This window comes from Melospiza melodia, chromosome Z (genome assembly GCF_035770615.1).
Source record: "Melospiza melodia melodia isolate bMelMel2 chromosome Z, bMelMel2.pri, whole genome shotgun sequence".
In the NCBI taxonomy this organism is placed as follows: Eukaryota; Metazoa; Chordata; class Aves; order Passeriformes; family Passerellidae; genus Melospiza; species Melospiza melodia.
Window position 1 is genome coordinate 49,241,520 of NC_086226.1, and position 108,275 is coordinate 49,349,794.

Genomic DNA, 108,275 nt, shown 5'->3' on the forward strand with positions numbered 1-108,275 from the left:
CTGTTTCTACTGGTAAAGTGTCTGATGGAGGACCCAAAATAGCCCCAGTTTCCCACCTCTTAGAAATGCACCATCTGGCACAGCAGATACTTCTGAGTACATTGTGCAGGATCTGCTGCTCCAGATGGATCCCTGCAAATCTATGAGATGGGATTCATTTGAAAATCCTCACAGAGGTAGCTGATGTCATTGCAAAGCCTCTCTCAATGATTTTTGAGTGGTCTTGGGAATCCAGAGCAGTCCCAACTGACTGGAAGCTGGAGAACATTGTCTGGTTTTTAAGAAGGGCAAGACAAAGAACTTACCTTGCAGAAGACAGAAACCTCAGGGTCCTGTCCATCTCACTTCAGTGCCTGGTAAAGTTATGGTGATTTTTCTGAGGGGCATTGAAATACTCCTGAAGGACAACACAGTCATTGGTCACAGCCAGCATGGCTTCATGAGGAGACAGTCCTGCTTATCAAACCTGATTTCTTTTTATGACAAGGTAACACACACAGGTGACCAAGGAGAGACAGTTGATGTAATCTTTCTCGGCTTCAACAAAGCTGTTGATGCTGTCTCTCACAGGATCCTTCTGGACAAAATGTCCAGCACACAGCTGGATAAACACTTCATGGGATGGGTGAGCACCTGACTCACAGGCACAAGGGGTTACAGTGAATGGGGTGACATCAGGCTGGGGACCTGTCACTGGTGGGGTTCCACAGGGCTGCATCCTCAGCCCAGTGCTCTTCAGCATCTTCATAAATTACTTGGACGTAGGACTGGAAGGGATGCTAAGCAAGTTCCCAGGTGATACGAAACCAAGAGGAGTTGATGCCCTTGAAGGCAGGGAGGCCCTGCAGAGAGGCCTTGACAAATCAGGGGTCTGGGCAATCACCAACCATATGAAGTTCAACAAGAGAAAGCAGTGCCATGGAAAGGGGGCCTGGGGGTCCTGGTCAATGAAAAGCTGAACCTGAGTCAGCAGTGCCCTGGCAGCCAGGAGGGCCAACCCTGTCCTGGGGGGCACCAGGGACAGCATGGCCAGCCAGGCAAGGGAGGGGAGGGGATTGTCCTGCTCTGCCCTGGGCTGGGACAGCCTCACCTCCAGTGCTGAGGGCTGGTTTGCTCGGCTGAATATGAGAAAAATACTAAGTTATTAGAGAGCATCCAAAAGAATCCAGTGAAAATAGTGAAGGGTCTTGGAGGCAAGGAGCCGTTATGAGAAGCAGCTGAGGTCACTTGTCTGTTCAGCCTGACTGAGGAGACTGACGGAGACCTCATTTTGGAAGACAACTTCCTTGTGAAGGAAGGGAGAGGGGTAGACATTCATCTCTGTGGTAACCATTGACAGGATCCAAGGGAATGGCCTGAAGCTGTGTGAGAAGAGGTTGAAGTTGGATATTAGGAAAAGTTTCTTCCCCCACAGGTTGGATGGGCACTGGACAGCTCCCCAGGGAAGTGGTCACAGCAGCAGTCTGACAGTTCCAGAAGTGTTTGGACAACACTCTCAGGCACATGGTGTGACTCTTGGGGATATCCTGTGCAGGCTCAGGAGTTGGACTCAATGATCCTTGGGTGTCCCTTCCACCTCAGCATATTATGATTGCAGACATGTTTATGCAGCTGGCAGAGAGCTTCTGCCTGAGTAAGGAGTCTTGTTTTGCTCTTGCAGCAAGGTGCAAGTGAGTAAATTTAGGAGAAAGCACTGCAAGCAATTTCACCACCTGCAAGTAAAAGCTAGTCAGCTGAGAGCCATGAGGTTAGTTGTGAATGTTTCATAGGCGGTGAAAAAAGTACCAAGCACAGTGTGAAGTGCAGCTTCAGAGACTTTTCCCTAGAATATATGGTTGTGCAGAATTCAATAAAAGTTGATGTAAACCTGGTATTTGATGTATTTACAGGCATTAAAGCTGGTTGTGTTAAATTGACACTTAAAGGAATAGCATGGATTGAAGATTTCTTTTGCTAAAGGAGTAGGAAAAAAACAGCACTTCACTTACTTTCTACACAAAGCACACCCATTTGAAAAAGAGACAGTGGGACAAATAAAAGAGCAGAAGTGTAGAAACTGTGCTTGGAACTGATTAGAATTTTCAGAGAGCTCTGCAACTATGGTCTTGTTCTGTAAGTAGGTTTGCACAAGTGCTCTAAAATAGATCACCTTAACAGCACTTGTCAGCATAGCTGCATTGGAAAAGCTTTCATTACAGAACGCATGCAAGCTCTGAGCAGACACAACTAGGGTCTGTTGCTATTATGTTACTACTGAAAGCATCCATATAGTGATACGGATCACACCCCTCACCTTTCTAATCCACAGTGTTCTGCTTGTAGAGGTAATCATTATGCCCAGAGAGCAAAATCTCTTTAGGCCCTCGATAAAATATATTCCTAATTTGGATTTTTTAAACGCTGAGAAATCTGATCCAATTAACACATTGATTGATTTTGCAAAATACTGTGCTAATTACATGCAACCAGTCATTGCTGAGTTAATTAAACATGCATCCAAAAAACCTACAGCTCTAATCTAATTAGCAATTACTACAGCTGTCATTACCTCTTTTCACCTACTTTTAAGCTGTGCAAATTCACACTAAGAATCTCATCCTGCAAACTCCTTACATGAATAGCTTTCTTTGACTGCTGTAATGCTTCAGCACAGAGAAGAAGCTTTAAAAATTGGGCTGAATATTTTGCAGTCCACAATATATCTTCTATTCAGACATCATCATGATTATATCCATCAGTTTTGTCAAAATTACAAGATTGGAAGATTTTTTAATTGACGTGATTTTACTGGGAGTGTTTGTAGATCCTACCTTCAAGTGGTTCCTGCAAATCTAAATGCATACTTGCATTTCAGAAAACAAAAAATAAAAGTGGATGAACATTCTTATATATTAAGACAGCTTTAAAACATGTGTCAAAAATTCTGTGTAAAACATCTCAGAACACAAGTTTTTTTCAGATTAAAGAAAATCATCAATAAAGAGAAAAGGTTTGTGAACTTTAATGCTGTGGGTTTCTTCCTTAGGCTTGATTAAAAATGTACACCAATTTTCACACACAATTCAGGGATTATAAAACCTTGATATCTAGTTACTTGGAATGGCATCATATATAGAATATAAACGGCCATATATAGTTTTCACATCAGTCCTTCATATAAAAGAATAGAGAGAAGACTTGCTTGAGTTTTAGTACACAATTTTTATTATTTAAAAACAGGTTTATATGTAATAAAAGGTAGCTGTATAGTAATCTTTAGTTCATTCACTGCAAGTGACCTGCAAAAGGAAACAGCTTCACATCCAGTATCAGAATATAATTCAGATGAAATTTTTAGTAAATATTCAACTTGGGCCTTGGACATCAAAGCCATGCTGCACATGTTTTCTGAAAGAATATTAAGTTATTTCTAATTCCATTGCAGTTCAAATACAAGGAATCATTTACCCCAGCCCTTAGGTCACAGAATTTGACCTTGAATAAGCTAAGTTAGTAGTGATTTCCAATACCCTAAAAAAGAGCTTGGACAGTTTAACAACTGCAGCCCAGATCTGAGAGCAGATTTCCAGAGGACTGAAAAAACTGGCATAGAAATATGCTGAACTCTTCTGCTGGAAGCTGATCTCTGTCTGGTGTGCCAGGTCTGCAAGAGAAATCCAGGGTGAAGCAGCTGGAGAGAGCCAGAAAGCCAGTAGTTCAGCTAATAATCACTATTGCTGTGTTGCCTTGCAGTAGACTCCAGTGCTTCCTAGCAGGGCTCTCTCAGCTCTTCCTGTAAAGTTGTTAAGGTATTGCTATAATGATAAAGCCCTCCTCAGATTTTCACACAAATGCCTTTTCTGCTTTAGTCTAAGAGTTGAGAACATTATTTAAATTTTATCTTAGATTCAGTGACAATGTAAAAATTCATCAGACTGGAAAATGTGCATTGTCTTTCCACAGTGAATTTAAATAATAACAACACTGTATTTATCTGTGATGTTTTCTGTAGGAGTATGACTTTTTTTTCTCTTTCTGCGGTTGAACACTTTAAGTAAAAATAAAGGTACAGAGTGAATGCAGGCATGTGGAAAAGAGAGCAAGTGGTTTCTATGGCAAAATACCCCTTGCCATTATCTATTGGTGTAAATTGTGTGGTATATTAGTTCAATGAGAACTGAACTCCAACTGAGCTCAACCAGCATGACATTAACTAGTTGCAGCTTTCTATGTACCTCATGTCCATTTATGTTTTACACTCTCCAGCCATTATCTTGCTGCAAAAGTAGACCCGTTTTTGTAGGGAATAGACTAAAATCTCGTCTTTGTTGCCAATAGAGCTATATTGGCACTCCTCACAAGGAAAGGCAAAGAAAACAAGTCAACATTCAGGTTTTGCACAGATAAATCATGTTAATTCAATCTTTGTTGACTAGCATCCAACAAACAATGATAGGAAGGGTGGAAAATTTTTAGCTTTCCCTTGTTAAAGACCTTTACATATAAACCCAGTAATTTGACCTCATTTTCCTTAACAGCTGCAAGGAAACATTTGTTACACTTTAGGTGAAGGTATTGTTGAAACAGAAATCATGTAGAAAGTCTCCATTTTTAATGTTTATTTGTACTGGAGTGATGTCAACTTGTTTTTCATTGGCAAATTCTTATGATCAAGTTAAGAAGTTCTTTGCGCAAGTTAATTGTGCTCATGTATATTTTCATAAAAATCTGACAGTAGAGTCCCAATCACAGGGTCTTTAATCTTCCGACTTTCACATTTACACTCTTCTACAATCATGATTTCTTTCACCACTGGAACAGAATCAGTGCAGTTGAGATCCAGGCGCTTCATGGAGAACTTGCTGGGCAAGCAACGTGAACAGAAGGTATAAAGATGATCTTCTGAACCAGGAACATGAAAAGAACTACATTTTCCAAAACACAGATTATTCTGCACTGTCACCTTCTCACAGTTGTTATGAGTAACACCCTGAAACAGAAAGCAGTTTAATGTTTCTGATGCAGAAATTACTCCATGGACTTTGCTAGAAGGCATGAGCAAAAAAAAAAAAAAAAAAAAAAAAAAAAGGACAAAAAAACCAAAAAAGCTACTGCACTTTTTCCTTCTCAGAACAAATAGTACAGGTTTCTAGGCAACATCTGTATGTATGTATGTCTGTGTGAAATAAATTTAGTTTTGGATGTGAAAAGACGTAGTCCTTGACAGAAAGGACAGAGAATTGGTTACATGGTTACAGAAACACTGAGAATTGATGGTGATTTACAAGGAGTACAGCACTTTTACCTATACTGTTTGCTTTTCTTAATGTTACAATGTGACAGAATGGCTTCATCTATGCATGGGACAGTTTACCAGTTCTCTGAAATTCTTAGCATAGAGTTAGACATAAGCATCGGTTTTCTAATTAATACAGAAGAAAACAATCCTTGCTTAGGTGTAAGAGAACAACCAGCTTTTCCTGTAAATACTTGTTCTGAGAGTTTCTATATGCACACGCGCACACACACACACACACACACACACGTATAGCTATACATATATGTATATATTAAAAGAGAGAGAGGTCATAATTCAGATGTACAAACAGTTGAGATATATATTTATTGAATGGATAATTACTCGTCAGTTTCCTCCCTTCTTAGACCATGTTGAATATCTGTGCATAAAAATAATAAATAACTCTATAAAAATTGAGTCTGCGGCTTTTCAGTGCTGCATTTCAACAGTTTGCCTCATCAGACTAAACTTTTTCATCAGAGTCTTTCAGCCACTTTTGATCAAGTGTTCTGAAGGCCTTTGACTAAGTTACTTAAATAACCCATGTCCCTTTAGTTGCTGATTACAAGAGACGGGGGAAAGGCATATTTGTTGATCTTGGATACTTGTTCTTACCTGGGCAAAAGGCAGGGTTCTGCAGTTTTCTTGGTGCATTTCATTGGTCTTGATTGGCAGGACAACCTCTTCAGATGCTGAATTTTTCTTTAACATGAAATGGTCCCAGAATTTCTTGGCATCTTTTCTGTAGGGAACTTCAGATTCTTTCTTGCTGGAATAATGGGATGGAGAGAGGTTTTCCACAGGAGAGGTCTCTCTGGATGCAACCCAGGTTCTTGGGTTTTGGTCTGCATGGAGTCCTGCACTGGGAAGTATGAATCTGGACATTTTTTTCTCTTCTTTCTTCTCACTTCCAGATGCTGTCTGTGGAATTGATACAAAAAAGCTTGGTACTTTGAGGGTCTCTTCAACTCCTACTGGGTTCTCACTTGTCCGCTCAGGAGAACTTTGGCTTTCAAACAGATTTTTGTTCAGATAGAGAAAGTGCTGAAATGGCGCTCTGCTTTTCCTTTGCTGTGAATTTCTCTGTAGCTCTGTGGCTCCAAGACATGAGAGCACTAACATCTGAAGCAGAAGCAGTGACATGATCCTGGGAAGGGCAACCTTGTAGAGCTGCTGCTTTTGCAATGAATGTAGTATGCTAGCTTTATACAAGAGGTTATGGCAGAGGAGAGGAGGGCTCAGGAGATACCCTGGTGGGGCTAATTGCATTCATTTACTGTAGATTACAATTATGATAGTGAAGTTTGTGCTAATGAAACTCTGCTTTCAATCTGAGTTATGTGTATTAGAAGCTCCTATCTGAAATCTAGTAACCCAGGATGTTGTGGAGGACAGGAGTCAACAGGGGGAAATGTTTGGATAAGGTGTCTAGTTTAGGCTGAGGATTTAAGTAAACATTTGAGGTTGTGTATTAGAATGTTCAGTGTGGTCTCCATTGTTTATTTTGACTTTCTATTCCATACAGCCAGAGACTGTTAAAACAGAGCGTGTTATTTCATTACGATAGGAAAAGGCAAAACAGTTGCTGAAACAGTAAGCTCAATCTGGCGACTGTGTTTTCAAAAGTTAAGTCTAACTTTGGACTTTCAGGTTTAGGATATGACCCAAAGTCTGCATGACTAACAGACTGCTGCTCAGACAGTCAGAGGAATCTGTCAGGAAGCACTAGTCCTCACTTCATCTTCCTCACAGCAGGTTTGCAGCTGCTGGAGTACAGACATGTCACTAGCACAGAGCAAAAGATCTTAAGGTGAAGAAACTCTGCTTCCTGCGTTTTCAAAGATTCTCTTACATCCTGTTCAGGCACCAAAGCCACTCCAGACATCCTGTCAAGTGATAATGATAAATGAATATTTAAATAAAATGTGTTAAAAATAGGTATTTATGATTCTAGCTATCAAAGTCTCAACAGAATTGCCTAAAGACTATTAGACATTAAAACAGAGGCATCTTTTGCATAATTACCATGTTATGCAACATGTAAGAAAAAATAATCTGCTAGAACAGCATATAGAGAAAATCTTTGGGAGAAAGAAAAGTTATTTTCAATAAACATTGCAAACAGTGATGCCAATATTAAAATACAAAAAAGAAATTCTGCTTCAGATAATTTGCCATTTATGTATGCTAATCTTCACAGCTCCTGTTTCTATGAAACTATATCAGAAGACTCTAAAGTTTGTATTATTCTTGAAAAATTGCGTGTACTAGATGTATGATGTTACTTTACTTTGATTTTCAGGGAATTAATTTCTTGCCTAGAACTGCATTTTGATTCCACACATCATATTTGTGTTTGCCAACAATTTGAACTGAAGCAGTTGATTTTTGTAGCTAAAATACCTTTTATCTATTTTATTTATGCGTATTGATAACAGTCACACAAAACTATCCAGCAATGTCTTTCAAACATGAAATTTTTGAAGCAAGATACATATTTGCAGGTCATCTAAGGATGTCTCTGATGATGCACAGGTAAAAATTAAGTCAATTGTAGAACTGGAACGATTTGGCTTCCCAGACTACCTAAGCTAAACTGGCCTGGGTGCAGTGTAACTGTTAACAAAGAATGTATAAAAATCTTAGTATTGACATATATATAGAAATGTTTTGCTGCTAATGTTACATTATAGTGCAATGGCAATGAAAAAAGCCTCTTCAAGATCAGAATCCACTCCTGTCCTGTAACATACAGCAAGAAGAGAAGCCTTTGAGACCTTCAGATGTAAATGTAAAAATTATTATTTACAGAAGGGTAGGGAAGAAGACCGAGGCAAAGTGGTGTCAGCAAGTCACTCTTGAAGCTGGTCTGCAACCCAAAGGCTGATAAAAGAGCTCTCTTCACTACTAGGTCAGGCCAGTTCTAGTTCCTGGGGTTGGGATGGTGTTACTTCATATCTGATGAGACCAAAAAGCAGCATGCCAGCTCTAGTTCTGCTAAGAAAGTCTAACACTGTTCCTTCATGCCTATAATATCTATGGCTGCTTCCCACGAGTCAAAAGTGGTAAGATATGAGACATGGTACATCTGGGCATGGTTTTCAATATCTAAGTACTACCATAATCTGTTTTGAAGTCAGCTGCCTATATAACAGTGTAGAGGCAGCAGGTCTCTCCTTAGCCTCTCTGCTTAGGCTCTCAGGAAGGCATCCCAGTTCAGACAGCAAGCTCAGATAGTCATTCTGAAGTTAAAAATAGCAAGCATTTGCAAGTCTCTTTGTGGTGACATTGACTGCATAGGCCAGTAATTGACTACTGGCATTTGACTGGGTATATAGTCATTATGTTCCAAATAGACCTCATCTCAGCTTTCTACAAAAAAAAAATGCTGTTTCTTTTCTAAAAACTTGTTTTCCTGCCTGATTGCCCTTTCATATAAGCATAACATGTTTTCACTGTTTTCTAGTTATTAAATCTTACAGCTATATGCAGCAGTGTCTTTCAAGCAGGTTTTAGTTTACCTTCATAGTAGCAATTTATTCAGGACATTCTGTTTTCACTAGAAATAGTCACTGTGAATGTTTGCCCATCCTTTTAAAATTGTCAGGTCTATAGATGATGAGTGCTATGCAAATGCAAAATGGTGTTATTCATTTGTTTCAAAGCTGGAGTTTATTCAGTCATTAATGGACATTATCTGCACTGCTAGTTGATGCCTAAAAATAATTCTTGGGCAGTGCTTGAATTACTTGCCTTCTGTTGAGCTAAATAGTCTCATCATACCATGATTGATGATAAAATCATTAAAATTGATTATATGTATACAGTCCAATTCAATATCTTGTAATTTTTGAAGCATATCTGATGTAGACAAACTTGTATCCAGATATATCTTTCACAAACCCCATATGAAGACCTCAGAACTAATGAATTATCACTATGCAGTTTATTCTCCAATAATTGTACTTATCAAAGAAGGCCATCTGTGGTCTTTGTTTTACTGAGTTTCAGGGAAGCAGATCACATACAGGCCACATGGGAAATTTTTAATTATGAAAGCAAGAGTCTCTTAACAAGGTATGAGATGAAAGAACAGGCAATAGATTTGTTTAGTTTTGTACTTCCAGCCTTAGTTACTCTACATCATGAACTCCCCTATGTTTCAAGTCCTCTGTTGCAGTTTCTTTCTCCACTCATTTATGTTTCCTTGTTAACATTTCTCTGTTTCCTTTCTGTGCTCTGGCAACAGAACTAAGAACAGCATTAAGTTTTCATACGGCAGCCAAAATGAAGGTGCTGTTACTTTAGAACATTTTTTTATGGCTTCAGTGGGACTAGTCCTTTCACATGTATTGGACCATGTTCCCCTGGCTGTAGGTACATACAGAGGACACAATGGGTGATTCTGTCTCTGAATGGTACAGGCACTATGTGCTGCCAAACTGACATTGTATCCAGTTCCAGACCCAGCCTGATGAGTTCTCCTGGGTCTGTAACTGATTGCAGCAGATTGCTAAGGCGTGGGACAGGGAGAAAGACACTGGGAAAACCTGTAGGACAGGGAAAAAGAGTTTGGGCAAAGACAATCAGTGTCAGGAAGATGCAACTTCCTAGATTGTTGTGAATAATTTGAGAGACACAGGTTATTCACTGAAAAATTTGACACCACCACCAAAATTTTTGTAATATAGTCCAAGGAAGATGCACACAAGATTTTTTTCAGTTAATACAAAAATAGATACAAACTTATCTTAAAATTTCTTCTATATGCATAAAAGGATATTCTTTTGCTCACTCTGATTATATGCAATTCTTCAGATACCAGATTCTTAATCACAGAATCACCCTTTCAGTCATTAGGGTTGAAAGGAACGTCTAAAGATCATCCAGCCCAAACCTCCTGCCAAAGCAGGGTCACCTAGAGCAGGTGACAAAAGAGTGCATCCAGGTGGATTTGGAGTGTCACCAGAGAGGGAGACTCTGCAGCCTCCCCAGGCAGCTGTTCCAGTGTTCTGCCACCCTCACTGTAAGGTTCTGCCTCATGTTGAGATAGAATGTCTTATGCTTTAGTTTATGGTCACTGTACTTAAACCAGTTTCTGGGCACCATTGAAAAGAGTCTGGCACCATCCTCCTGACACCCACCTTTGAGATATTTCTGTGTATTGGTGAGATCCCCTCTCAGTCTTCTCCAGACCAAACAGTCCCAGCTCCCAGAGTGTCTCCTCATGAGAGAGAAGCTCCAGACCCCTGATCATCCTTGTGGCTCTCCACTGGACCCTCTCCAGTAGCTCCTTGTCTCCCTTGTGCTGAGGAGCCCAGAACTGGACACAGCACTCCAGGAATGGCCTCACCAGGGCTGAGTGGAGGGGGAGGATCAGCTCCCTGACCTGCTGGCCACACTCTTGCCAATGCAGCCCAGGATGACATTGGCCCTCCTGGCCACAGGGGCACTGGTGGCTCACGGGCAGCTTGTGATGCACCAGGAGTCCCAGGTCCTTTTCCACAGAGCTGCTCTGCAGGAGGTCAGCCCCAGGCTGTGCTGGCACCTGGGGCTGTTCCTGCCCAGGTGCAGGACCTGGCACTTGCCCTTGTTGAGCCTCACCAGGTTTCTCTCTGCCCAGCCCTCCAGCTGATCAAGGTCCCATTGAATGGCAGCAGAGCTTTCAGGTGCATCAGCCACTGCCCCCAGTTTGGAGTCACCAGCAAACCTGCTAGGGTGCCTTTGATCCCTTCCTCCAGGTCATTGACAAGTAAGTTGAATAAGTTTGGTCCCAATATTGATCCCTTGGGAATATCCCTATGTGCAAGCCTCTTGCTGGACTCTGCTGCACTGATCATGACTCTCTGAGCTCTGCCTTCAGCCAGTTCCTGATCCACCTCACTGTCCATTCCTCTAACCCACGATTTCCTAAGCTTACCTATGAGGATTTTATGGAAGACAGTGTCAAAAGCCTTGCTGAAGCTCAGGTAGGCAACATCCACTGCTCTCCGCTCATCAACCATCCTGCCATGCCATCACAGAAGGCCATCACATTGCTCAAACATCATTTGCCTTTGGTGAGTCCATCTTGACTACTCCTGATGACCTTCTCTTCTTTTATGCACTGGATCACAGCTTCCAGAGTGATCTGTGCCAACACCTTTCCAGGGATGGAGGTGGGGCTGACTGGCCAGTAGCTTCTCAGGTCCTCTTTGTTTCCTTTTCTGAAGATGGAAGTGACACTGGCTTTACTCTAGTCATCAGGCAGCTCTCCTCCATTATTTTTCAAAGATGCAGAGTGGGCTTAGCAACAACATCTGCCAGCTCCCTCAGCACTGTGTGTGCAACCCATCTGGCCCATGGATTTGTGGTTTTGTCTGCCTAGCCAATCTCTAAACAAACCTTCAGTGGCCAAGGGCAAGTATTCTTTTCTCCAACCTTCCTCTCTTGCCTCCAGGGTCTGGGATTCCTGAAGGATGGCCACAGCAGTGAAGTCTGAGGCAAAAAAGGAATTCAATTACTCTGCCTTCTCTATATCTTCTATCACCAGAATGCCCGCAATACTCCTATAGGTCTCCCATATAGCCTCTCCCTTTTCCCATGTTCCATAAATTTCCTGTTTGAGATTTGCTAGAAGCTTTCTGCTCATCCCTGTAGGTCACCTGCCACCATTGTTTGATTTCTTGCTCATGGGAATCCATTTGTCTTGAGCTGGGAGGAATGCTGAATACTGACCAGCTATCCTGGACTCCCTTGTACCTCTAAACCATGAGATTCCTCCTATTAGATCCTGTTGATCAGGACTACTTCTGATTGAAAAAAAAAGACATTACCTCTATGCAAAAAAAAAAAAAAAGTCTTGGGAACAAGAGCTATTTTGTTCATATAATTTAAGTGTACTGACACTGAGAACAGTATTTAAGTAACACAGAGTTGTCCATACTACAGTTAGCATAGCTTCTTAAAGGGCAACGAGGGAGGAGAACTTCCTCTGAAGAAGACTGAGGTTTCTGAGGGACAAGGACTTTTTTCACATCCTTATTTAAATCAAGAATCATATTTAAATAATTTTTATAGACTGGCAGTCTTGCTTGAATTTATTCTTCTTCTTGTATATCTGCTTGCAGACCTATACCTTTTCTTAGATTTATTTCTCAAAATAAGCAGCATTTTGTCTTTTATGTGGGGTTAACTTATGGTACAAATGTCCTTATAGCATTCACTCAATAATTGGCCCAAGCAGAAGAAAAAACTGATCAGAAGCTGATCAGAGTAAACAGTAGCTATGTTATGCTTAACTATTAGGGCATTTATATTATAAATTTATATTATTTATATATATAATATAATATATATAATATAAAAATATAATTAATTTATGTCTATATATGATATATAAAATATAAATAAATATAAATATAAATAAATATAAATAATAAAATCTTATATGATGTATAAATATCTATAATTATATATTTTTATTATACATTTATATTATTTCTATTAATAACTGAAGTCATTATCACTAGAAAGTACGTTTTTGTGCAATTTTGAAATTAAGAAATTCATATTCAATAAAGTATGTTTTTGGGTTTTTATTAACACACATTACAGAGTTAAACATGACAATACATATAGTGTTTTGAATAGAAAAATTACCATAGCACCAATCTTGTGATGTAAATAATGCAGAATCACCAGTAGTCACTGAATCTTATGCATAAATCTCTCAAAGTTATTTTGATAATTTGAGTGAATAAAGGCTTGAAGTATCCATATGTAGGAAGAAGATCTGGAAAACTTTTCTGATATTTTTCATACTAAATACTTGATATATATATAAAGTTAGTAAAAACTCAAGTTTTTTAGAATACTTTGGTTCAGAGCAAGTGCTCCTGTGACCTGTTGCCTATCCATTTTTTCCACAATCATTGGTTTTGAGTTAACTACCTCCCTGTAAAATTTGTTTGAAATATTGACATATTTAAAAGATATTTGGCAGGGAGTGAAAGTAGTTAAAAGTGACAAGCACACACAGTGCTCACACAGCCCATCCCTGTATATAAATCTAATATAACTGCTAGATTCTTTTCACTTAGCATCTTGGTTCTGTTGCTCTTGGGTATGTATTTATGGATAGCTCTGGTGAAATAAATCCTTTGTTTATCCAGAAAGTGTGGCATCCATATGTGAACACCAGAATTTCATGCTCCTTTTTCTTATTTTCAGCCTTTTGAAATACTCCTCATATCACTCCTCATAGTGCTGATCCCCTAAATACTGATTTTTCCTGGAGTTTACTCAGCATCTAATTCAAAAATGCTGAAGATTAAAAAAATCCCCAAAGCTTCTCAGAACTGTAGGCCCATCCATTTCTAAACTTCTTAGAAGCCATAATTTCCTATGTCAACAGAAAAAAAAATATTTGTGCCTTCCCGGATTTGAGTGTGTTTTGTTCTTTGAACTCTAGTATCTAACAATGACAATAAAAGAAGTAAAGATCTGTGAAAAAATACCTATTTAAGGACAGGAAAAATGAAATTTATTAATTAAATGTTTGGAGCAGTTAATTGCATTGGAAAAAAAATCAGCTGCCCTCTCAGGGCAGAAATATACTTACTCTGCAATATAAGAATTTTAGTTTCATTAGTGTATTGTTTCAGACAAAACTAAGCCAGTAAACTCATGCAGTTTGCACAACTAAAAATCTGTTGTGTAGTAAAATCTTCATACGCAGAAGTCACTATAAAGTAGTTCAAATGAAGTACAGAAAACAGAAAACTTCCCCTACTCTCAAAAGCAAACCTGAGGTCACTGTTGTGTCAGATGGCATGGGTCATTTATTAGTTACTGATCAAGTAACAAGCACCTTTGTCAAAATCCCCACTCTGTTGATATCATTAATTTATTAAATAATTGGGAGAGGTATTTGAATAATCTCAATAGGTTTTATCAAATTAGCACCAATAAATTCTACATCTTTTATTTTAAAAAGGCCCTAAAAAATAAAAGTTTATGTTAGTCAATTTTCCCTGGAATTCCAGAATACACCACTAAAAGATACTGAGAGTGCTTTTTTAGATGCTTTGTTTTTTTCTGCAATGAAAAATTTCAGGAGTAAAATCAGGTCTAAAACCAGATATTCAGGAGTACTTGGTTTGGAGACAAGTAGCATATCTATGTTGACTTAGAAAACTCCTTAAACAAAAGAGTTTCTGTCTAGCAAAAGTGTCTAAAAACTCCTCATAATTATTACCTTAAAAAAATTTTAAAATAATTTAAAAAACAAAAAAAGAAAAATTAAAAAAAAAATTTAAAATCCTGGAAATATTTTTGTCTGCATCTGTTGATAGCAAGAGAAAAGGTGAGGAGTTTCCGTCCCCAGTATGTTTTTTCTCTGATTCTGCAATGCACCCGTATTTATTGGCAGCAGTATTTTCAGGGAGGCTCTTTCCTGTATACAAAGACTGTTCAGCTGCTCACGTGTTGATATAACTTGTTACAGGCAAGGAGGAAGGATGAGTAACCCATGCATGACAAAGGCAAAGAGGAGGAAGATATAACCCCTGAAAGTGTCCTTTAGCTCAGAGAGCAGAGGTGATTCTACTCTGTCTGTCTCTTGCAGGACTGAGAAATTGCTATGAGCAGCGCAAGAAGGAGGTTTTGCAGCTCTGTTGCAAAACTGATCCAGAGGCTGGCTGAACAGATGAGCAAGGGGGATCAACTGCCAGCAGCAGGCAGGCAGATGGGAAGGATGAGGGTTCATAGGTGCAGGGCAAATTCACCCTACTCACTTCCAAACCAGCTGCCACACACTGGCTCCTATTAAGAGGAGATTTAATATTTGTTTTTTAGGAAGCCTATGCTTGGATCCTCATTTCATTTTTGTTTGGGTTTTTCATTGTTTTTGTTTGTTTGTTTTGATTTGTTTTTGTTGTTTTGATTTGGTTTGGTTTGGGTTTTTTATTTGTTTGGTTGGTTTTTTTTGGGTTGGTTGGTTAGTTGGTTGGGTTTTTTTTTTGTAATTTTAAGGCTGGCAGTAAAAATTTCAAAAAGCAAGCTTTTGACGGGTAAAATATAAATCTACTATATTGTTACAAAATGGTTATAGTGCAACCGTATTTTTCTAAAATAATAAGTTCTGGCCAGCTGGTTTTTTTCCTATTAATTGCTGAGTTTTAAGCCATTCTTACAAATAAATCTGGATTTTTAAAAATTATTTTTAAAAGCCTCAAAATCCCTAATAAGGACTTAGATTAATACTTTTCAAAAGCCATAGCTGCTTTACTATGAAATATGTCTCATGATTACATTGGTTTATACACACATATAAATCCTATTGATGTCCATGTATCAGTGAATATCCCCAAATAATATCCTAGGATTAAGTTGTGGGTTGTTTTTTTTTTTTAATAAATCATCATTTGCTGTAAGATTTGATTTAGAGATGTCCCATTATTTAATTACACTAAAAATTACAACACCATCCTGCAGTTCCAGGAAAAAAAAATGAAAATTTTTGCTTAGGAATGTGAAACAGATGCAACTCGGTGTGGGCAGATCCATTAGGTTCTGAAGCTGGCCTGGGGAAGTAGAAGAAATACAAGGCCTTGCTCCTGTTAGTACTCTGTCATCAGGCAGTGTCCAGCCATTGGTACTTTTGTAAGATGTACTTGGGTATCCACCAAGCAAACTCCAGTACTTACATGACATCACTCACATCATCACCCAAAAGATCTGGTTTTAGGCAACTGTCTACCCTTATTTCCAGCCCCAGCAGCATTCCTCTTTGTGTGACTGCAGAGTAAAACTGCAGTTCACAACTCTTCCTTTAAGAGGCAAGCAAATCAATTGACATGGTACTTTCTTCAAAGAAAAAGTACTTTTGCACAGAAGTGTGATGAAAGCCTTGAGACCCAGCTCTTTGGTATAAAAATACTCATAGGTAAGTGGCAGATCAAAGTCTTTGGGGAGATTTCAAAACCTTAACCTGGGCTTAGTTTTTGCATCTGATCTCTATACCTTCGTTAGTTGCCACTGCATCTGCACCTCTGGCAGCATATAAAATAAGCCCTGCTGATGATTAGAATGGTTTTCTAACACAGCTAACATACTGAAATAGCATGAATGTCCATATTCTTTCAGAGGCATCCTCCATCCATTACAACTTTCTTGAACATATATAGCTGTTTGGTTTGACCTTCTTGCAGTCAGTTGCTTGCCATTTTCCTCGCTTCTGAACAAATACACAATTTCTTCCTCTCACTGAAAAGTGGTAGGAGCCTCTTCTCCAGTTTATGTAGGTTACAGGCTCTCCTCCATTCCACTCCCAGTGTCCAGGATTGACTTGGTCATTCAAACCTGTGTGAAATCAGTAAGACAAATCAGTGGTGTTTATTGTCACTGGAGCCAGATGCCAAGAGAGTTATGCTGTTCTATAAGTTGTTCTTTATTAAAAAATGCATACAGTTGCATGCTGAGAGAAAACATCTGATAGAACACAAGCAAAACACAATTTATGATTTAATTAGTTCACTTGAATCACAGTTAGTGCCATATGAATAAAGGAAAGCGCGCTTCTCTGCAATAGTGCGTCTCTAAAATGTTTTTTTCTTCTTTCATCTATTGCATGTCTATGACCTCATAGGCTTCTCTTTCGATACTTGAAATAGCCAGGAGTCTGGGCAGCATCAGATGCCTTCAGATTTCTTCTGAATATAAAATTCTGCAGATCTTTATGGACATGATTTACACTGTTGAAATTAACACTTGTAAAACTAGTTTGTGTTAATTAGTACAATAGAAAACATATCTTTTCCCCTAGCCTCTAAGACCAATAGGCATGGCATAATTTCAGACATGACTTGTCTTCTTGTGAGAGACCATAATTGGCATAACAATCTTGTACTCTTTATCTTTGTCAAATAAATTTACTTCTTTCAAGTTAGCAGAATTATGATACCATTAAACATGATCCAAAACTAACTGTATTTTTCTAAGTTAATTTAGTATACCTAGTAGGTCCATCTCAGCAAATTACTAAGAGCTGATAATCACAGTCCAGAATCAGGGAGAAAGAACAACATTGAGGACAGTGTAGCAGAAACAAGGTTAGAAAAAAGCAGTACCACTAGTATATGAGCTAAAGCAGTCGTTCACAGAAAGGATGTACTAAGACCCATCCAAATTCTTTCAATTTCTCATTAAATATTAAGTGCCTAATAAGAAATAGCTAAATCTGAAATGATATGATGAAATGTTCTTTAGCTTATCATCTAATTAATTAATAAGATTTCTAACACAAGACAACACCATTAAATTAGGAGTAACACAAATAATTATCTAAGTTAAAACAAAATAAAACAAAAAGCTAAATTAGGGATAAATAAAATAACAGTTGAAAGAAAGACAAAATAATAAATATACAATAATAAATAAACAAAATTGTAATAAATAAACAAAATTGTAGGAGCTGGAACTATTTTCTTCAGCTTGTGTCAAAATAGGAAAGGTTTCAAGGCAAAAACAGTCCCGCAACAGACATCATGATAAACACATCTTTTTGATAAAGACTTATAAAAGTAGCCAGGTAAATTATGGCTTTTTGGTTTATGCCTTGCACTGAAATAATAAAGCAGCAGAAATATGAGAACAATACAGTGTTTGAAATCTGGGCTTGAACTGCTACAGCAGTTTCTGCTTTTCAACATGCACAGTAACTGCAATCTGCAGAGAGAACTTGCAGCCAAGATACTTGCCTATCCAAAAGGGCATCTTCCCACTGAAGTCCCACAGCCACTGCATGTGTTGTTCATTAGCTACACTTGTTAGACTCCCCAGGTACCTAAGCTCAAGGAGAGAGGGCAGAGTAATTAGCATTCCACAGAGTGACAGACAGCTCCCATCAACTTATCAACAATGGGTGTTGATTCTACTATAAAGCATATAAATAATGAGTCACAGGAAAACCACAACTTACTGGCATGAAGGAATAATTACATGAAGATGAAGTCTTAAAATTGTGGATTACCTGGGGAGGAACCAAAGTCCTAATCTGGTTTCTCTAACAGAAAAATTAAATCAGTTTGGCAACTGAAGGAAATGTATACAGGAAATATGTGCCTCATACTCACAAACTGTGTTTTAAACTATTGGCACAATTATTGATACCTTATTTTCCATAAAATAATAAACATCCTACACTGAAATCCAAGCCACTGAAAGATACAACTTCATCTATCTGGTAGTAGAGCAGGAGATATCTTTTTAAAATCATATTTTGACAATACTGAAGCCTTGAATAATACATTTAAGTGGTAATTTGGTTCTGAGGAGTAATGATAGAATCAGAAAATCATAGAATGTCCTGAGTAGGAAAAGACTGAAAAGACCATCAAAGTCTAGCTATTGGCCCTGCACATGACAGCCCCAAGAACCACAAAATGAGCCTGAGAGCATTGTCCTAACACTTCTTGAACTCTGTCAGGTTGGTGCTGTGACCACCTCCCCAGGGAGGCTGTTCCTATGCCCAACCACCCTCTGAGTGAAGAACCTACTCACTATATCTAATCTAAATCTCCCCTGTCAAAGTTACACACACATCCTCTAAAATCAACATTCGGGTTGTTGCATCATTCCCCCCGCCTCCATTTCCTTCCTCTGCCTCTATCCCAACCCTTTATTTTTTGCATTTTCGTCCTTTTCAAACAGAACATCCTCAACAAGCTGAGATATTCTGTTTCTCCATCCTCCTGTGAACCTGCACTCAGTAAATGCAGGTATCCCATGGGTTCCCCCAGTTGTTCATCACAAGAAATTTGGTATCTGGAAAGCAACACATTCTTCAGAGGATTATCTGCAGGGCTATGCATTTAGTTCAATTTGGAGAGAAGTTTTGGTTTGTATTAAGCAGACTAATTTCTGAATTAAGTCAACACATAAGCTCTGTTCTGCATTTGTACTTATAGTTTGCCAGCTCCAAAGGAGGATTTGCAAAGTTTAGCCACTGAGTGGCCTTGCCACTGAAAAGTCTTCCAACCAGTACCAAACACACAAGCACCAGCAGGCTGTTCTTAAGCCATTTAGAGATCGGGCTAAATCTTTAGGCATTAAGAGACAAATGTCATTCTTCACATTTGCTGGGAACTGTCATCCATCAGTGGCTCCACTTTCCTATTTATCCATCTTTGTGTCTGCATTGGTATATCACCTTTTTACATGTCACACCTGGTGTTGCCATCCCTCTGATGCTGAACATCTGGTGCTGACGTTTATTTTGTCCCATATTTTCTGTTTCTGACTGCTGCTCAGTCTAAAAGCGATGCCAACCCCTTCAGCCTCCCAGAATATCCTGGGTGACAGTTGATAGGGCCAGAGCAAACAACACTGTTCATAAAAACATTTTAACAGAGGAAAAGAAAAAGACTTTTCTAACATTAGAATAAGTAAATGGTATTGTAAGGATATTTTACTAATTTCATTTCTTTTGCCAGATAACAGAGACAGAAGATCACTATTGCTCCAGATGAAGTGATAACTCTCTTCTTTAGGAGCTGGGGCAGCAACCAAGCCTGAAGAATGGGATGGCAGACTTGAGCTCACTATGGAGACCATGAGCAGATGTTAGAGTGAAAGCCCACCATTAAGCATGCCACCTAGTTAAAGATCCATGCCTGGAGCTCCATTCCCATTATTGCCCTGTATGTCTTCTAAGAGTACTGATCCCATGGATTTCATATGATGCCACACAAAGGGAGCAGGAAAAACTTACATGAGAATAATTCAAAGTAGTAGTCCACAATATTCTGCACAGTCCATACCGCACAAAATCTGGACCATTCCTTAATCTGGGCCCACAGGGCCAGGATATGAAATAAATTAATTGTTTTTTTCTGAGGGGGGATGCTCCTGCTGCAAAGTCATCCTCCATTATCCCTGCAGGCCAACCAAAGCAGGAGGGGATGGAGCTGCCCTCTGCTCCGTGCTGCACAGTGGATCTGCCAAGGCCAGCAGGTCAGCTGGGTGTTAGCCCTTGCCTGTGCCATCACAGCTGCCCTGGGGCAGGCACTGTGCAGTAACAATAGGCCCATCAGGGGCACTCTGAGTTCCTGGGCCACCAGAGAACAGCATGTAAAGGTTCACACTGACACCTATGTACACTCTCCTCAACTAAAGGTGTGGCAGAACAGCCTCAAAACTGTCTGGTAGCAGTCAGGATTGTACACCCACTGTGGTAGAGGCCCCCAAAACTGCACCCAATGAAGGTATCAGCTGAGCTTAGCTCTGCCTCTCATCAGGGTAAGATGTGCCTGTTCCACCCTTGGGACAGGCTTCCACCCTTCTGGGCCAGTCTGCCAGGCATAGAATCTCTGGTGACCTAGGAGCAAAGCTGTTACTCTGACAAACACTGTCGGGAATTTTCATACTCCATCTTCTACAGACAGAGTCCAGGAAAGCCGGCATAGCTAATTCAGGTTGTCCTCTCAGGCTAACTGCTTCAGCAGCAGGATTCCATTCTGACTGCCAGGGGCTGTGGTTGCACTGACCAAATGGACCTGAGAAGAGGTTTGCACAGCAGTTTCTGTGGTATTATTACTAGGTGAACAAGAACAAAAATAGAGCATTTTATCTGGGTTCTGGTTAAGGACACTCAAAACCCAGGAACTAAGTAATTTACTTTAGGTGAGCATAAAGCATTATGCACCAAAAAGCATCAATATGTGTCAGTAACTGCTCTATTATTTATGACATACAGGTGTAGTCTGAGCAATAACAGTTTCAGACTTCAATCCACGTACCAGGGAGAGACTTCATCACTGTGAAAGGAAAGCACTACAATAATTACAATTTAACCTAATTTTTTCTCTGTAGGAGTGTTTTCTAAGTACAGCTTCACAAACACACAAAATTACTGAAGAGAGAACAACAGTTCTAATTGTTATACCTGTTTAGGGGGGTTGTGTATTTTAGGGAAATGCAAACCATCCTGAAAGAACATAGCACTTCCATAATGTTACTCACTGAACCTTGAGGTATAGTATCAGACACCGGAAATTACAAGATAATGTTATTTATGGAGTGTGCATCTAACACTTCCTCATGTAAATTAGTCAAGATAAAGAGTTATTATGCCTTATTAGGGAAAGAACCCAAACAAAACAAAAAACAAACACCAACCAAAAGAAGCCACAACAAACCCACACACACATCACTTTTTTCTGTGCTAAACCATCTATTTAAAATTGTTCCTGCATGCTTTATAATTTTTGTTATTGAGTCAAGAGCATCCTTTATCTTAGAGCAGTTGCACAAATTAAGGAAACATTTTAGGTAGCTATTGACCTTGAAATATTATATGGAAATACTTAGCACAAAGACTTTACTGATTTTCTATTAAATTGCCTGATGCATTTAAGAGTCTTGTACTATTTTGGCAAATTTAACAATGGCAAAAGCACACTTAACTAAGTATGAAGGTCTCCATGGGACACAACATTTTATTTGAACTGCTGCAGTAAATCTGTGTCCTATACTGATATTGAAGGGTGTGGGGGGTGACTGAAAGACTGTGCTTATCTCAGTCTTTTGTTTGGTCACCTAGGGAGTTATCCTGATGTCTTGAAATAGGTGTCTTGTGTTGCTTACAACACCTCCTATCATTCAGAACATTCAGATGAGAGTGGCAGACATGATGCAGAGCTTGCAGAAGCCCTGCACTTCCAGACTGGCAGCTGAAAGCCAGACAGCATACACAAGGCCTTTAAAATTACTCTAGGTACCTGGATTCCTCTGCTGGAGTCACACACATATGAGTTAACCATTTAGAAAACCAGTACTAGAAGAGGACTGATGTCCCTAGGGAACACTGAGCCATCATGAAGTAACTAATGTATTACTTTAGATGTGGTTCTGCCTGTAATTCTGAAGGACTGGGGCCACATGTAGCTATTCAAACAAAATAACATGTCCTGCCTTACACAGCTAGCAGTACAGGATCTGAAACCTAATAATATTTGAGCTTTAATTAAATGTTCAACTTCAAAAAAGATGAAGGTATAATATGACTAACAAGGCAAAAGACACAACTGTGGGTTCTATCTATGCCGTTCTCCCATCCCTTCAGTGGCAGCAGTGAAACCATCTCACACACAAGTGAGTCCTGCTGTACTGACCCTTGGGGAGGACATGTTCCTATTGGATAAACAAGAGCTGTGGCATAAATCATCGAAATTGCTTCTAAATCAGACTGCTGTGGGATCACTCAGCCATAATATCCCCCAGATGCTTCTCTTCAGGTTGCCAAGAGTCTCTTCATGCATACAAACAAAGCTAGAGAAATGAGTTCTTAAACCACCTTGCTCTCCATTGAGTTGGAGAAGGGTTAGAAATAGTGCAAGATTTTCACAGCAATTAACTGAGATTTCCCTGTCCCCCCATCCCATTTAACACTGATATATAGAAACTTGCATCAAGACAAGCACTTATTTTTGTCTGCTTCTACCCTTGAACATGAAAACTAAAGAAAAGGGTTGTATACCACCTGCAACAAATGCATACAATGTACATCAATATAAACTCAAACGGCCTGCATTAGCCCATGTATATGTACTTATGTCTAGACAACAACTGCTTCCACAACAAATACATTACTGTGATGGAATAGAATCATAAACTATCATGTTGAAAGGAACTCTAAGGATCATCTGGCAAAAGAACAGTCCAGACAAGATGGGCCAGCATTCAGTCTAGCTAAACCTTGAAAGTGTCTGATGTTGGGGAATCTGCTATCTCCCTGGGGAGAATCTTCTAACGGCTGATCTCACAGTAAAAAAAAAAATCCCTTGTGTGTACTTGGAATCTTCCCAGGAATAACTTGTTCTCCTAGCTGTTCATCTTTTCTATATGACTCCTTGTAAAAAGGGAGTCCCTATCCTCTTCTTAGCTACCCTCTAAATATTGAAATACAGTGAAAAGGGCTCACCCATGTCTTCTTTCTTCACATGGCAGGTTTTACTGTGCTTTGATCAACTTTGTGGCCCTTGTCCAGACACTTTTTAGCCTACTTCTGTATACTTTTTGTATAGCCTATTCCCAAGTCCATCATCTCAAAATTGCAAGATTGTCTCAGAAAGGGTAGGGCAGGAGACTGTTAGTGAATCAACTTCAAAAATGCTTGGGCTCTTTTTCCTACATAATAGAAAAATTCTAGCAAGACAAATGAATAGGGCTTAAAATTATGCCATTTTTTGTAGTAGTCAAAAAATTATTCTTTTTTTCATGAAAGTTGGCTGATTTATTAAAAGTCAATTCTAATATTTTCATTTAATATCTAGTTTGTTGATCTATTGAAAATTGAGGGCTGACCTCCATGGTAGGTTTATTTCCCTGTTGGAAACATTTAAATGTCAATAGAATGCATATTAATAACAGAAACACCACAATTAGTGGTGGTGATGATTGCTGGAGAAGCTGGGGAAAAGCACAAAATAAAATTTAATAAGTTATGTACTTTTACCACATTTTAGCATGTTCCTGGAGCTGTACTCTTGTAAATTAGTTCCAGATGGAGGCAAGGAGTACTCCATTTACTAGGATAAATCTTCCTTAGTCTATGCTAGTGTGACATTAATTGAATTAGCACTGCCGTAGGATTCATTTCCTTGTGGATTCAGTGATATGCCTTGATTTTCTGTGTAGCATTTTTAACACTGTACTTTAGTTACTGTTGTTTACATTTATTTACTTTTATTCACTTTAGTATCTACATTCCACTATCAAGAAGCTCCCACCTACAAAAAATATGGGTCACAAAGACTACACTCTTTTAGAAGATAGGATACACCTCCCAGAAGAGTGACATATGGTTCCAAGAGATCAATTCACTATTGAAGCCTTCAGGAAAAAAAAAAAAATCACAATTTATAGCCTTGTTTGTTAACAAGTAGCATAATAAAAGCAGATAATAACAAAAAATTTCAGGAGCTGAAATAGTAAGTAAACCAAGTGTTAACACAATATTTAGGGTTGGCTCACAAGAGGACATGACTTTTACACTTTAGTAAAGAATATCTTCCATCAGCTGGGAGGTAGTAGTATCAAGACTTTTCTTTTGACTGTTACCAAGACAACATAATCTGGCATAACTAAGTGGAATGAATCAATGCTTGTTATGCATGCTTGGCCATGATTCACTGTTCAGCATGTCCTTCCATTACTTTAGGAACATAAGCTGTTTCTATCATTTCTCACTCTTCCCTGTTTCAATTTTCCTTTGGAGTAATGGAGAGGTCTGTTTAAGCCCTTCCTATTTTTCAGATTGGTTTTCAACCTGGTGCTCACAATTCAGGACAAGGTACAGAGCATGCCTATCCTTGGACAAGCTTCACGATATCATGGCTAACATTTTTTTCCAGTGCTAACCTAATACCCCTAAAGCCAAAATCTCGAACATGTATCCAGAAAACAAGACTGACAGGTTTTTTGTCTCCTACTTTGAGACAGCCATTATTATTATTACTATTGTTGTCGTTACTGTTGTTGTTGTTATATCCCTAAAAAGTCAGAAATACACTGTTAAATTGAATGTAAAAGTTTTCAAATAGTTACAGAATCTTCAAATCTGCATCTTCAGAAGAATACAGCAAGGCACACAGGAGCTGGCAATATTTTACCATTGCTATATCAAGAGGAGGTAGTGCCAAGAAAGTGGTGGGTAAGAGAGGTTTAAATTCTGAGTCTCTACTGACTCCCACTTTCACTTCTCCTGAATTAACTCTCCCATTAGAAAAATATCCTCACTGCAGATGGACAGCTTTGGGAAACAACCACCTGGAGCATTATGAGACTAATATTTCTATCGTCCACTGTGTTTGAATCCCAGGATTTGTGCAATTTTGGGGGGAGCTGTGCAGAGCAGCCAAAGCTTGGCTTATCCAAATAAATTTGGTCTCAAGAGCAGCATTTGTCTCAGGGCAACAGCGCTGTACAGCAAATGCATGATGGTCTCTTACTGATCTCTGCAAGCCTGAGCAGCGATGTTCCAGGTGACCTTGTGATTCACTACCAGGAAGTAGCAGCTGCCCTCATGATAAGTCCATCCAGAGGGACATTTCTTCATAGTTACCTCCTAAAATAAAAGAGGAAGAGGTAAAGCAGACTTCTATCTATGCACAGATAGCCTGTGCACTAGTGTCCAGAATTAAACCAAGCATGAACTTTGGTGTCTATAAATAAAAATAGAGCATTGCTTAAAAGATTTAAACAAATAATGCCTGACAGAGGATCCTACAGTTTATAATTAGTAGTTTTGATGGTGACAGTAGGATTCACTTCTAAAAATCTTCTAAAGACTTTCTATTAGTTTGGACACCATTTTCTGTCTCCTGTACTCTGTACAGGAAAGCAGTGCAACAAAATTCAGCATGACATCTTAAGTGGTGGGGGGAAAGTATGTTTACATAATACCTAAGTAAGCTTATTTTACTAAATTCCACCTATTCTCCCACAGACTTCATTCACTGACTGTGTTATGTCCCCATTGTCCCAAGCACCACAACACTAGTGCTCATGTGGTTTGTCCAGGAGCACCTGTGGATGACAGAGAGAAAAGGCAACCACAGCAGTCAAGTCCTCATCATGTTCCTGGGAAACTTTTGTTTCCGCTGAAAGCAAACCTGAATCTGGTTAACATTTATGCCCTGTTCAAGTAAACAACAGGTCCTCTGCTATAGGGTATCACCAATCGTAGACTCCATGCTCTGATGTAGATAACTACACATGGCTACTTTTTTACCTTGCCTTGGGAATTCCAGAATTTCCATGATATCCCATCACACTGAAATAATTTCTGTGTTCTTTCTTCATAATGCAAGAGACCCTTTAAATCTGGTGTACAAGGCTTTTGAAAAGTGTTAAAGTCCTGGAAAGAGAAAATGTCATTTGAGTATTTGAAGGAAAATAATTACACAAAGCAAGTGAAATGAAACAGATTAATTAGGTCTTATATTAAAATTGTATGCCATGAAAACTCTTCTAGGTGTTAAATCATTTTGGAAAACAACACGACTGAAAACAGATGGTGAAAATGCCCATGGAAAAAAGATTTCATACCTTATGTCTTGATCTTGGTTCAGCTGCAAGTTCTGCCTTATCAGCCAGTGGGATTTCTGTCTTCCTAGAGGAGATTACATTTATCTGTGGTTGTGCTTTCTTGTTGGTTTCAGCTGAGGAGGTGTCATCCTCTATTTTGAGTGATACAATCCCATGATACTTCATTTTACAGTATCACACAAGAACAGGAGAGAAAAAGGGTTAGTACATACAAGCAGCTCTTTAATTTAGTTTATTTAAACTAAATTAAAAATAATAAAAAATAATTATTATAAAAATTATCACAAATAAAGGGAAATTACACCAAAGAAAAAGAAAGATAGAAAAATAAAGTATTAGACATAACAAATTATTAGGAGTGATAAAGCCTAGAAAGAGCAGATTCAGAAAGAAATCATGGAAATATCCAACCAACACCCATAATACTCTTACTTTGAAAATCACATCTGTTTCATTTCTAAATACAGATGAAGGAGGAACCTGAAAAACATAGAACAGCAGAATGAGATGGGATTATAGAAACAAGAAGACTTTATGCAACATTTATTACTAGGTTATACGTCATGCAGAGCATGTCTTGGTTTAGTTCTTTCTCTTTTAGTATAGAAGCATATCATTTCTGAAAGGAGCCATTAAAAAGCAAAAATTACACACAAAGTGTAATGCTCAGTGTTCATAAAAATAGATTCCAGTAATCTTTAAGGTCACAATAGCAGAAAGTTACTGAATACCTAACTAAATTAATATAGCTTAAGCAGGAGAATCAGTGGAAAGGGTTTAAATAACTATTCCATGTTTAAACTAACAGTATTTTCAGCTTTATAACTTCAGTACCAGATGCACAGCTTTGCCTGGTTCCACCAACTTCTAACTTACCCATAATTTTTATAAGATTGGGATTTTCATAATTGCTGAAGTTGCTTCATGCTTGTTTCCTCCCCCAAGTCTTGATTTTATTCCTCTCTTGCATACATGGATCCTCAAAATGTTTGGTTTGTTTTTTGGCTTTTTCCTTACAGTTTTTTTAAAATAGCCCCAGGTCTGACTCAGAGCAAACTCATGTAGTTTATAGTTATTGTGTGATCAGATAGAATTGCTACAAAAATGACAGTTAAATGAAGATGTCACATCACAATAAATTCACAAATCAGTTCATCACTAAACTACAGAAGTGTCTTACTATTCTGCCATTTCCAGTTACTCTCAGCCTGGTCCTTGACCGATTTGCCAAGGTGTGCTCCTGCCACAGATCCCCTCCATGCCCTCTCATCCCTTTGGAAGAAGGCAGTGGGATCCTTTCCAAGGAAACATTGCCAGGCCTGGAAGGTGATGAGGAGCCTGAGGAAACTGGAAACAGCGTGCCTCTCCCCCAGAAGTCATGCTTGCTTTGGCCAGAAGAATGGGAATAGCTGCATTGACCTGAAAGCATAGAAAATGGCAGATGGTCAGCTTTAACTGCATGAGCAAATAACTGGTCATGTTCACATGGGCACATAAACAGCTTTTCCTTAAAAGTTGGATGATTCTTTCACTTGAAGAAGTTGATTTGCTCTTTGTTCAGTCACCCTCATTTTTGGGGTTATCTGTGACTATAACCGCAACTACTATCTCTATAAGATTTTATATGTGATGCATCTGTCTACCCACAGGTCAGAATTCAACTAAGCATCTGCTGAAAACACCTGCTTTCATTCTTATACTGGGCTTTGAAGTGCTGGGGTTTTTGGTCATGAACATACAGGTATCTTTAACTACCATTGATGATATTTCATCATCTCCAGAGAAGCTTCTTCTTGGAAATCCAGGATACTGTTGTTTCAAAGAAGTCGCTGCATTGATTAAGTCCTGATTTACACTAGGAATCGTTAGAAGACAAATCTGAAATTTTAAAGGGGCTTCTTGTAACATGAATCCTAATTAATTGCAATATGGATATTTTGCATTGCATTGGATATTTTAAATATTGTTTCACTAAACACCAGAAGAAGAGACACTCTTCAGCAGTCAGAGGCTGCAACTGCTTTTCTAGTTATTTCTATTTTTCTACCATTTTCCTATGATTCTCTTTCTACAATTGCCTTCTTTTTGGTCTGATTTCAGGCACTCCACATTTGATTGCTGAAAAACATAATGATTATGCAGTCTTCAAAGACTAAACTATTTGCTGTGAAGTTATGGACTGTGCTTTTTAAGTATTGGAAAATATATTGTTAAGAGATAGATTAATTTGCTACATTTCTTTTTGAGAGAAAAGTAAATCTCTTTTAGAGGGTGTGTAACAACTAAATAAAAACTGGGGGAAAAAAAACCTAATGGATCTAAACCAAATTTTCCCCACTTTAGAAAATGCAAACTGAACTCGTTGTTATGAAAAGTGGTTTCTTTCCTGTCATTTTTCTCATTTTGTACTCATTGCTTTTCTCATCCTGTGAGGATGCATATGATTTTGTGAGAGAATAAAGGGCCTGCAAGTGTCAAGCCTGTTTTCTCTAAAAATAAATTAGGCAGTTTGGTCTAATGGTGAATGTTAGGAACAACTCATGGTTGAAAATAGGTAGCTATTCAGCCAAGATTGTCCCACCTTTTTAGTCACAAAGATCAAAAGAGAATACCTCCTTTTGAGTCCAAAATTTTCACTACAGCTTTTGTCCGTGTGCCAAGAACAGCATTCACAGGGGAGTTCAGAACTACTTCAAAGACTTCATCATCTTCCTCTAATCCGTCATAGGTAATTGCTATATTCCACATCTTGGTTGATACTCCTAACAGAAATAAACATTTTAATTACTCTTTAAGTGCTATTTCAATCAATCAGGGTGTCAAAGAAATAGATTAATTAACATGTCTGCAGCTAGAGTGGAGTAGATTGTGTATGCTGTTGTGCTCCTACTGACTGACTGGACTCCTGCTGTTCTTCCAAATAACATTAAGTTTGAATTCGTTCCTGGGCAATGATGATTCAGTTCAAGTGCATACACTGTAACAAAATGCTGCTGTAAATGTGCAAAATTGCACTGTAATACATTGATTTAGGACTTCCACCGATTTTCAAGAGAAAATGTATCATAGAGTTTGTATCTGAAAAGTTTAACTTTAAAGATGGAGCACTTATTTAAAATACCTGCAAATGGATCAAAAACCATGTTAGACTGAAGTGCAACCATTTAGGCAAATCTTACCATTGTTTTTTCTTGTTTCCTTGTCTTTACTGGGTAACTTCAGTATTGTATGTGAATGAAATAGGGCCTTGGACATCTTGAATACCCTAAGTTTTTCTCAGTTTTGTCTAAATTTGACCTGTGTCCGGGGCTTTACCTATAATGACTGAAGTCCTTAAAGCATCCCACAGATCAGCTCAGGGTGAGTCCTATCCAGCCTAGTTGTTGGGAGATCAGGAGACATCATATCAGCACTTTTGATATTTTAAAAAAAGTAAAAGACTGTGGGCAATCTCATGCCAAATAATTAGGATACCAATTCACTAAAGAAGCCCACAGCACTCCCAAAAAATGAGCTCAAGTCTTAAATACTATTCAGCTTCTCTAGCTGTAGATATGTAATAGATTTCATTCTCCAAAGCAAGAGGTTGCTCTTCTAAAATCAGTGAATTAATTATAGAATTACTCAGTACACTATTTCATACCTGGATCAAACTGAACAAGCTTGGATGGAGTCACTGTGAAGTCCTTTCCCAGCCTAGCAGATATTTCATTGACCTGAGAAGAAATCAAACAATAAATACTACACTGTGACTCTTTTCACCAAACCACTGCACTCTGCTGCATCCAGAAGGTACTTTGGATGTCTCAAATAGATAGGCCAACCCATATATATACTTAGGCTGGGGAAAAAGATAAAGAGCTGAAGAATAAACCTTCTTATGTGCAACTGTCATTCTGTTCTTGCTTATGGCTTTAAAAATTAATCATTAAAAAAAAATCCCTATCTTAAAGTTTTGCTAATTCCCCTCTGAGATTGCTGTTTGACAACACCAGGTAACACTGCTGTTCACCATGCCTGGGGACCCTGCCCTACCTGGCTCCTGGAAAAGCATATCCTGTCATCTCAGAAGAGCAGCAACAACTTGGCCATGTTTCCCTATTTGGCCCTTTGTGATATCTTGAAATAAGCTTTTTTGCACAGAGCCTTCTGTCACTCCCAAAGACTCATTAGGATAGATGTGAACCCTACATATGTAAATATAGGGATTCCAGCAACTCCCTGAAATTTCACAGGAGGCACCAGAGCACACCAGTTTCCATACTGTGTAGGTTTCCTGCTCTTGATGCTGGAATCAGTTTCACTGCTTCAAGTGACTGCTGGAGTAGGATCACCAAGGTCTGTGAAGGGTAGGACAAGATGTTCCCTGAGGGCATCATTAGCGAAATTCCCACTCATTTCAGTAGAAGAAAAATCAAAATTATGTTTCTTATTAGGGCTATAATCCTGAGAAGCTCTGAGAGGGAAAAATGGTATTTCTCTAGCAAGGGGAGCTGATAAAATACTGGAATTTCCATTTTATGAGGAAAGATAAAATTTGTGAAGGCAAGTTGCACAAAACCTGCTTTACAAAATTATAGCCTGCAGCTTTCAGTCTAGTCTTTTTGACATTAGACAGAGTCAGTCATTGAAGGTACAGGGGAATTTCCCTTGGCTGTGGGCAGTAGGGGGTGAAATGGAGAAGGCTGCCATGGCTGTGTAGTTGAAGTAACTTCACTTCCTGGGTTCCTCCAGCCTGAGAAGGCAAAACAAAAGCCCCAAGGCCCCAGATTGCCCAAAACCTGGATTTTAAAGTGGCAGATCCTGGAAACCAAGCTTCTGAGCACAGTGCCAGAGGAAACTGCCTCCTCTGCCTTTTCATCAAAACTGAAACGCTGCCCCAAAACATTCCAGGTTTGGTTAATTAGCATTTCTACTTAAGACTCAAGAAATTTTGTCAGAAGTATTTCAGCCATCTGTAGTAGCAGGGACAATGTCCCAGTAAGTATGGATTGAATCACATGGCCTCTTTGATGATTATTGAATTATATTTACATCTGAGGAATAAAATAACAGGCAGCACTTATTATTATTAAATTAGGTTGTTGGCTTTTGGCTTTACCTTCACGGTTATAAAGGCAGACTCCCCCAGGTGTCCTGCCCTGGTGATTTTCAGAGACACCACTCCTGTGTTTTCACACACCTCATATTCAGTCTGTAGCATTTCAATTCGAGACCACCATAGCTCCAGCCTGTGGGAGAGAAAGGAATGTGAGTTTAGAGCAAAGCCACCTGGCCAGCTGCCCCCAGCCCCTGCTGCTCAAGGGCTGTGTGAGGAGTCTTCCCTCCCGACTGCTGATTTAGCCAATACACATACTGAGTCTTTGTCTCCAAATTAACATATTTGTGTGATTTAACTGATTAGGAAGAGGCAGTAATAAATCTTCCAGACTAGCCCTGATGTACCCTAAGCCAAACTTGAGCCTTATTTTACAGCCAGAGGGATTCTGCAGTAACTTTGAGAAGAGCAGTTTGTCCATTACAACAATAGGCCTAGACAAGTTAATCACTGTTTATCCTGGTTCCCTTTAGCCTTGCAGTTTTATTATACTCTCACTCCCCAGTCTTTCCTCAGCAATATCCTCCTTTCCACCCATCTGCCTTCATGTATCCTCTATCTCTCATCCTGAAGCACACAGAGTATGCTCTAGGACTTTTCTGCCTCTGTGCAAGGGACTTCTCTTCTTCCCTTACTTTAGTACTTGGCACACTTCACTCTTCAACCTTTACCCTATCTGATTCCAGGTGTCTTATGCACTGAATTTTAGAATTTTTTATGGAGGATGGGGGCAGTGAACCTCAGAAGACTGTGTGCTGCACAGGATCACCAATAAAGATCTTTCTTTGTTTAGAGCTGTAATAAAAATTAGTAAGATTCAGAGAAGGATGAATGAGATTGCAAAGAAGGAAAATAAGCTGAGATATTTACAATTTGTACTTTACTAATACAAAATTCTAGGCCTTTCACAGCTGACTAGCTCTATCACCAGTGGAAGTTCTCTCCTGTCCTCCTCTACCCTCTGATTCTGATTTTGTGGGAAACCCATTTGGAAGCTGATTTGCTTTATTTTTGCTAAAGAGGATGGATGTGCCAGATGTAGTCCAGCAGTATTCAAATAAAAGCTGGGACATGAACAATAAATTGTGTATTTTGAAACAGTTATCATTAGGTGATAACTTACTTTAAATTGAAAAAATACCTCATAAGCTTTTAAATCCAATATTAAAATGCTATTTTTCACTAAACTTCCCCTTTGATCTACTGGCAGATAACTTCACTGAAACACTTATTTTCTGCAAAAGAGTTTTTTCTTTGCTCTTCTCTTAAAGCTGTGCTATGCACTGTCATTCATTTAAAAGGAGCTGCATTTTCCGTGAAGTGGCATCACATAATGGTGATTTTTCATCTGCAAGCCAGCACAGAGCAGCTTGGCTGTCCATGCTCAGATGTGTTTGTGTATGGGGACATCTTTTGGCACAGCACATAAATGCCTAAATGCTGCCTCCAGCTCAGCTCAGTCCCTGTCCTCTCTCCAGTGTGCAGAGAAGTGCTCTGCCCCTGGGTACAGCTCTCTGCTTCTCTTTCTTCACCATGAGTCCTGGTTTGTGAGCAGCTGTTTTAGCCCAGAAAAAGCATGTTGGGCTTTTTGTTGGGTTTTTTTTTTTTTTTTTCAATTTTTTCTGATTAAATAAGTTGGTTGAACACTTAGCCCTATTTTCAGGAATAAAAAGAAGCATTGCCTCTACTGAAGAGCTACTTGCACTTCTGGCTTTTATCATCAAAGCCCAGTTCAGATGATATTCTAATTTTTCTACATGAGGCTTATGGTATGTCACAAGGATATATTGGATGGTGTGCCTAATACATGCAGTGGATGACAAAGGTGTTGTGTGTTCTCCACCTTCTTTCAGTGCTCTTTTGCAGAAATATGGCACTCAGCTTTGTCATTTGAGAGCATCCCATCCACTGTAATGTCAAGCTTGTGAAAAATGCACTGCCATCAGCTAAGGGCAAGAGTGACCTGCAGCTGCAGGACCATGTTAATGAAGCGGTAGTTCCATCCTTCAGCATGCAGCATCTCAGATATCCAAATGCCCAACCCCACTAAATGCATTATGTTTCCTGGTGAAGGCCTGAAGGCCCTTGAGAACTGTGACACAGTCTAACCTGCAGCTCAACCCTTGCTGAGCTTCAAGAAGGCTTCAAGAAGGCTTCACCTTCTTGAGGAGGAGAAATCTTCTCTACTCTTACAAAAGCAATGGCAGGTTGAATTGTAGCTATGTCCATGTCTGCGTGGCTTCCAGCCCAGCACCTGTTCATTTGCCCCAAGGGGTGGCAAGCACAGTGCACCACAGCCCATGTCACCAAGGACTGGAGCTACCTTTGGGGTGCTGCAGAGTTTCCACTGGCATCTGTCACTCGAAACTCCAAGCTGTCTGAATTCACTTCTCGTGATTTGTTGATGACATAAAGTATGATTTTGCTGTTTAAATCCTTTTGGCTAAATCCATCTTGAATGAATCCACCTAGGAAAGACAAATGGTATGCAGGTGAATGAAAATCCTGCTAATAAGAGCCATGTAGATCATATAGACTCTTTTCAACTTTTCTTTTAGTTGAGTATCTGAACTTTGAGACATGTATGTTTACAGCTAAACAGCAATATCTGTTCATTATAAGCCCCTGCCAATTTCTTTATGTGTAATCTGTTTATCAAAAGGCCAAGTTCAATATTAATCTTTTTTTTTTGATAAAAATAAAAAAGTTTCTCAATAGTTATTAAAAATTATCTCAAACTCTTTGAGGATTCGTAACAAACTTAAGACTCAGGTTTCATTGTCAAAGTTTTGTTATTACAGTCAAACTTTGCCCAAAGTTTGCCAAGAAATTTTGATTCTATCAAGCAAACATTAATAGGGTAGGGTTTGAAGTCTGGTCTGGTATGGCCCATAATAGAGATTATAAAAGAAATCACCTGTCGTTATATTTTCCAGGAAGCCATAATGAGGACCTCGCAAAATCTTAAAAATTATTTTGTCATCTTCTGTATCGGGGTCAGATGCCCTCAGGGACCTGGCAGTAATATAGATACCATAATTGCCATTCTTCAGCAGTTCCACGTCAGAAAAACAATGGAGATGAGTAATTTTTGGTGCCATTTTGTCCAAATGATCCACCTAAATCAAAGTTAGACATTCATTTTATAACATCAGGATATTCTCTGTCCTGCTTTTGCTAAAAGAGCAGTAGCCAGATCAGGGTGGCAATAGCCACTTTGGCTCACAGTCTGCTGCAGACCCCTGAGTTCTAGGTAAGTTGTACTTCACATGAAAAGTTTCCAGGTCCAGATTACCCATCACTTGCCACATGTAGCAGGGTATAGTACACTCTGGGGGGTGAAACACAAATTCTATATACCTCTGCCCTTATGTCCCACATTCTCCATAGCCCTCTTTTTTTATGTAATTTTCTTCACAGCAAAAGATAACTGCGACAAAGGTTTGTCACCTCTTTTTTGCAATAACAATTCCATCTTTCACAAATTCTGGTGAACCTTCTAGCAGTCCACAATGGTTGTTGCTGTTCCATATATCACCCTCTGCTGAAATAGTATTCCTCACTGGTTGTATAACTTGAAACTTTGTCATCAGGAAATATTAACAGTCTCTTCATTAGCATCAGGGTTTTGAAACACAGAATTCTGACATGCAGTGAAACCAGACAGACTTTGTGTACTGAACCATGCCACATAAATAGATACAAAAAATCACAGCAAACAAATCTGAGCCTATGACAAAGTATGAAGGACTTGAAAGCACAGGAAAGGGGAAGTGAACAGAAAGATTCTAGCAAAGAAAGAAGAATCAGAGCATCTTACACAGAGAGGAAAGCTCAGAGAGGACAGGATGTCTAGGTGGGGAAGAAAAGTGGCTGTAATTCAGGATTCCTGTGACATGAAGATCAGCAATCATACTCACACCCCCATATGTGCAAATCACAGGATCAGGCACCAAGTGGGAAAGCAGAGCAGCAGAAAGTTCTATCCTTCCCATAGTGGAGATTCCTATGTAAAAATTTTAGCATGCAAGTATTAAGTATTTACTTGCTTATCTTTATGCATTTTGGTAAGTAGTTAGTTCCCCAGGTTAATTATTTGTGGAACACAGGAAGCAAACATACAAGCTACACAGTTAAATCAGAGACTACAGCAAGTACCAGCTGTCATCAAAACTGCTACATTTTTGGCTTTATCATCCTATTCGTCTCTCTTAAGTAGGTCTGTGATCACACTTGCCTGAATGGTGAATGTCACCGGCTCGCTCTGTACCCTCCCATTCACGATGAAGCCTTGGTTAGTCCTATCCGAGGCAACAAATGTAAATCTGTCAGTCTGGGAATTCCCACCTCGGTGCTTGTATGCAACATCCCTGTTGTCCACATCTTGCTGTGTGAAATTGTACTGCAGTAGCACGGTCCCATTATAATAGAGATGACCATACTGGGGGAGCTGAGCCAAGAGGAAGGTAAGGTTTTCTTTCGCAGTATCTGGGTCTGAAAGCTGTAGTACATCAGGAGTAAGAAGTGCCATAGCTCCTTCAGTTAATCTTAACCCCATGTTCCTAGATAGAGTGGGCAAAGCCTGGTCAGCTGCCTCCAAGGCAATCTTGAATGTCCCATGCTTAGTCCTCAGTCCATTGCTGATGATGAATCTGGCAAAGAGAGGCAAGGCAGTCTTCAGCATCTGTTCTTGATTCAGCATGTACTGAAATGAAATGATAATGCAGACCTTTACTACAGGACTTGCCTGTGTTGATACTGCAAAAGTAGAAGAGCTGGGTGAAGCACAACCCCAGACACTGAGTGGAGTGGATGTAAAACATAAAAACATGAGAGCAGACAGCCAGGTATTATGACGGGAGTTACAATGCACTGGCAGGGTTTGAGCAGATGCCAGAGGAAAGGCCTTGAACATCAACAGTCATAGCGGAGCTGATCTCAGCTGGAAGCTGAGGTACAGGTGGAACAGATCTAAGAGGAAAGGCTGTTGGGGGGGCTATTTTAGCTTCTGGTGTACATATTTTATAAATTCTTAAAATTTATCTTCACTTGGTTACCTGGCAGTAGCACCTACAGCTTACAGAAAGATGTATGTTAAGTGCATGACCTGCCAGGTTTTGTTTTGTTTGGTTTCTTTCTGTTCACTGTTACAAATCTTTTCTACCCAATGCCCCCAAAGCTATCTGAAAAACCAAACTGGAGAAAGATTCAGCCTTATCTCACTTCATGGGTTTGTTTAGGCGCTAACTCTATCTTTAAATTTTCATCCATTCAGTAGAATATGATTTATGTTTCTTTATAGAAGTCAAGCAAAATTTCACTGAAATGCTAAGATAATGGGCAGAACTGTACAAGTTGATAGGATAATTTTAATAATGTAGATATCCATAGCATAAATTTACCAAATGGTCATATCTGTACAGCTCTTCTTCCATGCTGGGAATTTCTATCAATAGCCACATAATTTCTTGTTGTTCTCTCTCAAGTAGTGATGTCAAGTAGTGATGTTTCTTTAGATACACTAAAGATTTGATTATTCACTACAGATGGTTTTGCTTTCAAAACTAAGAGAAAAGCTGTAGGGAAAATCTGTTGGAAGCTCTGCTAGTTTTGATGGGGGTACAGTTAATTTTCTTCATAGTCATTTGTATGGAGCTATGGTTTTGATTTGTGCTAAATACAGTTAAATAGTGTTGATACTATAAGGATGATTTGGTTACTGCTGAGCAGTGCTCATACAGCATCAAGGCTTTTTCTGCCTCTTACAGTGGGATGGGAGTGCATAAGGAGTTGGGAAGGGGCATAGGACAGCTGACCCAAAGGATATCCCAGAAAATCTAGTGGCATGCTCAGTGTATAGAGCTGGGGGAAGAAGAGGGAGGGAGGGAGGGAGGGAGACGTTTGGAATGCTGACATTTGTCTTCTCAAGTCACTCTGTGCGTGATGGAACTCTGCTTTCCTGGGGATGGCTGAACACCTGCCTGCCCACAGGAAGCAGTGAATGAATTCTTTGTTTTGCTTTGCTTGTGTGCACAGCTTTCAATTTACCTATTAAACTGTCTGTATCTAAACCCATGAGTTTTTTCACTTTCACCTTTCCAATTCTCTCCCCAGTGCTACCAGGTGGGGAGGGAGCAAGCAGCTGCCTGGTGCTTAGTTGATGGCTGCAGTAAAACCATGACAGAAGCCTACCAGCTGGGTATGGGCTTTTGCCATATGTGTGACAGCATGGTCTGCAGAAATTTATTACTAAATTTAGTTGTGGAGAAAAACAAGGAGAAAGCCAATCTTTTAGCCTTTAAAATTCATCTTTGATTTCACAGGCAAAATAATTATTTATGTATTTTCTTCTGAAAATAATTACATGGAACATTTTCATGCCTGTAACAAAAACTTTTGAGGATATATGAAACTAAAAATTGCTCTGAAAATGTTTCACCATCCTTCATGTCCCATCAACTTATAGCATGTATGAGTTACTCTTTCTACATAAGTTCCAGTGGTTTTGCTGCACAGTACATGCAAAAATATTTTGTAAGGTGGTTTTTCACCCAGGTTGGTTCTGCCTGAGTCAGAGCAGAGTCTAGTGTGCAAAGAAATTTGTCTCTACTAGAATGGGACAGTTGTTTCAGCCAGTATGAGGGCCAGTCTCGCTGGCTGCTTTCCATGTAACATTCTTCTACCATACTTAAGTGAAATGGGGAGTGGCTGACATTTAGTGGGTTATCTGTTTCCCCTTGGTCTCTTGACTGCAGACCTTGAAGATGTACTTTTAAAATTACAGGGTCAACACCTAGTGTATTGCTGCATGACTTGAACGGGAGTGACTTTCGGTAGGTCATGGAGCAGCTTACTGTGTCACAGAGACTGTCCATCTAAAACTCCTCATTGCCTTCACCAACACTGGATGATTAGAGCTTGATCACTTGTAAACTGGCACTGTGCCATGAAACAGATGGGAATGAGCATAGGCAGACCAGGGACTATGTAGCAGTTTGAAATATGTTTACTGAGGATGGTATTCCCAGCTGGGAACCCAGAGACATCTGCCTACACTGACCAAATGCTATTGTGCCAATGGTAAAAGCATTGTGCTATTTGTAAACTATCTGAAATCAAATATAGAATTAAATAATGATGATAAATACTGTGATAGGAGAAAAAGGGTAAAACATCTTCAGTCAAAACCTTAACCTTCTCTCAAAATGCCTGGAGCATTGCAGCAGAAGTGAATTTTCTTTCATTCTTTTGATGGTGTAAAAAACGTTTGGATGATGTCTCAAACAATATTTAGTGAAAGACTTAGATAATTCAGTTAATTAATCTGAATATTTATCCAGCCTTCTCCAGAATGCCAGATAGGAACAAAGCTCCTGCATGGATACATCAGACTGAAATTTACCATGAATTTCATTCACTGCTCAGTTTCACAGGTGATGAAACTGCCTGTGTCCAAGATGTCCTTCTGCACTTTGGGATATTTTGGTTATTTGTTTATTTCTAGTTTATCTCTGCTTTGTAATTTCCTCGGGAATGGAGAGCAGCCAATATTCTCACTCTGATAAAATTTATGATACAATTCTCAGACAAAGTTTGGAGGACATGTTGCATGGTTTGATTTCACAACTACCAACATTTCATGCTTTCTGCAGTTTGATGGCAATAGAGTTGGCTACAGGACCTACCATCTGTCATGGCATTTAAAGGATAAAAATGGAATCATAAATAGTGCCAACTCATTACAAAATCGAGCCAGCATGTCAAAATGGAGGACATTAGCATGTTCTCTTAGCATTCTGCTGCCAGCATCTGATGTCAGGTTGCTAATCACTTGAAGTCATCTGTCCAAACAAGCACTGCCAAATCTTTCTTCCAGGCCAACAGCACCAAACAATACAGGTAAATTTATGTCTGAAGGAAGTACTTTAGTGGGAAGTAAAAATCTGGTCAGTTAATTCCTCCTCCTCCCACAATTACCCATATAATTAATTCCTTGTTGAAATAATAATACTGTTCTGCCAGAATATTTATATGTATAGACAAAACCAAATTATTTTCCAAATGATAACATCAAGGAACTTAATTATTTGGATTAAAATAGTTATCAAATATCAATATTTATTAAAGCATCATAACCTCACTTTAATAAGACTGACTTTCTGGTTTGTTTCTTAGCCATTGGTCTAAACAGAAAACATTTGGTTTATTCACACTTGCAATTTGCCTAGAATTGCTCAATCTGTTTTTAATAGTGTGATATGGGAGTCATACTGACACAAGCCACTATACTACACTGCCCAAACTAGGGTTTGCATGACTGTGATCTTACTTGAATAATCTAATTCTAGTTTTGGTGAACATGTTTCACAATTAAGAAACATAAAACCAGGCAATATTTTCTCACTTTTTCTGTAGTGAGTACAAATGAATCAGACAAATCTCCTAACTAGAATTTCCACCACACTGAATGCAGTGGAAGGGATGGTTAAAAACATTTAATCTGAGAAAAGTTTCAGAATTACTTTTGGGTTAAGTCTGGACAATGCTACCTGACCCAGTATCATAGGGAGATTTATTTGATGTCTCCATGCCCAACTTGCTTGACTTGTCTGCAAAAAAGTTCTCAAATTGGATGATGCAACATGTTCTTGTAATTCATCATGCCTCACAGAAAAAGCCATTCAGATCAGAAGTCTATTCTAGGAGAGTTTAAAAAGGAGTCTTTTCTGAATTTCAGCTCTAAGGAGTCAATTCTTCAATTTTTAGTAGTCACAAATGAAAAATAATAATCTCTTAATTTTGAATTTTACAGTAAGTCCATCTTCTGTCAAAAGCTGTTTTCAGAGAAAATTACCAATATTAGCAAAAAGTAAGCATTCTTCTTTTAGAAACATTTTCTTTGTTTTTGAGCTTTTTCTTTTCCCTGTTTTTGAACTTTTTACAAAACTGTCCACAGAATATCTGCTCTTTATCTGATGATAATTCATTGCATCATTCTACTTTATAACCAAGAGAGCTTCATTTAAGAACAAAATGAATGCACCTAGTCAAAACTGTTCTAAGTGGAAAATTTCAGAAATAGGTGAAAATAATTATCATTAAGCTACTGAACAGGGCCTGTAGGTAAACCTACGGATTTACCTCAAAATGTCAAGAGTCTACATGAATTTCCATGTCAAAATAGCATGCCAATGATAATGTCAAAATAGATTAAGTGCACTGGTTTTCATTATATTCCAGAATACTTAGGGATTCAAAAACCCATAATCAAATTAATATGATGAATTATAACCTCACAGATAAGAAAGCTTTTATTTAATACCTGAATGGACCAGCTTTACCACATCCAGCTGTAGCAAGAAATCAAACGAAAATTCCACCAACTATGTTCTCAATCCTTCTCTCTCACTCAAATCTTAACAGCTGTGTATGTCCGGGTGCTGTAATAATGTTGAAGCTGGTATCGAGTAAATGTGTCTCTGATTATGTTTTCAAAGTCAGTGAGAAAATTCATTTATTTCCAAAGCATTCCCAACTATATTTATTGCTGTAGAAATAGATGTGCTATATAAACATTGGGAATTCACACAGAGCCTCCAGCTTTTTAATAAATTATTTTGGGGAGGTTTGGGTGTTTTTTTTGGGAGTTGTGTAGTGCCGTTTTTTTAAATACCTCAAAAATTCAAGGGGAAGAGCTTAGGGGGTGGGGTACTACCCCTTACCTGAATGTGTCTTCATGAACAACTGCCTTGGCTTTGTGAACATAGCAGACAATCTGTCGTGCTACATCCATTTGACTGAAGCTCGTAATGGGAATGCCAGGATAGCTGACATACTCTATTTGTCCATACTGGGGTGGGGAGGTTATCACATAAAGGAGCTCCTCTGGCCTGTCAGTACCATCCAATGCAAGGAGGACATCAGTTGTAATGTAGCTGTGGTCTCCTTTTGGCACTCTAAGGAGTTTTGTAAAAACAGCAATGTCTCCTGCAGAATAGACAAAACAACACTAAAATAGTCATGTTGAACTGGATGATCTCTTCTGCATTTTTAAGCCACAGGAAAGCCATCACTGGTAAGAAAAACTAAAAGACTTTAAGATTATAGAGAAATTCAGCATGGAAGGGACTTCAGGATATCTTTATTTGACCTTCTGCTCAAAGCAGGGTCAGCCATGAGATCAGCCATTGCCACAATGCTTGGGGTTTTATCCTGTTGGAACCTAAAAACTATTACCCTTTTGAGGCCAAGGATGAAGAGACCACAGACTCTTTTGACATGTCTTCCAATATTAGCATTGTCAGGTAAACCTTTATGTTTCTAATAGAGAGGAAATAAAAAAAAGAGAGACCCTAAGACTGTAGAATAACCTGGAAGACAGAGCTGTTTCTGAAGTCTTTTGCCTACTTTTTATTTTCTTGCCATTTTTCTGTGCTGCTTTACTCAGACATAAAGCTAGTTTCAGAAAGATATGTTTAGCTGTATTTGCAAAGCAGCTGGTAGTCCTGGGAGGCAAGGTGGAACACATTGTATTCAGTGGAGCCTTTTCAAATCCCAGGACCTGGCCAACTGTGAAATCCGAGCAGTTAAATTTACAGGATCTGCAGGAACACTGGCCAGAGCCTATATAAGGAAAGGATCAGGACACATACTCAAATATCTTGGTTTCAGAAACAGGCACTGTAAAACAGCAAGTTTAGTGGATCTTTACCCTTTTCCAAGTCCTTGATATTTATGTAGAAGTCCACAGCTGGAGATCTGTTGTACCCATCCCAGAGGTAAAATGTGAAGCTGTCTTTTTTCTTGGACCCCGCAGTTCCTGTGTGGACATATCTCACAAGGTTCATATCCAGCTCTTCCTGACTGCACTTCATTCCAGCTAGGAGAGTAACCCATCCTTGTCCTACCTAAAAAACACAAGCATCCTTCATTAACTGATAATCACTCATGCATCCTTCTCAGTTAATTGTATTTCTTTGTAGTTATATAGGCTGTTAGTGGCAGCTACCTGGCTTTCCTTCTATAGGCTCTTTCCTCATAGTATGTTTTGAAGGGCAGCAAATAACTGGAGTTTTTTTCCAGCAGATATAAGGCTGGAGAAGATACAATGATCATTAATAATATAGGAATATGGAGTTTAGCCACTTTTACTCTAGGAAATCATTTTATGCGCACTTCTCAGTCAGACACAAGATGAAAATTAAATAGTTCCTGATCCAGCTTATGTTTTCTATTTCTTAATTTCACAAATCTTCTCTTGATCCTATCTGAAATCATAACTAAAACAGTTTGAGAAATTGCTTCAGGGAGCATGGGAGTTTTAAGCCCCAGAGGTCCTCAGCTGCAAAAAGAAAAACCTTTTGGGGTTGGTTTTTGGACCAACCAACCAACCAACCAGCCAACCAACCAACCAACCAACCAACAAAAAAAAACCCAACAAAAAACCAACCAAACAAAAAAACCCCACAAAACAAAACAAAACAAAACAAAAAACCTAAAAAACCCCGACTTACACCATAAAATTCTGTGCCTTTCTGAAGATAGCCTAGTACCCTAAATTAAACTGATCCATGAAGTTCGTCTCATGTGATCCACAGATTGATGTTGAGATCCAGCATCAAAATGCTTTCCAAGTTCAAAAGATTTAGAAACAGAATTTTATTTCTATCACATAGGCACACTATTTAAAAGTGGCATTTTTTCAATCTTTGTTCCTTTTTCTTATTTTAGGTCAACAGATTATCATCTCGCCTTCCATTTCTAATCTTAATTTTTGTGATTCCTCTTGACACATCCTTTCTATCATCTTCCTTTTCCCTTCTTTCTCCCTGTGCTTTTCTTCTAGTTGGTGGGGTATTACTCAGTCTTTAACGTGCAACTCCTTCCATGCTTTCTGAACCTTGAAGTAACTGAAGTAAGGGTTGGATTTTTTAACCAGAGACTTTCCCCCATTCCCCCCAGCTTGATTTTCCTCCTTTGTGGGATTATTATCCCAGAATCTCTCTCAATTTTCACCTCAGTTGGTCTGCCATGTTTTTTGCCTTCCATCTTGTCCTGTTCAGGATCTGGGTTTTAATGCCAAAGCCTCTGGGACAGCACCATTATTGTTGCTCCTTCAACAATTAAACTGGCCAAGCTGTCTACTTCAGAATATGACAGGCATTTGGGAGAAAAGGAAAATGAACTTCATTTTGCCCTAAAAAGAGAGAGTTCTTTGCATGCCTGCTTTTTGTTGAAGTACAAAGACTAACCTTGAGCTGAAGCTGACCATTTTCTGGAAGTCTTTCAAATAAGTAGTAAATTCTCTCCCTGGGGGTATCTTTATCTTCTGCTGACAGAACAGCACTAGAAATTATATGAGTTTCACCTACGTTCACCTCTATATCGTTCTTCCTGAAAAAATTAAAAGTCATGTATTGATGCAATAAAGGAACCTTTTCAACATGTAATTTCTCTGCCAGAAATATGGATTAACCAAATGCTGAGAGAAATGATGATTTCAGAGAGAATAGAAGAAGGGTGCCTTTTTCAGTTCAAAAGAGTAAAAAAAGCAAGCAGTGCAGACAAGGTTCTCCTTACAATGGTAAGAAACAACAAAGATACCTAAAACACTGATTTAACACATCTCTTATTCCCCTGTACCCTATTCTGCTCACCTTTATACAATTTATAGGAATAAGACAATGTAAACCAGTAGATTGCATTATTACTGCCAATATAAAGCACAGCAATAGTGGTTCTAATGGACTGATTGCTTATTTAAGAAATGACTGTCTTTCAAACAACTAGTCTTCAAGGCTCACCTTTATCTGTAGGAGACACAACCATATCTAAGTGGCTTCTTCTCTGTACTCCTTCTAGCACCCACATCTCATTTTGGGAAGAAGCTCTCAAGAGGAATGTGTGAAGGCTTTACATTCCCCAAGGGCACTCTCTGCTACAGGATGCAATCCAAGAGGTGACAGATTGAGGTTTTGGCAATCACTCTGAATAAGAGGCACTGTTTGCCAGGCAAAAACATCCCATCACAGGTTCTTCAGTCTGTTGACCATAACTAATGGAGATGAGAGCTGAAAATCCCTGGGGTGGACAATGCCCCAAGATCAAAAGGTCAAGAAAAGCTTTCAAGTACTGCCCAATATTCAGCTGTAAAACTGCACTAGTATAAGGAACTCTGTGAGCCTATAGTGAACATGTAGTGACTGAATGTGGCAGGCTAAATCACCTCAGTGTCAAATTGAACATTTTCCTAAAGCATACTGCTTAAACACTGGCCACACATCTCATCTAAGTGGAGGGGTAACAGCTATTCCTTCTTATAAAGGAATAGCTATTTTGGGAGTAAATTTTTCAATCTATGAAATTGTTCACCACAGGAATGGCAAGTGGTGAGACCTAATATTGCTAGACAAGGAAGCAACAGTTTCTGGATCTAGCTGGGCAAAGCTAAAAACACTTGACTTCTTGCACTTCATCATCTTCTTTCACAGAGAGGGGGTGGAAAATGGCATATCAACAAGCTATAGCATGTCAGGAACAAATAGGTAATTATCAATAATTATCTGTATATAATATATGCATACATAAATTATACTCTTTTTTCTAACTGAAAATTCTCAAATGTTAGCATTATGTGGTCATTGAAAATCTTTTAACTAAGAAACTGACATTTGTTATTGCAGGAAGCTCTACCTGGTAAAAAAATAATAATCACTCTGATCTGAAAGTAGGCAAATACCCTGATGGATCAGAAATTCCCTCCTTAGAAGCAGTTGTGATTCTGAAATGCAAACTTTAGAGTTTCAGAGCTATTCCCACAAAACCTTTGGACTCTTAGCTTCCTGTCTGTCAGTCTGGGGCTGGAAAACAGTCACAAGTATGGAGGTCCTGATGCTCTATGACAAGTCATCAGCTGGAGTTCCCAAGGGATAAACTTCTTTTTAAAATGTCTGGGAGGTTTGGCTCTCTTGCAGCCAGCTGCCTATCTATCTATATGGTCTGCCAGGCAATTTCTTATCATGTCTAATTCATTTATGACTCCTAGCTTTGAAGTGTAAGGGAAGTTAGTGTGTACTTTTGCAGCAGTTGAATTATGGCAGAGAAAAGTTTTAGAATATAAAAGAAGAGAATTATATTCGGAAAGCCCTTCCCCTGCTTCAGCCTTGTGGATCCTCCCATTCCAAAATCCAGAGCTGCTTTCAGAGAGGTATTTTAGGCAGGTCTTTGTCTTAGGGAAGAGAAAAGCAGTACCATGGTGGTCAGTGTTCAGCAGAGGTACAACAGCTGGCAAACACCTTGAAGCAACTTATGAAAGAAACAACCAAAATTTTTCCCCCCATACTTTTATTTTTCCTCTATTTGCTTAATGTAGAGCAACAGTAAGCAACACTAAAGCTCTCCTTTCAGTAAAAATTTTTTTGTTAAATAGGCTGATAGAAAGAGACCTATACAGAAACGTTTTTATTGACATTATTCTGTTGATTGCTATGGCTTCTTCTTTCCATCAGACACCAGACATTGTTTAATGGTAAACATGGTGGGATGCTAGACTGGTGGCTGGATTTGATTATCTTAAAGGCTTTTTCCAACCTTAACAATGGCACGATTCTATGATTTGGTGTTTTGTTCTCTTTTCCATCATTTTGTCTAAACATCCCACTGTCAGGAACAGAAACATGTGACTTACTTGCTCAGCGCTGGTTTCTCATCATTAACCGGAATGATGTTTACTGAAATGGTTCTGAGGACTTTATGTTTTCCATCTGATAGCTGAATTTTAAAACTGTCAGTGAGATTTTCAGAGTTGTCATGCATGTACATCAGCTTCATTCCTACGTGAGGCAGGAAGAGGGTAAAAACGGGAGAAAGAGAGGAAGAGGGACAATGGGTGAGATAAATGGAAAGATTTATTTTTCCTGCAAAATCCCTCTCATCACTTCACTCTGCTTCAGTCACCTTTCTTCCATCTCCTCTCTCCATATGCTAGGGTAACAACAAACTTGCCTTAGCTATCAGAAGATGAGTTTGATGAGCCATTGCTGATCAGTGATCTAGCAATATACTATTGACTCAGGGTCACCAGCCTGACCTAAGTAAGGAGCGACTGTCCAAAAAAGGAATGTCTGACAATCTGAAAAAGGTGCATTTCTTCTCCTCTCCTTATTCTATGGGAACTATAGAGAGGATGAAACTGCCAGGCAACACTTTCCTGTGCTTTAAATAATCCTCAGGGAACTTTGAAGAAGCCTTTGGAAGGACAGCTGGCTTCTATGTATCTTCTTCTGTATCTATGACCATGGACAATCAGATGTTATAGGCTAAAGATGGCTCAATCACCACTGTGGATAACAGGCAAAAGCCAAAAAAGAATGTCAAAACCACGACTTGGGAAGGCAGAAGAATTTGGGGTGGACTCCTGATATTTCTGGAGGCTCATGCTAGACAGAGAGACAAAAAATCTTTCCTTGGTTTTAGAGGGCTGAACTGAAATTTGAGTGACGCTATTGAATTCATGCTCCTCTATAGTGATAGATTCTATCTTTTACTAAATAGCCACAGTCAGGAGGGATCCACCATATTCCGTGCACTGTTAAATACACTTTTTCATTACATGTACTTGAAACAGATTTGCTGCTTTAAAGCAGGCTGACTGCTCATGCTAAGCTGTGGAATCCCAATTTGTATGTTTATTGCTAGACATATGGTATATTGCAGCCTTTCAATGTCTAAAGAAGGCTTATAGGAGAGATAGAGAGATTTATTACCAATGCCTAGACATAATAAGGGACAGGAGTAGGTTTAGGTTGGACATAAGGACAAAAAGTTTTACAGTGAGAGTGGTGAGATGCTGGAACAGTTTGTCCAGAGAGGTTGTGGAACACTGGAAGTGTTCAAGGTCAGGTTGAATGGGGCTTTAGGCAACTTGGTCCAGTGCAATTTGTGCCTGGCCATGGCAGGGGAGGTGGACTAGCTGACCCCTAAAGGTCCCTTGCAACCTAAAATGTTTTACAATTCTGTGATCATTTGAAGAAACCTCATGATCAGTTAATGTGTTTTTAAATCAGTCTTGCTGTCTCTCTATTCTAGGTACTGTAAAACATTTACAAATCTATTTGATGATGTTAAATTATGTTACATTATTCCTTTTATTTCTTTTCAGAACAGATGATTTTCCTACTCATATTACTACCCTTTTCGATACAGAGGTCTCTCAGGATGATTTTATAGACAGTTTCTAAAATCAATAGATAAGGACAGCATTAAATATGGACAACTTCCATTCCTAAACATTGTCTTGAAAATAAACATAAGGCAGGCGAGTAAATAAATTATGAAGATTTCTTAGGTGTGCCACTTGCCTCATCAAAATAATGAAAGACCATTGTAAGAAGAATGCTGCACCTACCATTCCTCAGTCGTTCCAGGGAAAAGGCATGAACAAGCAACCCATGGCTGTGGTGATCATGGTTAATTAACTCTTTATAGTGCAGAACATCACTGCCGTGAACACCGTTAATAAGGAACCCATACGAGGGCATCTGCACAACCCCAAATACCAGAGGGTCTTGAGGCACATCCAGATCAACTGCATTGATAACAGACAGATCCAGCTCTTTCATCTCCCCTTCTTGAACCTGAACGTGAGAGAAAAAACATCCAATTCTTTTACATAAAAAGAAATCATAGAATTCTAGCATAGTTTCATGAGTATTTTTGTGTATAAGTGTATCTCTTGATTCATCCACCCTTACCAAGGAGATTTTTAACCAACCTCTGATTTCAACCAGTTCAAGAGACAGAGAAAGTGCTTATAGTGACAAAGAGAGAAGTTGCAATAAGGAGATCATTTTGCCAAGATTAATAGAAAATGCATTAAATCAGTGCCAAATCTAGTGCTCAAAAAGGGGAAAGCCTTTCAATATATAAAGGTATCTAAAAATGTCGATGCATATAGATTTATACATCCACTTTTTACTTTGCAGTAAGTTTACACTCTGTTCATGGAATTATTTATATTAATGACAGTCTACAGAGAGGGGAGAAGCTATGCAAGAAATATTTAAAAATACTCTAGTAAAAATGTGAAAGCTCTTAGGAATCCAGAAGGAGATGAAAAATCTCACTGTTTTCTAGATCACATATTTGTTTAAAGATTTGATCACTTCTTTTTACGTAAGTGCAAGTTTCCAAGATCTATGCACTGCTCCTATCCCACTGAAATTCTGTCTTATAGGTTTACATGGGATTTCACTGGACTGTTTCCTGAAGTAGGCTGAACAACAAAAAGTAAGGGAAATATGCAGAGGAACAGAAGGACAATGTTCTTATTTATATTAAAGAGTGGTTTCTGGTTAAAGTAGTTCTATGACAAACATATTGCTTATTTCCTTACAGTAATATTCCTGGCTATAAATTCTGGAACTTCATCATTGGTTGGACTGATTAGCACAAAAAATGGAGTCTCTGCTGAGCGATGCAGCCCATCAGTGACATAAAGTACAAATTTGTCTTCTGTTGGCTCCATTTGCACGTGCCTGGCTTGAACGTAGTTTATATTCATGGCTTTCAGATGCTTCAGCTGAAATGAACCTACAGATTTTAAAAAGAAAATGAGTTAGCACAATACTTTCATGTCTCCTAGTCTTATCCAGCATCAAAATAACTGAAACTATGTCTTTTTTCAAAGAATAAGTAACTTGAATTTTTAAGTTCTTTGTCATTTTCTGATGGTAAGAGTTACATTGCGCATGTTACTCCACGAAACAAGCCCTTTACCCCCAAAAATGCATAATTTTCCTTCAGGTGGGATTCTGAAGCTTGTCACTTTTCAGTTAAGACTGCACAACTGAGCCCACATGAAACCAACTCAAAAAACAGGTAGGAAAATATCTAAGGTCCAAGGTCCAAGATTCCTTGATAGTGCTAGGTTAATCGCTGGACTGGATGCTTTTTCTAAGCTTAACGATTCTATGATTATATTATTCTAATTACATTTTGACTGACAGACCACAAAAATGAGAACTTAAAGACTCAGTGATTACAGGTTTCCAGCTGAAGATGCCTGGTAAAAGCTGATAGCATTACAAATCATGTTACAATGTGTTCTGCTGAGGGTGAAACTGCCTTTCACAGTTTGAAAGTGGACAAGGGAAGTCATCATCTAAGTCAAACACCACCTCTAGCACTTCTGCAACTTTGCCTTGGAAACAAATGTGGGACCCAGGCTACTGCATTTAATTGGCAGAGGTGTAGGTGAAGGGACACTGGAGTCTTTCATGGGGGACTGAAGACGAAGGCAGGGAGAGCAGATTTGTATCTCATATTGTGACTTCTAATAGATCTCAGCAGGATGCATAAAACAACTGTTGCCTTGTTTGCTTCAAGGGCCGATTCTTCACATTTGCATTGCTTTAGTCTCCCTTTGAACTCCTCCACAAAGTCCCACTGCTCTTCATTTGTCAGCACCTGCGTTCCTCATAAGTCTGTATGAATGCCCACACCTGCATCTGCACCACCAGAGCCCACTGCAGAGCTTTCCACAAGCCCTCCACATCTAATCTGCTTGATTATCCTAAATTGTTAAGACTTACCTATGCTTATCCCAATGTTGCTCTTCTCAAAGCCAGGAGAAGGCAGTATGTTTTCAATGTAACCAAACTGGGGAGGAGAAACCAGCACAAACTGTAAGTCATCTGCAGCGGTGTCAGGGTCAGTGGCAAACAAATGTTTGGTAGTAAGGGCTGCTGAGGAACCCTCCTCCACCACAAAGCTTGCACCTGCGCACAAAAAACATGTTAAGCATTATTGGTCATGAGCTGATTTTACTGTTGTTTTTGGTAATAAGAATGGAAATAATAACAAAGGGCGGAAACACAACAAATACTGAATTACTGAGGGGTTTTGTTTTAATGTTTTCTTCTCTGCTTTCACTGACATCTCTGCTTTTGCCATCACAGAAGTAGAGAAGAGGATCATGAAATTATTTTACTGATTAAGTTATTAGCTAAGGTTTATATACTGCTCAAGAACAATTGTTACTTCTGTTTGTCAGAGCATTAATTACATGAGAGCTGTTAAGAATTGCTCGTAATGAACAATTTTTCATGCATCACTGCCTAATTTCCCTGCTGGGACAATGCTCCATTTCCAGAACATTACTTGGGTGAGTGCCTGCAAATTACAAAACTACTCATACATATGCTTAAATAGTCTCTGAGATACATAACATATACCTGATATTTACAAACAAATGACATTGAAAGACACAAGCATATAGAAAACATACTTTTAATATGTACACCACAGACCACACTAAAAAGCCCAGGAAATTGATGGAAATTTCACATAATGGGCTGCAGTTGGACTAGATGTACATTATGAACTCTACCTCCATTTTAACTGAATTTCTTAGATTCTGAAGTGTAGTTGTGAAAATGTGGCTTCATATCTATTAATGTATAACTTTTGTCTTTATTTGCTAAAATAATTAAATATAATGATTCTGTCCCAAATTTCTGTTTTGTGCTCTACACACACAGGTAAATAAATATCTCTATTTATGGTTATTTATGATTATGCTTTTGCCCTGTATAAACCTGATAATTGTTGAGTCATGAGTTCAGTTCAAGGACAAGATATAGATCACTTTTAGATCATAGCTTACATATGCAGCAATTAGCATGTAGACATGGTAGGGAGCAGATATGAGTGCTCTCATCTCTAACGGCATGCTTTAAGCATGCACCTGAAGAACAGCCAGCTCAGACTTGCACTGGCAGCTGGATTGGGTGTTTGGACTGTACAAGGAAATGAAAATAAAATTGATGAAAATTCTGATACAAAATTTTTGTATGCTGATTCAACTAACTATTTCTAATGCTAAAAATCAAAAACAAAAAAAGCCCCTCTCAGTCTTTAGCCATTACAGCGCTGGGTAGCCCCCTCTGTACTGCTGTATTGAGAAGAAGCTTTCACCAGTTAAAATTGATGGAGGCTGGTTGTCCACTGGAAGCACAGTGATGTTAAGGTCATAGACAGGAAAGGGATCATCACGTGAAACTGGGGGGGAAGGAAGTCCATCATAACAGCAGTCTGTCACATCTAGGCCAGCCTCGCCATCAGAGACAATCAAGGTTAGGATCTCAATGCAAGGAGTCAGGCCAATCTCACCACCTGTGAAAAAATATTTAGAAGAAATTATTTATCAAAACTTCCTGAAGACTAATTTTTATCCTGCAAGGACAGTCTTCAACATCAAGTCCGAAGAAAAAGAAAGCAGCAGCAAAATTACTGGAATTCTTAATTCTGAGTGGTGAGGTGCTGCTTGGTTAGAGATTTGGTTTCTTGTTAATAATTAATTTTAACCAGCTCTCTTCTATGATATAATAAGAGGGTGTAGAAAAGAGTCTTAGTATTGCTATAGTAATTATAATGTTATAATTGTAATGTTATGATATTATGTTATATTGTAGTAACACAGCTAATTGTCCTCAAGATTCTGTTCTTTGTGCACTAATATATGTACAAAATTTATATTGTGTGGGAAAAGTGTTTTTTCTGCACTTCTCAAGGAATGTAGGAAAATCTTTCTTTTATATATGTTTTCCTCTATGACAAATGGTAATATCCATGCTCTTCCAAAAGAAAAATATTAATATAGCAAGTAATGTATATGTTCTTATGTGCTTCTTATCCTTACAAAATGGACTATAACAAGGGCTGTACTTTATTACGGTACTGTATATTATGCCTATATGCAGTTACATTTAAAATGTGGGCTGATACAGCACTGGGAACTGCCACCCCTTGCAAGAAGCATCTGTGGGCTCAGAGCATTCCAGCTGTCAGCACTTCTGGCAGCCTGTGTCTTGCATTGCTGCAAGATACCATTAATAAGCAGCCTGAAAGGAAAGTGACTCCCCGACTTCTCTTGTAATACCTACTGACAGCACATTTAATGTTAGAAATTTGGAAATGAAAGCCACAAACGCTACATCCTTGAAAGTAAAACTTCATTGCCCCTGAAAAATATTGTCATTGAAATACAGTTTGTGATGTCTTTGGAAAGCAGAAGAAAAGTTTGTTGGTGGTGGCCACAATTAAGTACTTCCTTTTCAAATACCAGCTGCTCATTTTAGACAGTGCCAGGCTTGAAAATACCACATCTATTCTCCATGCTAACACAGAATTACAGAATCATTAAAGAGAAAACCAGAGTGTTTCAGGGGAAAAAAATCACTAAAGCTGCTATTCAGAGACGTAGAAAGGATAAATCAATCACAATGAAAGAATAAATTTAAGTAAGAAAGGAAGTTTACCAGCCCTTGATTTCTGCCAGTAATTAAAAAAAAAAAAAAAAGGTACTAACAATAAAACCACAAAATAAAGCATTTTAAACATTTCTTTGTCTTTATGAAACTCAGAACTTATCTTGTGGCATGGAAAGACTATGAGCTGTCCAAAGTAGATAGCCTTCTAGATTGGAGAGGCAAGGAAGAAGTAAAAATAGGGGGTTTTACTGTCATAAAGCACATCAAAATACTGTAGTTTGTACTTAATAATAATTTTGTCAAAAAAGCCCAAGACATTTTGTCAGTAACAGTGAAAGTGTTCCTCCTGGATTATGGTGCTTTCATATACTTGTTCAAATATAATTTTCCGTTCAAGCAGGGATTTGGATAACATATTAAAACATTTGCTGATTGTCTATCAGACAGCTCTTTTTTAAAGCCAGTTTATTTTTTTCCCTAGTCACAACGCATGGTTTCTAAGAAGTTCCTACTGGAATTCTGCAAAAATGTTAAGATACTTTTTAATAATACTTGTCTGACCGCCTTTCATTCTAATTGTGTCCTTAGCTCACTTACTGGTGTGCGTGTAGGTGACTAAACCAGCGATGACATCAGCCTGGGAGAAACGATCCACGGCAGAGCCAGCTCTCCTCACTAGCCCGTGGTGGGGCTGGCGGGCCAGCACGAACACCAGCTCCATGTCGTCGCTGTCCACATCTGTGGCATAAATGTACTCTGAGGAGAGGACAATTTCTTCACCCTCCAGGCAGTGGAGCACGGGAACAAGGCCTGTTTGCATAACAGGCAGCTCATCATTCACAGGCAACACCTAATCAGAAAAATAATTTAAGGTTTTCTTACTGTTCATTTCAGTGGAAGCCAGTTGTTTCAGGACACTGCTTTGCAGCTCAAGCTAACAGTTTGATGCCACTGTCAGAGTACACTGAGCTTTCTCTATAAGCAAAAAGAAACCAACTGAAGTAAAAAAAAACCCAGTTAAAGTACAAAGTGCAAGTCAAAGCTCCTCTTAATTTTGCCACATTAACCTGAAACCTACGGTTGAAATGGAAGCCTAACATATGCATTATCTCCCAGTTTCCAAGGTAATGCAAGGACTTTCAAAAATCAAGCTTTGAACCATTTGCCTCCACACAGACAATCACTCTCAGAAACACGCCACACACTGACCTTGACCTGCAGGATGAACTCTACAAAATGGATGCCATCTGAGGCTGCAAAGAAAATTTCATCAGTGAGAGTCTCAGAGCTGTCATGACGATATCTGCGGAAAAAAGATTACAGAGCTACACAAATTTTTCACAGATAAAAAGAATCCATGCTTTCTGGTCATGCCTTACAATGTGTATCCCTCTCTGTGTAAGGGTGTACACCTAACCCTGCTGATTCTGAATCAGAGTTTCTCCAAAGGGTTTTTGGGGTCTCTTACAAGAAGAAAACTCCCAAAATAAACCATCCATCAGTCAGGAAAAAGATTTCCCTAAGGATTTGTCATCTATGTCCTGGCTGCTTGTGAGGTGTTTAGTAAAACATGTATTTCAGGACTGTGGTGAGTCCCTACTTTCTAAAAGATGGAAATAGAGCCAGGGAGCTCTAACTCTGCATGCATGTGTCATGTCTTCTTCTTGCCACAAATAAAGAAGCAAAATTTTCTTCTCTACATTAATTAATGTTAAAAAAAGTTTTCATGTAAACAAACCAAGCTTAATAAACACACAACTTTCTTAAAAGAAAAAAACTAGCACCAGTGTCTTCTTCACAGGAACTTCATGGCTGAATACAGAATTTGTCTCCTCACCTGCTTGAAGCAGTGCTTTTATAGAGAAATCTATTTACAGCAGACATGCTGACTCCCATTTCCTGGCCACTCAATGCTCATTTCATGGTGACATTGCAATCCCAAGGTTCAGCCAGCAATCTTCTGGAGCAGCTCTGCCAGAGCTATGGTGAGCACTGCTATGGTGAGCTCTGCACCACTTCAGGCTTTAGCTCATTCAAGTGAGAGCCTCAGCTACCACAAAAGACAGCCACCACTCTTCTAACCTCACTGCCAGGGTACGCAGGTCCTCACAGGAAAGCCTGTCACCTCCATTCATGGGAATGTTATCCAGCTCCACCACCCCATGCTGCGGCTGCCTCTGCAGGAGCAGGAAGAGATGCTCTCCTTTCGTGTCAGAATCAGAGATGAGAATGTGTCCCTCTGTAATAGGGGTCGTGCCACCCTCTTGCACTCTCAAAGGGGTTGCTAAAACCTGCAGGGAGGAGAAATGCTGAGCTTTCCGTGCTGCTGCACCTCTAAACACACACCAAACAGGGTTATTCCCATTTGCTGTGCTATAAGGATGTGTGACACAATAAAAAAAATATGCCAAAGGATATTTCTTTTCTGCTGTGTTAGAAAAAGCTAACGAAATTACCAACAGTGGGCTATAACACATGCATCATAGTTCTCATCCCATTTCTGGAGGCTTCAGACCTCCTAAGGCCATAAGCAACACAAAATATAGGGATGCAGTATTGCTAACCAAGATGCAAAACATATATGTTTTTGTACAGATACATAGATGCCAAAGGTAGTCCTCTGCTTATCAAGGAAAATGACATTGCACACTTGCTAGACTTCACTAGAGAAGCACTCACCTGGTGCTTCTATCCCAATGCAAGCTGTGTGCAAGACTCTGAAACCCTGATACCATGGAAAATTCTTTTTTTAACTCAGTAAAATCAGAACATTTTATTTTGTTTGTACCCAAAGCAATTTCCAAGTCCTTCCTTCTCACTTTCCTACCCTACACACTACCCTACCTCTGGGGCTTGATTGTCCACAGGAAGAATTGTAATATTGAAGCAAATCCCATACAAAGTGCCTCCATGCTGATTGCTGACAGAAAAAACAAACTGGACTTGCTGAGGTTCGGGTCCAATGTCCTGCAGGGGTGGCATGTAAGCAACTTTCATATAGTTCACAGCATGCTACAAAAAGAGAAGAAGGGTACATGTAAGAGAAGATGATGGGGGGATATTCATAATCCATGACATTAGGGATCTTTATCCTCCCCTGTTTAGGTGCTATCCAACCATCAAAATAAACTTTAGAAATTTTGTATGATTTAGCTACTAGCCATACCTTGATTAAATGCATCTTTAAATATAAATTAGGTGAGTACACGTTCAAGTACTCAAACTTCTAGCAAAGAAATACTGATATGGTTTAGAAGTGATAGCAGAGGTCATGGCCTAAACTTCTTTACGGGTCCCTGTCAAAATGGTGGTCCAAGGACCTTTTCTAACGGTGACTTTAAAATAAACAATTCATAAAAACTAACATCTCCCATAGCAGCTGAATTTGCCCTCAATAGTATGAATAGTAAGTGCATGCCCTCTCTTTCATGGCAAGGACAGGCCAGTGATAGGAACATTAAAATCTTGCATCCAGATACCCATATTAGGCACCCTCTGTAGGGTCAGAACTCTCATTATGGTTCTGCAATGATCATTATGCCACTTTAACCATACAGCAGGATATAAAACAGGTCACTTTAGTAATACTTATTTGTCAAACTACAAATGCATTAAAACTGAATAGCAAAATCCTGAGAAAGTCTGTTCCAGCCTGTTCTATCCAGCACTACTGGTATCTACTAGAGGAGACACTGAGATGAAGCAAGAAAATGTTCAAGATCTCATTTCCACACTTTTCATACTTTTTCATTCCTCTTTCATCATGTGAAGCCAAATTCAGCCTACCAAACAACTGTAGCCCCCTGCTGCTTTTAGGATATTTGTGTTTACATATTGAAAAACTGAAACATGACAGAAATTTGTTTTAAAATCTGGTACTGGAATAGCAGAGTTTCGAGCTTCTTAAGCAAAGATTGTGATAGTACTGCTCCTCAGTTTTCACCTCTCGTTTTCCTGTCAAATAAAAGTTATACACTTGTAACTTTTTAAATTGTTTAGAACTCATTACGGTATCAGGTAGCATAACAAACCTGAGTAAATGACCGCAGTGCAAGAGCAGTAGGATCCTTGACCAGTTTGGGGATGGTGTCCACCATAAACAGCTTCCCAGCATCTGAGTAGCTACACAAAAACATGTGTGTCACATCTTGGCTAGCAATACCAAAGAACAAGGAAAATAGCCATGTAGCTCAATCTTGCATTTCAAATTAGCTTCAAACTTCCACCTGCACTGAAAGGAAAAATATTTTCCTTTCTTCCATCCTTGCTATCCATTTTAACATTACCACAGAAAACTGACCAAAAGAAATACTTTTCAGGATGATCATGAAAAATCATCTCATAAGCAAAAATTACTCTGAGTGTGTCTCTACACACCCCAGATACTATTTACACCACCTGCAAGTCTAGTCTATCACAGTATTATTATTATTATTACTCGCACACCTGCATTTATCTTTAAGTGGAAAAATTAAATATTTCTAGTTTCATGCATCTTATAAACTCTGAAATTAACTGGTTTCCAGCAACCCAGCTTTCCAACAGCTGTAACTAGCAAACTGGATAACCATGTGGCTATTTGACTGATTAGGAAAATAGCCTGCTCTCCCAGCTACGTAATGATCCTTTGCTGCTTGAGGTCAAAATTGAAAGTGTTAATCTTCAGCTTAAACCATGCAATTTCTGGATTTTAATCTTTTCGTTTAGCAAATTGTTGCTGATGTTCTAATGAGATTACATCACCAGTGATGTAAACTGCTACTGCACTCATTCATTCCATACCTCCCTTGCTCCCATAGTGTGTTTTGCCTGTTTTCTGCTCCACGTCTTCCTAGTCCACATTCAGGAGTGTCTGATACATATTTTTGAAAAAGCTGCAGCACCTCCTGGTCTCAGTCTGGGGCAGGCACAGGTCAGCCCCATTCTAACTGTTAGAAGAGGTGCTGTGTCTTGTGCTTGAGGCTGTACAAAATCCCAAAAGTCAGTGTAAAATTCATATCAAACAAAAGGAAAGTATTTCACAAGGTTTACTCCTTCTTGTTTCTTGTTCAACTATGAATTACCTATTTTTTATTACTCTGAGTATTACTCTCTTGCTTCAGGCTCTAGCTTACCCTTAATCATCAGCAGGAGAACTGCATCCAACTATTGTCACCTGCACTTTCAGCAAACAGAGGAAGAACTTGAGGCACCAGTATGTTACTGTCACTGAGGCTGCTGCTCTTACATGGGTTATTCCCCCGTCCCATCTGAAAAGTTTATCAGGTTGCACCTACCCATGGGTGCAAGAGAAAAATGGGGAAGTGGTTATGGTGTATGTGAGCTCCCTGTCTTGCTCTTCCACATCTATGAAGTGGAGATGTTTCTTAGTTAGGTGAGAAATCTCAGTCTCCTTAACAACCAGGTGGCGGGTCACTCCTGGAGCTTCTCTGGGCAGCTGGTCATCCACAGGGATAATGTGTACCATCATCACCTGCAATTGGGGAGACAGCAGAATCATCAGCCATTGCTCTCAGTAAGAGAGTGTCCCAAGCAGCTGTTAACCAACAAGCACACAGAACTGGATCACTGGACTGTGAGATACAGAATGTGGCTGTCATGTCATATCATCAACACATCATTAATGGAGGTGTTTAACAGTTAAAGGCAAAGCTTTTGAATCTTAGAGGTTTCCCTTTAAATTAAATGCAAAGTTAAATTTAGTATGTTGGACTTTTGCATAAAAAAATAGTCTATTCTCAGTTGACTTCAGGATGATTGTTTAATTTGTTTGTACTATCCCCAAATATGATTTGCTTTCAACATTTTGTTTTATAGCATAGGAAGAAATCTTTTTGATGAACTTTAACCAGCCAGGGAGAATTACCCCATTGAAAGCAAGAACAAGAAATAGCCCTAAAGAACACGGGTTTTGGTGATGACTGTCATCAGAAAAAATCTATACAAGTCTTATTTGAAAGCCTGTCAGAACATGTAAGATATTAGCCATTTGAAGAAAAAATTCAGGAGACTGCAAAGATGCTTCCTTTCCATACCTGTGGCTCTGAGAGATTTGGAGGGTCATGACTATCGCATAGCACAAACTCAAGGGAATCTTCAAATACTTCTCCTCCCAAATGATGATAATAAATCATTCCATTAAATAGATCCCTCTGAAGAAAACTGTTGACAGAATACCCTGTTGAAATGAAAAATTCATCTTCTATTGAATACTCCATGATTTTAATACTACATTAAAGTTATGCAGTTAGCTGTCCAAGTAACTGGAGAAGTATAATGTCCTCTTTTTCACCCTAACTGGAGCAAGTCCTTCAAAATGTTCTCTCATTGTCTTCCACATTCTCTGAAGATCACCATCAAGTTCTTTTCTGTGTCAGTTAAAGATCATTCAAAAATGAAGCAAACAGGCCAAAAGCCCTGTTCAAAAGTCAGAACAGAATTTGCAGGACTAGCAGCCTCTACAGCCTAGCACAGGAATTTATGGGTTATTACATGGAAGAAGAGTTTTCTCATCATTTAGCATAATTAGGATCATGTCTTAGCTCTGACTTCGTCACAGATCCTTGCATGTAAACTAACTCACACCAATACTTTTTCTGGAGTAAAGGACTGCAGGAAAATGGACTCAAAACGGAAAAATTACAGGATAAATTGTGTACATAGGAACAGTTATGCTAGTGCAGAGATCAACATTAATTAGTGTTGGGGTTTTACACTACAATTAAATAAGTTCAAAATTGCCACTATTTGTCCTGAGCCAAAATAAGGTGTCTGACTGTAACATGTACTGTATTTTTAAAAGGAAATGACAAAGAAAAATTTGTGGATGTGCTTCATTACCTAGCAAGTTTGGTCCTGGTTTCTTCAAGACTTCTCCTGCTTGTGGTGGCTTGGTAATATTGAATAGTATGTAGTGATCACTGGAATCCATGTCCGAAGCATGGAGCATGGAGCGCTGAATCAGGATTGTCTGTCCCTCATGAACTTCAATGACCACATTGCTGATCAGAAATGGAGGGCTGTCATCTTTAGGGAGGATATTTATTGGAAACTTGTGGCGAATACTGTGGGAGCCATCAAAAATTCTAAATACCACAAAGTCCTTAGTAGAATCACTGTCATCATGATGGTAGTGGACAACTCCATCCTGAATGTCAGAGACAGTGAACATGAATCCTTTCCCTCCTGTTAAAACAGTGGAAGAAAAAGCATCAAAAATGTGTGGTTCAGCCCAGAAAAGTATCTTTCCACTAATATGAAGATTATTGAGGGAGAGAGATGAACAGCATGTTGCTAACTAGAAAAATCAAACGCAATTTCACCTATCAAAAAAAAAGGTTGTAGGAGTTGGAATAGCTAGTAAGAATGCAAAATTTGTAACTGTGACAGCAGAGAAAATGTCACTAAAGGTATGTGGAGACATCAAGGATTTTTAACTGTGATTGTTTCCACTTTAATTTCTACTTCCTTATCAGAGCATTTTACAGGCATTTTAAGCATTAAAGAATATATCAACTATATATTTTTATAATTAAAGATCAGGACTTCATTTCAAGTAAAATATAATGATGTAAGGATTTTGGTATATTGAGGTTATGGTCTGTCATAAGACAGTTTTATACCTCTGCTTCACTAGAAATGTTATGCCTACAGACAAATATTCAGGCAAGCTAAAGGATTCATGAACTGCAAGCTGGCACTAAAAGGTATGATCTCCCCCAGGCCACCAAGAAAGCAAGCCAGCCTTTCCTCTAAGGTTTTGCCAAAAAAAAGACAATTCCCAGAATATGTGGTAATGTTTTCCTTGGCATGAGGAGAGCCAAAAGAGGATAAGGCACAGTCACTGGAGATAAAATACCCACCTCTGGCTGCTGCATGGTAGCCTGAGAAAGCCTCAAGCTCAGTGTGCACAGGCAGGATTGCCACAGGAGATGGGCCCTGGCTGGCTGCACAGCCTCCCTATCACTGTTTCTGGGGAGAGACAGCACTGCTAGCCCTGCTGCAACCCACCCAGCGCTGCTGCCAGCACACGGTTCCTGCCTGCAGCTCTGCAGGAGGATGATCTTGCACACACTGTCTTTTTACTGCCTTCTTAAAACTTCCTGATGTTTTATAGATTCCCACACTGGACTACTTGTCCGAATTCCCTGGAGTTAAGTTTACTTCTGAGTAGTGTCTGTATCTGCTATATTCAAAACACCACCCTTCTCTTCCTTTAAATAGCTTCTTTACATCTTTAGGTTATGCATTTTACATGAACACATTCAACTATCAAAAAATCTCAGCATTGATAGTGGCAACATGTTCCCACCCTGCCAAGAGCAAAGTGATTTCCATTACATAACCTTTTCCCCAAGCACTGTGATGACAGATATGCTGGAGAGTAGAACTTGTGATATTGATAATGCAGAAGGCTAATGAGTTAGAAATCTAATTTAATTTCAACTTTTTGAAATAAACCTTAAAGCTGCCAGTAACAACTATATCCAAATGCTGTCTGTATTTGCCAACAAAACAAAATCACTTGGCATTCTTAAACATCTGCAAGCAAAAATGTAAGAACTGAAAATGTATTGACTGTGTTTCTTCAAAGTCATGTTTCTCAATGAAAGCATAGCTGATTTCTTTAAAATTTTGCCTTTGGAGTGTAAACATACATTAAGAAAATGAAGGTTTAAATACTGAATTTTTTGAACGTTCCTGTTTTAATACGCATGCCTAGCATGGTTGTAGCAGGGGAAGGTGGTCAGCAGAGGGAGCAGAGCTGCTGTTTTATCACAGAGGAGATTTTTCCAGTCTCTGCAGTTGAAATTACCTACCTCTGACTGAGAGCTGCCCGTGCTGTAAGCCATCGACTGTGACCAAGCGAACATTTTGGATGTCATCGTTGTCTACAATTTGGAAGTGCTGCCATGTGATGGGTCGGGATTGCCCCTCTAGCAGGTTGAGTCCTACGAACAGCAGAGAGTTACGTCACTGTCAGCATCTAACACTTCTAAAAGTGTTTCCAACCAGAGGAAAGAACTCAGAATATTTAATTCTATCTGCACATCTATGTGTGAAAGGCATTCCAGTGGAGGTTTAGATATTAGGAAAAATTTCTACACTGAAAGAGTAATTTAGCTTTGCAACAAGCTCCCCAGGGCAGTAGTGGAGTCACCATCACTGGAAGTGTTCAGAAAATAAGCAGACAAGGCACTTCATGACATAGTTTAGTGGGTGTGGTGATATTCAGATGAAGATAATTTTGGAGGTTCTTTACAACCTTAATACTTCTATAATGCTATGATTTTAAGGCCACCTAAAAGTCTGATAACAGCTTCTGACATACTTGAATTTTTTCATTGTCTTTAAGGAATCTTTTTCAGAGAAATAACCAATCCTGATGTTGCAGGTAGCTTCACGTGTAAGTTGCATATTGTGTCCTGGGGGGAGGGAAACATCAGGAGCCCCAGGCAAAGAACCATCAATGGGCATGGGGTCTGTCTGGTCACCCAGAGACTGCAACAAGAAGAAATATCACCACTGGAACAAGTACACACGGACTGTGGGGGTATAAAAGACAGGGATTCCTGTGTTTGGGGTCCCTCCCTGCAGACACCCAGTTTGAGGTAATTTTGTGCAGCTGCACCACAGTTAAATTACATAAAGGAAACAGACAGCAAGTATTCCAATATGGGAAACACAGACTGAGCCAGTAACAGAAACTTGTCTGTTTGTATGTGTGTGGTGAGTGTGGGAAGTCAAGCAGGACATCCATCGGATCACTGGAGCCACCTGCTGTGGATAGCTTCAGTCCCAGCAGTGCAATGGCTTCAGTCTTGGCTAGTGCAATTGTGGCTCACAGGGAGGGGTATCTGAAAGGTAAGGCAGGAAATTTCCTTGACATCTGGTTTCTAATTATCTGATAATCTAATGAGGCACATTTCTGGACATTCGCACTGACAGGAGCATTGTTCTTGAAATCTCACAATGTCTGAAACTGGGCATTTCGATTTTTTAGTCAGTTAAAAACATGTTGATCTTCCTGAGAGAGGACAGGTGCTCCTTCTTAATTAGATAGTCATTTCAGGTGAGGTTTCTCTGGAAGACATGAGGCGCCTTCTGCTCAGATCCTTTCCTTTTCTACCATAGGAAAACTGCACTTTCCCTGGTGTTAACTTCTAGACGTGTTTGATCTTATATTTTTTCCTTTTGATGATTAAATATCAATGCACTCTAGATGAGAGACTCTGTTCCCTTTCCAGTGCAGGCATTATAAATCTGTTTGAATTAGACCTAACCCTGTAAGGTTTCCAGGCTTTAAATGCTGGTGGTATATCATGCCCTTTTTCCTATTTGTTAATTTTTGCGCACTTCCACTTTAAACAACACCAACAAGCCTTGGTCTTTCCTATGTGCTACCCCATTCTTCCTATTCCATAGGAGTAGCCATTAATATTCATACCTTTTTATGTACAGTCCATTCTTCAAGAAAATGCTATATGAATAAATCACAGTTTTCCTGTAACTCTATTTTTTCTTTATTTTTCATTCCAGTTAAGACATTAGATCTTTTTGAAGTTGTTGTAACATGTTCCCTCCAAAACGGATATAGGGGAAAATAGATTTCTGCTCCTTCACTTTAATGATCCTTAGACTCCAGGTGTAAATCTGATTTTTAGAGCTTTGTCAAATATTTGTGCCAAAATGTTATTGATTCTGAAGCAAAATTAACTTAGCATAAGAGATCTCACCTGTATTCCACGAAACCCGTGGGGCATTTGTATCTGTTGTTCTGATAGAAAGATGCACAGTGATTGGTGAACTCCTTTCAAAGTAGAAGTCATGCACCTCAAACTCCACCTGTTGTGAAAACAGATAAAATGCTTATTGAAACTGGAAACAAAAACACATATACTCCAAAACACATATAGTGCATTCCCTTCTGAGAGATCTTACAGGTTATTATCTGATAATATGTTAATAAACAAAACTTGATTTAGCTTCTAAAAAGAGCCACAGAAGTTCTGCACAAAACTGAAACTTCTTTGCTCTTTGCAGTGAATTCTGAATTCTGTGAAACTTAGTTTATAGTGTGTGTAATTTTCATTTTTTTGGGGGTAGTTAAATCATCAATTAATATACAGCTTTTTTAAAGTAGTACTAATAAAAAGTGAGGGAGACATTTCCTGCTTTTTTAAGATGTGTAGGACCGAAATAGGTATGACAGAAAATACATGCACTAGTGCAGAAAAAATAATTAAAAAAAAAATCAAACTCTTGAGCTTTCAGATTCCAGAACTGTCAAATTCTTGAACCTGCAATCAGACAATGCTGAAAGCAGAACAGAGATGAGGCACTTAAGGAGCAGATGTTTTGGTAGGATGTCTGGTCCTCACTTTAAGGAAACAGGGAAATGGGGCTCCTGTGAGAGCCAAGAAAAAAAAGGTGAGACAAGTCTTGTCAGCATCAATTGCCAGTTACTGTTGCTGTTGCTTGCTCTGCTTTCCAGGCAACTATTTCCTCAGTTTATCTTGCTCTGATTTCTTGTTTGTTCAGTTTTATTGCTTTAGTACCAACCATTTTGCTTTGATTGGATAATTCCTTAAGTAACTTATCAGACAGTATTTCATAACTCACTCAAGAACCTGCAGACAGAAGTCTGACCTCATTCATCATTTCCATCATGCTCTCTGTGTTAGTGACATGCTTTTACTACTCCCAGCAGGAACTGTTGGGAGCCCTTTTTTGTTATCCCTAAACCCTCATTATCACAGCAGGTAGGCTGTAAGGCCAAAGAGCAATCCTGGCCTTTACCTGGTCTATCTTTCACGACTTTAAATATGTCACCTCTGCACAGGTCACAGAGATCAGTAACATCATGCAGGGATAAAAGCTGTGTGGAAAAGGCACCACTGATCTTTCCAAAGCCTCTTGGGTAGAAGTAAAAGCACTGTTATTTCACTATTCCTCCTAATAAAAAAAAAAAAACCTGTTTAGGTATTTCTCAGTCAGAGGGGATAAAAGGTTTTCAGTACAAAGAAATTCTTATGGAATGAGCAATAAACATCTATTTTGTGTTAGTTAAGATGATGTGTCATAGGAGAAAGTGGTAAAAGATTTTGCCTCTGCTCCTGTATTGCATATAGTTTTAAAAACGTTTTTCCCCTGAAAAATGTTCATTACATGCAATTACATTTATTTCCATTTTACATAATCTTAAGGAGGTGAAAACCAGTAAATGTTCACACATCCCCTTGCTACCTCATAATTCCTCCTCTCTGTGTGGCTGTTATTTGGAGGCTGATAAGCAATGAGCATGTCACTGAGATCCTTCCACGTGAAGGAGCCAATAGGTTTGGTGTGGTCAGAGAGGTGAGTGATAAAGCCTCGTGGAGGTGGCTTGGTGATGTTGAATATAAGCAGGGACTTTGGAGTTTCATTGTCTTCAGCATCAATGGTTGTGGTTGTAATAGGAGTTAAAATAAATTGATCTACTTCCAGGATGAACTTTGCCATTGGGGCAGCTTTGGGTCTTTGGTTGGGAACAGCACCTCTAATCTGAACAGGGAGCCATGCATACTCCGTCTACAACAGAAAAAAATGAGACAACTGAAAAGGCAAAGTAAAGTGAAAAAATAAATCAAATTTCTTCTAGCTTCACATAGCAAATCAGGGTACATGTTAAAGCAATAATTATTTTGAAAAGAAAAATTAAAATATTTTAATTAGAAAATGCCTAGAGTAAATATTGAGACATCAAGAATATGACTTTCAGGTTCACTAGTCTTATTTGTGTCCTTAATTTGAGGCTGAAATGACTTCCTTAATTTGATGTGAGTTTAATGAATAACTTTATCTGACAGAAACATGCACAAGCTATTAATTATTATTAACTGAATATGTTCACAGAGCTCTTAACTTATAATTACTGTGTATGCTGAAGTCAGTGCAGATCACGCTGTACAGAAGTTGTGGAATTATGCCAGAATTAATTTTTCTCTCAGGATAAACTACTTATGTCTGACAGTAATCAATCAGAGGTGTTTCTCTCTAGCCATAGTGGTCTAATCATAGAGGCATGGAGATAATGCCTTTCATTAACTTAGCTGGCAAATTTCTAAGAACTGAAAAGATTTAAAGGCTCCCTATCTCTCTTCAAATGTGACAAGGAGCAAAAAATTATTAAAAAAGAAACAACAACAGAAACCACAGGATGACAGTCAGACATTATAAACTTGCATAAAAACCTACCTTGTGCAGAGTTTTGCTTCTGCTGTCTGAGAGATCCAACCTCACAGGAATATAATCAGTGTCAGGTGAGGGGGGATCAAGGTGTCGATACTGAATTCCCATCCTCAGAAATTCTTCACAGCTCATCTTTTTGTTGGTAATGTCTCCTAGTCCCTGTGCACAGCTCCTGTTTCTGCACTGCTGGCCCAGGTTGTGCTCTGTAACCCAAAAGCAATAGTGAAAGTTACCAGAGCAGAAACCACCATGGGGAACCTGCCCATGTAGCTAAAGCAACCCTGAGAGAGACAGTGTGATGAGAAGTAGGACTCCTTTCCCTAATTTCTCCTACAGGATTTTGTTTTCCTCTGATGTCTTCCAACTCCATCCTACCTTGGTGTTTTGGTTAGGTGCTGCCTCCAGCAACGACCTGTGCTGTTTCTACTGAGTCTTGGCACACACAAAGTTGTCACATTGGTCCTACGCACATCTATGGGCCAGAAACATGGCCAGAATCCAGTCAAGGAATTATTGACCCAGATCTTGACCTGCATGGTGCCTCACAAAAAATTCATGTGCCTTTCATGTGCCACAATAGCTCAAACTGTTCATTAAATTTCACACAACCCACTGTTACACAGCACGTCTGAAACAGCCCACTGCTCCCGACTTAATCTGCTGCACCTCTCTGGAGGTGCTAATGCAAACAACAAAAGCAAGTCATACTAGTGCCAGGGAAGAGGCTCCATGGCTGATCTCCACCAAACTGCCCTTGCTGCACTTTCCCGGCAAAAAGCTGGCCATGAGCAGGCAGGTGAGTTTCCGAAGAGATTATGGAAATGGTGCAGTCCAAGTTTATCTTCCTGTCGTAATCAAAGGTGAGGACGTTCTTGTCAATCACCCTGGACAGACCGTAGTATTCAGGGACCTCCAACGCATGGGAGCGCATTTTTATGATGTTACAGTCTGGCTCAAGTAACTGCACATGAAGGGTGAATGTTTCTACAAACGTTTCTGTTTCTGTAAACCTGCAAAGGACAGAAGAAAATCAGTTATGCTTCATGCCATCTTCTGTTGCTTTGTGATCTGGGCATTGTCCTCATCTTTGAAATGGAATTACTTGAATTGATTTCTCTCTTGTGTGCTCAACCCTTGAATCACCATAACATAGATCCTGGTGCCCAAATTCCCCTTCTTATAAGGGAGTGTGTGTGAAGATGTTACTCTCTGTGTGTATATGAGAGTACCTGTCCCTATCAGCAGGACAACAGAGAACAAACATGCAGTATTCTGAAAGTGATATTGCCACTTTCCACAGCATAATGAAAAATCACTGGTTGTGTGTAATAAGCCAGCAATACATAATACACATTAAATGAGCATATCTGCAATACATTGTGAGAAATGTTTCTGTAAACAGATGGTCACTTGTTGACTAATGATGCAGCTAGTGGATCTAAGTGGCTACATCATGTACAGCAGAACATGCTTGAACTGTAAAAAATGGACTGCTTGTTCTTCCTAAGGTCAGCTGGGCTCCTGGTAACAGTGAAGTGTGACCTGCTGGTGCTGCTTACCTGTACAGCCTAAGCATGACCATGTCTTCATCTAAAATCGGACATCCATTGTGGGTATATTTGACTTCATTAGGAAGGAAGTGGCAGTCAAAAACCTATGAAGGAGAAAGAATATTCTGGCACCACACTGCCGAAGAAGTTAACTTCACAGCCCCTGTTCCACGTCTCTCTGAGTGCCTGGAACCAGACTAGCAAAATGTTTGATATGCAGTTCGTTTCTGTGAATGGGTATTCACCTGTACTGTGATCCCTCAGTGAGAGCCAGAGCAACCACATGACCTAGGGCTGCCTGCATGCCACAATTAGAAGGGCAAAGGTTGTATGTGATTGTTTCAGGCCGCCAAGTCCCTCCCCAGTACAACAAAGAGTTTGACCTCACCTTCTTTACCACTGCAGCCTGTGGAGTTAAGGCTGTGGATATATCCAGCAGTATATACAACTGCAGTGGAGCTGAAAAGCCAGCAGTTCCAGCATTATAATTTGAGACTTATTGACTTTTAAAGTTGCTCATGACAATAGCTTGATTATATAGTAAATCTTGCTTTATGTCCACCAGAATTATACCAAAAAAGTACGACACAGCTAACTTAGAATTGTTCCTAGTTTTTGTGATACTGACTTTGTACCAGTAGCTCTTTTCTAGATCAGACATCATCTTTGTGCCATACAAACATCCATCCCCAAAAGCAATGTAATCCACAGCACAAAAGCAAGCAGATACCTATGCTTTCCTACCAGCTAATTCAAAACAGACTAATTCTGACAACATACCTGATATAAGCAAAATCTGGGAGTCTGTCTGGCCACAGTTTAACCATCTAAGGCAGACACTTCTTTCAGGCAGATTGATTTATTTAATGGTTGGTTGGTTTGTGAAAGCAAGGCAATGAGGAAATATGCCTGATGCAAATAGAAAAAAGATTGCTTTGACACACCCGTTCTTTGGAAAAGGGATTTGGATTCTGAGGAATACAATTTCCATGTTCTCAAATACTGCAATTGGCAACACTGGCAATTTAAAATTCCCTTGCAGTATTGTTTCTTTACTGAATCACCAGCTGAAAGCTCCTAGCATTGGTAGACTGTGTTAACCTTGTGATAAAAGGGAATCCCTACACAGTCCATGGAGGATGGGACATGCTCTTGTTTCATATCTACAGAGAGAAAAGGCATATTCTAGCCAGCAGGAAACCAAAATCACTGCATTTCTTAAGTGAATATTCACTGTGAATCTAAACATAGTTTTCATTGCATTATTTGGGGCAGCATTCACAAATGATTATATGGACTTTCACAGACTAAAGTGAAATTTGTTCAACACTTACTAACAGACATAATAAGGCCATAACTAAGCAGTTAATATATGTATATGGCTGACTGACTAAGCCACCTTTTTTTTTAAAAAAAGAAGAGGCAATTTCTTAATGACAGTGATTTTTTAAAATATGACAAAAGAATCATGAAAATTATTCTTTGAGCCAATTCGTGCAAATGCCTTGCATGAATTGTGTTCATTCCCTAACCACTTTAGACGATGGTGAAATGGCTGAGAGACTTTAGTAAGGTTCTAAAATTTTGACGGAAACTGTAACTCATAGAGAAAATCTTTGGATGCTCTGACTTTAAGTGTAAAACTTATGTAATAATTTAATTCTAAATTAATTGTTAATATATGCTTAACTGAAGCACCTCATGACATTTACATTAAAGAATTTAAGAATTATTGAACTTTGTTTCTTTCTAACCATTACAGAGAAATATAACTTACATCCTTCTTTAACAGAAGAATAGTTGGAGTTTCTCAGCTTTCATTATTAGTGAAAGGGTCTACTTCCACTGAAGCCATTCTCAGGTGCTCAAGCAATGTGATAATTTTTCTATACTCCAAGCAATTTTAAAACTTATTGCCTGCTTTTAACTTTCAAGAAGAAGTTCATTGTACACAGTCCTTCTTTTATTTAGTTGTCTTATGGGGTTTTTTTTAAGTGATGAAGTGGTTGCTTTTCAGACATATAAATATGTGGATTAACCTCTTGGAATAATCTGTGGTTTTATGGAAAATACACTTGGTTTTATTTGTTGGGTCTGCTTAGAAAGGAAGGACAAGAACAATATGTGGAAAACAAAATTAGTCTCACATGATTAAAATTTTGACTATGTTGTGGCTGTTCTGTTGTGCATTATTTTCAAATTCTGTAGAAATATGTACTCTGCTTTATTTTTCAAACAAAACCAAAAAATATTCCTTTTTCTTACTTAATGTCCTTTCTTTCTTAATACAAACTAATATAAAGGAACATGATATTTAAGTAATAAAATGGATAGTCTTATGTGATAGTCTACAAAAATGGAAAATAAAATTAAGAAGTAGTTATGTGGTATGCTATCTAGAAGAAAGAAAAAAATGCATATTATATACAAAACCCACTCTTATGGTAGATTCAGAAGCTTAATGTTGTACACTGAAAGTAAGATTCTTCACTGACATAAATCAGTGTAGAGCCCTCAAAGTCAGTAGGATTTTGGTTTCATAAGGGTGTTGTGGGGGACAAGGCCAAAGGGATTACAGAATTCCAGATAAAAGACAGCCCTTCCCTTGCCCCCTGATGGAGTCACTCCATCACAGAGAGCCAAGGGGGGTCAGGCAGGACCTGCCCTTGGTGAAGCCATGCTGGCTGGCTTGAATCACCTCCTTGTCCTCCTCCGTGCGCCTTAGCACAGCTTCTAGTAGCATCTGTTCCATGATTTTCCTAGGAACACAGCAGAGGTGGACAGGTCAATAATTCCCAGGAAAGATCTACCTTTTTATAGGATGGTTACTGTAGCCATCCTCACCTGGCTGCCATGACTTTTCAAATATTATGGAATGTGGCTTCACAGCTACATCAACCAGTTCCCTCAGGACTCAAGGATGCATCTTACTGGGTCAAATCATATCAAAGAATGAATGTCCTTATTTTTAAGACATCATTAGTTGCACATCTTAATTGGTAACAAGAGATTGGAAAATTTAGAACCTTTCTACAAAGGTTTGTTACCACTGACTGACAGTCAGTTTATATATGTATTTAGACACAATCTGCTTTGCAAAAAAGAAACATCTGGTTTATGTTTCCTGATATGTTTTCCTTTTGTATGAACAGGCAACTCTGTCTATAAATTCACTGGGTAAGACAAAGGAAATCTAAATATTTTCCTAATTACTGTTGGGCTTTGGATTTTTCCACTTCAACTGCTTTTCAATTACAGTTTATAATTAAATTGTCATACATTCCTAGAACATTACCCAATCTAATGGAAGCAAACCAAATCATACCGGAGACATTTTCCGGCTGCAGAATTTCCTGCAGAAAGACCATGAGTGGCACAAGGAGATCTGGTCTCTGGCACCTTTTTTCAGGAACGGTGAAAGCTCAGGCACCACTAGCAGGCACAGTCCTTGTCCAGCCTGGTGCCCTGGGGCCACCAGCCCAACAGAGCTCTTCCCTCTACGTGTGTGCCTCCAGCTGCCACACTCAGCTGCCTGGGCAGATATGCAGGGCCATGAAAGAGCAGGTGCTTAACAGATGTGAGGCTGGGAGAGGAGAGGTTGTTTGGAAAACAAGGTGCAGTGAATGCACATCTCCTGGGACCTCTTGTAAAGCTATGTTCTTGGAAGATGTTGGGTTACACAGGACAAAGTGGCTATTTTAAAATTCCTGGGTCCTACTGCACATAGAAGCTGAGGCAGAAGTTAAAAGCAAAATTACTCCTCAGCCAGACAGATTGCCTACAGAAGAGGTTCACTGTGTAAGTCCCTCTTTCTCTTTTCTTCCTCTCCTTTAGGTTGTATATTATGAAAAATTTCTTTACTGAAGAAATTAAAACAGGCACTAAAACAGGTTCCCCAAGGAAATGGTGGAATCACCATACTTGGAAACATTAAAAAATTAAATATAAGTAGGTCTTAGGGACATAGTTTGTAGTGCACCTGGCAGTGTTGGGTTAATGGTTGGACTCATTGCTCTTCGAGGTCTTCCCAGCCTCAATGATTCTGTGTTTGTGGCAGCCAAGGACCAGCCTGCACTGGGGAAGTAGAGGTGGGGTACTAAGGTCAGTGTCCTGGCTGGCAGAAAACAAGCCCTGGGTAGTTTCTGCAGAAGCACTACACTACTTAAGGCAGTCTCTAGAGAAGATCACACATTGTCTTCCTGGTTTCCCTGGTATGCCTCTGCTCCTTAGGAGGGCTGATTCAGCTGAAGTACTTGTCAGTGGTTTGCAAAAATAATACTGATGACCAAGCCAGAAGTTTTGAAAAATCTATTGAGATTGGTGCTTCTTCACCTATCTTCACAGAAGACACCAAAAACCCAGGAAAGGAGGTTAAAAACTATATTCATATACAAGCACATGAAAATGTATGCTGTGACACAAACCAGAATTTTTCAAACTCCAAAACCTTCTTAGTTATGACATTAAAACCATTCATCTTCTGTCTATAACATTACATCTTCATGACAACTGTGTTCAGCTCCTTCCTGCTATAACTCAGGTGGGCAATTTGTAAAGCAGATGAGTAGCAGAAAAGTCATATGTGAAATATATTTCATTATTTCTACAAGCTCGACATTTGAAAAGAAAACAGGGGAGTTTTAATGTATTTGCCATCTGCTAACAATTTGGCTGTTGCAGAGCAGAACAAACAATGCTGCACACAATGTGCTTATTGTATGTGATTATTTTTTCTTAATTGGTCCTTAAGTAGTGGCTCCGTGACTAAAATTCAAAATGCTGTAGTGGGATGTGCATTATTCAAGGGGCACTGGCTACCCTCATGGGAGAAAAATAAGCAGCTGAGAGACTGGAGGATATCTCCTAACTGGAAGTTTTGAAATACCCATTCTTCACTTGTGAAAGGAGACTCTGACCAGACTCACTTCTGTGCACTCATGCTACTGATCTCAGCTTTTGGATTTCAGGGTTGCAGTTCTCTGCCAGCTGTCCACTTAAGCAAAAGGCTGAATCCCACACACCATTCAGTTTCATGCCTTTTAGTCGGTACCCAAAAGAAGAACAAAAATCAATCAAGCAGCCTCTTGTAGTTTCTCCCAGACCTGCACACACCAATACTCAAGGCAGAAAAACAGAGCCCAATTACCTGTGGAGTAAGTTTCCCAACCCTCTGTGTTATTGGCTCACTGATCACTTCTACTTTGCAGACATCTTTCTCTCTGGGGATGGAAAAGTTGAGGTCCTCTTCTGACAGGAAGACAGACTGTCCCTTCATCACTTTCACCCCAAGGTTCACACCAATAAAGGAGGAGCACACAACTCTTAACACGACAGGCAACAGTAGAAGCAGCCAGCCTTTCTCAGAGGGCTTCATATTACTGGGGCGTGCCAGCCTTCTTCAGGGAAAAAATTTCTTAACAAAAGGAGTCTTCTTCCTCCACCAGCAGACTTTCACCATGTAATTAAGGCATTATTAGTCACAGATTAAAAATGTATGGCATGTTTTCTATTAATAGGCTCTCCTTGACTGAAATTTGGGCAGTTATTGGGCAGATATTTTCAAAATATCCTTAGGTTTTTATAAAATTGATTGGTCAAGCCTTACAAAATGATGAATGTGTTCTCAAGGTTTGTTAATCCTAAAAAAAAAACAAGAGAAAGAAATTGCTATAAGGAACCAGGCAACTATAGGGATAAAACCAAAACAACTAACATAAAAAATACTTCCACTGTTTCTGACAAATGCAGTTCATTTCAATACCGTTCAGTGCACACATGATCAGAAAATAGCAAACAACCCCTAAGTCTGAGAAAAAATCAACGGAGATAAAGAAGACAAGATAATATAGAAAATAAATTATACAAGTTTCTCGTGCCCCTAATTACAGTGAATCTTCATCTTTCATGTTTATAACCTCATAAGAAAAATTTTTTTTTTCTGGCATTAAACAAGCACTACTGAAATCCTTTTAAAAGCCTAATTTCTACAATCCTCCAAAGTAACTGAAGCTACAGCACAAAGAACAGGAAGTGATATTGATTTAACTAAATTTGAGAAGATCATAAGAATTCCAAGACAGAAAAGTGTCAACATTCCTTTTTGTAAAATTTTGATGCCCTAATTGTTTGCCACAACCTTACAACCAACAGGGAATTTTCCTGAAAGTGAATTAAAAACCAAGTTCTTGTATGTCTTTATTTTCTTTGTTGTTGTTAATAGGTAAATGTTCACTCTACTGTTTCTGGCAGAATGAATTTCTAAGCAGCCTGTAACTGAATATAGGTATCCACCCAGATTTAAATTTCACTTAAAAATAACTAGCAGTTCAGAAGTTCTGTAAAATTATTCACTTCCAAAAGTTAAACAAGACAGATCCACTCACTTCATCACATGTTTAAGATTGAAGATAATGAGTCTCACATACATATATAGTTAGATGTATGTTGACTATGTAGTCTGGAATGCAAATTTTTACTCTAGTTTTCTAGGTATTTATCTGAAAGTCTTTCCATTTTGGTTTAAAATGTTGAAACCATACCAGTCTGAAGTAAATCTGAGAGACAATGTAGAATTCTAGCCAGTGGAAGAGGAATGAAATCCATTGTAGAAAATTCAGGTAAGAAAACATTTAGAAATTTTAGTTTCAGACTAGGACCTGGCAAAGTGCTAACAGACAGTTAATGACTCTGATACATAGACCTGGTGGTTTGCATCTCATGACAATGCCACTTATTCTCTGCTCCATAATAGCAGGCTGAGGCACAGAAATATGGTGCAAAATAGCTTTATTCACAGGCATTTTCTTACACGGTGCCTCATCAGAAATTATAAAATTAAAGTCTGGATAATTTTGACTTTCTCCACTCCAATGTGGATAGCTATCATAAAATGATGTCAAAGTTGAGAGATAGCTTCATCACCAGTTTGAAAATGACACTCATGCAGAGACATCTGTATCTTGGCTCTGCTTCATTTGTTTCTGGTGCCTGCCCCATAAATCCCAGCATGGAATACAGCTCTAAACCTTGGGTGCAGGCAGTGGCTTCTATGCTGCCCTTTCCTGCATCTAAAACAGAACAGCAAGTGTTCAAGAGGAATCAGGGGCATTTTGATCAATTTCATGGTGGATGTATGAGATATTCTCTGCTACAAATTTGGCCCCTTTGTCACTGTGTATTACAGTCTTGCTTTGACTACTTTAAGGTGCAGACAGAGCTCCTGTATCACTGTATGTTTGCCCCACATGTTGCAGCCACTGGCCTCTGCTTGGATGCTGTAGGACTGTCTCCTGAGGTGGCCAAGCGAAGACCTTGGGAAGTACAACCTCACTTTCTCAATTACTTACACAAAAAATTGTAGCAAGATGAAATGGCAAGAGATTCTTTCAACACATAATGACAATAAAAATGAGAAGGCTTTGGGGTGAATGCCAAGGCATTAACATCCTCCCTATCTGTAAAGAAGGTCATTGCTTCAATGAAGTTATGTGTGTGCTACATGGTACTTACACTGATTGACAGTCTTCAGCTCTTCAGCAGATACACAGCTGCTGGTGATGCCACTGTCACATTTTGTGGCTGCTTCGAACTTCCTTACAATCTCCTTACTTCTCTGCCCTTAATATCACAGCTGAACCTTATTCTCCTCTGCTACTCATTGCCACGTCACCTGTGTCTCCAGAAGGGACATACAACTAAGGGACTGTTTAATTCCAAGTGCACCAAAATATTTCATATTATATAGTGGCGGAATGAAATAATGGTATTCACAAAAAACATAGAAGGAAATTAAGGTGAAATTAAGCTGTTTTCTCTTTCTAAGGGTCTGTCTATATGCCAAAACAACTGAAACAACTGAGCGACTCCAGGTGCACTGTGTGCGTACAAGCTCACAGAAAGCTACCAGCTTTGGTCCCAGAAGCAAAACAGTCAGTTCTGTAATATAGCATGTATAGCTGTTATTCCTCAGTGGGGATGGAAGGTTTAATTTATGAGGAGGGGCCAACACAGCTGGATTTGTTCAGCCTGAAGAAGAGAAGCCTTATTGCTTATTTTTAGACTTCTGACAGAAGAGTGCCTGGAGCGCAAGGAAGAGACATACAAACACACTAAAACAGCAAGGTTTATTTAATAAACAACTAATCAAGGCCCAAGCTGCTTGATGTAAGTTTGGAGCAAAATTTTCCACAAAATTGGCTTTTCTTGGGAAAAGAGGTAGGCACAGTTACCTGCAGAGGTCCTTTTCACCCTAAATCATACGCTGACTCTAAGCTGAAAAAGCAGAGCCATCTGACTGCTAAGATCTAAGATGGTTAATTGCAAACATAACAAGTGAGTCTGTGAGCAGAGATACATTGATGTAAGTAAAAGATTAATACAAATTATTTAGACAGCTATCTACCAACACAAAAGAACTGAAAGTAAAATCTGACACAGCACCAGTAAGTCTCAGCTTTAATAACTAAAACTTGACAAAAATACCTGTAATCACAAGTGGCTTTGAGCCAAGTCTCAATGACACCTAAAGCCTTCATTGGGATTTGGATGGGACTTCAAGAGTTTCTCTGCATGTGACAAAATCTCTGGTTTCCTGGGGTATTTCCCTCAGCACATGGATCAAAATTGCCCTAATCTTTCGCAAAGCTGGAAGGGCATAATGGAGAATGATTGCTGTAGGTTGGAAGTTGGATTGATTTGTTTTAATTAATACCAGAAAAGGTTTGCAAGAAACAGAAAGAACATACAAAAATTCTTGAGGACACATTTAAAGAAAACAAGTAAGAGCTTTCTATGATTTCTAGGAAACAAGATTAATGTTTTTATAGTAATTAAAATCTGGCACGGGGCAATGAAAGGATTGTGAGGTATTAAATTAGGAGAATGTGCACTTAACACATGCACCCCTTGGACTGTTTGCTATTTAATGGTTCTGTTCCATGCACACAAACAAGAATTACAGGTCACCAAGAAGCTAAGTATCTGGGAAGGTATTTGCTGAGTTAAGGAATGGCAGATAACACCCTGTAAGTAGTTACACCTTGGACCCATGCCAACGGCAGAGATGCATTTTGCCTAAGGTAAAGTGCAATCCTCAGTTAGCTGAGATGGTGACTAGTAGAATTCTCTAACTAGAAAATACATTACTTTAAAAATACCCTTCTAATAACCATTTGAAGAAACAGTGTATAATTTTCTGCAGAATTTGCTGGAATATCTCAGCAAAACACAGTAAAAGCAACTTGTTTTTAAAAGGTGATGATTCCAGACAAATACATAGAAAACAGCAGGAAATGTAAAATCTTTGTAAGCACATACATTAAGGGACACACGTAAACTTTTATGCATGCATATGACTAATAAACCTCTTTCTATTTTAGATTAATCAATTGTCTGAATGAAGATGAAAATGTAAAAATGCTGACAGTTCCCTATTGCAAAATAAGTGTACGATTTTAAAACATGCATTTAAAAAATAAGTTATCCCAACTAAATGAAATATATTCTTTTTAATGACTTACTAGTATCAAAAGGTTTTAGCATATGTTTCAGAGCTTTTTATCACATTTGTGTCTCTCATTAATAAGACAATTCTAAGCAAATAAATCTTATTTAGCTCTTCCAAACTTTTAAAGCCACAAAGTTTCATTATGTCTGATGAAAAAAAGCCAGCACGGTTAAGAAATTTATATCAAATTAGGATAAAGTAAGCTGTTTGGAATCCCAACTTTCAAGTTAGCTTCTACTAAACCACTGGCAAAACCCAGTGCCTGCTTTCCTCAAAGTTAAAACTGAGCTTTCATCCATCTCGAGCTCAAAAATTACTGTCTGGCTGCTCTGCTGCAGCATTCAGCAACAAACTGAACTCTGCAAGCTGCTAAGCACTATTACAACCACAAACCCCACAGCATTCAGTTTGTACAACAAACTTGAATAAGATACTTACAGGTAGCAGCGTTTCTGCTGGAGGCTGAACATGAGATCATTCTAGAAAAAGAGGAAAAATGTATGTCACTGACCCAGTAATTTCTGTTTTTAAAAGGCTGGCAGAGAAAGAAACCCAACGAGTGAGCGACAGAGAGAAAGCAGAGAGGGGGAGGGGAGATAGATAGATGAAATTCCAGTCTTTCTGGTCAGCTTGGCTGTAGTTTTCTCTGTACTGAAAATCCACAATAAACACTCCTTGCTTGCAAGACTGCTCCCGACTGCAGAGTCACAAATTACAAATACTTTCAGGCTTCGTATGATAAAAGCACTCACAGATGCCTTGTAGTGTTTACACTCAGCAATGTTTCTCTGCCAGTCAGCTCCAGATCTTCTTTTCCCCTTCTCCCAGTTAAGTCTGTTGGGACCAGAAACTAAGTTGCTGTTACTAATGTTTGGTCTTTGTTGTTCTCTTTTGTCCCTTTTTTTTTCCTTTTTTTTTTTTTTTTTTGTCCCCATTTTTGCTACTTTATTTCCTTTGAAATGCACACCAACACACCACTACAGTAGTATTCAAATTATAATTTTATTTTTTCCCATTCAGAACAGCAAGAAAGACAAAGAGTATAGGCAAAATCCTGCCAATTATTAAATATCTAATAGGATTTAAGATGTCTCTCCAGCTGTTATGAGATTCACATCAGATTTAACTGGCTGATGAGATTCTAAGTAAAATTTGCTATAATACAGTGGGTCATGGGTGCACCCTGAGGAGTAAACCTGACAGCCCTAATTTTCAGAGCACAGAAAGTGAATTGCAAAGCGCCAATACAGGGACAGACAACCCTAATCCATCTCAGCACAGGGACCTAAAGAGTTTTTTAAGTATATAGAACAAAAACATTTTCAGCCCAGCAGCAGGGCACTGGGACAAGGGCAAGAGGGACAGCATGGGGAAGAGCTACTGACTTCCAGGTTGTTTTGCAGGAGTCAAATCCAGCACAGCTGCAGTGCTGCAACATTGTCTGCGCTGGTCCCTCTTTGAATCAGCAAGCTGACTTTGACCCTCCTATGGAGACAAAACCACAATATAAAAATGCAAAACTGAAGTCAGTGGGAAGAAAGAAAAGAACCAGCAGATGTTCCTGTGGCATGGCTTATGTACAGATGAAGAAAACAGATGACTGTTAAAAATTAAAATGAACTCGAAGCTACACAATGTGTAATATGATACAATCTGGCCTATATTTCCCTAGGGAAAAAACCACCATGCACAAAATTTTCCTTGAGGTACAATGTTCTTATTAGAGTAATGTACTGTCCTGGATTTCAGACCACACATTTTATCAGGCTTCAGAAAAACTTGCTATAAGTATTTGTCTCCTCTGAGTTGTGTAGATGGCTGTGGGTTAGCCTGCATGTTTCTGGTTTTGCTTGCTGAAACGTAACTTCTAATTCACTGTGATGAATGGCCTGTCTGTACTGTACTATGGTCTGATTGGGAGCATCAGCATAACTGTCCTTACAGGCTGATTAAAACAGTGGCAGCTTATTTTAAAGCCTGTGACACATTAATCAATAATATCATTGCAGAAGCTGTCTTCAAACTGGTTTTATTACTGCAGCAATGAACTTAGCATTCCATTTTTTATTGTACTCCTTAACTACAATTAATTTTTGCAATCTATCAAGGTCACATCACCTGAAGGATAGAATAAAATTACCCAAGCTTTTCTTGATAAATGCCAGAGCACTGAAGAGAAGACAAGCCTTTTGTAAAATACTCAGTCTTTCCATTTCAATGTTTGCCCGCACAGGAAATAGTGTAGTTATGTTTCCCATAGACGAAACTTAGGCACAGTATATATTTTTTATCAATTATTAATAAAATCATGCGGTCCAGATTGTTGATATGAAGGTAATAAGTTAAAAGTTTTCTGCAAGCTTTTGTTAACAAGAGACAGACAAAATCAGCCACTTTCTTTACAGGCTTTTATTTGAAAAATTAAAGAAGACCTTACTTGAGGCACAAGGTAGGCAAGAATACACACACACACACACACACGAGACACCTCACACACAGCCCCATCTCTGCTTTTTCATTTTGACTTACATTGATAATAAAGGCCTAAACCCACATTGTTTGATATCTGCACATTCAGTCAACATTCCTGTAAGGAGAATGAGGTTCTCAAAGGAACAAAAAAGAATTGTTCTTATCCTACTCTGAAGGCTGTACAAGAAGATCTGCTACATTGTGAGGGAAAAAATACAATTATTTTCCAGGTATTTACTACATGACATAAATTTTATTGTGTGAGCAACAATACCTGATAGCAGCAATCCATTCTTCATACAACTTTTAAAGAAAATATTCTAATACATTGATGTATGGAGCACAGAGTTCCTAGACAAGTTGAGCACCATGAAAATATTTAATTTGGCACCATTGTAGAGTAGCACTTAATGAAGACCTAGGAGGAATGGCAATATCCCTGTGGTAGAGGAAATAATTATATTCCCACTAGAAAAGAGTTGGCCTGTTCTTTAATGTACCTAATAAGGGATAGAAAAAGCATTTTTTCAGACATCAAGATGCATAGGAGGGAAAGGGTAAACACTATGTGTTCAAAATGTAGGCTAAAAATGGTTAAAAATAATCCCAAAACACATGAAGGATTGATTCATGCTGGCAGTCTGCCCACTTCTTGTAACAGTGCTCACAACTGGGCTTCAAAATGCATGTTAAAAATGCCCACATTTTCCCTCTCTTTCTTTAAAGTCTGTTGTTACATGTCCAAGCATTCAACCAAATCTCACAGACCGTGTGTCCTCATTAATGCAAAGGGGCAATTGTTTCAATTGCAATTTACTTAAAACTGAAAGATTTTTAGGAATATTACATTATTGCTATTAAGGTAATTTGCACTCAGGAAAGGTTCCTTAGTTGTTTTAATTGAGATCAATCAAGTGAATTTAATGAGACTCTGGAGATTTTTATCCAGTCTTTGAAAATTGAGCCTTTTGTGGGGCAGGGCCTTTATTTTGGCTTTAAACCACATATGGATTTAGACCACAGCTGTTACAAATGGATTTCCGTCACAGTTCATGTTTCCAAAGTTTCACTGGCTTTCCTTATTTAGCTCGCTCTGCCACTGACTATGAAAGATCTGCAAAAAGAGCTTTCCAAACAATGTCACAGATTTTATTTTTGTATTCTACATCAGGGTGTAAGTTCTGCAAATGCAGAGTACATTATGCTCAGAAGCATAATATGGTAGGTCTAAGGCATAGCACATACTGCTCCTGACCTTAAACAGTAGTTCCAGAAAACCCATACTTTTTAGAATATTGAAATCATTCTATGCAAAGCATGCAGGCTAAAATCCAGGAATGCTGATCCTCATAAAGAACCTCCCTTGCCTCTGGAGTGTACATTTTTACCTACAGCAGTGCTTTAAGTGTGACAACACATTCCCAAAACCTCTGCAATCCCAACTGCTCCAAAGGCATGCAGAAGTCTTTAAGCACAAAATAGTGCTTTAAGCTGCTATAATCCTCTAAAAAGATTACTTCTGAAGAATTTTCATTTCTTGGCATTCAACTAAGGTATTATTAAGATGAGAGGGTAATTAAAGAAAATTGAAGGAGCCTTCTGAGATAGGAGAAGAAAAGAAACCACACTAGTTTGCACCTGCTGAGGACAGCTCAGGGAATTCTAGGAAGATGTGTTATTTTAATTCTAACAGCACCAGATCTGACTCTTGCTTGTAATGAATGAAACACAGCAACTGGAAAAATGGATATTCCTCCAGAATATCTCCACTGTACAGGTGGGTATTCCTGTCATCTTTGTACTTTATTATCAAAGCCCAGCTGTGTCACAAGCAGTACCCTCTGTTATCTGGGCAGATGCAGACCTAAGGAAGGTAGAACAGAAAGGGCAACATGAGAGGTTTGAGAGACAAAGCCAAAAAGAAAAGGAGAGGAGAGCAGAACAAAGACTGGCTTGGAAAGGAGAGCTTGAAACCCAGATGCCAGCTATGGCCAGCAGCATCATCTCACACACCTTTGGTTCAACATTCTACTCAACAGCACATTTGTGATAAGACATGGTCTGTTGAGACCAAAGAAATGTTTCCCCATCCTGACACAGATCTGTATCTTTATGTGTACAAGCAGATGGAGATCAGCAAGAATTTTATAAGAAATTATGTGAGTAATGCAATAAAGTTTTGTCACTGGAAGCAAGGAATCGTACTTTTCTTTTCAAGAACTCAGGATTACAGTAGATAGTACAAAGAGAAGAAGAAAATTCTTAAGTAAGAACCTCTAATGTCTTGAGAAAGAATCTTGAATAGGTGTTGTGAGTTGTGTTCATAAGCATCCATATATGAAAAAGGAAATGGCAAAAGACATCACAAAACACTAGACATGTTATGAAGAACAGAGACTTTCTAAAAATTCAGCACCTAGTCACTGTAGTTGGTAGAGTCTTTAAAAAAAAATCTATTCTACCTTCTCTTCCTCTTTCACTATTTGCGCTATTTTTTGCTGTCTTTCTTTTCTAAGTCTGCAAATGACCAAATGTAGGTCCATTTCATTTTCACCTGGAAGTGCCTAGTTTTTATTCACAGCGTCTGTTTCTTTCTTGAACCATCCTTCTTGCACCGGTCAGAGGACAAGCCAAGTTAAAAAAAAAAAAAATTGAAGGAAGTAAATGTACTTCATTTAAAACCTCTTTCCAGCTGAGGTTCTTTACAGAGTGACAGTGAATGATAATGTGAGGTGTCTTTTCTCTTGGCAGTTTGTCCAAAGAGAATTTTAAATTAGCCAGCCTAGGTCTGAGTGAAAAAGCACAAAGTCTCTTGAGGAGTGTAGGGTGTTGGTCAGAAAAACAGATGCTTGCATAAAGAGCTGGGATATTGTGAAAGAACAGAAATACAAATGAGGGACAAAGAAAGTTGTCCCATTTTCTGCCTTTCCCAAGCCAAAAGTAGCCAAGGTTAGATCCAAAGTGAGAGCACTACATCACATATGTTGAACCAGCTGCAGAACTTCCAGGCCACCAACAAGCCTCATGGAATTCTAGAATGACAGAGTGTTCTGGTTTGGAAGGGACCTTAAAGATCATGTATCCAAAACCCCCTGCCATGGACAGAAGTGTCCTTTACAGGACCACGTTGCTCAAAGTCTCATTAAACCTCATCTCATAGGATGGATTGGAGCACACTTCAAGTGTTATTAGACTGAAATTTACAATAACTTTATTAGTGCAGACAGAATAGAAAGCCAAAGAGAGCCTGGGCAGAGTGATTAGAAACCTACTCAGCCTTAACAGCATTACAGTGTGCATGGCTGTAATTAGGAAAATTAGTGATGCATGCACCTGTATTTGCATTGCATGTCTCAGCTGCCCACAACTTTGGAAAATGGCTTTTTCCAGACTGAATTAAATGTCACACTGAATGATCTGAAAAAGTAATCTACCTTGAATTCAAGAATACTAAGTTCTTTGAAGACATGCGTGGCTGCAAGCCCAAAGGAAGCTTGTCCTGTGGGACACCACCATGCTGAGCAAACTCTGCCTGGCTGGTGCAGAAGGGGCTCACTTTACACCAGAGTTTTTCAGGGGGTGAATATTCGTTCATTTTCTAGTGAGATGGAATTTCTGAACTGAATTTTTTTATAGCTTTTGAGGTGAGATAATCCTGTCCTCTGCAGATGTAAGAACTGACAGGACATACTTCCTTAGCAGTTTAGCCCATCACTACATGCAGCAACTGGATACTTAAGGAGACATCAAAACCTGAAAAAGACATTTTTTTAAATACATCTTGGTTTAAAAAAATAAAAGTTTTAATGTCACAAATCTGTAGACTGCACATCAAATTGTCTGGGACAATTACACAATTTCAAATTGTAAAGAGACATATTTAAATGTGCATCATTTAAAAAGTGTACCAAACTTCTCATCACTAATGTTCAAAGTTTGAACCAGGACAAGCCAAAAGACTCACCAGTGGCACTTATGAGCTGTTCAGCCTTGCAGCAAATAGCTTTATTATAACAAGCCAGTGCACACATCACCAAAAACTCTGTTAAGAACCTAGCCAAAAACTGTAGCTTGATCCTTTTAAGACATGTACTCAGGTCACATCTGTAATCACACAGAAGGGAATTGTACAGGCAGTATCAAAGACCTCTTACCTGAGGTGGCAGATATGATCTTGACTCACAGTCCTTAATGAATTTCATTATGTTGAGGCTATTGTATTCTGCTATTTACTCTTTCATCCTAAGAAAAGGTAGAAAGAATGGTTTCAAAAAGTTTTATTGATGTTTGAAAGAGTTTGAAATCATAAGATAAGTTTGCCCTGTTTTTTAAATAAACAAGCACACTCTTATCTCTCTTTCCATGCATGCAACATGAGAAATTTGGTTGCTATGCTGAGAGGAGAAGCATGTGCTTAAGTGAGGGGGTTCCTCAGTTGAAGCCACTTGCATGGCCATGCATACACTGTTAAGTTTGCAGGAAGAAGCCATGCAAACACTGTTCAAAGATCCTTCTCTTACTGACTGTTTAGAGCACATCCATAGTGTACATCCTCCAGCTCTGACTTCAGAGGGAAGCAGCCCTGTTGGGTCCCACTGTTGGGAGACATTTTGTGCACTGCTTGTGTCCTGGGAAAGCCCAGAACATGGGCTGCTGGGGCAACACTTCAAACAAATCGGACAGAACTACTCCTCCCACATGTGCTGCATTGGCTCCAGACCAAAGTGGGAAATTCACTGCCTCTGTGCTCACCAGCTTGGGCACAGAGAGAGCTGGAGCCTTGTGACAAATACAGACACGGTGCCTGCTAGATGGGACCTGGAGGAGCTCAAGGTGCAGGAGCAGGATGCTTGCAGAAATCCCAGCTGTGGCAGACCCGGCTCCTGTGAATGACTGCAAACAGCTTTCCTTCCTCAGGCACGGCTTGGGCTGCTCTGTCCCCCCAGTCTGACAGGAAAACATTCTCTTGTGAACTGGCAGGTCTCACTGGGATGAGAGTGGAATGTAAGGAAACAGCTAACAGTGCACATTGCTTTCCTTTCACCAAGCCTATTCCCTCCATTAGCAATACTGCCATAGCACTTCTACAAAAAACTGAGATGTCAGAGAGACCTCATCCTACAAACACTTAGCTCAGATGTACAAGCCATGAAATTATATATTGCTTGTGGCCAAAGAAGGCAATGACTTACATATACTGTTAACTACCTTGTGCTATGGTCTGAAAAAATAGTGTAAAGCAGCATGGTATTTAGAACCAAATACCAAAACTACTGGATGGAAAGGGGGGGTCATTAGTACAACTGAGGGATGCATTGATAAACTGGTAATAACTGTACATTAGCAAATTTTGGATAGTTTCCATATTTTTAACAAAAAATTTATTCTTTATATCTTTGATCTCTCTCTACTGCTGCATCTTCCTAATACAGCTGACTTCCTTCCCAAAAGAGGGACTTGCATGAGCAGGGAATTGCTTAGTCCAGCTTTTCTAGCCTTCAGGGAAGCATAGCCAATTACGTTTATATGCAATGTTTAAGGGCAGTTCTTGAAGATTAAGGGCAAGTTCTTGACCAGACCTCAGTGTTTAATGTAAACTCTATGTTGACTTCAATATTCAAAGTAAGTTCGTGTTGGCCAGCAGACACCCCTCACTTCCCTCACATGTCTTTTCCTTTTTCCTGCCTTTCCCTTTTTTCTCCAGCACGATGCAGGATACTGACCAACACAACAACTGACAAAAGGAATCATGTGTCTGAGAGAAACCATTATCTTGCCTGTAATACTGTGCCTTTATTCCCAAAGCTGACCTTATCAGGACTGTTATAAATGGGGGTGCAGGAAAGCTACAAAACCACAGAATTCTGGTCAGCTTTGAGATGGAAGACCATCTCTGCTAAAATCAGTAAGACCTGACAATTATTTGAGTTATTTTTTCCTTTAGGACCAGGATTTACTCCTTAGAATCCACAGATTTTTATTGAGCATCAAGAAGATAATAATGCAAATAGAAAAAATGCCTTTTAACCTTAACCAATGTTTTTTTTAAGTCTCTAAATAAGCCAAGAGTCTTAGCAAAATCTCATTTTAGACCTCTATTTCTAAAGTATTTATTTGAGTAGACCAAACATGTTGTACCAAAACCAGAAAGTCACTGTGTTTCAAACCAAAAAGAGAAGGCGAAGTTCTTACTGAAGTTATAATAATTTTAAAAAATAAAAAATTCTTAATCCAAATTGATGTCCTGTGTCTTCTGTGGTAATGTGTTCAGCACATGTTTTCTCCTTCCCAGTCTTCATTCAAGTCATGGATAAAACCCTCTGGAGCCTCATTCCTCTCAATCCTGAAGCTGTGTCCTGACAATTTTTAACATCTTCCTCTTTGCAAGAGCCTGTCATAGTAAATCCTTCTCAGTTGTGTCGGTACCAGACAGGGCCAGGAAATTCCCTTGGATGTGGCAATTGGCTGCCCTGTGTTTGGATGTCCTCCTGCAATGCACTGATCTGCAGAGGTGCTGAGCATCTGGCATCCCCCCCTTGCTGGTGCCAGCTGTTGAGGATTTCAGGTGACAGCAGCACACCATCAGAGGCCTGACAGTGAGATCAGATGCAGTGTTTTTAACAGTATATTCATTTCAAACATATTCTATCAATGTGCTTCAAAACCAGGAAAGTTCAGTTATCTTGATTTTAAGCACTAGTCAACAAGCTGCTTACCCTGCAGGCCTAGTATCAAACCTGTAATCCTATGAAAAATTATCATTGCCTAGGTGGATCTTTGAGCTCCCATGGAGCCTCACTGAAATAAATCTTGTTCTCCCTATTCAGAGTTTATCAGGGGATCCAAAATTCATCATTTATCAACAATTCAGTAGAAGTACTATTAGCAAACAAAGCAGAAATACTCCCAGTGCCAAAAACCCTGCCAAATGGATTGTTGATTGCATTTAAAAATTGGATGCAACCACACAGCACTGTAAAACAGAAACGTCTACTTTCATTTCCACAGAGTGTTGAAGGATCCCCTCCATCCTACCTAGGGCTCAGCCAGGGCCCAGCAATGCAACAGTGTGTTCACTGCTCTCATTTTGCTGGGCTGTGAGACCAGGGAGGCAGTAACTTGAAACTGGAAAGGTCATCCCTTTCTGAGTTTGTGTTACAACAGATGGTTACAATCAGCTTTTCCCAGTAAGCACAAATGAAGAATGATGTTTAAATTCTTAGCATCCTCTAGATAACATCTCATGTAAACAGAAATAAATTGCATATAAGAAATGTCTTTAAATGTATTTAAAGGGACTACTGCTATTTCAGCATTCCTCTCTGAAACCAAGACCATGACTTCTTGAATATTTACAGTCCAAGGGGCCCCAAGTTTGTGTTCTGCTGTAATAGCCAAACCAGTTCTTGCTAAGAACTCCAGCCAAATGCTGGAGACAACAGCATATGGAGCAAATATATCACCCTTCATAAACAAAGTAAATGCCAGAGTTACTATTCATACTGTCTTTGCACTATATAATTTAATTCTGTAATGAGAACACTCTCTCTTCACTAACTATACCAAGCATTGTTAAAATCAGGAGGCCTGTGTTACACCCATACTTAGCATGCCATTCTCAGCCTTGCTGAAACAGGATACTAGGATAATGAAAAGCACATTTCTGAAAGATGGAGGCGGGAGGAGCTGGACAGGAATGTTCCCAAAAAATAACAAACTGTTAATAATGGCAAGAATCAACATAGCTGACACCTGTTACATCATTTACAGTTTAACAGCAAAATGAACTGTTTGTTTAGGAAATTAAACATAATGCTACTCACTGCAAACACATTTCTTTGCTAATGCTGCTTTGTAACCTCCTGCTGGCTACATCGCTGAAGCATTTGCTTACTTTGGAAGAAATTTGCTCCTTCCCCATGAGAAAAATATTTCCTATAATTTTTGCAGTGAGCAGAGGGAGCTCAGGGGTCAGGGGCCCATCCAGAATATTTTTGTAGGAAAAGCCAAGTAGTATTTTGCCTTCTAGCTTACAACCTTATTTTCCCTGTCTCTTTCTTCTCATCTTTTCACTCAAATTTCCTTTAGGGGAATGCGGGGGATAAAAATAGGAAGCCAAAAAAAAAAAAAAGGAGTTTTTGGATATCCTTTAACTAATAGTGCAAAGGTGCAAGTGTATGAGAGAGAAGTAGGTCTATTGCTGCTGAAACTCTTTTCTGATTAGGTCAGAACATTAAATTTTGATCACTTCAAATATAAGTTATAGGGGAAACTGGGAAAATTGTTTTCCCACTGGAGTCAAAAAAAAGAAGGCAAAAGATACAGAGAGCCTGGGGAAATTCTAAGGTTGGGGTTCTTCTAAGCTTTTGTTCACAGCTTTTTATCCTGATTTTAATAGCAGTTTGGCAAATACTTTGAGATATCTTCCCATCAGTCAAAGAATACACATAGAAAACACATATGTGAGCCTTTTTCTGTGTCAGGACATCCTTCACCAGAACCAGCACTGAGCAGAGCAGCTATTTCTGATGCTTATCAGGAAAGAAAACAAGCAAAGAGACTATTCTTAAAATCAGAGATTTTAAGGTTGAGTAGAAAAGGCCAGCTCTTTATAAGAGCCAGGAAAGTCAAAAAAGCAGATTTGAAATTTCTTTTATGGGTTATATTTTGGTCCACCACAAAATAAAATAATAATTGTACTGTCAAACTTTTTGTTTCCTGTTAAAAACAATTAAATATTTACTAGTCAGATTTCACTGTATAACCTCAGTGCTTTTTGTGTTTAAACACACAAAAATTCACTTGACTGAAAGATGCTTGTTTTGCAGAAAGAAGAATTGTAGGTTGATAAAGTGGCATGTTGATAACATGGCATGATAAAGTAAACATATCTCCTTTGTGTTCCTGAACAGTGGAGGGGTCTCTTCTCCCATAGAATAGGAAGAGCGGTTGTGCTAATTCAACACAAATGTGTAGTGTACCCTCTTGAAGAGAAAAGGAAAAAAAACACAAAAAAAATCCACAAAAAAAAAAAAAAACAAAAAAAACAAAAAAAAACAAAAAAAACCACCCAAACCAAAACAAACCAAACAAAAAAAAAATCAAAAAAACACCAAAACACTTGCTAATAAGATATCCAGAGTTTAAGTGTTGTACCTGCATGGTACATGTGTTTCTTTTTTCAAAACCATGAGTAAGTTGAAGAAGTCATCACGTTCAATTAATTATTTCTATAGTAACCCTGGAAGTTTGAGCAAAATAAGCAGGAGGACAAACCTAAATGTCGGTGGTAAAAACACTCGTATTTCACTTCCAGCAATGCTATTAATAATTTCATCTTGATTCACTTTCCTGTGACTGGAAATTTCAGTTTCTCTTGAAGAAAAAGGCTCCTCCCATTTTTTCCAATCATGCCCAGTTTGTGTGATGGATGTAGCCCTCCCCAGGACCACGATCTGTCTCTCAGGACATTGTACTGTCTCTCTCATTGTACTGCTTGCAATATCCCCATCTGGAGAAATGTCTTCCTAGAAAGTCTTAGAAAGTTTTAGCAAACTCAACGCAGACCATGACTTACCTTGCCCAAAAATAAAACAGTGAAAAGTCACCCTATGTACCCCGAGCTACTGAAATTTGTCCGTGATTAGCACAGCCAGAAACAGCTGGAGCTGAACAAACTGCGCGGAGACCTGCTCTCACAATAGCCAGTCAAGCATCATTTTAGTGTTTCCCAGACAATTCCATGAAATACAGATAGCCATGAAACATCAAGAACATCTCCCTCAGACCATACATTAATCTACTTTAATTGTTTTAGTCAGAACTGGCAGTTTTCTCAGTGTGACTGAGCACATACAGCTTCCCTGCATAGTTTTTAACACGCCGCTCACTCACCCTGTTCTCCACAGGTGGAAGCAAAGGCGCGTGTTTGGTAAGAGTGACAAAGAAACAGCCCTACCACTTCTGGGGTAACTCAGCATACTGAAAGGAGTGGAAAAACTCCAGATCCTTTGTTTCTTCTGACAGATACTAAAACTCCCAAGATGGTCAGAAAACGTAATAAGTAAAGGCGCCTTTAATAATTTACAGTGCATTACATTTTATTAATAATCGTTTGTCCCAGGCAAGCATTTCAGCATGCTGTAAAAATATTCCACATTCTCTAAGACTTAACAGTATTTGTTCATAGCTTTGTGCATACAGAAATAAAAAAGCTAAAATAAGGCCCAACACAAATTAAAATAAACCACAAAATTATTCAGAGCTTCATATCTGTTCCAGAGGAGACAGCTGCTTTCCATGCCAACATTCACATGCAAAGATTTGCTATTTACCTCCACGCATGACATTTTTAGTCCATTAAAGCTTTAAAGGGGAGGAAAGAAATACAACAGAAACCACTTACTTATCCACTTATTGGGGAATGTATTTGTAAAATATGGCTGCACCAGTACCTGAGCTGTGTTTTTAAGGAGCTGATATGTTCCTGCCCTGAGGAGATCACCACACAGGGGCAAGCACAAGGGCTATATTCTGCCATCAAAAGCTGCTAATCTACTTTGCTCATGTGGAATTTCAGTCTTCACTGGATCTCCTATTCTAGTGTTTTATGTAGTGCTACATAGATTTCTTACAGAGTTTATACTTGTAGAGAAATTCAACTTTTCTTTAAAGAAATTAGATGGAATGTTGCCAGTTTTAGTAGTCCAGTTCATTCTGACCCAAATTTACTTTCTTCTACAATGGATGATAAAAACCAGTATCCATTCTAATACTAAAATGCAGCACTGCTACAAAAAAAAAAAAAAAAAAAAAAAAAAAGAGTTGGCACAGGCTTCTCATTAATAGCATTAATAGCAAAAAGTCCTGAGTAAGCATCCTACCACATTCTATGTTTAATGATCCTGAAGGCCACTAAATAAATCCTGTGAACTGATGCATTTGTTTATCTTTCACTCAAATTTATAATTTAAAAAAAAACCTTAGGAATACAAGAGTGAACCAAAGGTAACAGTACTGAATTGTCAAAGGCAGTTATCTTTTCATCCCCTTTCATGTGAATCTACATCCATACATGAGGTATTTCAAACATGGACTGTACAAAAGCATTTCAGGTTGACATCTCTGCCCATAACTTGTCTGGTACAGGGGTAAAGCAATTTGTTCTGTGTCAGTAACAGCATTCATGGCTGATAAGGAAACCTAGGATGTGATTTATTCCTAGAGCAGCTGAAGATGAAATTCCAGCTGTGTTACATTCTCTGAGTTAAGCCAGCTGTAAATTACAGCCAGATCCCTGCAAAAGGCAGAGAGATACTGAAAAGATGAAAAAGGAAAGCATCTCCAGAGACACAGTACCTCAGAGGCTCCAGGGCACTTGCCAAAAGGCTTGGCCTGGTTAATGATCGTCTGTGTGATAAGGCACATATGGCTTTCACACTTCAAAAAGAGATTTTTTAAAAGCATCTCAGAGAAGGGAGTATTGAACTCAAGCAGCTACATTTGGTGAAGGGCAAAGGGAGGGAAGTGCAGTATCTTAGCTGGCAAGAGCTAAAACAACACCAAAAATTCTTACTAGATCTGGAAACTGAAAATTACAGATAATGGAAATATAATGTTGCAGGGGGCCACACATTCTCACTAGGGGAAAAATTCTTCCAAAGTCATAGAGTTGGCAGAAAAAAGCCTCTAACCCTGTGGTGGGTTTTCACACCTTCCCACCCTGGTGAACCCAGGTGTAAAATGATCATCTGTTTAGCAAAAGTATATGGCCACACTGCCTTCAGGAGCTGCTAAGTATAAGAGACAGAATTTGCAGTTGTCAATTGTCCATGGAAAGCTTGGACAGAACAGAGGGCAGGAAGAGGAACAAAAATGTATATTTGCCTCTCTTTTCAACCCCTTTTTCCTCAGCTGAGGATGAAACCCTTCAGAGATCCACTGCATATTCATTATATTTTTGCAATCTTCTGGAAAATACACATTTAAGATGAGAATGAGAATAAAAACAGCTCCAATAATAACATTATTAACAACAATTCAGTTCCTATTTTATTAGAGTCAGTGTTTGTTCTGTTGTAGAAAGAGGAACTTCAGCCTGTGTCTTCTGAATAAGTCTTCCTATTTTTATGGAGATACTTTACATCTGGAGACGTAGCTGCAAAGTCACATAAACATTGCCCAGTTGCAGTAGTTATCCAATATAGAACTTTAAAACTTTTTTACTCTCTGAAACAAAAATATTTAAAACAAACAAACAAATGAAACAAAACAAAAACCAACCAAAAAATAAACCCAAACTAACAAATAAACAGTTAAAAAAAAAAAAACAAAAAACAAAAAACAAAACAACACCACCAAAAATACCCTCACAACTCAAGTAAATTGCAACTGAGTTATCTAAAACACTGCTTTTGGCAGTGTTTAACTGATTATGCTTATTTTCAAGATGCTTTTAGAAAAAAAAACCCACAATTTTTTCTCAATTTCTTGATAATCTATTTGCCTCCATTCTCCAAGCCCTATTTCATTTCAAAAAGTATCTATTGAGAGTAAGCACAAGTGAAATCAAACTGACAGAAAATTGCTAAACTGTAACTACAGAAAACTAAAGAAAAAACTACTTTTACATGCCAACCTGAGTACCATTTCTTGTCTCTCACTATTATTTCACCACTGTGAGGACACGTGCATTTGCCAGAGCTGGCTACATGTGACTAAAACTGCTCCTAAACATGAAGGATGCAGGAAGAAAATGAAAGAGAAGATTCTTGGAATCTCAACCCCAGCCCACCACTCCTGTTCTCTGTTTTGTGGACACAGCCAGACTCAGTGGTAGATAGATTCCAGTACTAGTTAAGGGTAATATTTTTACTATAATAGGTTTGAATAACCCCGATGTATGTAAAAAGTTTCAATGTTATTGCCGAAAGTATTTCTCAGCTTTTCCAGATGGGTATCATTGGCCAAGCTCTGAATTACAGGTACTATGCAAATACCTTGAAAACCCCAATCTCAAGCTTGCTCAGAGACAACTAAGAAATTGCCACTGAAAAACCTTGGTGTCCTGAAAATTTCTGCATGAAAACTCCAGTTGCCACTTTATCTTCTGAAGTCATAAGTGAACAGTGAAATATCTGGCATTAAAAAAGAGCAACCATTGATGACAGACCTTGGAAGTGTTTTACTTGATACCATAAATTTTGATAGGCCAAATAACAGCTTCTGTAAAAGCACCTCATTGCAGGGCGAAGCTCACTATGTAGCACAGATTTCATCAACTGATGAACAAATCCAAACAAAATTACGGTGCAGTTGCAGCACTTCCTAGAGGCATGCAGTGAACAAAGCAAGAACTCCCACAGAGAGGGCAGTGATTCCCACCTTACCCTGGAATTGGGAAAACGTGTGAGACAATAACATCTCCAGGTTGTAATGAAAGAACAATACCAGCAAGACTTCCTCCTCCTCCACTCTGCAGACCAGAAAGCACTTTATTAGCTAATCAGCAAGACCTCCAGCCAGTGGGAACTGAGGGAGTAAAAGCTGGAAAATTACATTGCCAGTCTTCCTGGATGACTGAGCTTGACTGCTCAATAGGAACTGGAATTCTGATTAAAAGGAATTAAATACTTATGGGTAAACAAGTTGAACTCTGGCAAACACAAGGCTTGTTGGCTATAAGTTTTGTCCTCATATCAGTGTTAAGGTATACACAATGGCAGGAGCAGTCAAACCTCACAAAGTCATTATCCTGTATTTTATTATGGCAAACTGGGTGCATGTTTTTCTTTATAGCAAATGAAGACCAGTGTTATTAATCTTTCTGATTTTGTTATTCAGTGTTATTCAGTGTTATTCATCTTTCTGATTTTGACCAGTATATTTCAAGTAAAATATACTGGTCAAAATCAGAAAGATGAACGACACTGAAACATTTAATCTCACCAAGATGCACAGGTTAAATGCTCCAAAAAAAGTGTTCATATATTGAGTGTTAATTTGTGAAACTATGATTCTGAAGTTATTTCTTGCAGTAACTTCCCAAACGGTAAATGCAGCTAGGCCAATCAAATTAACACCATAGTGCACCAACACTAGTTTAGCTTTTTAGGGACTTTTGTCCCTAAAAAGCACCTGTACAAGTCTGCCTTTTGAGTAGTGATCCCTGATACACTTCTAGTTATAAGGGTAACATCCACTCTATTCCTCAGATCTTTCCATTCAAACCTGCATATATTGAATAACTACTAATTTGAATAATCACTAATTATAATTTTTTTTCAAATTATCTAAATAATCCTAGGGAGGGTCACAAGAACTGATGCAGAGAATTCACACAAAGGTTAACAGCAAAGAGTGCAACACTGGAAAACTGTAGCTTTTTACCAAATGTGTGCTAAACAAAGCTATTCCAGAGAAATTAAGTTGCTAGAACACCCCTTCCCAGTGAAGAAATTACTGGTATTCATGGGAAGACATTTAATTTTTTTCTGAACTTATATCTAATTCCTAATTCCTGTACTGATTTTCTGCAAAGTGACTTTTTCTGATCTTTGTATGAGTGAATGAAATAATGAAATCCCACAGGTGGCTAGGAATGTTGCTTACGAATCTTCTATCTTATAAATGACCAGACAGGTGCCTTGTGAATAGCTTCATTACTTGAATGATGCATCTCTATCACTAATGGATGAAGAGCAGTCAATTGAGCCATGGATAATAACTACAACTCACAAGAGAAATTATGACCAGACTAGCAATAAGTTACTTGCAATTGTGCTTTCGTGCTTTAAATTCCAACAATGTAGTCAGATCAGATTTCCAAGTGGGAGAGGAAACAGGATCATGAAAACCCAAGAATGCCACAGCAAAGGACAGGAGGCATGGTTGAAATTCAGAAGGAAAATTGGCAATCAGTTACTTGCTACTCTGAATTTACAGAGCTCTGATACTGCACAGCTAATAGGTAAACTGAAGGATGAGGATTTTCTATTAAAAACACACAAATAACACCAAACACAACAAGCCAGACAAAATATATCAGAGCTTCTGAAAGTCATATAAATTAAAAATACTACTTTGAAATGTGTTTGAAGAAGCACGATAGATAGTAAAAGGCAGTCACAGGTATATGAACATATTAATTTCCACTGTTTCTCTCATACAGTAATACACTGAGTGGAAAAGAAGACTTAAATACCTAGGATATCACTGAGACATACATGAAAAAACTATTTGTATCACAGCCAACATTCATTCAGCTGTGTGTGACATTACACACTGCCAATCACAAGGCCACAATAAGGCAGAAAAAGTTCTCACTGTGCTGTTAGTTGCATTCTCTGTGTCCAACCCCCATGGAGCCAGGGCTAAGCATTCCCTTTCTCCAGCATGGACCCTGTCAGATTTCACAGGATGTCACTAAACACCCAATCAGCATTTCTGAATCGTTCCTTCCTTCAGTAAGCACATTGGCTTCACCAGGACAACATGCAGCCGAAGGAGATCCTGGCCTGTGATAGCAGTGTATATTGCTTCAATTTCTCCCACCAGCAGGCACAGGTTGCATGGGCAGGAACCGCACTGTTGATGTCAGCTGTAAATACCAGCCCAAAGCCTGCGCCCGTGCGGCGAGGTGTATGTGGCCAATAAGGTCAACGTCCGGCTGGCAGAAGGTAGAGGCTGACACCCAGCTGCATAAACTGCCAGCCCCCCTCGGTGTCCGTAGGCCTCGGGCTGGGCTGGCTTGCAGACGGAACTCGCTGCCGATGGGACGAGAGAAGGAGCCGCACCCTCACTGGGGATGAAGTTGGTTTATTGATGAACTAGAGAAACCAACCAAGGAGCACCAACCAGGGAATGGCACCGAGGGGAGGGAGAAGTGAGGTTATAAAGGAAGGGGGTGTATATGGGAGGGATTTACAGGGAACCAATAATGAAGGGTGAAAGGATGAACTTAACATAACTGACATAAGGGGGAAACCAATAGATACAAAGTAAAGGAGGGGCCCCGGGACCTCAGCCAACCACAACCCCCAGAGAAAAGAAGATTCTGGAAAGCTGGGAGGAGTGGGGGGGTGATTGACTGGGCCCAGGGAGGAGGAGCCAATATACATATAAGGGGAGGAGAGGGAGGAGAAATTATATAACCAAAAGAGCTGACAACCCCAATGGCGGGAGTTGCCATAGGAATAACATAACTGGCAGGGCTAAACTGGGGGAGGGCAGAACAGGGGGAAACAATACATAAAATGGGGGAGTAATACAATAAACTTAACACACACACACTACAACATGCCAGGGTAAAGGGAGAGACAGCCAAGCCAGCCCTTTGTGAATCTCTGGTTGTCTTGAGCAGACCAGTAGAGCAGACCATGGTCAGTGTGACAGGAGACACCCCTAGACCCTTGAAGCCTGATATGGGTTCTCACATGGCAGGGAACACAGCACTGGGTGGACTGATGGCTCCTGCAGCCACAGGACTGTGCCGTGAGGAGCTGGGGCTGCAGCCTTGGCACTGTGCACCTCCCCTTGCCCCTCCACTGCCCCACAGCTGGCCTGTGTGCAGCTCAGGGCAGGCACATGTGGTGATGGTGGCTGAGCTTGGATAAACCTCTAGTCAGCACAGCCGTCAGCCCAGCCCTCTGAGAGACCTTGGCTTGTGCCTGAAGGGACCAGAGGGGCAGAGAAACCAATTACTTTTGGTTGGATATCATGGGCAGGTGAGTATACTTCAGCTAAATTCTCAGGAAAATGTTCTCTACCGCCCATGGTCCCACCATCTCCTTCCACCCTATAAATCATATTGTATTTCCCAAGACACTCACAGCTGGGCTTCCCATGGGACATGGTTCTCTTCAGCATGAGCTCCACAATAGGTGTTCCTCCTCACCATCATCTTTCTCAGCATTCAGTTTGACATATGTACCTCAATCTTCTTCCACCCTTCCCTGGAATTTACCCCAAATATTTTTCCAACTCTTTGGTTTTGATGCCCGTTTTCCTCATGCCTCTTAAGCATCCGCTTCATCTTGCCTGACCAACTGACTGCATGAGCTAAGTTGGAGCCAGATGGGCCTCCTTCTTTCTTCTTCTAGAGCTGGCTACAAGGGATTGCCCTGAAAGGACACAGTTTCCCCTCTGGATTGGTGCCCCAGAAGCTTGTGGACATGTCAAGCCTTGATATCCAGGCATCATCTCTGCTTTCCACCTTTTCCCCAGGTGGTGGGTTATAAAGCTCAAGCTTTCTCATTCTTATAACAACAGTCAGAGGCAGACCTTAAGGACCATGATTGCAGAACCTTTCCCCATTTCTGAGCTTTGAGTCTTTCTTATTGATTAGGAGAGGAACATTTTCCTTTACAGTAGTATCCTGCACTTGTATTTCACATACAATACTGTTTATTCCTTACCAGAATGCATCTTAGTCTTCCATTTTAGCCCCAGCAGAGCTAGTGTGCTAGCACAGATCCCTGTGCCTCCTCAGGAAGGCTATGAGCTCCTACTATTTTGATTTGCTTTCTTGGGGCTGGTTTTCATGTTTGTTAGGGGCTGGTTTTCCCCCAGGACATGTAACTGCCACATCCTAAACTGAGGGTATGGGTGAAAAAATGAGGAGTTAGTTGCATGCAGAAAGTTCATGGGGAAAAAGAGGAGGAAACAGTAGAGCCAGAATATGGAGTGAAAAATCTTACCTTAAACTTTAGGAGGAAACATGATTAAGATGAACACAAATTCGGACAGGATCAAGAGGTTATGTGGGGAATATGCAGTGTACAGAGAAGCACAAAACAGGGTATTATATTGTGAATATGATCACACCAGGTGATTATGTCATTAGATCTACTGAGCCTGCTGGTTAAAGGATGAAGAAATACATGGTGAGGGAAAAGGAAGGGCCAGGCGAGGGCTGCAAAGGAGAGTAAAGACTTCTCATCCTTGGATCAAAAGTATTAACAGAGTTCTCCCACAGCAAGCCAATATGCTTTGCTCAGTTTAAATGTATGCTGTAAGTTTGGGTCCTCCAGTTCAAAAAGCAGATGTTAGGCTTTAAAACAACTCAACAACTCCCATCATTGCTTTAGGATCTCATGGCTGAACACAAATAAACGCACACAGCGTAATGAAATTATCTGCCACTGGATGCATGGTTTGTCATCGTTACCACTCAGAAAAGCAAATTCCAGTTCAGACCACAGCTCCTTTCCAATCTGACTGTTTTCAGTTTTCCCCCCTCAACACACTTCATTCTTGCTAATGAGGAAGCAATCTCTTTTCACAGACCCAGAAGCATTCCCACAGAGGACTTGCTTGCAGAGGAATAGAGGGCCTTTGTTCTTTGTCTAAATTCAATGTCGTTAAAAACAAGCCGAACAGCTGCAACAACAGTTTCAACCAAACAGTCATCCCAGGGACTGAACGTCCCTAGTCCTTTTCAGATCTTCATTAAAATCTCTCTATTGCTTCTTGTTTCTTTCCACAGTTTTCTTCACTACCTCTTTCTAGTGATGAAACACCAGAGAAAAAATTGCCACAGAAAAATGCACGCATTACATGCACAATGTCTTATACTGTGAATGCGATGACAAATATTTCCAGGGTGTTTGGAAAGAGCCAGGTCACAGCCCCTTATGCTTTCAGCTCTTTTCTCAGTGCCCCTGTGCATCAGATACCCACCTTTTTCTTTCCAAATGCTCCTGAGACATAAGTTCCTCTGCAAAACCCATGGATGGTTAGCAGAAATGTCACTGGTCCGTCCCAAGGCATAGCCTGTTCTCTATTTCACCTGTGTGAAACACGATATGTGTTCACTTACTCTGTGTCACTGCTTGAATTGGATTCCATGGTTTCTGAAACACAGGAGTCATTTTTGTTGTATGCCAGAGGGACCTCTTAAGTTTCTTGAAGATGATCCCCATTTCTGTAATATGAAGAATTTCATGGGCTCCCTCACACTTAACTATACTTAAAAAAAATGGTAGCAACAGAGGATACTTATTATTCAAAAAAAAAAAAAACAAAACAAAAAAAAAAAAAGCAGTGCTTTGTTCTTATTTTAACTAATTGTTGATCTGTCATATCAACAAAGCAACAAACTCGGCCTGTGTTTCATGGATACATTGTTTTTCCTTTTAAATAGCAAAAAGGGAACATTTTTGCAGTTGCTTATTCACTAATCTCAAAAAGCAGTACAGACAGAGAGTAAATACTCCATTGCAGCAGCTATACGCTTTTTCACAGATCAGTTCAGAAAACAAAATGTTTGAATTAGGAGCAAAAATGGCAGCTTTTTGGCAAGGGAAAGAGGGCAAATATTATTTGGATGAGGTCCAAGCAAAGCTTTCCCAGTACATGTTATTTTATCTGAGGTTAAAGGCCTGCAAAAAAAAAGAAAAAAAAATCCACCCAGCTACAGTTTGTGAAGTTTGCCACCTACTGAGGAAAGCACAGCACAGCAATAACAGAAAAAACAGGTGAAAAAAAAATTATTGTGTTGAAGCTATTAGATGTTATAGACATATTTACTTTCATAGACTATTCATAAAGCCTTCTTGTACCTCTATACAGCTTCCAAAGGACCAAATAAACAACAGAAATACTTCTCCTCCTTCTCCTCGATACATAAAGTTTTAAAGGCAGTGTTTTACCCTGAATCAGTCCTAGATTTTGCCTTATATACCTAGAATAAACTGAAAAAAAAAATACTCCCAGCTTCAACAAGGAACATAATTTCCCAGAAATCTGAGGTGATGAGATGTTTTAAGTCACAAACTGCTAGGTAATAAAAAGTCCTGCTGTAGCCATTTCTAGAATTATATTGGTAATTTGTATTTGCCTCACAGGCCCATTAGAAGAAGTACTCTTAAGAAACTAAGAGTCTGCCTTTATAGCAGGAGCATTGAGAAATACAGCCTGCTAACAAGTCCAGAAAGATCTGTTGTGGTTTGCAAAGATCTCTCACCATACTTTAGTGTGAAACACATAGAACACAACACGGCCCTGGAGCAAGGCAGAGGGTGCTCATACAGGATGTGGAGACATCACTGAGCATGACAGGGTTGCTTTCACTTCACATTCATTTAGGTAAAATACATATAAATACAAAAATAATATTAATAACCTTAATAAAGCCATAAAAAAAAAAAAAAAAAAAAAAAAAAAAAAAAAAAAAAAAGAGAGAGAGAAAGTAAAAGGTGCAGAAGACTCAGAGTCCATCTTAGTTTTCCTTAGCACCTGGTCATGAGGGTACAAATAAAGCCTCATGTAAATATCTGGCATAGCAGAAAGCAACAGATCCACAGCAGATTTCATCTGCCTCCTGTTGGAGCATAAATCACTGGCCCTGCCTGCTCACTGGAGAGTGCTGTAGGTGAAGTGGGAGCTTCAGACAAAATCTATTAAAGAAGCCCTGCCACTGAGTCACAAGGTGCCAAGAAAACCCCCCTGCTGTATTAACTCCATCTCAGAGAGAGGAGTATTGGGGCAGCTGGATCTCATTTTAGCCTCTCAACAGGTTTTTTTTCATAACTATGTCCCACAAGTTTTAAAGATGGCAAATCAGATATATTAATAAAATATGAGTTATCTATTAAAAGAAATTAACAGCCAGAATATCTGTATCAAAATTAATTACAGTACAAAAGCTAAAAAACTAGTCATCTATGACGTAAAATGGAAAAATGCACTATATTAAAGCAATTTTTTATTAAAGTTAGCAAAAGAAACTTTAAGTGGAAGTTCTGATGTATCTTGCCACAGTTCTTTTCATGGAATATTTCTTCCCCTTTATATAAATCCCTGGGAAGCAACCATGAAGAGGCATCCCAATCCATGGGAGAAACTCCATATACTTCACAAGGAAGAATCTAAGTGAATGAAAGTGTGCTGGACTTCTATAACATAAAGGATTTGGCTACAAGACATATGCCTTCAGGTCAGCTCAGCATCTTATCTGTCAAACCTTACTTCAAAGGGTTTGAAGATGGCAAGCCAAGTAGGGCTTTTAGGATATCCAACACCAAAAATTACTGGCACCTCCACTAGTACACCACAAATAGTTTATATTGTTGTATCTTTTGACCAGATTCCAGGCCAAGCAGGTAAGCTTTGTCAGGGTGAAGTATTTTAAATACATGTTTAAACAGCATATATATTTATGCACACATTTTCATATGTATGTCTAAAGCTGCAAGAATGTCTACATATATACACCATGGCAACCAATGTCAAACAAATACATTTTAATAGAGATGTACATGAAATACATGTACAATAAAACAAAGATGCTGAACAAAGTCCCAGGTTCTGGTTAATGAGTAACATCATTCAAAGTCTTCACCTCTGACAGAAACGATTCTGCAGAATAATATCCACATGGATAAATATGGAGATATATTTCATCATATGCAGATAGAAAATCTGTGTTTGGCTGGTGCAACTTAAAACTGAGAAATACTTCTTGACAAAAAAATGTTACTACTGCAAGGCTCCAGGAACGGCATATGCAACAGTCCCTGTGCTTCTAGCCCCCACAAAGGCTAATTCAGTACGCACTGAGCTGGTGTCCACTGCCGTCAGCCTGTGTGCCAGCGCTCTCAGAGCCCCGCAGCCACCAGGGCACTCATCAGGGCTGCACATGGGGCTCTGACACACGCAGGGCAAGAGCAATCTGCTTGCCAGAGCACCAGCAGAAAAGCAGAATTGCTGGTCTTCCAGACTGCAGGCTGAGAAAATGACTGGTTGAGTGAATGCCTTACCTTTTCAGGAGGCAAACTGAATCTCCTGCTGAGATGTTCCTAGTCAATCAAATTGTAATGCCAGAGCAAAGCTGGCATACTCAGTCCTCTCATACTCCTCTTCAGTGAAGAAGATAGCAGTGGCTTCTGGAAAACTTGCTTTAAGAAAATCTTATAACATTGGCCCCTAATATAAAAGTAATTAATTTAAAATTATTGTTGTCAGTGCAAGATTATAATATAGATTTGTGCATGCTACATTTCTTTGGGTTTCTTTCTGGTGGGATAATTAAGTTAGAGGAGAATATTTTAGTTTTCAAGTACATTAAAATCTTTATGTAAAATTGGAATTAATTTGCAGCAGAATGCCCCATAAAATCAGCTTCATGCCCATCTGGCTGTAGTGCTTTATTAGCTAATATTTCTTGTAGATCTTCTTTATTTCTTCCAAGCCACACAGTTTGGTTCTCATAGCAAGAGCAGCAAGGAGCTGTCAGGAGATACCACCTCTCTGATTACTGCTATGCTGCCCTCCATGTTCACAGCACACACAGCTCTTTTCTCAGTAGCCCCGGCTTCACATTCCTTTCTCATTTTCAACACCTATCTTCAATCCCCTAGCAGGAAAATTGCAGATTTGAAGCTTTGCAATGCTTGCTTTCTCTTCTGTGGGTGGAGCAAGACATCCATGCACCAGGAACCTTAAGCCCAGTGACAGCACCAGGCTTAGTCTCTATGTGTCCACCACAGTCGCGTTCCTGCTTTTCTCCAAAATGGGAACAGACCCCAGATGTGAAATGCATGAGATCCAAACGGGCAATGCACAAGACCCAGACAGGTCTGACCACAATTAACATCCATCTGTCTCAAGCACCCCCTCCGATGTTATTTCAGATACTTCTTTACCCTCCCACCCTAAATGTCCAAGGAAGGCTGTCCAGCCCCCCAGAGCAGCTCCCTGCTTTGGATGTGTCACGTACTGTACCTATGGACCTCCAATCCAAAGTGTCCTCTCAGCTGGCATTTTCACTGTCATGTACTCATGCACCTGCAGGCAATGCAGCCAAAAAGGCAATGACCAATTTACCCATTTCTGGAGCCCCAAATCCACATCATCAGTTTTTAAAGAAGTTTTACCTTGGTGGTACCAATAGCATTTTTTCAGTCTACAAATCTTGCTTTCTGCCTTTGAGACTACTGTTTTCTCTGTGAATAACCTTTCTCTACAACCTTCAGATGTCTGTATTCAGTCCTCCAACTGATTCTCCAGCAATTAGAAGATTGTCCTCAGTAACATTGCACACATTTCTCAGCTTCTGCTAATCTTATTATAGCTACAGCTATTTCTTTCATATCCTGGAAAATAACTCCCACAGCATTTTGTATTCCCAATTTCAATTAGCTCCTGTGAAGAGCAAACCCTTTTTATTGTGTAATTTCAGAATCCTTTGTTGTTTGTGTTGTCAAGGGTGAGGTTAGCTTCTGGCAGCCAATGCCCTCCCTGAGGAATAGAGTCTTTCCCTTCCAAGAAGTGCTGATCTGCTCATTTAAGTTATTTTCTTGGAACAATATAAAGATAGTAGAGGGGAAGAAAAATCAAGAGGTTGAAAGATCCCATGACAGGTGCTATTCCACAGTCCCTGGCCAGTCACTGCAATTCTGGGACAGCACAATAAGCCTGCAGTTTCTGCTGTACTCATATTGAGAAGCATGTGAAGACGTGTGGAACATCTCAAGCTCAAGGCTCTGCTTTTACACACATGAACATGCTCATGACTTTCACATGACCATCAGTAAATATTCTGATAACAATCAGCTCCCCCTGCAAATTGTGATCAGGGATTAGCAAGGATGAAAATTTTGTCATTGAGGATGCTGAAACTGGGTCATTCCATGTTCTGCTGCTGTCTCACTGTCCTAAACACAGAGTTGTGGGGACTAGGTTATTTTCACTGACGGTGGCTTGTCCCACACTCAGCAGGAAAGCTGCTTTTCTCTGCTGACCTATGGTTCTGGCCATCCTGTATCTCATACTCTGCAGTTGAGCAAGTTCACAGTGTCATTTTTTGCTATTGCATTCTCATTTTGCTAATGCATTCTCATGTGAGTCTGAGAAATGGCTTATGTGATGCACCTCACCTCCAGGCAGGTGCCAAAACAGCAGCTCAAGACTGGAGAGACTGCTATCCTGGGGTGCTCTGCTTACAGGAAAGTTTTCCCACAGAAGCTACTTAGCCCAGTTCCCAAAGTGCACTTCTGGCCAGCAGAAGTGACTGTGATCCCCAGCTGCTAGAAGGGTCACTCCATTCTAAGGTTTGCAGAAACCTCCCTGACAGATCAGCCCAAGGCCTGGTGAGTCTGCAGTCTCTTGCACGTGTTGCTGCCAAAACCAGGTCTGTGATAGACAACACAGGGTTCTTGTTTGCTGGGGTTCTTTCCTTTTACAAGGGCACCTTGCAATGTTTGACATCTTCTTTGTCATTTCACTGCTCATGTTCGCCACGTACAGTTGCCATTAACTAGGGTCACTTCCACACATAGCCAAGCCAGAGGCAATGTGAGCCACTGGCAGGCAAAGCCAGGTGCCAGGATATGGGCTGCTCCCCTGGCTCTGCACGGTACCCCTGGTGAATCTGTATTCAATACACGGTGCCAGTTCCCTGCTCTGTGAGCTGCTGGATGTGCCACTCTGTCTGCTCCCCCCATTCACCTGGCACAGAGGGAGAGCCAGGCAGAAACCTGCAGACGAAGCCCTGAGCTTTCATGGAGTCGGGAGAGGAGAGAGAAGATAAAACTAGGTCCTGCTAAGGGCAGGCAAAGACAGTGGAGCAGGGGAGCAGGAAATTTTCTTTGAGCAAGACCACCACCCCTCCAAGTTCCCTTTTCCAGATCTGAACCCTGGAAGATCCATAAAAGGCACCAGTCACAAAAGGAGGATGAAATCTACAAGTGATGAAGGGCCTCTTGTCTGCTACAGAAGATGGACAAGATACCTACAAAATAAGATTGAGTAAAGAAAATTTTGTTCTATAACAATTATTTCCCTGCCAAATACTTCTACCCTCCATGCATTCTGGTTGGATTGAATTGCATAGTGCTCAAACTTCTGCCTCAAGTCTCAAAAAGAAGGGATTTTATGTGGCATGCACTCATGGTCAGCTACCACAAAGATAGCTTCACACTGTAAATAAAAGAGAAGCAATGAACACTATTTCCACTGCTGTTTCATCTTACTTTGTTTAGAACATACATGCCTTTCTCTAATCTATGAGAGACAATCTTAGTGGTTTTAAAGGAATCAAATGCATATAGCTGAGACTTGAATTTGGTCCTTAAAACAGACCTATTTTGGCCCCAAAAAAGCTCAGACACAGTATCATGATAGTTAATAAACAGCTGTTTCCACAAACACTGTTGGAATCAATCCAATATAAGCAAGCTTTTGCTGATGGTATATTGTTTCCTAGGGCCTGACTGCCAGCAGGGAACTAAGGGAGGAGAAAAAAATCTTACACCAACAAACTGCTAAATGACACAGCAGGGCACTCTGGAACTCCATACGATGCCAGGAACAAAATGGGACCTCCTGGTTTCTTCACAAGATCTTGCAGGATACTTCCAAGGCCACTTTGGTAACCAAAGCCACATGTATGCTGTGCAGTGATACAGTACAGCTGGTCACAGATGACCAGTTAACAGGATCAGATAGCCAGGTTGCACCAAGCACACTGAAATCCATATGGACACACTGGGTTGATAATGGTGGATTGTTTGGCACATATAGACCAGGAGTTACAATGCAGAGTCTTTTCTGTGAGATCTAGCAGGGCTACTGACCAGGCCACTACCACGCAATTTGGGTAGCAGTATTGTAGTTGCCAGTATTTACTTAAGACAGTTTAAGTGCTTCTTAAATGTTCCCAAAGAAATAGCTGGGAGACAGAGCCTACAGCTACACTGATCTATTTTCTGACAAGCAATGTTTTTAATAGTTAACAATACAACTGCTATAAATTTTCATCTATTGTCAGAGCCATGCTACAAAAACAACAGTGTAATTTAAGAACTTCCAGATGGAAGAGCTATTTCTGAAATTGTGTAACACCCCCACAGGTTCTCCTTGTTGCAAAGTGAGCAGTCTGGGGGTTTTTTGTTGGTTGGTTGGGTTTTCTTTTTGGTTTTTGTTTGTGGGTTTTTTGGTTTTTTGTTTGTTTAGGACACCACCACCTCTGGAATACATTGCCTCCATTTAGTTAGCAAGTGAGTACTCTGCACTATAATTTCTCTTCCTAGACACCTTTCTGTCAATCCTTGTGATAGAAGTCCTCATCATTTCATATTATTATTTTATTTGGTTCCATAGTCTAAGGTGACATCAATTGTTCATGTGCCACAGAAACTCCTACTTATCCTTCACACATGAATCTCTCTTGCATTTCCTCCCTTTTCTAGTGGCTATCCTCTTTCCCATCAATGGGGCCAACTGCCACAGCCAGTAAAGACAAGCAGGTATCTCAGCTGCACATTATTCCAGGGAAGCATGGAGCTAGACACTCGTGAAAAAGAAGAGATGTTTCTTTGAAGACTCACACCAATTTCAGACAATCTAGCAAAGAGGTGAGACTTCAACTTTGCTGTCCTAGGAAAGCAGTAAAAAAATTCAAGGAAAGTAAAATTAAAGGAAAGCTCCTTTTTCAGCTGCAGAATTCTCCAGAAGGAAAACAGATGCTGACAAATTCTCACTGGGGTTTCATACACCAGAAACATTGGGCGTGTAACAGTTTCCAAAATCCATCAAGACAAAATTTCCAGATGACACATTATAGGATATTCAGCTTGGTGGACCTCATCTCATTTAGCTGCATAGGTAAGATTCCTGAAGTTAAGGAAACTTGCTTGTTTGAGAAACCAGAATTCCATTTTTTGTCCTGCCAATTTCAATCAGTAAAATTTGAATTCAATTCTGAAGTACTGAAACCAGTATCTTTCTTGCAACATGTGCTTTGGTTAATATATCAAATAAACAGAGAAGCTTTAATAAAAACTAACAACAAAAAGGAAAAAAATAGAAAATAGAATATTCACAATGTAAGGCCTACCAATTTACCAAGTAGCACTGAAAACCAGAAGTGGACAAGAAAATATGTAACTTGATTTTAAACAGATTGCTTGACTTCAAACTCCCACAGGTTATCAAAGGAGAGAGAGATCTCCTAGGGAGAAAGACATGAGGGGATGGTTGATGAACAACTTAGCATGAACTGTAGCCCAGAAACCAAACCAACCCTGGCTGCATCAAAAAAAACTGCCTGGCCTGCAGGGCAAGGGAGGGGATTCAGGACCTGCAGTGACAGAACAAAGAGGAACGAGTACTAATCGAAGGAGGGGAAATTTAGTTTAGAGATTAGGAAGAAATTCTTTACTGTGATGGCGATGAGGCACTGGAACAGGCTGCCCAGAGAAGCTGTGGATGCCCATCCCTGGTAGCGCTGAAGGCCTGGATGGACACAGCCTTGAGCAGCCTGGTTTAGGGTGAGGTGCCCCTGCCCATGGCAGGCAGTGGGGTGGGACCAGATGATCTTTAAGGTCCTTTTCAATATGTAACATTCTGTAAGTAACTTTTCACATACAGCACATATCCAACATCTTCAATTAGCTTATCCGGATTTTCCACAGATTTCCTTGAAAGATGACTTGTTCAGTAAGAACTGTTATTACTCAACAGCATACAGTATTTTGGGTTGCAGGTTTCATTTTTCAGGCAAGGCTTATTTTTTTCTGCCTAAACTATTAAAATCTTAGCTTGTAGAAAAACAGTCTGTAATTTGATATTCATCAGATGTATTCTCATAGGCCTCCAGAGTACACTGCATTTAAAGTAACATCCTGATATTACTGTTCATCTTCTATGGCCACTCAGAACTCTCCATAACACATTTCACTTTCACCTTTTTCCCTTTTCTTCCAACTCAAAAAAGTCTGATAAAGCATCTCCCACTCCAAAAATTAATTATGAAGCAGGCACAATGATGACAGTATTGTTAGTATTATTGCTTGCAATAAATGAAGTAAGTTGCTTCCACAGCATATGAACAGTCTAATGAAATTACTGTAAACTACAGGAGGAGTACTTTCCTTTTGGGTTGTGAAAAGCAACCTATCTTGAATTTTATGCATAGTATAGAAAAAAAAGTCTAAACTTTCTTCAAAGTGCAAAACCAATTAATAGTAGGTGAAAGAACATCTGACATTTTTTCATTGTCAAAAGTTTTCAATGTTCCTATGTAAAACTAATACAGATGGATTTGAGGCGACTTTACTGGTATGACTAGAATTTGCAGATTACAGCCATGCACCTTTTTTAAGTAAAGCTTGAGCATGCATATTCTACACCATATGAAATTTTAACTACAGCTAGAGTCCTTTGTAGAATACTGCTTATGGAAGTTCATCAATGCGTGCAATACAGAACCTCTCTTAAAAGAGAGACAATCTCATCAAGGTGGGTGGGGTATTACAAATGAAAGTTTTGTATCTGTACTGAGCATATGTAGGCAATGTGTTTTGCCTGGATCTAAGTTCCATGATCTTGAGCAAATCTGTAATGAAAATAAAATCATACTTAAATTCATACTGCCCTTTTTTCTACAACCAAGTTTAATTCTGAAGATCACCTAATGCTTTGGAACAAGTTAAGCCTAACATAAGCTATATAAATAGCATTAACCTAATTTTACACATCCTTCCACCCTGACTGCAAATACTGATGTAACATGTCATTTAAGCATATCAGTAAAATTATCCTTATATACTCTTATATCCACTGTATAGTCAGAATATTGAGTTTTGAGGTCCACATTTACATGCTCAAGCAGGTAAGACCATTAACCTCTCAGGCAGGATTTTAGTAATACCTTAACTTTTCCCAGTCACATGACGTGAACACTAAGTATTTTCCATGCTTCAATGGCACAGATACTGAATTCAACCACTGCAATTTTCATGGAACAGAAGACCTGACACAGAAAGACAGAAACATCTCCTAC

The 108,275-nt window shown here is 39.3% G+C and overlaps 2 protein-coding genes across 5 annotated transcripts; both read right to left on the minus strand.

Moving 5' to 3' along the window:
* Positions 1-4,675: 4,675 nt before the first annotated feature.
* Positions 4,676-6,421, minus strand: CER1 (cerberus 1, DAN family BMP antagonist). The gene is made up of 2 exons (XM_063181041.1): positions 5,894-6,421; positions 4,676-4,969 (listed from the first exon to the last, which is right to left on the minus strand). The coding sequence occupies exons 1-2, from the start codon at positions 6,419-6,421 to the stop codon at positions 4,676-4,678; spliced, it is 822 nt and encodes a 273-aa protein (XP_063037111.1).
* A 6,419-nt stretch (positions 6,422-12,840) lies between these two features.
* FREM1 (FRAS1 related extracellular matrix 1) lies at positions 12,841-77,594 on the minus strand. Of its 4 annotated transcripts, XM_063180420.1 has the most exons (37): positions 77,459-77,594; positions 72,662-73,154; positions 67,525-67,619; positions 66,674-66,975; positions 65,972-66,168; positions 64,982-65,305; positions 63,472-63,580; positions 61,555-61,686; positions 59,576-59,920; positions 58,771-58,913; positions 58,012-58,208; positions 56,767-56,857; positions 55,580-55,747; positions 54,818-55,026; positions 53,945-54,038; positions 53,333-53,585; positions 51,441-51,638; positions 50,057-50,242; positions 48,859-49,055; positions 47,872-48,100; positions 46,153-46,297; positions 43,718-43,859; positions 42,178-42,373; positions 41,189-41,453; positions 35,704-36,118; positions 34,384-34,585; positions 33,790-33,934; positions 31,470-31,599; positions 30,012-30,084; positions 28,981-29,130; positions 27,549-27,787; positions 26,801-26,848; positions 26,369-26,527; positions 26,052-26,177; positions 25,270-25,385; positions 18,019-18,104; positions 12,841-16,621 (listed from the first exon to the last, which is right to left on the minus strand). In XM_063180420.1, exons 2-37 carry the CDS (start codon positions 72,887-72,889, stop codon positions 16,422-16,424), a joined length of 6,534 nt encoding a protein of 2,177 aa, XP_063036490.1. In that variant the 5' UTR covers positions 72,890-73,154; positions 77,459-77,594; the 3' UTR covers positions 12,841-16,421. The 4 variants fall into 4 exon arrangements, with proteins under 4 accessions (XP_063036490.1, XP_063036493.1, XP_063036491.1 ...); XM_063180421.1 differs by lacking the exons at positions 12,841-16,621; positions 18,019-18,104; positions 25,270-25,385; ... (7 more) ...; positions 33,790-33,934; positions 34,384-34,585 and having other exon boundaries at positions 36,031-36,171; XM_063180422.1 differs by lacking the exons at positions 12,841-16,621; positions 18,019-18,104; positions 25,270-25,385; ... (10 more) ...; positions 41,189-41,453; positions 43,718-43,859 and having other exon boundaries at positions 42,285-42,373.
* Between the last annotated feature and the right edge of the window lie 30,681 nt (positions 77,595-108,275).

Bases quoted from the DNA above. Each gene is read 5' to 3' on its own strand.
- CER1 (XM_063181041.1), bottom strand. From the start codon at position 6,421: ATGTCACTGCTTCTGCTTCAGATGTTAGTGCTCTCATGTCTTGGAGCC. The intron at 4,970-5,893 runs GTAAGAACAAGT...TTTCTGTTTCAG, and splicing joins GAACCCTGCCTTTTGCCCAG to GGTGTTACTCATAACAACTG.
- FREM1 (XM_063180420.1), bottom strand. From the start codon at position 72,889: ATGAAGCCCTCTGAGAAAGGCTGGCTGCTTCTACTGTTGCCTGTCGTG. The intron at 63,581-64,981 runs GTAGCAAGGGGA...TTTTCACAACAG, and splicing joins CAGAGAGGAGGAATTATGAG to GTGGAGTTTGAGGTGCATGA. The intron at 41,454-42,177 runs GTAAAGATCCAC...TCTATTCTGCAG, and splicing joins TATCAAGGACTTGGAAAAGG to GAGACATTGCTGTTTTTACA.